Below are 121896 nucleotides of genomic sequence, written 5' to 3' on the forward strand. Positions count from 1 at the left end.
AAAATATATATAAATGGATTGGAATCTCAACGGAGAAAGACCAATGAGAAAATGACACAACCTCGGCAGCAAAGTTGAAACACACAACCCTACCCTTCATAAATAGCATAGGAAATAGTTCTGAATATTTTCTAATTTAGCTTTCCTCCTTCCTTTTCTCTATTCGCTGATATTACAGTGCAGATTAAATTAGTGGGATGGGGAAAATTTCCCCGTGGCAGCAGTAGCAATTAGCAAACAGGCAGACTCCTTCTTGTGCTGGGGGGTGGGGGGGAGAGGAAGAGAGAAGGCTTTCAGTGCACTCTCATTCATTGCCATGCCCTTGTCTACAAGCCCCTTATCCAACCCCAGGGTGTTCCTGACCCCTGACCCCACCCCCACCCCCACCCAGAAAGGGAGTTTTATGGTACTTTTTATAGCACCCTGCTATAGAAGGGCTCTGGGCTGCTCTCAAGTCCAATAAAAGGATGGCTTGCTGGAAAGGTCTATAGCAATGATGGCGAACTTATGACGCGGGTTCCACAGGTGGCACGCGGAGTCATATCTGCTGACATGTGAGCCGTTGCCCTAACTCAGCTCCAACATGCATGTGTGTCCCGGCCAGCTGATTTTTGGTTTGCACAGAGGCTCTGTGAGGACGTTTTTGGCTTCCAGAGATCCTCTGGGGGGATGGGAGAGGGCGTTTTTACCCTCCCCCTGCTCCAGGGAAGCCTTCGGAGCCTGGGAAGGATGAAACACAAGCCTTTTGGGTCCACCAGATGTTGGGAAACAGTCCATTTCCAGTCTGCAGAGGTCCTTCAGGGGGTGGGGAAAGCTGTTTTTGCCCGCTCCAGGCATTGAATTATGGGTGTGGGCACTCACACTTGTGCAATAGCACTCATGCACATTCTTTCAGCACCTAAGGAAAAAAAAGGTTTGCCATCACTGATCTATAGTCAAAATGTTGAGCATTTATGATGACCCTGGAGTCTTCAGCAAGACCGTCAGGGCTAAAACTAGTTTATAAAGTACGAAAGTGCCATTTGAGAGCAGGGGGTTTATTTTAGAAAGAGTGACTGATGACCGATCATCGATCAGTGCAGGGCTGATGCCCTATTGACGGTGTCTTCTGTCTTCCTTGCAGGATTGCACATCACTCAAGAACGTCGTGCTCAGCCTGGGTGCTAAAATGGGCTTCGACCCAACTGAGGCTCTACCACTCTCTGGGTCACCAAATCTTCTTGCTGCTGCTGCTCCTCTTCCCAGATGGGCCGGCTGCCCTTCCTCTTCCTCCTCTTCCTCCTCCCAGCTTGAAACCAGCCCTGCCTCCGATCGTAAAAAACAAACCTTTCCTAGTTTTTTGGAACGCCCCAACCGCTCGCTGTGCGTCTGCCTATAATGTCTCCCTCCATTTGGACTCCTACGGCATCCTGGTGAACTCCCAGGAAGCCTTTGTGGGTGGGAACATTACCATCTTCTACTATGACCAGCTGGGCTTATATCCGTATTATATGAACACGACAGGGCCGCACACTGCGGTCCACGGGGGCTGCCCTCAGAATGTCAGCTTGAAAGACCACCTGGAGAAGATGAAAAAGGACATCGCCGCGACCATGCCCTCGCGCTCTTTTGCAGGCCTCGCCGTGATCGACTGGGAGAACTGGAGGCCTCAGTGGATCCGGAACTGGGACAAAAAAAACATCTACCGGGAAATGTCCCTCCTCTTGGTCAAGCAAAGGAACCCCCATTTCTCTGATAGCGAAGCTGAGCTGGAGGCTAAATGGGAGTTTGAAACGGCTGCCCAGAAATTTATGACAGACACTCTCCGCTTAGCCCAATCTCTGCGCCCCGATGGCTGGTGGGGCTACTACCTCTTTCCTGACTGTTATAACTATGATTACTTGGATGACTTCGAGGGCTTCACCGGGCACTGCCCCCCGGTGGAAGTGCAACGCAATAATGACCTCTCTTGGCTTTGGGAGCACAGCAGGGCCCTCTACCCGTCCATCTACCTAGAAGAGATCCTGAGAACTTCCGCTCAAGGGAAGAAGTTTGTGAGGGCCAAAGTGGACGAGGCCTTGAGGGTGGCCGAGCTGCCCTCTGTCCAACACTCCCTCCCTGTTTTTGTGTATGCCAGGCCATTCTACACCTACACCCTGAAGGAACTGAGCCAGGTGAGATTCTTTCACTCTTTTTTACCTTTGCTTCCCAAGTTCTGATCCCAGAAGTGTTCTTGGGCGACAAGAAACCTGTGCCTGTTTTTGGGGAACTGTGTGATAATTAAACCTGACGTGTAGATGGCATCTTTTTTTTTCTTTTTTTGCATTTTTTTTATTTTTCTCCACAATTCCATTTATATATCATACACACATACCTTAAAATATATCAATTACACACATATATACTGCTCAAAAAAATAAAGGGAACACTCAAATAACGCATCCTAGATCTGAATGAATGAAATATTCTCATTGAATACTTTGTTCTGTACAAACTTGAATGTGCTGGCAACAAATGAAATTGATTGTCAATCAGTGTTGCTTCCTAAGTGGACGGTTTGATTTCACAGAAGTTTGATTTACTTGGAGTTTTATTGTGTTGTTCAAGTGCTCCCTTTATCTTTTTGAGCAGTGTACATATACATACATTTTGATTCAGTCAATCATAACGCAATATCTTTTCAACTCCTATTCATCAGTCTGTCTCTTGTGCTCTCCACCCTCTACTTTTACCTTCATCTCCTCTTCCTACTTTCTTACTCCTTCTCTCCTCTTCCTACTTCCCTCCACTCATTCCTCTCTCTACTACCTGTCTTCCTTCACATGCCCTCTATTTCCATCTAGAAACATAGAAACATAGAAGATTGATGGCAGAAAAATACCTCATGGTCCATCTAGTCTGCCCTTATACGATTTCCTGTATTTTTATCTTAGGATGGATATATGTTTATCCCAGGCATGTTTAAATTCAGTTACTGTGGATTTACCAACCACGTCTGCTGGAAGTTTGTTCCAAGGATCTACTACTCTTTCAGTAAAATAATATTTTCTCACGTTGCTTCTTATCTTTCCCCCAAATAACTTCAGATTGTGTCCCCTTGTTCTTGTGCTCACTTTCCTATTAAAAACACTTCCCTCCTGGACCTTATTTAACCCTTTGACATATTTAAATGTTTCGATCATGTCCCCCCTTTTCCTTCTGTCCTCCAGACTATACAGATTGAGTTCATTAAGTCTTTATGCTTAAGACCTTCCACCATTCTTGTAGCCGTCTTTGGACCCGTTCAATTTTGTCAATATCTTTTTGTGGGTGAGGTCTCCAGAACTGAACACAGTATTCCAAATGTGAGGAAGATCTATCGCTCTCCTTCTCTCCCCCTTCTTCTTCTTCCTTCCACTCCTTCTCCTCTCCCGTCACTTTCTACTTCCTATTCCTCCTTCTTTTCCCTGAGCGCTTCTCATCCTCACCCACCTCATATTGACAGACTGATGTTATATTCCAATGGTGTCACTCCTAAAAGTATTGTTTTATATCATTTCTATCTTAAAAATTCTATAGTCTAAGTACACATGCCACACCAATCTAATGCTACCTTTGGATGGATTTATATCATTTCTATCTTTAAAATTCTATAGTCTAAATACATGTTACACCAATCTAATGCTACCTTTGGATGGCATCTTGTAGGGCAAAAAGAAACGAATTTGATTACAAAAAGATATTGACAAAATTGAACGGGTCCAAAGACGGGCTACAAGAATGGTGGAAGGTCTTAAGCATAAAACGTATCAGGAAAGACTTAATGAACTCAATCTGTATAGTCTGGAGGACAGAAGGAAAAGGGGGGACATGATCAAAACATTTAAATATATCAAAGGGTTAAATAAGGTCCAGGAGGGAAGTGTTTTTAATAGGAATGTGGACACAAGAACAAGGGGACACAATGTGAAGTTAGTTGGGGGAAAGATCAGAAGCAACGTGAGAAAATATCATTTTACTGAAAGAGTAGTAGATCCTTGGAACAAACTTCCATGGTTTGTAAATCCACAGTAACTGAATTTAAACATGCCTGGGATAAACATATATACATCCTAAGATAAAATACAGGAAATAGTATGAGGGCAGACTAGATGGACCATGAGGTCTTTTTCTGCTGTCAATCTTCTATGTTTCTATGATTCCCAAGTTTCAGACTTCATTTGGGAATGGGAGATGCCAAACATGCATTCAAATAAGAATCACTGAGAGATGATAAGGGGGGATGTGAGTGAGCCATTCCACTTGGATTAAAACATACTCTGTATAACTGAAAAATGAATGTATTTTAAAAATGGGCAGGATGCACATAATTGCTTCCAGCCCTCCTTTAGCACAACCCCCCCCCTGTCCCCGTATAGTTGTAAGATCACTACTTAACCTAGGTTGTAAAACTAGAGCAACCCGGGGCTAATGCAGAGCCTGCACTCAACATTTTACTTCATGGTGTATCGCCCATGCTCACCATCTTAAAAAACTTCCTCCTGCTGATACAGAAAAATTCCAGTTATCTCAGGAAGGGTTCTGTATTTGTTGATTGTGCAGCATTATTACCCTGTTTCCCCGAAAATAAATCACCCCCGAAAGTAAGACATAGGATAGGTTTCATAGAATTGCCTAATATAAGGCATCCCCCGAAAGTAAGACATAGGAGACCTTTTGTTTCGCAACATTCCTGAACAGAACATATATAACACTGCTGTCCATAAATTGCATCCCCAAACGCTGCATCAATTAGTTTTAAAACACATCCAATACGCATCCATCACGCGGCTGTGTGTTTGGATGCATTTTTGCTGCAGCAGGATACAGGATACAATTAATTGGGGAAAAAAATAAGACACCTCCTGAAAGTAAGACGTAGCACATCTTTGGGAGCAAAAATTAATATAAGACACTGTCTTATTTTCGGTGAAACACGGTATGTATCACATTACCTTTCATAGCAGCGTGCAGTTCATTCAGCCTTTGAAAGAGGGTTGCATTTGTGCAGGGCTGAAGGACGACTGTTGGTGGCGCTGGTAAACGAGGCCTTTACTCCCAGGTGGTGGCGTAGCGGTGCCCTTCCCAAAGAGCAGCGACACCCCTTCCTGGCTGCCGGAGCTTTTTCATCCCTTCGAGCTGAACTGGGGCAAGGTGCTATTTCTAAGTGAAAGCAGCTTTGCTCTTCTCGTCTGGCTTCTTTGATGCCTCTCCGTCTCTTGGGTAGTTTTTGAATCAAGGCACCGCATTGTATCAAATTGCTCCTTTGATCTAACTTAAGGGAGCTCTGCGAAGCCAAGAAGGGCTTTGTTGCCTGGCTCTACTTTTAAAAAAAAAAAATGAACAGAAGAGGAACATTTAAAAGTAGTGGATGTATGTTTTACCTCAAGAGGGATAGCAGTCCGATTGTGGAGGCTGTAACGCAGATGATAAGTAGATAGATAGAGAGGAGGAGTCCCATGTGTGCCCAGGATGGGAGCAAGAAACTTGTGTAAACAGGGGGATCAGCACGCTGGAAATGATCCACAGGGGGCCCTCTTGTTGAAAGTAGACCAGGAAGAGCGGGCAGAGAAGGTGAACCTTCAGTCATTGGGGAGCAAAAGAAAGGGATCTTTGTGGTCCACCCCACAGCCCCACCGAGATGGATTGACAGAAGAGGAAATACCTTGCTTAGGATTATTATCATAGATTCATGGTGGGGGGGGGGAGGAAATGGGAGGAGGAGGATCTCACTGTGCTAGTAATAACCCTTCTTCCCAACCCTTGTTTCAACATGGCAAACCCCACACGAGCTTTGCTGGCTGAGGGATTCTGGGAGTTGAAGTCCACAAGTCTTAACGATGCCGAGGTTGGGGTATTAAATTTGCATCATCACAATGGTGTCATGTGACATATTGTAACTCCCTCTTGGCTAAACCAAGCGTGGGTGTGGCCAGCGCAGACGCATCCAGCCCGTGGGCAGCAGTACCTGGACAGGGGGGAACGCAGTGGGGTAGCAAAAATGGAGCTCCACCCCAGAGCACCCGATTTATTATTATTATTATTATTATTATTATTATTATTATTATTAATTAGATTTGTATGCTGCCCCTCTCCGTAGACTCGGGGCGGCTCACAACAATAACAAGAACAATGTAAAAAACAAATCTAATAATTTAAAAAACACTAAAAAACCCATTATTAAAAGCAAACACACACACAAACATTCCATGTATAAACTGTATAGGCCCGGGGGAGATGTGTCAGTTCCCCCATGCCTGACGGCAGAGATGGGTCTTAAGAACTTTACGAAAGGCAAGGAGGGTGGGGGCAGTTCCAATCTCCGGGGGGAGCTGGTTCCAGAGGGTCGGGGCCGCCACAGAGAAGGCTCTTCTCCTGGGTCCCGCCAAACGACATTGTTTAGATTTGCACTGAAAGATGTTGAAAGAAAATGCAGGGTGTCTTGCATAAGCCACGCCCACAGTGTGGTAGTAAAAAGTTTGGTAGCTCTTCACTGCCCGCGGGCCACAAGTTTGATAGCCCTGGTAAAAAGAATTGTGCAATTCAGAGGGGATATTTAGACCACGTTCAGTGCAGGAGTCAAAATTAAAGCATCTTTGGCAGATAAGTGCCCAGTCTCTGAATGAATATATCCCATGAAGTGATAATTGACTTCATTGCTAGTAGCGCTAGGAAATACCCAACCCCTCAAGCATCTATTAAAGCAGTACATGCTTTCTGACAACTTGCATCCATTTTTGTTGTTGTTGTTTCTTGTATGCTGGAACAAGAATTTTAAATTTAAGAATGTTATTCCTCATGGAAGAGCTTGCTGTAAGTGTCTACTAGGATCAAAGGGATACTAAAATGTCTAGATTCTAAGAATCTGAAATGGTTCTTGGATGCTTTAAAAAAATTATTATTATATTGATGGTCTTTGACTGTAATAAAGGTCTATTTATTTATTATTTAAGAATTCAGACATAAGATCAGTTTAAAAAAAACAGTCAGAAAAAATAGGAGTTTTAAAAACCTCTAGTATCGTGGAGTGACCAGCATCAAATATCGTGATTTGTAAATAGTTACATGGAGGGGAAGGGGGTCTGGTCACATGACTAGGGAACAAATCTAGAAGCAGATTTTTACAATGTGAATGGCAGGAGATTGTAAGAAACCCTCCCCCCCCAAAGAATGAAATATTTTGGGAAATATTAGAAAGGCAGGATAAAATATTTCCCCTATAGGAGACATGAAAGAAAGTCTCAAGGGAGTTGGAAACCAGCCACAGTTTCCCTGCCCCAAGCCAGCCTTTAGAAATGCAGATTTAGTAATAATAATAATAATTTATTAGATTTGTATGCCGCCCCTCTCCGAAGACTCGGGGCGGCTCACAACAATAATAAAGACAATACATTTGTCTTTGTACAATGAATTCAGAAAGACTGGGTCCAGACAGAAACTCAGGTGTGCAGCAAACAAAAGGTTGACAAAATTACCTCAGACAAAACACCTAGGATTTGCATTTTCTCTTTGGCCTATAGAGCCAGCTATGACCCCTACATAACCCCTACATGACCCGAATAGCCATACAGAAGGTATAAAAACTCATGCACTTTAAACTTTGTTTTGTCAGCTGTCCTTGAATCATACATGGTTGGTGGTTCTGCTTCATCAATAAAGAGAACCTTTCCTTCCAATCAGCCTCCAGCCTCCATTTTATTCCCAGTGCCTTGGAAAAGGACCTGGATATTTCTTCCAACAAGCTTCACCAGAAATGTCTTGACCTCTTCCTTGCTTATTTTTTATTTTGTTTTCACATTTTTGCCCCGTTCTTTCTTCCTCAGAGAGGGACTCTGGACCAGAAGTCTCCAACCTTGGCAACTTTAAGACTTGTGGACTTCAACTCCCAGAATTCCTCAGCCAGCTTGGCTTGGAAGAGGAATTCTAGGAGTTGAAGTCCACAAGTCTTAACAATGCTAAGCCCTGCTCTGTACAGTAGACAATGAAATGTTAAAAAATGGAAACAGCATATAAAAAAATGAAAATTTAGAAGGGGGTAAGGAGGATTAAATCCTGTTGCTTACTAATTTCTTTATGATGGTTTTTCTTGTTGTTCTAGACAGACCTGGTGTACACCATTGGGCAGGCTGCAGCTATGGGTGCTCATGGCATTGTGCTTTGGGGAGACTCGGAATTTTCTCGGAACCGGGTAATGTAGTTCCATAACACCTTTTCCTCTTTTCTTATTCTTTCTCTTTCAATTCATTTTTTGCTCGTTACTTGCCGCAGAGTTGAGGATAAACCTGAGGATGTCTGTATCTCCTATTAGTTTTTAGAACAACATGCATACAATGCAATTTGTTGTGAGCCGCTCCGAGGCATCGGAGAGGGGTGGCATACAAATCTAATAATAATAATAATTATTATTAATAATAATAATAATAATAAATAATTATATATATATATCTAATATATATATATATATATATATATATTATATATTATATATATATATAATAAATAATTATATATATATTATTTATTTATAATAAATAATGTAATTATATATAATTAAAAGTAATAATAATAATAATAATTATTATTATTATTACTTTTAATTATATATAATTACATTATTTATTATAAATAAATAATATATATATAATTATTTATTATATATATATATATTATATAATATATATATATATTAGATATATATATAATTATTTATTATTATTAATAATAATAATTATTATTATTACTATTATTAGATTTGTATGCCACCCCTCTCCAAGGCCTCGTAGCGGCTCACAACAAATTGCATTGTATGCATGTTGTTCTAAAAACTAATAATAATAATAATAATAATAATAATAATAATAATAATAATTATTATTATTATTATTATTATTATTATTATTATAATATTTTTTTCTGCAATAAATAAAGGGGTCACCTGAGATTTAAAATCCAATATTAATGAGAAACTGAAAAAATAAATAACAATATTTTGACCTGGTCCAGTGATAGGCAAGGTATCAAATTTCAGATGTGGCTGAATTACATCTTCTAGCAGCCCCTATCAGGCTGGGTAATGGTGAAGGAATCTGGTAATTGTAGTTCAGCCACATTTGGTTGTGCACCTTTGGACTTATCCTTTGCTTTGAATTGACAACTTGCATCTGGGTTATACCATTTCAGGCGTTTGTGGCAAGTCTTGCATCATTGGTAGCTATTCTGTAACAAATTAAACATCCATCATAGATCGTAAGATACTGCGAGGAATAATTATGGTCTGTTCTTCAGTTTCTTGACAAAGAAATATGAAAGATTTATTTAGAGAGGTATTCCATTATATGAGTTCTGCCAAGTGTTTCAAATGGTACAGCCAAAAGCCATTGTTCCCCTTGGTGGGAATGCTACATGGGGCAGGCTTGCCTTGAGTTTGGCCTTTAAAGGAAGATTGAAGTAATAGACCTGTGATGGCGAACTTATGGCAGACGCGCCACAAGTAGCACATGGAGCAATATCGGTGGACATGCAAGCTAAGGTCCATTTGGGCCTTCTGAGCCCACTGAGAGTCGGGAAACAGGCTGTTTCCAGCCTGTAGAGGGGGGTAGGGGAGGCCCTTTTTTTGCTCTCCTCGGAGCCTGGGGAGGGCAAAAATGGCCTTCCTCACCCTCTTGAGGTCTTCCGGGGCTGGAAACGTTCCATTTGTCGACTTCCAGTTAGAAAGGAAGGCCAAGGGTTTTTTGCTCTCCCCAGGCTTCAAAGCCTTTCTAGGAGCCTGAGGAGGGCAAAAATGGCCTTTCCCACCCGCCATACCCCAGAGGCTCTCCAGAGGCCAGAAATGGCCTGTTTCCCGACTTGAAACAGAAACCTCTAGAGGACTTCCGGGGGGCTGGGGAAGGCTGTTTTTGCCCTCCCCAGGCTCTTAGAAAGGCTCTGAACCCTGGGGAGAGCAAAAAACGGGCATGCCATCACGTGCTGGAACATGGTATGTGTGTATGTGTCACATGTGCATGAAAAAGTTTCTGCGCATGGGAAGACGGAAAAAACAAGATGGCAGCACTTATGGCGCAGCCAAGAGAATTGAACCGGTCCGAAGAACCTACCTCTGGATTAAAGAACTAGCCCTACTTTATTTATTGATTGATTGATTTTGTCCAATGCACAATGAGGGTTTTAGTGGGTATACCCTTAGTAAAATACATGATGAAGGTTATAGAGGATATACTCATAGTAAAATATATCTAAGAAAGAATAGAAAAGAAGGTATAGGAATAGAACATATCAATGAAACAATAGAAGAAGAGATATAGGAATAGAAGAAAGGTATAGGAGATATAGAAGAGCAATAGAAAGAAGAAAATCAGAAAGAAGAAAATCAGATACTGAGAACACTTTCTCCTTAGGCCCTTAGTAAAATTGATTGATTGATTGATTGGATTGGATTTATATGCCATCCCTCTCCAAGGACTCCAGGCAGCTTACAACATGTAAGTCTAAAATGGATTCAGCCTCAGGCAGGCAGATTTCTCTCCTGATTTACATCAATTACGGTTATTGCTATGTTTCTTAATTTTACATGTTCCCCTCTCTTACAGAGCAATTGCTTAAAGGTCCACAAGTATCTGAAAAACACTTTAGGCCCCTATATTGTCAACGTGACCAGGGCAGCTGAGCTCTGCAGCCGGCACATCTGCAATAACCATGGCCGCTGCGTTCGCCGGAGAATGGACTCTGACACTTATTTACACCTTGGCCCTAAACCGAAGGAAGGCATCTCCATCCTGGAGTTGGCAAACAGGACTTTAAGCCAACAGCAGAAGGTCAAGATGGAAAAGGAGTTTGCCTGCCATTGCTACAAGGGATGGGATGGCAAAAGGTGCATTTTCAAGGGGCACAGCGTGAGATTGTGGGCAGACAGTTGGTGCATTTACAGCACTGTTTTGTCTTTACTTTGGATAAGGTATTTATGAGCCACTTGGACTGGTTGCTATAAATATGAATATTGTGAAGCCAATGCTGTGTCTTTTCGTGTGACAGAGAAGAAAAGTGCAGGCATGGTGGAGGCATTGTTGAGTTGCTGTAACTCTCCCTGACTTCCCAGGATGTCCTTCTGTTGTGGTTTTTCACTGGGAAAGTTGGCACGTTTGAATTAGTCCCGGTACCGTTCGCTATCTATGCAGGACTTCCCATACACCAGGGATGGGCTGCTTGGGCTCTCCAGTGTATATCTCTCATCCACCGATGAAGGATGGTTGGAGCTGAAGCTTAGCCCTTGGGGAAATAACACAGATTTTCCACCCAGAGTTTTTTGGGGGGGGGATTTAAAAAAAAAAAAGCCAAGAAGGTGGTTGCATGATCCCATGGATTTGTTTTTGTTTACTTCTCCAGCAGAACTTCATTCCTGTCCCAGCAATACACGATCAATAACTTTCTTTTTAGTCTCTGACCTTCTCACCAGCATACAAGCATCCTTAATATTTGAGGTGCACGTTTTCCTAAACTGTGACAAAGACCGTTATTTCCTATGTTGTTGAATCAAAACTGATCTTATGCACATTATTTATATACGGAACAAACCTTTCCTACTTGAACCAACTAGGTGTCCTCCAAAATGTGATTGGTGCTGTTTTATTTTGAAATATGTATGTAGGTAAATATGTGTACTTGTCAGGCTACCTCTCTTGTCAAGGAATGGGGGAGAGAAAAGTTAATTTTTTAAAATTAAATATTTTTCATGTGACCCTCTGTGCCTTGGTGCTTCATTCTTTTATAATGCTATGTGCTGGAAGCCAGAAATATTTTTCATCTTGATCAGTCATGAACGTTTTTTTATTTATATGAGTTGAAGCTCATGGCTATTTGAACTGTCATGAAGCTCATGAACTGTCAAATTTATAATGTCTTCCTTCTCTCTTTGTACTGTATACTGATTCTGTTGCTATATCCCCATTACACTAAAAGCATTGGAATGCAGTGGTACCTCTACTTACAAACTTAATTCGTCCTGTGACCAGATTGTTAAGTAGAAAAGTTTGTAAGAAGAAGCAATTTTTCCCATAGGAATCAATGTAAACGCAAATAATGAATGCAATTGGGGAAACCACAGGGAGGATGGAGGCCCTGTTTCCTCCCAGGAGATTCCTAGAGAGTCCCCAGGGAGGCTTCTCCCCGCCTTTTCCGGCCCTGTTTCCTCCCAGGAGATTCCTAGAGAGTCCCCAGGGAGGCTTCTCTCCGCCTTTTTGGGCCTGTTTTCTCCCAGGAGATTCCTAGAGAGGCCCCACGGAGGCTCCTCCCTGTGTTTTCTGGTTACAGTTTCAGAGGCTCAGGTTCGTAAGTAGAAAATGGTTCTTGAGAAGAGGCAAAAAAATCTTGAACATCCAGTTCTTATCTAGAAAAGTTCGTAAGTAGAGGCGTTCTTAGGTAGAGATACCACTGTACTTTAGACCGGGGCTGTTAAACTCGTGGCCTGCGGGCTCAATGTGTCATGTACCGGCCACAGCCACACCGGGTTTAGTGAAGGGGGAAAAGTCGCGATATGTCACGGGACGCTGCTGCGATGATGCGAGTTTGACACCCCTGCTTTAGACTCTCATTCAGCAAAACCTACATCACAGGGTAGTTTGAAATTTGGAATTGGAGGGAGTGGGTTGACATACTACATCTAGAGGAAAAGTCGGAAGACTCTAGATTGACAAGCAGAAGCTCAACAAGTGCACCTTTAACAGCATCCCTGCCTTAGGAAAAACTGGCCTTGTTTCCAATCAGCTTGACGCATGTTCCCAATCAGGTCCTCAAGGAAAAGGTTGCGGCTTTCAAACCAACCCAATGTTGCTCCAAGGGGCCACATTCAGGCAATACAGACATGTGCAGATAGAGTGGCTTTGCAGGATGATGAGAAATTCGATGCACGTTTGGACTGCAGAGTTTTGGATCGTGCCAGAGCCCTGCAATGTGCAATGCATTAGGCAATTACCCTGTACCAATGGATGAGTCATAGAATGACTTCACCAACGTCCTAGCACAACTTAACAGAGGGGAGGGCTGCTCGGTCTCCGCTGCCGCTCCATATGATCAGGGCAGTATTTGCTGGCAAGGCCCTTATGCAAAAGAGATGTTTGCAGGTAGGAAAGGCCCTCTGCTGCATGCCAGCCAATTCCTGCAACCTGGTAGAGCTCAATTGCACCTCCCTTCAGCTCCTGCAAAGGTGATGTGATTAATGTTTACACGTCCCTGCTAAGATGGGAATCTCTAAGGCAGCATTTAACTCTGGTTGCCAAACATTTTCTTTTTTGTGGGATTTATCCATCCATCCATCCATCTATCCATCTATTTGTCTGTCTGTCTGTCTGTCTGTCTGTCTGTCTGTCTGTCTGTCTGTCTGTCTGTCTGTCTGTCTGTCTGTCTGTCTGTCTGTCTGTCTGTCTGTCTATCTATCTATCTATCTATCTATCTATCTATCTATCTATCTATCTATCTATCTATCTATCTATCTATCTATTTATTGGATTTGTATGCTGCCCCTCTCCATAGACTCAGGGTGGCTAACAACAATGATAAAAAACAACATGTAACAATCCAATTAATAAAACATCTAAAAACCCTTATTATATACATTGTTTAGTCGACAGGACCCGGAGACCTGGGGTTTGCTTGCTCCGACTTCCTTCTCACACATTCCTGATGGAAAAAGTTGTATTTGTGTTAGCAAGCTGGTTATGTATGTCAACACAATGACCTTTACCCAGATTGGCATTGATTCATATTTCATATTTCCTATATCGAGTGGCTTACAATCTTTTGGGCACTAGGGTTCGGTTCCTTGGAAAAAAGTTTTTCCGCAGACCAGAGGAGGCATGATTTCATGTGCTGCCTTTATCCATGTATGGGGCTTCACTTGTTTGTGTGGCCCTATTTCTGGCATGCCAGGCACCAGTGCTGGTCCATGGGCTGGGAGTTGGGCACCCCTGTCCTATATAACTATTGTCCTACATACCAGCATTTGCGATCTAAAAATAATAAAGTATACTGGTAGTGGTTTGTTCTCCGAGTTTGCTCTTGGGCTTCCAAACGTTTCATCACCAGGCTTGGTAACATCAGCAGAACTTCGGTTGAAGCTTCTAGATTCAATAGCAAGCTTGAAGAACAAATCACCAACATCATCTGCCAGCTGAGCTACAAATATTTTCCATCATCGCTAAAGTGTATTGGATTTCTAACCCATGTACCTATGGATTGGAGCAATTGTAACCCTCCTACTATACGACTCAGGCGTCCATTGAAGAAGCTTTCTGTGTAGCAGCCTGTTCCTCTCTGCTCCTATTTGTTTATCACTACAAGATGGACCTCTTCGCCTTGGTGGAGGTGGCTTTTGATTGGATTGGATTGGATTTGTATGCCGCCCCTCTCCGTAGACTTGGGGCGGCTAACAACAGTAGTAAACAGCATATGACAATCCAATATTAAAACAGTTAAAAACCCTTATTGTAAAACCAAACATACATACAGACATACCATGCATAAAATTGTAAAGGCCTAGGGGGAAAGAGTATCTCAATTCCCCCATGCCTGTCAGCAGAGGTGGGTTTTAAGAAGCTTACGAAAGGGAAGGATGGTGGGAGCAATTCTAATCTCTGGGGGGAGTTGGTTCCAGAGGGTCGGGGCCGCCACAGAGAAGGCTCTTCCCCTGGGTCCCGCCAAGCGACATTGTTTAGTTGACGGGACCCGGAGAAGACCCACTCTTCCCTGAGATAGTCTGGTCCGGTGCCATGAAGGGCTTTATAGATCACCAGCCAGACTTAGCACTCCCGACAGACAGTAGGCTTTGCAATGTCCCATCCTTGGAGATTAGCTCCACCCAATGTGGAGAATGAGCGTTGGTTTTACTTGATACACCCCTTCTTGTACGGTGGAGCTAATTTCCAATCCCACCCAAAGTTAGTCTGCCCTGGTGTTCGGGACATTTCTTTCATTGTGTTGTGACTTGTGGGAATTATTTCTGTCTACATGCAGAATCTGACCATCGTCGTTCTCCAAAAGAGGGGGACTGGAGGATGAAGGACAAACATATAAAAGTCAAACTCAGTCCTTATTGGCTGAAGGGACGGTGTCTTCCCATTCTTGAAGGTTAGCTCCACCCTACGAGAAGAGGCGTATCAGGTTAGACCAGGAGTAAGCAAAGTTGGCTCTTCTATGACATGTGGACTTCAACTCCCAGAATTCCAGAGCTAGCATGATTGGCTCAGGAATTCTGGGAGTTGAAGTCCACAAGTCATAGGAGAGCCAACTTTGCCTACTCCTGAGTTAGACCAACGCCCATTCTGTGCTTTAAGACAGTGTTTCCCAACCTTTTTTGAGCCGCGGCACATTATTCACATTTACAAAATCCTGGGGAACATTGAGCGGTGGGGGGGGGGGCAAAAAAAAGTTTGGACAAAAAAATATCTCTCTTCCTCCCTTTCCCTCTATTTCTCTCTCTCCCTCTTTCTCTCTCTCCCTCTTTCTCTCTCTCCCTTCCTTCCTCTTTCTTTCCTCCTCTCTCTCCATCTCTCTTTGTTTCTCCCTTCCTTCCTCTCTTTTTTGCCCTCCTTCTCTCTCCCTCCTTCCCTCCCTCAATGTCTTTCCCTCACCCTCCTTCCCCCCTCCTTCTCTCTCTCTCTTGCTTTCTCTCTCTCTTGCTGTCTTTCTCTTTCTCTCTCCCCCCTCTCTCTCCCTCTCTCTTTCTCTCTCTTGCTATCTCTCTTTCTCTCTTTTTTTTGCTTTCTCTCTTTCTCTCCCCCCTCTCCCTCTCTTTCTCTCTCTCCCTCTCTTGCTATCTCTTTCTCTCTTTCTCTCCCCCCCTCTCTCCCTCTCTCTTTCTCCCTCCCTCTGTTGCTATCCCCCCTCTCCCCCCCTCTCTCTCCCTCTCTTGCTATCTCTTTCTCTCCCCCCTCTCTCCCTCTCTTTTTCTCTCAGCAGCGGCAGCAGGGTGATCAGCTGTGAGGCGGAGCTCCAGAACCAAGGTACCGACGGCGGCAGCTAGACATGTTTCTAGATGCCGTACATGCTGGCGTTGTGCTGGGCATGGACGTGGGGCTGGAGCCTCCATCCCAGCCCAGCCAGCAGGCAAGTGCCAGCCACGCAATTCCAGCATGTCCAGCCACCACCGTCGGTGCCTCTGTTCCGGAGCTCCGCCTCACAGCTGACCACCCTGGTGCCACCACACGGCTACTGCCCGCTGCTGCTGCCGCCGCATGGCTACAGCAACATATCCAGCCACCGCCGGTCGGAGCCTCCGTTCCGGAGCTCCGCCTCACAGCTGACCACCCTGGTGCCACCACACGGCTACTGCCCGCTGCCGCTGCCGCTGCCATCAATCTCCCACTGCGCGCCGCCATCCCACTGCCGCTGCCCTCCCACCAGGCCCCAAAGCTCACCTGCTGCCGTCGCCAGGAAAGCTCCAGCCGGGCGGGGCGCTGCAGCTGCCGGAAAGCTTGGAAGGCACAAATAATGAAGCTCAGGTTCCGGTCTCACAACTTTTTGATCTTCGCAAAAAGTTGCCAGACCAGAAGCTGAGCTTTTTTCTTCACGGCACACCTGACCGTGTCTCGAGGCACACCAGTGTGCCGCGGCACACCGGTTGGGAAACACTGCTTTAAGAGACCTGGAAGCAACTGTCGCGACAACGTTTAACTAAAGTATAAAATGCAAGTTGAAATAACAAGGAAATGAAAAAGTGTGCAGAAAAGCATACATTTGTTCATATAGGATAGAGAATGCTGTTTTATCAGAGAGGCAGATGGGGTGGGGTGGGGGATTCATTGCTATGTATCCATTGAAGAAAACAAGCCACTGGTTGCAAATTCTTGTTTATCAGATGCACACGTGCCGATGATAACTATAACAGCCTGAAGTGAGCCTTTGCGTGCATTGCTTCAGAAATGGAAAGTAGCTTAATGCTAATCTGGCATCCCCAGAATATGAACTAAACTGCAGTATTAGCAAAGAAGTAGAGTTGCAGTTGATTCACAGGAGCACAATGCTACTTATTGCACACTCCCCAGCAGCATTGGGCTGCAGCCAATACAGTCAGATGCGCAGTCCCAGTTGGAAAAATGGAGCTGTGCGCGCAGCTCAAGCGGACTGGCGGGTGGCCATGCGCGTCGGTATGAAATTATGCTTCTGTGCATGCGCAGGAAGCCAAATTTGATGCACGGATGCTTGTGTGTGAGAGATTTCACCGATTTTGGGGGGGGGGTTTGCTCCCGTGCATGCGCGGAAGGAAAGAAATCACTCCAAATGGCAAAATCTCATGCGGGCGAGCATCCTCATGTGGGATTCAGTTTCTGCACACGCCCAGGAAGCCAAATCTTATGTTGATGTGCCCACCTGCGCACACCGCTAGGAACGCACCGGTAGCGCATCCCTTCCCTGTTCCCCAGGCTGTAAATTTAATCCAGGTCCAGGTTCATTTAGTGACCGATCAGAGTTACGTCACTGGAAAAAAAGTGATATAGGACCATTTTTCAGTTACCACCTTTGTAGCATCCCCATGATCATGTGATCAAAATTCAGATGCTGGACCACTGCTCTGTCACAGGGTCACAGGATCCCCTTTTGCAACCATCTGACAAAGTCAATGGGGAAGCCAGATTCATTTAACAACCATGTTGCTGACTTAACAACTGGAGTGATTCACTTAACAACTGTGGCAAGAAAGATTGTAAAACGGGGGCAACACTCACGGAACAGAAATTTTGAGCTCAATTGTGGTCAACAAGGACTACCCGTACCACCTTTTCCTCTTGGATCTTTGATGAAGGTAGATGTGGTCCAGCTAGATTTGTGTCTGAAATAAGAGAGCCCTACCTACTTAATTGGCTGTTTTTGTTCAAAGCAGGAATTCTGAAATGAACAGCTTGTGCACGAATTAGAGTTCATTCCAGCCTCTTCTTCTCTTGGAGAATGACAGCTCTTGGCTTACTATTAAACCTGGATGTTAAATAAAGATGGATTGTTTATAGCAGATCACGTTTAGGCTCATCATCTGATGGCAGAGATGCCTACTGAGTAATCTGCTTACTTGCACCTCTTTGTGTGAGGATCTACCCAATGTATTAAGTACTTAACTTCAATCCTGGGCAAGGGAATTATGCCACGTGGCCTACTAATTTGGAGGCATAATACTCAATTTTAGCTATGGCACAATAACATTCCTTTGCTTTTAAATTACAAATTGGCCAGCTTATTAGGAAATGCATGATGCCTAACCACCACACATAAGTTCCAGCTTTAATATATCCCAGACAGAAAACTCAGGCTATGTCCACCAAATACATCCTCTAGTCTAGAATATTCTTCCTGTCCATTACTAAATATGTAAATCAAATCTAATTCTTCTCTCTCAAATGTCTCTCACCTAATAATGTCCCCAAATGCATTGAGCATCTGTGCCAAAAATCAATTCATGAATACAATTCTTACAGGGATACTTTTGTGATTCTTTTGGAGCATTATAGCTTAAGGTTCTTGTTTATCTTCATGCACCAAAATGTGTGAGAATCTGCTGTGAACACTGATTTGAATCCATAATTGAGTTGTGATGACATTTGATATACAGAAAGAAGAAACGGATGGAACAAAATGTTTCTTTAGTATTTAGGACAAGTGACATACTTATTATTATTATTATTATTATTATTATTATTATTATTATTATTTATTAGATTTGTATGTAGCCCCTCTCCGAAGACTTGGAGCAACTTTAAAAGGGCACCCTACAAAGCTTTGGAATTCAGCATAAATATACCATTGAGCACTACATGTTGGGTATGGTTGGTTAGCCAGTTTTGAATCCAACTAGTGGTGCTGCTGTCCAGCCCACATTTTTCTATTTTATTTAGTAGTAGGTTAAGTAGACCATAACCTACTACTAGATAAAGTAGAAAAATGTGGGATGGACAGCAACACCACCAGATGGATTGAAAACTGGCTAACCAACCACACTCATCATGGAGTGCTCAAAGATGATTAGGGGAGTGGAGGCTAAAACATATGAAGAATGGTTGCAGGAACTGGGTATGCCTAGGATTAGGGGAGACAAGACAGCAGTGTTCCAATATCTCAGGGGTTGCCACAAAGAAGAGGGAGTCAAGCTATTCTCTGAAACACCTGAGGGTAGAAGAAGCAATGGGTGAAAACTAAACAAGGAGAGAAGTAACTTAGAACTAAGGAGAAATTTCCTGACAGAATAATTAATATGTGGCACAGCTTGCCTCCAGACATTGTGAATGTTCCAACACTGGAAGTTTTTAAGATGTTGGATAACCATTTGACTGAAGTGGTGTAGGGTTCAACTAGAAAACCCCCAACTTCCCTTCCAACTCTGTTATTATTATACCATGTTGCCTTCACGTTTCAGCTGTATATTAGACATCTTTTTTGGCATAGACATTTTAAACCTGCACTTAAATGTATTTGTCGGTAAGCCATAATCAAATGAAATTAACTGAACATGTTATTAACACCTCAAAGGGATAAAATCAAGATCATTACTATCACTTTGTACTGCTTTGGTAAGACCACATTTGGAATATTGTGTCCATCTTTTGTCATGACACACAAAAAATATTTGCGATCTAGAAAGAGTGTGGAGAAGAACAACAGTGACGATAGTTAGAGGAGTGGAGGCTAAAATATGATGAACGATTTCAGGAACAAGACATATCTGGAAGGACTAGGGGTGTCATGAAAGCAGTCCTCCAATATTTGAGGGGCTATCGAAGAGAATTCGGCATCAATCTATTCTCCAATAGGCAAAGTACAGTATCAAAGACAGATCCAACAAAGAACTAAGAACATTCCTGATTATGAGAACTAAGTTAGTGAAATGGTTTGCCTCCAGAAGTTGTGGGTGCTCATTCATTGGAGGTTTTTAAGAAGAGAGCCATTTATCCAGAATTGTATAGGGCAGTGATGGCAAACTTTTTTCCGCTTGGGTACCAAAAGGGTGCACTTGCACGATAGTGCGCACACATGTGTCCATAATACAATGTACATTGGGCCTGTTTTTCACCTTCCCCAGATTTCAAGAGGCTTTCCTGAAGTCTGGGGAGGGCAAAAACGCCCCCCCCCCAACTCTCCCGCTCCTCTGGAATGCCAAAAATTAGCTGTCCAGCAGACACATCCACCTAGGACAATGCCTTACATGCCCTCAGATATGGCTTCACATGCTACCTGTGGCATATGTGCCATAGGTTCGCCATCACAGGGATAGGGGCTCCTGCTTGAGGTCCCTTCAGCAAACCTTCAAGGTCCCTTCCAAGTCTGTTATTCTGTATAAATTTTTCCTTTAAACTGTATACGCTAAGCATGCCAGCAATAAAGCTCTCCCTGGTGCAGTGAAGAGCTGCAATTTTTTTTACCACACTGTGGGCATGGCTTATTTTGTGGGCGTGGCTTGCTGGCCATGTGACCAGGTGGGAGTGGCTTGGTGATCATGTGACCAGGGGGAGTGGCTTAAATGTCATGTGACAGGCTTAAAGGTGGCCGACTTGACGTCACTCAAGTCAAGGGTTTGGGTTAGAGTTCCTGGCCTCTCCTCGCCTCAAAGAGATACAATTTCCCTATCTATTTACTATTACTGAACATCCAAAATATACTATTTAATTCTATGTACACATGCCATATGCGTACAAACATATTACACACAGGCACCCAAAATATACATTATCTACTATATAAACTGTATGTACAGTATATGTACACATACGCCTGCACACACAGCTCTTCTAAACTTATACACATTCAACCTCATTTAGTGTGATAGGAAAAACATACTCAGAGCCCAGAAGGGAAAAAAAAGGGGGGGGGGGGATTTCTACTGGTTCTGTGTACTTGACCATACCTGTAGGAGCCCATCATTGCCTTAGTAGATATTCAAGAATCAACATTATGTTTACAGATTTGATTTCAGTACTTTGGCAAAAACAAAGCAACAATATTGGAGAGGCTCCCTTATCATCACCTGGAGCAGGGGTCTCCAAACTTTTTACACAGGGGGCCAGTTCACTGTCCCTCAGACTGTTGGAGGGCCGGACTATAAAAAAAACCTATGCACACAGCACATACCTTACTTAAAGTAAAAAACAAAATGGGAACAAATACAATATTTAAAATAAAGAATAAGTAATTACGTAATTAATAATTAAGTAATAAAGTAATTTATACTTCTTTATTAACAAGTAAATTTAAACTTAAATCAACAAACTCCATTTCTCCTTCCTTCCTTCCTCTCCACTTCTCTCTTCCCTCTTCCTTTTCTCTCATTTGTTTCATTTTCCTCTCCCTCGTTCTTTCCCTCCATCATTTTCTCATTTTTCTTTTTTTCTCTTTCCATCTCTCCCTCTTCCTTTCTCTCTCCCTCTCTCCCTCTTTCTCTCTTCTCTCTTTCTCTCACTCACTTTCTAACTCTCCCTCTTTGTATCTCTCACACTTTCTCTCTCTCCCCCTCTCTCTGTTTCTCCCTTTCTATCTCTCCTCTTCATTTCTCTCTCCCTCTCTATTTCTCCCTCTTATTATATCGATCGGTAAAATCTCGTGTGCTGCTGCGGGCCGGTTATAAGACCTCAGCGGGCCGCATCCGGCCCATGGGCCGTAGTTTGGGGACCGCTGACCTGGAGAGTAAAACTGATCGTGGTATCCTTGATAACCAAACCAAGATAGGGTCTTGAATAGATGTGAACACACCAATGCAAGCTATATATATGTAGTGTACAAAACAGGGGAGGGGGGAGAGACAGATTCCATTGTGTATTGCAGACCTGCAAATATGATCTCTTTTGCAATTACATGAACACCAAATCATCTGGCCTCACAAGGTAAATTCAACCGCTTTGTAGAAATAGTTTCCATTAATTCCTGAGACATAAAATTTACCATAGCTGTTTATTAAGGAAATGGTCAATTGTATCAACATATAGTATATCTCAGTCTATTAAATCAGGGGTCTCCAACCGCCGGTCCGCGGACCGGGACCGGGCCGTTGGGGGTTTTCAGCCGGTCCGCGGCGCCAGGGCCCCCTCGGCCTTTCCGCGCTGCCCACCGCCCGCCCGATTTGCCCCCTCTGCTCCTCTGCCACCTCCTGCCTTTCACCGCAGCTCCTCCCGCACCCGGAACGCACGCCCTGCCCGCCTCACATTTGCCGAGAGGACTTTCGCCCCGGGCTCTCAGCAAGGGGGCTGCATGAGAGGCGGGGCCGGCGGAAGGTGATATTCAATGTCGGGGGCGCACGGGCGGTTTTGCGCGCGCTCCCTATCTCCCTACTAGCCCACTCGGAATACTGTATTCAAAATAAGAAAAGCCTTCGCCGGCAAAGGCTTTTCTTATTTTGAATACGTATTCCGAGTGGGCTAGCAGGGAGATAGGGAGCGCGCGCAAAACCGCCCGTGCGCCCCCGACATTGAATATCACCTTCCGCCGGCCCCGCCTCTCATGCAAACCCCCTTGCTGAGAGCCCGGGGCGAAAGTCCTCTCGGCAAATGTGAGGCGGGCAGGGCGTGCGCGCGTCACCGCTGAGAAGAACGGAGAGAGAATGAGAGTGAGTGAAAGCAACAGACAGCAAGATAGAGAGAAAGTGAGAAAGAGATAGTGAGAGAAAGGGGGGGGAGAGAAAGAGATAGCAAGAGAGAGAGAACAAGAGAGAGAAAGAGCGTGAGAAACAAAACAAGAGAGAAAGGAGTGAGAGAGAGAGAAAGCAAAAGAGACAGAAAGAAAACAAGAGAGAGAAAGTGAGAAGAAGAGAGAGAAAGAGGGGGAGAGAGAGAGAAAGAGAGAGGGGGGAGAGAGAGAAAGAGAGGGAGAAAGAGAGGGAAAGGGGGGAGAGATAGCAAGAGAGGGAGAGAGAAAGAGAGAGGGAAAGGGGGAGAGAGGGGGGAGAGAAAGAGGAGATAAAGGAAGAGGAGAGAGAGAAAGGAAGAGAAAGAAAGAAAGAGGGATAGAAAGAGAGAGAGAGTGAGAGATGCTCAGTGAGCCTTTCTTTGAAGTTGCCTTTCTTTCTTTCTTTCTTTCTTTTTCTTTCTTGCTCTTTTTCTTTCTCTCTTTTACCTTTCCTTCCTCTATTTCTTTTCTTTCTCCTTCCTACCTTCTTCCCTCCCTCCCTCCAGTCCTTCCTCTCTTACTCTCCCCTTTCATAAGTTTCCTTGCTTCCTTCCTCTGTTCCTGTACCTTCCCTCTTTCCTTCTTCCTTCCTTCCTTCCTTCCTTCCTTTCCTCCCTTCCTTTCCTCCCTCCATTTCTTGCTTTCCTTTTCCTTCCTCCCTTCTTTCCTCCCTCATTCCCTTCTTTCACTCCTTCCTCTCTTACTCTCCCCTTTCACACCTTTCTTTGCTTCTTTGCACCCTTCTTCTGTTCCTGTCCCTTCCCTCTTTCCTTCCTTCCTTCCCACCCTCCGTCCATTCATTCACCCATTCCTCTCTTGATCGCCCCTTTTACGGCGCCGCTGACAGCTAGCTCCCCCCCCCCACCGGGCCATGGAAAACTGGTCTAGCTGAAAGCCGGTCCCTGGTGCAAAAAAGGTTGGGGACCTCTGTATTAAATAAATACTCAAAACAGGTTGCTTTAAAAATACTTTAATTTTTAGAAAATACAGCATTCAAAACAGTATGCCCTGCCTCCCCCATAATTTCCAAATTTACATCATCGTATAGCCCAGTCAGGAATGTGCATCTCCCAAACTCCAAACCTTGATTCTTACGGAAGCTTTGATAAGTTACTAGCATGGATAAAGAAACAATCACTCCTAGCTTGCTTTTCATCTGCAGCGAGTTATACACAATGGCCAATGAAAACTACTTACACTGTCAACCATGTAGTCAATAAGACGTTCTTTTAGTGTGCTAGAGATGTCACAGACAGGAAGGAATAGAGTATTAGCGTGGTCTTACATACAATTCTTGAAAAATTATTTTGGGATTCCTATAAAATTTTATTTCTATGAGAAGTATGTTCTTGCATTCACTCAATATTTTGCAGTATTAGTCAGATCTAATACATGTTTTGATTAAGCGTTCATCCTGGATATAAATAGCAAGATACATTCTGATCCAAGCTAACTGGTTCCAGACGCTATTCCAGGATGGGGAGTCGTTTCTACATTTTTGTGGAGCTTTTTTTGCTACTTGGCAAGCATGTTGATGGTAAGTTTGTAAGATCACATAACTGCAAAGAAAACTAAGTTCTGGAGTCTATCTGAGTATTAAGCCTCCCTATCCTGGAATAGTCTCTATTTAATAGTCTTAATAATAGTCTTAATAATAATCTCTATAGTCTCTAGCTTAGATCGGAAAATAGGGTGAGGGAGGGGCAGGGAGAATTGATTTTGATAGAATAGACAGATCACTATGATTCGCACACTGCATAACTGATTTTATTGGTCTTCTAACCAACAAATAAGAAAAGGGATTCACCAGCCACGAACACAATATGAGTATGCATAATGTGGCAGCAGATACTAAGATCAGATAAACAGCTGAGAAGCAGCTCTTTTCAAGGCTGAGGGACTTCATTGAGAAGGGGAAAGGGTGGGTTGTAGAGGGTCAGCTCGAGACGCAGGCTGTTTGCCTTCTTCACGGATGTTCTGATCAGTCCTCATTTATAACTGTCATGTACTTGAGCAAGGGGTCCCCAAACCTGGCAACTTTAAGACTCCTGGACTTCAACTCCCAGAATTCTCCAGCTGGAAAATTCTGGGAGTTGAAGTCTACAAGTCTCAAAGTTGCCAAGTTTGAAGACTTCTGCATTTGAGACTACTTGACTAATCCACCATCATTGCTATTTGATATTTGGCAATAATACCACAAAGGAATAGCTTCATAATAATTTGACGGAGTAAAAGATGTAAAACAAAGGCAGTGCTTGCTTCCTTTTCTGCCCCATTTGTTGGAATCATGTGGATTGGTTAATTAATACAAAGTGAAAATGCCAACCGTAGTCATCCAAATATGCTTTATATCTCACCACGAACCCAAAGAAATGTGTGTTCAGGATCAGAGTAATAGCTGTTATCAGTTTTGGAATGGCAAATATTTGCTCTTCTACATCAAAATAGAATAGTATTCTGCATAAAAAAGTATTCTGCCTCTTATTGGTGGGGAGAATGCAATACATAGAAGAAAAAAATACAGGAAAACTTAATATAGAATATAAAATTTGCCTTGGGGGAAAAGGGTAAAATGATAAATCATATTATTACAAGAGTGTAGCACTCTCAGCAAACACTTAAAATGAAAGTAGCAAAGCTACCTCTGCATATATGATGCAGAAACTGCAGAGGTCCAAGTCCAAGTATTATAGAAAGCTATCACAATCTCTAGATTTAGGTGAACTGATTGAGATTTGGTCACAGTAAAAATAAAATATTTAAAGAAATCATTGTGCCAAAGATCAACAATATAGTTAGATCCTTCAAAATATCCAAAGAACCACCAATTCTTAAAAAAAAATATATATCAAAATGTTGGTGTGCTATGTCGAAATTTTGTATTTTAGTTGCTGATCCCTGCATATGCCTATTTAAAGCAGAACCTTGCTGTTTGAACATGTTTTAGGACAAACCTTAAATTTAATTATTATCTTAGAATTATATACTGGATGCAAGATCTGTTTATTTCTGAACACTACAGAGACCTCAATTATAAAGACATCTGTTCCAAGAACTTCCAAAAAACCTAAGATGCAAAAGATGAAGTATTAAAAAAATTCAGGAAAAATTAACATTTAGACTTATCTATCAAATGATGATGCGTACCATCACAGACATTTTCATTTGGATTCCTGCAATGAGTAGGGGATTGGAACTGAATGTTTAAATTTTGCCCTATTTTGAGAATCTATGATTTATTTTTATTTTTTTTAAAGAATCTGTGATTCAATTTTTTTTCCCATACAGAACACTTGGGACTTTGGCAAAGCCTACTCTTTCTTTCTTAAATTGCAGGTCAGTCCCATCAGGGAAAAGAGCGACTTAGAGCATATTCAGGCTTGCTCTTCCACAAATTCTACTTCACTCAAGGCTACCATACCAATACCATACGATTGACTATGTAAATACAAAAAAAAAGGCTTGTAATTTCAGAGGGAGTTGTTTGCTTGCATGAGATATAAAATTACTCTTTGGGGGTCAGACATAGGAACTTTCATTAGGGATATAAAATTCATCTGCTCTAATGAGTTTTCAGAAGCTCCCAATCCCAAGGTCACAATTGTGACTTGAACTTTTTGTCAGTAGATCACAGTCTGCTTCTCCTTTATACTTTCAAAGCTGATCAAGACTCTTCCCAGACTCCTTGGCAGTTAAAATGCCCATCTATCATCATGTATATGGGTAACAATTGCATGCCATGGGCTATCCTTTCCTTCCACCTGGTTTTCATGGATCTAAAACAATTAAGTCTTGGTAGAAAGTCTCTAACACATGGAGTGAACAGTCCTCTGGGCAAAGTACATTCTGTGAAAAACAGAGCCCATCAGCATTCAGTGGCCAATGAAAGTGCTAATGTCCCTTTGGCCTGGCAAAGCTCTATCACATAATTAAAGATCTATGACAAGGGGATGCATTGGTTGGGTGTCATGATCTAGGATTAGGACAAACAACTAAGTAAATGTGAGAAGGTCAAGGACCAAGGGACATTTACTTTAGATGCCCAGCGTGGATGGGCAAAAAACTCAAAAGCAACACAAAAAACAGATCAGGAAAGAATTTGCTTTCCCAGTTAAGTCAGAGGACGATCTCAGTTAAATCAATGCTGTACTAGGCTGTCAACTAGCACATGTGGAAAGCGTGACCTGGGAAAGCGTATGAGAGCTACCCGTGAGGCTATTCTTGCCATCTTGATGTAGTTAAGTGGAAATGATGCTGATAAGGGCAGGGTAACAATTATGCTCCCAGTTCCTAACTGTCCATGTGTCTATCCTAGGCTGTAACATCACACAACGAGCCATCAAGACATAAGGCAGGGAAGAAAGAAAGGCAGTGTAATTAGCTTTCTGCAAATCAGAAAAGAAGCAGAGCATCTTTTTAAGAGAAATCCAACCCATCACTGGATTTGTGATGGATATTTACCCCCACAAACAGTAAGGCCTAGAATGGGATTATCAGGACTCTTGAACAAAATGAGTTTTACTTCTACAGTAGCTTGGGAAACGAAAGAGTTTCTTAAAACCCGAACAACACTCTACTTTGGAGGAAATCTATTTTTTTAGCACTATCCCCATCCCCTCAAATCCACTCTACCTCAAAAACAACCCATGGAACATACTGCTCTTTGCCTTAACCAATAGGCTACTGACCACCACATCAAATACTAGGGAAACAGACTCCCTTGCTAAGGGCAAAATGGCTTTGACAGGAGGGATTGCCACTAAGTTATTGTTATCATACAAACCGGGCACCTCTCTTTGATGGGGGTCACAGCACCCAAGATAGAAGTCTATAACTCTCTCAGATGAGAGGCAAACAGAATTCTTTGAGTGGTGCAGATTCCAAGTAAAACAGGCCACAAGATGAAGCAATAACAGGAGCATCTATTGTAAGAAATATTTAAAAAAACAAAGAACAAAAAGCTCTAGGGCACCCCTTCCCCCTAGATTTATATCACCATAGAGCAAAAGGAAAGGAAAAAAATTAGAGCATGCCTTCTTCTTCTTCCTCTTCCTCTCTGTCCCCCGATTCCAACCCTCCCACCCTGTTAATGAAACCGATGGACATGACTTTGAGAAAAGAAGTAGGGAAAGGCTCTGGAGTTCAGTGGACAGGCTCAAATGCAGAGAAGTGGATTTCCTTGGAGCTGCAATGCTAGAGGCTGACCCATCCTCTGGGTTTAACTGTCTTCTCCGTTCTCGCCTGGTCCTTTGATAAGTCGCTTCTGTCCCCTTTTGCCCACCGGACCTTTTGGCTTGGCAAAAGCCTGCTTGAAGGCATGCTGCTTGGGATGGACCTCATCATACAGGAACTCAGCGGTCAGCTCAGCTCCATCATCAATTTCAATCTGATACAAAAGAGAAAGGAAAAGGCTTAGATCTGGCTACCGAGAACGTGAAACCAACTGAGATTGGGACTTTCTTCTCAGTAATGGTATTCTGTAGTATTAGTATTAGTATTAGTAGTAGTAGTAATAATAATAATAATAATAATAATAATAATAATAAACAAAACAACAACAGTAATAATAATGATAATGATAATAATAATAATAACAACAACAACAACAACAACAAATGCTGTAATAAGAACAAATGCTGTCAAAGCCAGAATTGAAAAATCAACAGACTCTGTAAAGAAACAGATGAAACAATCGATCACATACTCAGCTGCTGCAAAAAGATCGCACAGACTGACTACAAGCATAGACATGATGCTGTGGCACAGATGATCCACTGGAACTTGTGCCGGAATTACCATTTACCAGTGGCAAAGAACTGGTGGGATCATAAGCCCGAAAAAGTGGTCGAAAATGAGCAAGCAAAACTACTGTGGGACTTCCGACTTCAGACTGACCGAATTCTGAAGCATAACACACCAGACATTGTGATCGTGGAGAAAAAGAAAGTATGGATCATCAACATTGCAATCCCAGGGGACAGCAGAATTGAGGAGAAGCAGCTAGAGAAATTAGTGAAATACGAAGATCTAAAAATCGAGCTGCAATGACTCTGACATAAGCCAGTGAAAGTGGTCCCAGTCGTACTTGGCACACTGGGCGCAGTACCAAAGGATCTCAGCGGACATTTGAAAACCATCGGAATTGACAAAATCTCCATCTGTCAATTGCAAAAGGCCGCTTTACTGGGATCTGCAAACATAATTCGCCGCTTCATCAGCAGTCCTAGGTGCTTGGGAAGTGCCCGACTGGTGATGAAATATGAAATCCAGCATAGTGATCTCGTTTGTTGTGTTGTATTGACATAATAATAATAAATAATTTATTAGATTTGTATGCCGCCCCTCTCTGAAGCTTTCCAGCTTTCACTCTGATCTGCTCTACTCCTACTTCACTGGCCCATTTCTAAACTTGTTTTGGTTTTATTTTAAGGATTTGCACATTTCTTCTTCTCTTTAGAGTTGTGTTCACTAAAGCCTAATTGTAATTTTCATATTGTCCATGCTATTAGGACACCTCTTTCTAGCATGTCCTTCCAACAACCCATGTGGTGGCTTCAATCTTCATCACCCTCTTTCATACTGGTTGAAACTCTAACAATCTAGTTACAATGGAAGAGGATTTGTTTTTCTTCCAGATGCTTATGAATCCAGAGGACAAAGACTTACCTTCTTTGCAATTTCTAGGCAGAAATCTTGCTCTATGGAGTCGAGCAATCGGCTCTTGCAGCTAGAATACAGCATACGCTCTTTGATGCTACATTTGTAACCAGGCATGGAGTAGATAAACACTAGGAGAAAGAAAAAGGCAGATTGGGCATTCTTAGATCCCTGTAAAATTAATTCCACTAATCTAGAAATAATTGCCATTGCATGCCATAATAGCATGTGACAAAACAAATAAAGTTGTATTTGTACACTGTTTATATATTGCACAGATGAAACGATACCAATTTTTATTATACCTAAAATCCATTGCACATGAATTGGGCATTGATTTTAGAAACAAATTTCTCATTAAAACTTTCCCCATGTTGGCTGTGAATTCAAATCTGTCTTTTGTTTTAGGGCTGGCATGAAGTTGTTTAAATGTCTATGGAGATTTTCAGTCATTCCAGGTCATGGTTGCTCTTTTCAAAAGTCCAGTTGGACCATGTGTTTTCCCGCTGAGTAAGAAGAATTTTTAAAATCTCTTCTTCCTCAAGGAAAAAACCCCACATAGCCCAGTTGCCTTTTGAAAAGAGCACCTTTGAGATGAAGTTGTTGAGTTTTACTCTGCATTTCTAGGCTGTGTGTAGGAATATTTTTACTCCTTCTATTGAGGGTTTTCTAGAGCTGATCAGAAGAGATTGATCTTAGGTAGAGAGGTGGAAGAATTTCCCAGCCTGGGGATGCCAGGAGATTTATCCATTGTAATTATTGAGGATGCTTGGATAAGGAATCCACCAGAGAGGTTGTGAAACTCAGATGGCAGCATCATTCTAAGGCAGGGGTCTCCAATTTTGGCAATTTTAAGACTTGTGAACTTCAACTCCCAGAATTCCTCAGCCAAGCAAAGCTGGATGAGGAATTCTGGGAGTTGAAGTCCACAAGTCTTAAAATTGCCAAGGTTGGAGACCCCTGTTCTAGAGGGTAATGAAAATACCCACTCTATGTCAAAATCAGGGATGAAATGTTACTGGTTCAGGCGTACTGGTAGTGGCAGCTGCCAATGGTTCAGAGAACTGGTAGCGGCAGCAGTGTGAGGCTCCGCCCACCCACCGCCATTTCCATTTTTTAACCATCTGCACATGCGCAAAGCCTTCGGTACAAACGCAGATGGTGAAAAAGTGTATGTGATGGCGGTGCCAATAGGGAAGGAAAGTGGATTTGACCACTGGTCCAAAGAGAGGAGTGAAACCTTTCCTCATATGTAGCTTACCTACTGACTCCAAATAATCTCCCTCATGGGAGTGTTTATAGAGAAAGAAGTGGTAGCGAGCAGAATCCTGAGGAATTCTTCTAGGCAGATCAGCGATTTCCGTAGCCTTTGTGTGGACCAGTTCTATGGTCTCCTCCTCCAGGTTCAGCTTCTGTTGAAACAAAGGCAAGAGGAAACTAGAATAACAATGAGGTGGAAACTCCAACAGGGCAACTTGCGCAAGCCGATCGGGCACAGAAAGGAGCAAAACCTGGGACAATTAAACTGAAAGCTCCCCCCCCCCCCCCCTTCCAGCCCTGCCCAAGAATCCCTTACCAGCTGGATGTAATTGATTTTGTTCTGCTTTAGTTGCTGAATGGCTTGCTGTGCATCTGGTTGCAAAGGGAAAGCCAGGCCTTGGAGGGTCTGGTGTTTGCTTTCTACGCTGATTTCAGTTTTGACCTGGCAACAGGGGCACAAAAAGAAAAAAAAGACTGAAGTGAAACCCTGCATGCATTTCCTTTTATATCCTTGCATTTATTTTGCACTTTTGTTCATTGAAGGAAGTTAACCCCCTCTAAAATGAAAGAGATACAAGAAAGAGGGAGATGTAGTAGACAAAACCATGCGAGTAGCATCCAGAAGTGTAGGGATCCTTTAGGGAAAGAGCCATTGTAATAATGCTCTTCCTTTCCTTCTCCTTCCCTTTAGGACTAGAGAGTTTAAAGAATCTCTCTCTCTCTCTCTCTTTTATTATTTATTTTATTAATCAGATTTGTATGCCGCCCCTCTCCGCAGACTCGGGGCGGCTCACAGCAATGTAAACAATACAATAGCAATGTACAGCAATACAATGTAAACAAATCTAATATTTAAGTTAATTTAAAACCCCAATTTAAAAACCAAACATACATACTAGCATATGGGCCTATAAGCCTAGGGGGAAAGAAAGTATCAATTCCCCCATGCCTGATGACAGAGGTGGGTTTTAAGGAGCTTGCAAAAGGCTAGGAGGGTGGGGGCAACTCTGATATCCGGGGAGAGTTGGTTCCAAAGGGTCAGGGCCGCCACAGAGAAGGCTCTTCCCCTGGGTCCCGCCAAACGTGTGTTTGTGAGCAGATTACAAAATTCTGTGAAAGAGAGAGGTGGGATGGACTGAGATGAATATTGAGACCTCTCCTCTCAAGTCCAAACAGAACTAAGTCCATTGGGTTGAATGGGGCTGTTTACCAGATAAGTGTGTTTATGGTTCCAGCCTTAGGAAGGAGGGAGAATATACGAAGGCTGGGAAATGGCCAGAACAAATGAGGCTTGTGGATGGATCGCAAAGAGAGAGGTCCCTTGTGCTTTATTAGTTGTGAAGAAAAAAGAAATCCATCAAGTGTAGTTTGCATGGCCTGCTGAAATTCCATTCTCTACTCAACTGTTGAAGCTACCCTGCCCTCTTTTGTCTTTGCCCAAGCAAGAATGAACAGAAAAGCAGGAGGTACAATACACACTGGTTGGCATTTACACAGATGTAAATCCCAGAATTAAATGGGGTTACACCCACATTTTACATGCCTTTGATTGTATTGTGTGCAGAATTTGTTGGGCAAGGGACTTATCTTTTGACCGCCCACATCCTTCATGGAGGTTTCTCAGATTTCTAAAGAGGCAGCCTTTTTTTCGAAAGACAGCCCTTGTTAGACAGCTCTTTCTAGGGCAATGCAATGTGATGCCTAATATAGAAGAAGAAGGCTTCATGTTTTGGAAGTGAGCAGAAAAGGAAATCTCAGATATGACTGGCTTTATAACCATTCCGGACAAAAACTAGGTCTGGTGGGCATGACAAAGGGAAAAAAAATATTTTCCCTTTGAATGGCAGCTTGTAAGGAAAATAGGGAATGGATTTTCCCCCATCAGCTACAGCAACGATTAACCAATTTTGTAAAGCTAAAGAGGTTAACACTGAGTAAGACACATACTTTTTTAAAGCTACCTCTTTGGATCACTTCTGGCAAGAATCAATTCATTAGGTGAGACAGAGTGACATTGGAAAAGCAACATCAGCATCCTTTTTCCCCCCTTAAAATAATTAACAGTACAAAAGCAGCTTTATAGGCTCCACACAGAATCAACCGAGGGAAAATCATTAGATTTTAGTTTCATGCTTCATAGAGGACAAAAACTAGGTCGCATGCTTCAATGAGTAACAAACAAAATATCACTTGTAAAATAGAATTGCTAGGTCTACTTTTCATTAAGGATTGGAAGTGACATTTGCAGATATATGAAACATTCAAATTTTTTTATTTCTAGTCTCTAGAATAGTCTAATCCAGTGTTGGCAAACCTTTTCGACACTGAGTGCTGAACTGGGAGCACGCATGGGCGTTTGGGAAAGTGCCAGAAACCGGAAGAGTGCTTTCCCCAGGATGCATACTCGTACCAGGAAGATGCATTTTTGGCATGCTTGTAGGTGCCGGAAACCAGAAGCTCAGCTTCCCAGCATACACATGTGTACCGGGCAGCTGTTCTTCTGGTTTCTGGTGCTCCCGCGCACACGAAGACCAGCTGGTCGGAGCGCCGGAACCTGGAAGAGTAACGGGTGATGGTTGGCATGCCTGGAGAGATGGCTCGGGGTGCCACTCCCAACACTTGTGCCATAGGTTTCACCACCACTGATCTAGTCTCTTACTTCTAATCCGAGTTAACCCACGTAATTTTTATTTTATTTACAGATTTCTACCCTCAAAAGTTCTGAAGCAGTTGAGACTGGGGTTTGTGGGTTTTTTTGCCTCCTTAATAAAATTGTAGACTTCCACCCAGATATAGTCTGGATTAATTTATATGCAAGAACATATGATTGACACAACTATATCAAAATGATATGTGCATTAAATGGTATTATTTATTGTAGATGATGCTAAAAATGTGTAGCTAAATTTGTACCCAATTATAAACTTCTTTATTTTTTTTAAGAATGATGTCATATTCATATGGAGAGCCTTGATGGTGCATTGGTTAGAATGCAGTACTGCAGGCTACTTCAGCTGTCAAGGTTGACTCAGCCTTCCATCTTTCCGAGATGGGTTAATCCCTGGATAGTTCAATGGATTTGCAGCTGGCTGAAGCGTAGACATCACAGAGTTATTGTTAACGGCGAGTATTCTGAGCAGAGTCAGGTTACAAGCGGTGTGCCACAAGGGTCTGTTCTGGGTCCTATTCCTTTTAATATGTTTGTGAGTGACATAGGGGAAGGTTTGGTAGGGAAGGTTTGCCTATTTGCCGATGACTCTAAAGTGTGCAATAGGGTTGATATTCCTGGAGGCGTCTGTAATATGGTAAATGATTTAGCTTTACTAGATAAATGGTCAAAGCAATGGAAACTGCAGTTTAATGTTTCCAAATGTAAAATAATGCACTTGGGGAAAAGGAATCCTCAATCTGAGTATTGTATCCGCAGTTCTGTGTTAGCAAATACTTCAGAAGAAAAGGATTTAGGGGTAGTGATTTCTGACAGTCTCAAAATGGGTGAACAGTGCAGTCAGGCGGTAGGGAAAGCAAGTAGGATGCTTGGCTGCATAGCTAGAGGTATAACAAGCAGGAAGAGGGAGATTATGATCCCGCTATATAGAATGCTGGTGAGACCACATTTGGAATACTGTGTTCAGTTCTGGAGACCTCACCTACAAAAAGATATTGACAAAATTGAACGGGTCCAAAGACGGGCTACAAGAATGGTGGAAGGTCTTAAGCATAAAACGTATCAGGAAAGACTTAATGAACTCAATCTGTATAGTCTGGAGGACAGAAGGAAAAGGCGGGACATGATCGAAACATTTAAATATATTAAAGGGTTAAATAAGGTCCAGGAGGGATGTGTTTTTAATAGGAAAGTGAACACAAGAACAAGGGGACACAATCTGAAGTTAGTTGGGGGAAAGATCAAAAGCAACATGAGAAAATATTATTTTACTGAAAGAATAGTAGATCCTTGGAACAAACTTCCAGCAGACGTGGTAGATAAATCCACAGTAACTGAATTTAAACATGCCTGGGATAAACACATATCCATCCTAAGATAAAATACAGAAAATAGTATAAGGGCAGACTAGATGGACCAGGAGGTCTTTTTCTGCCGTCAGACTTCTATGTTTCTATGTTTCTATGGGTAAAATGAGGACCCAGATTGTTGGGGGCAATATACTGACTCTGTAAACAGCTTAGAGAGGGCTACAAAGCACTGTGAAGCAGTATATAAGTCTATGTGCTATTGCTATCTCTCTATATTATTGAGGAGTCCTTGATGCTCTCTGAACTTGTTTAGTTTTCTTGCAGAGGTTTCATTACCCAAACTCGGTAACATTGAAAGCGCTAGTTAGGGTAATGAAACCTCTGCAAGAAAACAAACAAGCTCATAGAGCACCAAGAATCCCTTATTTCAATCCTAAATTACATACATTCTCCTTTATTGGTATCATTTTTATTTTATTATTTCGATTTCTAGACTGCCTTTCTCCAGAGACTCAGGAAATTATATACTCAATATATAATTTGCACGTCTGTAGAACGGCAAAGTATGGCATAGGTTCTACAAGTGAAAACCCCGGGCGTCAAAGGTTGAAAGTCTGTGCTTTCAACAACCATGATAATGAGGGTGATCTGGTAGACACCAATTTTTCTGAATGAGTTTGTGAATCTTTGAAAACAGCAAGAGAAAAGAAGTGGTAGGCACTCTCATAATGAAAGAAATGAAATTGAAATAACGTATTACCAAAGGTTCTGAATTGATATAATGCTTTTTGACTACTTCAAGCACTATTTATAGCTCTGAAAGAGTGGTAAATGATTAAACTGAATGACGTCACTGAATAACCTCAGTTGCTACCTTTGACCAAAGGACAGGGAAGACTTTTATGGTGAACTGTGAATGATTGTCTCAGGTAGTAACACTCAAATGAGCCACAATAGTTCTAGGATGCTTCTAACCAAGATGACTAACTACCAGGATGGTGAAAATTCATGTAAATGAGTATAAAGATTACAACTCTGACCTTTTCATAGCCAGAACACAGTGCGAGTTGAACTTTATGGAGGCATTATACAGTTTATGTTGAAAGGTCAATGGATTGTTTGCCTTCTTTCCTTCTAAATTAACTGGGCTGAATTCCTGTCCATGCTGAATCTCAAGTAGCCATAATCAGATAGGGCTTGTAATAACTACAAGTGGAAGCTAAAAGAGATGCAAACCCAGGCTCACCTAACTTGAACCAAAATGTAGAGAAATTGAACCCTTCCTAGCATCACAGACAGACATATTTATTACTCGGTGTAATTAACTAGGAGTGCCCAAGAAGCTTACTAAACTTATCAGTGTGAAATAGAAATTCTTTGTTTGAATTTTGACAAATTCACTAAGATTCTTCAATTTTTTAAAAAAAATCGATACATTTTTTTGAAATCAACTGATTTTTAAAAATTCTTGTTAACAATCAGAATTTTTAAAAAAAAATGATAGCAAATTAGTTAGTAATATACGTTTGCCAAATTTAGCAGCCCAATAAGCGCAGTGGAATTGTTTGGAAGAAATTTAAGACAAAAATCTCACTAATAGCACATTGCCAATCTTGTCAGAGTTTAAAAGCTAAACTGGGTCACACAAGAATAAGAGATCACAAAAGGAATTCCAGGTGTGTAGACAACTCCAGGAAGTTAGAAAATATTAAATGAAGGTAAAGGCAAACCTCTTGTACATATTATTGGCAGGGAAAGTTCATGGGTGTATCCATGAACTCATTTGACCACTTAAGACTGAACACAGAGACTCTCAAGGCTTCATTTAGCTTTTACAAAACAAGCTATGAAAATGGGGGGGAGGGGAGGGAGAAAAAAAATCTATCACTGAAGATTTTTAAAAATCAACCTGTATGTGCAGTTTAGTCTAAAAGAAATGCAGGCAATGCAATTTTTCCCCCATTACAAATTCATAATGTCCTTTACATAATTTATCGTTTATACCTTCTCTTAAAGCAGTTTAGAGAAAGAGGGAAAAAAGTTTGCAAACATAAAACCATGGATTAGGTTTAAGAACCCAGCATAGAAGTTAGGCTAGAAACTGAGAGGCACGCAACTTCTAGTCCTTTCTGAGGCACAGAAACAGCTGGGTCACCTTGGGCCAGATACTTTCTCTCAGTCCTAGGGAGGAGGCAATGGCAAAATATTTCTGAAATCTAGCCAAGAAAGCTGAAGGGATTTGTCCATGCAGAAACCAGCAGTCCAGAAGGACACTCAATCTTCATCTTCATCATCATCATGGTGGTGGTAATGGTGATGATGATACATCTTTATACATCATACAGTCCTAGACATTTGGAAAGTGTTCGACTTGTGATATTGTGATACGAAATCCAGCATATAAATCTCATGTATTACTGTTGTGAATAAAATGATGATGATGATGATAGATTAGCCTTATGAGGGCATGAAACCACACCAATTCTTGTAATAGCAGAATACTGAAGAAACAAGTGATGTAAAAGTTCCCCAGTACTTTACGGCTCTTGTATTTTGGTATCTTTTAACCACCTATAGAACCATCTATAGCGGAAATGTCAAATTCGATTTCATTGAGGGCCACAGCATGATTGTGTTTGACCTCGGTGGGGGGTGGACATCTCGATATCACTCATGTTGGGGCACCTATGGCGGCACAAGCTCTCTACCACACATGCCCCCCGTGAGCCCCATTTTTGTCGGCAGAGGCTTGCAGGAAGCTGAAAATGGAGCTTGGGAGGACCACGTGCTGGCAAAGCACTGGGGCCACCAAAGGTGCCCCCGACATGAGTGAGGTCAAGATGGCCACACCCACCCCAGTCCCAGAGGTCAAATACAACTCTCAATTCCGCTTTCATTGGCAGAGGCATCATTGGCCAGTTCTTCGTTGTTTCCAGGTTGGCCCTGCAAGCCAGATCTAAGCACCCTATTGGCTGGATGTGGACTGTAGGTATTGGGTTTGACACTCCTGACTTACAGTAATTTCTTGAGATAACAGATTCAAAACCATTCATAATATTTAGTAGCCATTAGATAGACCATAATAGTTCAACAAATTCCAGACTTAGATTTATATATACAATGGTACCTCTACTTGTGAACTTAATTTGTTCTGTGACCAGGTTCTTAAGTAGAAAAAAATGTAAGAAGCAATTCTTCCATAGGAATCAATTTAAAAACAAATAATGTGTGCGACTGGGGAAACCACAGGGAGGCCCTGTTTCCTCCCAGGAGATTCCTAGAGAGGCCCCATGGAGGCTTCTCCCTGCCTTTTCCTGTTTCCTCCCAGGAGATTCCTAAAGAGGCCCCACGGAGGCTTCTCCCTGCCTTTTCCTGTTTCCTCCCAGGAGATTCCTAGAGAGGCCCCACGGAGGCTTCTCCCTGCCTTTTCCTGTTTCCTCCCAGGAGATTCCTAAAGAGGCCCCACGGAGGCTTCTCACTGCCTTTTCCTGTTTCCTCCCAGGAGATTCCTAAAGAGGCCTCACGGAGGCTTCTCCCTGCCTTTTCCTGTTTCCTCCCAGGAGATTCCTAAAGAGGCCCCACGGAGGCTTCTCCCTGCCTTTTCCTGTTTCCTCCCAGGAGATTCCTAAAGAGGCCCCACGGAGGCTTCTCCCTGCCTTTTCCTGTTTCCTCCCAGGAGATTCCTAGAGAGGCCCCACGGAGGCTTCTCCCTGCCTTTTCCTGTTTCCTCCCAGGAGATTCCTAAAGAGGCCCCACGGAGGCTTCTCCCTGCCTTTTCCTGTTTCCTCCCAGGAGATTCCTAAAGAGGCCCCACGGAGGCTTCTCCCTGCCTTTTCCTGTTTCCTCCCAGGAGATTCCTAAAGAGGCCCCACGGAGGCTTCTCCCTGCCTTTTCCTGTTTCCTCCCAGGAGATTCCTAAAGAGGCCCCACGGAGGCTTCTCCCTGCCTTTTCCTGTTTCCTCCCAGGAGATTCCTAAAGAGGCCCCACGGAGGCTTCTCCCTGCCTTTTCCTGTTTCCTCCCAGGAGATTCCTAGAGAGGCCCCACGGAGGCTTCTCCCTGCCTTTTCCTGTTTCCTCCCAGGAGATTCCTAAAGAGGCCCCACGGAGGCTTCTCCCTGCCTTTTCCGGTTACAGTTTTGGCGGCTAGGGTTTGTAAAAAATGGTTCTTGAGAAGAGGCAAAAAAATCTTGAACACCCGGTTCTTATCTAGAAAAGTTTATAAGTAGAGGCGTTTGTATGTAGAGGTACCACTGTACTTTATTTTGAATCCAGCCATCTAAGAAACATGTCTAAGAAGGCCTCGAATTGTTAGATGCACTGAGTCAGATGATTCTAGGTCTATAGTGGAAAGGTTTGTGAACTTGGTTAACAGAAAGTGAACCTGGAATAACGTGGAGAAAATTATATAAAGGAGAATGTGATGAAAGGAATAAGGGAAGGGAAAGAACTCTGCAAAACGTAACAAAAGACAGAATGCAGGCAACATGGCCTACCTCCTCAGGATGAGGGTATTCTACCACAGTTGGGCAGCAGCAGCAGCCCAAAACCATCTGCCAGGAGGAGGTAAGAAAATGACATCATATTATAACAGAAACAAAAGAAATGCTACCCAACTTCCATCCATGCTGGAACATACTAATACTCAACAACAATCTATGGAGATTCTCAGTCATCCAGGTCATGGTTGTCTCAAAGTACCTTTTTGAGAGCTCCAAGAAGCTTCTTGGATGAGAAGAGAAACATTTTCAAAGAAAAACAAGAAAGTCCAGTTGCCTCTTGAAAAAGCACCTTTGGGACACTCAACAACAATCCTTAATAGAAGACAACTGGTCTGAAACCTTGGTTGTAGGTTATCATTCAATCAAACACACGGCTTGTTTAGCAGGGCTTCCATCTGTCTGTGATGACATCCAAATATGCAGCTTTACCTGGGCTTAAATATGATGTTTTTAAAAAAAACAAAACAAATATTTGTGAAATTTATATACTGCCCAACTCTAATTGGACTCTGGGCGGCTACAGTCTACGCTGCAACATGTATAACTACAGTTGAACCAAGCACATGCAACATGTTTATATCTTGAAGCAGAGTTTTTCTTTATATAGACCAGCCTACGAGCCAAATGCTAGAAAAACAATACCACTAAATACTTTTTATTTGGAAAAGTACCTTGAGACAGTGCTGCATTCCACTTTGATTACTGTATATGACTGTAGTACATAAATCTTATATTTACAGATTCTACAGATGACCACTACTGAAATCTTTCTGCAATCCACCTATGTATTCTTATAGTGTTTCTCTTCAACGGGATGGCAGAAGCAGATACTACAGGACTGATATCTGGCCTGCTGATATTTGTCTAAATCAGCAAAAACACATGATTCCTAATTGTCCAACAATGAGGGTACTGGAAGTTGTTTGTTTTAGTTGCATTCCCCCATCATCACAGGATTCAATACAAATCAAATCAAATCAAATCAAATCAATAAATAAATAATTCATGACCAATAGCTAAAATGCTTTCCTCCTTTAAACAATATTGTTTAAAATGCAAGGAGGAAAACCAATAGCTTTTTACTGATTGACTGAAAACTTTTCTAGGTTTTTTTATGGCCCAAGAGCCACACAAGAAAACTTACTATATTAATGTACCACATGATAAAGTAGAACAATATAAGCACAAAAAAGAGTACACTGTACATTGATATAAGGAATTTCATACCAGCATTTATAACATCCTACATAGTAATCAAACCGGATATAGCTAAATTAATAGCCCACAATTTCAGTAATAATATTGATTCAGGAGATGCATGAAAAATAAATAAATCAGGCTTTAAGAACTTTCATAAATATTAACAGTAATGGAAACTGAAGCAAAAAATTTCTGACGTTAAATGTTGTTCTATTAGTGAGGCAGGTGGCCTCTAAGTTTGATAAACAGATTAACAAACTTAACTGGAACAAATAAAAATGGTCCTTTATACTGTTACATTTTTTTTCTTATATACACTGCTCAAAAAAATAAAGGGAACCCTTAACTCCAAGTAAATCAAACTTCTGTGAAATCAAACTGTCCACTTAGGAAGCAACACTGATTGACAATCAATTTCACATGTTGTTGTGCCCATTCAACTTTGTATAGAACAAAGTATTCAATGAGAATATTTCATTCATTCAGATCAAGGATGTGTTATTTGAGTGTTCCCTTTATTTTTTTGAGCAGCAAATATATATCCCTCTTATCGTTCAAGAGCTCATGGGAACCTCCTTTCATTTTATTCTCATGACAGTAGCCTGTGCAAGATAGGCTGGGCTAAGAGGGAGCGGATGACACAAAGTCTCAGCTTCTAGGGCTAAAGGTAGACTTTGACCAGGATATACCTAGTACAAGACCATTACACCATACTGGTATTAGGAAAGAGACTTGGAAATGAATTGGCAACCAGTATTGCTGTGAAGAACAGATGATTCAGCATAGGTTCTACACACCTAATTATCTATCAATAGAGGTAAATCCTCAACAACTGAGACCAAAAAAATTGCATGACAGTTTTTAAGTGACTGGTGCCCCATCTTACAATTTTTCTTGCCACAGTTAAGTGAATCACTGTCGCTGTTAAGTTAGTAATGCCGTTGTTAAGTCAAAAGACTCTGGCTTCTTCATAGACTTTATTTGTTAGAAGGTCATGAAATGTGATCACCCTGGGACACCATAACCATTTTAAACACATGCCAGCTGTCAAGTACATGTCCAAATGATGTGATCATGGGTTGTTGGGGGGGGGGATTTTGTGCCATTGTAATTTCCAATGATCAGTCAATGAATATTCGGTTGTAAGTTGAGGACTACTTGTGGCGAAATGTCCACTTTCCACACCAGCTGAAGATTTTTTTTTAAGCCAGTTTTATATTATGCCAGTCTAGATGTCTCTAGGGCATGAATAATTAAGAACAAATCTAGCCAATATGGCCAATAGTGATAAAAGCCACTCTTGACCATCATATCACTCCGGGTCCTCGGAGAGGGGCGGCATACAAGTCTAATAAGTAATAATAATAATAGCAATAGCAATAATAATAATAATAATAATAATAATAATAATAATAATAATAGCAATAATAATAATAATAATAGCAATAGCAATAATAATAATAGTAATAATAATAATAATAATAATAATCACTTGAACGAGACAATTAGCCTTGAATCTAGTAGGATTCCCAAAGTATATCTTTAGAATTAAAAAAGAAAAACAACCAGGCACTTACAGTTAAGACCATTTGTAAACTTATATCAAGAATACTTGGTTCCCCTTACATATTCCACCTCAATCTTATTTCACTTATGTCTTAGCTTGGTCAATCTCACATACACCTTCCAAAACGTTTTTCTGGATGAGCATTGTACAAATTGAGGGGTAATTAATAATAATAATAATAATAATAATAATAATAATAATAATAATAATAATAATTATTATTATTATTATTATTATTATTATTATTATTATTATTATTATTATTATTACGGTAATTAGATTTGTATGCCGCCCCTCTCCGAAGACTCCCATTCTTTTAGATAAAAAACTTGTGGTGTGTGTGTGATGTATGTGTAATGAAGGGAGACTAGTATAGATCTACAGTATTGCAAGCTATTTTGCTCTCATCAGCTAGTTATACCCTTACCAGGATTTGAATTTGGGGAGTCTGCCTGTAAGGCAGTAGTTTTAATCTCTAGACCACAGGTTCTCTTCCTCTCAGATTGTATCAGGGATTCAACAGAAAAAAAACAAATATCTCTCTCTCCCCCCCCCTCTCTCTTACAAACTCATCCAATATACATTTTGCAGAGGCATCTATAAATTGTTAGGATTACAGCTTCACTGGTAGAGAAAGGGAGGACCTTTAGGTTGGAAGGAAGAAGGTTTAGGATTAAAACATGCAAGAAAAGAAGCTCCAAGGAAGAGCTGTAACTCTGAGAAGAAATGCGTAACATCAAGCCTACCATCTCGGTGGAGGACGCCTGGGAATCTGAATCCTGAGGGCAGGTGAAGAGAAGACACAAGAATTCAAAACCCACAAAGAGTTATTTAATAAAGCAATTTGTCCTGAATGAAGTGGCAGGCAATAGATCATGCTATGCATGAAAAAGCTGGCCACTGGGAGTTAATACCTACTGTACATTATATATTACCCCACTTATCCCCCCCCCCCCCCCCAAAAAAAATACATCCAAATATCTTTGGAGGAAGTGCTCTTCATCACTGCCAGAGAACTGCGACTGAAACGCCTCGGAACACATGCAAAACAAATATAACCACAGACTTCCTTCAGAAGTATCCACAATACAGACAGCGCCAAAAATCTCTGATATACAAAGGGGAGGGGATGGGGGAATCTGGGTACCATAGTCACATGCACTTCTTGAATTTTGCTTTCGTATTCCCAGAACCCTTCAGTTCTTTTCACTGAAACCAAAGAGCAAAACCGCCAGACGCAGAGGGATAGTTTTCCACTACAGTACTTGTACATTAACAAACAGGTTAAAGACGTTATGTCAAACCTATTATGGGGCTTAGCACATCTATTTCATTAAAAATAACAACCTAATACACAAAACAGTGACAGAATAGAAGCCCCCCACATTATGGAAAGCCTCTCACAATTTTTGACTTCTCAAATAGACAAGCAATGTAATTGAACCATACAAAGGTTAACCAGCCCAGTGATAATAAAGACTTGGGGTTTTGAGCTATCTAAGTGGTTCAGAAAACTGTATTTCTGCCATAATTATAACATAGTTTCTTGCTTTAATTATGGCTTCATAAAAAAGAATTCATTTAATAACCTGAAGATTAGGTGAGATTTGCACAAGTATTCAAGTGATTGCAATACATTTATTTTCCTTTCCAAGACAAGTAGCCAGCGAACAGGATTCAAGATGGGATATTCTAAACTTTGGATTAGCAAACTTCCATAGGAGTAAATTCCTCTTTGTTCCTTCTTTCACATGACTCGGAAAAAAATATGACATCTTCAACTTTCAAATATGGTACAACTCTATATGACATTTGGACGCTGGTTTAAGAGGCTGGCTTTTCCTAGGACAACTATAGTTTCCAGATTGGGCAAAATCAACAACCATAGGTATAAGGCTTCAGTCTGGGATATGGGGCAGATCTGCCATTTCCATGCCTGGAGAAGGAAGGCAGGATCTTCTTACGGTCCTTATATTCCATTAGGAGTGGGTCCAGGGAATCCCTAAAGAATTGTTGGCCCTGAAATGGAGCAGACGCTAAACATCACTTGTGGCTGGTGTCCACCTGCCATTGTCTCAACTATTGCAATAGTTGCCGGAAGCGGCAATAGTCTTGGAGGCAAACTTCGATGCCTGAAGCGTCGCGTGTGCCGAAAACCGGGTAGCAGACTCAGTCCACAAATGATTGGACAAGGTCAATCCATCCTGGATAATAACTCTACCCACTATGGAGAACAGTCATGTTTCCATGTATAACGAAGGACTGACTGCCCACTAGTTACTATAGCTCAGTGTTTCCCAACCTTGGCAACTTGAAGATATTTGGACTTCAACTCCCAGAATTCCCCAGCCAGCATTCGCTGGCTGGGGGATTCTGGGAGTTGAAATCCAAATATCTTCAAGTTGCCAAAGTTGGGAAACACTGCTATAGCTGATTGAAAAGCAAAGATGATATAGGGCCAAAGGTATAAAATATTACTTCTATCAACACTCTACTGCCAAGTTGCTTATAGAAACATAGAAACATAGAAACATAGAAGACTGACGGCAGAAAAAGACCCCATGGTCCATCTAGTCTGCCCTTTTACTATTTCCTGTATTTTATCTTACAATGGATATATGTTTATCCCAGGCATGTTTAAATTCGGTTACTGTGGATTTACCAACCACGTCTGCTGGAAGTTTGTTCCAAGGATCTACTACTCTTTCAGTAAAATAATACTTTCTCATGTTGCCTTTGATCTTTCCCCCAACTAACTTCAGATTGTGTCCCCTTGTTCTTGAGTTCACTTTCCTGTTAAAAACACTTCCCTCCTGAACCCTATTTAACCCTTTAACATATTTAAATGTTTCGATCATGTCCCCCCTTTTCCTTCTGTCTTCCAGACTATACAGATTGAGTTCATTAAGTCTTTCCTGATACGTTTTATACTTAAGACCTTCCACCATTCTTGTAGCCCGTCTTTGGACCCGTTCAATTTTGTCAATATCTTTTTGTAGGTGAGGTCTCCAGAACTGAACACAGTACTCCAAATGTGGTCTCACCAGCGCTCTATATAAGGGGATCACAATCTCCCTCTTCCTGCTTGTTATACCTCTAGCTATGCAGCCAAGCATCCTACTTGCCTTTCCTACCGCCCGACCACACTGCTCACCCATTTTGAGACTGTCAGAAATCACTACCCCTAAATCCTTCTCTTCTGAAGTTTTTGCTAACACAGAACTGCCAATGCAATACTCAGATTTAGGATTCCTTTTCCCCAAGTGCATTATTTTACATTTGGAAACATTAAACTGCAGTTTCCATTGCTTTGACCATTTATCTAGTAACGCTAAATCATTTACCATATTACAGACCCCTCCAGGAATATCAACCCTATTGCACACTTTAGAGTCATCGGCAAATAGGCAAACCTTCCCTACCAAACCTTCCCCTATGTCACTCACAAACATATTAAAAAGAATAGGACCCAGAACAGACCCTTGTGGCACACCGCTTGTAACCTGTCTCTGCTCAGAATACTCGCCATTAACAATAACTCTCTGATGTCTATGCTTCAGCCAGCTTGAAATCCACTGAACTATCCAGGGATTAAGTCCAATCTTCACTAATTTATCTATCAGCTCTTTATGTGGAACCATATCAAAGGCTTTGCTGAAGTTAGTTATAAAACTAACAGCACTTTACCAAGCCACAAATTGAGATAGTAAGAAATGAAGATCTTTAGACATTTATATATCTAGTACGGTAATTCATTTTAATGTAATTCATTTGCATGCTTCTCTCCAGCAACCCTGTCAGAGCAGTTGAAAGAACATGATGAAATGCAACAATCAAGCAAGCAAACATGCATATGTACACACACACACTCACACACAGAAATACACAAATAACACAATTAAAATATCAGATAATCTAAATGGAAAATGCCTCCTGCCTTTTTTGGACTGCCAGATTTTATTTTTTTCTGATATAGCAGTAATTGATAATAAGAATGTATGTTCAAGTTGTTTTCAAAAAGATTGTTATTTGAAAACATCTATTCTGAGATGCATTTCATCAAATGCAAGGTGAAGAGCAGGCCTATTAGAACTTTATCCAGGGGTGAAATGCTCCTGGTTTGCTTGTGCCTGACAGTCATCAGGAGCTGATTGCGATGCATAGAATGCTTTGCGCATGAGCAGAGAGTAAAATAATTCAAATGGGGGTGTCTGGGCAGATAGGCGGAGCCTTGCGCTCCCTTAGTGATTGGCTCTCTGATGACTGACAGCCACGAGCGAACCGGGAGCATTTCACTTTTTTTTTTTTTAGAAAATAATTTTTATTACATATACTGTATACACATTAACACAAATAAAATAAATGGTATAAATCATAAGTTGAAACAATGCCAAATTAACACATACTAACACAGACAGACAAACAAACAAAGAAACAAACAAAAATAATTCTTATAATATAATTACTTATTTAAGTACACTAAACAATTAACATATAGTATAATATATAGTACTTGTACTTAAATTCCCTTGAGGGGGTAAGTTATAAATCATCATATAGTTTTAAATTATCTTCTGGTGAAGTATCTCATAACCACAGTATCTACCATTTTCTCCTTTAGGTTGTCCCTATTCCATTAATCATTTTTTCCCCCTTAACCGCCTTCTTTCATTCATGTTTAATTTATTTAAATTCATACAAATCTTTCCTAAAAAAAAAAAAAATTGTATATAGATCTTATATAGCATTTCACTTTTATCCCTATTTCTGAATGTTAGAAAGATCATTCATTAAAAAGAATGAGCAAGTGACAAAAACTACTGAAGCACAATATGGCCTTCAGGCAGCGGTGGGCTACGAGCCAGAAGGCTAAATTGCGCTCGCCGCCAAGGCTTGTAAGTGCTTGCGGGGACAGCGCGATTTTGTTTCTGCACCTGTAGAGGTAGCAAAATCGTGCATATAGCTGCAGGTGCGCCCGTGTTTTGGCGAGGTTTCTTTTCTTCTGTGCATGCCGAAACATGGGCGCACCTGCGGCTCCGTGCGTGATTTTGCTACCTCCACAGGTGCAGAAGCAAAATCATGCAGCCCCGCAAGCACTTACAAGCGGTGGCGAGCGCAATTTAGCGTTCCAGCTCGTAGCCCACTGCTGGGTTCAGGTATTTCATACAGGCAGCATACAATAACCACGTGCAACTCAATCTTAAAGCAGTTGAGAAGTAATTTTCTACACTGGAGCCAATGGTATTTAGGCAGCAATTCTACACATTTGTATCTGAGAATAAGACCAGGTGCGGTCATTTCTAAACCCACCTATGTGGGGTTGTGACCATCTTATGTACTACTGGTGGTAGTTCCTTTTATGCATTGACCTACGCAACAAACACACCACAAAGTTAAAAAGAACAGAGGTTTAGCAGCTCCACATTCAAAATATTCAATTAAGGGTCCAGGAAATATTGATTTTAAAGGCTACACTGCTTGGAAAGAAAAGTAGCGACTTTCATTCTTTGTCCTAGAAAGTCTGCAAATGTGAACAAACAATATGGAAAAACCAAAACCAAACCAAAAAGCCCAAGCCTCTCAGTTCTCTTTGAACTGAGATATTCTTTATAAAAAGCACACTCAAACAATCCTCCAATGTAATGCAGTTATCCTCAATTCTGACTTCCCATCGACTTGCATGTATTTGAAACAAGCCCTCTTATCTCCTCTAGAAATTCATAGCTTGATAAATGGATTAATCTTGAGATTTTGTCCACAACACCCAATTCTCACCAACAGGTCAGGCTTCCAGGAAAGGTATGGTTCAAGGCTAGGAGATTATCATCTGCATCTGCTAATGTTCCTTGTTTCAATGTAAAAGTCAAGACATTCTACCTAATCAATCCGGCTGGCATTCCTAACATGCCAAGGGAGTGCGCAAAAGGGCCTGAGCGATTTATCTGAAGAACTCTTTAGATCAGCTCCTTGAATTTTTGAGGCAATTGTAAACATTCAATGGCCCAGCAATTCAGCTTCAAGGACTTCCTGAAACCTTCTGGGCATTTATTTGCATACCAGGGGGGAAAAAATCTCAATCAGAGCTTCCAGCAAAGCAAATTCTATTGCCCTAGATGCAATCTACAATTTAAGTAGAAGAAAGGAAGAAGGAAAAGACATTAAAATGTGAAGCGGTGATATCCATTCTCTGGTTACCAATGATATCACATAAAGATATTGCAAGTGATGGGAGGGGAATGGGAAGGAATAATGTAGTTCTAGTTGAATCATTTTTCACATTAGGTAAATTGTCTCTCTTTCCCAGGGGCAACTTACTGCAGATAAATGAACGGTAATGAGTGCAATATGCTTACAGTTGAGAGTAATAAATCACTAGGACTTTATGAGGTTTATTCCCAATTTATGTGATTGTCTTCAAAAAGTTTTTAAGTTGATGGAGTAGATGCTATTAAAAAAAACCCCCAAACCTGCTCTTTACATTGTTCTGTGAAATCAGAAAACCTGGCAAATCTTTTAAAGGCGAGGCTACCATGCCTGGACACAGTCCAGTTCAACTAAACCTGAGTTTAGCATTTGAGGCTATAATAAATATTTGAATAAACGATACCTAGAGTGTCTAGTGTTTGATGTGTAGAAGATAGATGATGGATGAAAGAAAGAAAGGAAGTAAGGAAGGAGGGAGGGAGGGAGGGAGGGAGGGAGGGAGGGAAGGAAGGAAGGAAGGAAGGAAGGAAGGAAGGAAGGAAGGAAGGAAGGAAGGAAGGAAGGAAGGAAGGAAGGAAGGAAACCTCTTAGGTCCTTAGAGAGTTCTGGAAGTCTGATGAAGCTAGCACCCATTAAATCAGTGGGAAAGGTGACACATTATACAAGCATAACATAATTTAATCACTGTACTTCCCTCAAGGAAATATAGAAGAGCAAGAAGTGACAAAGCATACCATAGAAATACTGGTTTTATCCCACAAAGCAGAGGCAGAAAGCCATTTCAATCAAACCAAAATTGAAACAAGTTTCAGATGGTGGGTTTACCATCAGAGTGGTCACAAGTTAGTTTGGAACTTGCCTTTTGTCATACAAAAAGTTTCAAGAGAACCCAATTGAGATGACCCCACCACTTCCTCCTACATATTCATTTTCCAGAAGTGGCAACATTTGCCTCGCCCTTTAGCTGGCTGACCTGCTGCTCTCAAAGCAACAATTCAAGGGGTTCTCAGAGCAAGTGGTTGGGAAAGCAAACAGTGCAGACATCTTAAAGGTTGCCCCTTGAAAAACACATCTAGAGTAACAAGCACAATGTAGCTGAGGCTGTGGGTGTAATCCTAACTGGCCATCTAATCTGGACTGAGTTCAGTGACAAATGGCTGCTTTGACCCGGTTAACAATAGGATTAGTGAAGAAAATGGAATGGAGCAAAGGAAATCTTTCTGCTGCAAACTAGTCTAGAACAAGGCTCTCCAACCTTGGCCAATTTAAGCCTGGAGAACCTCAACTCCCAGAATTCCCCAGCTAGCTGAAGTCCTCCAGGCTTAACTTTGCAACAGAATACCTTATTCCACCAGACTTGAAATTTTGGGCTTAGACAATTTAGAGCTATGTCACCTTTGATCTGATCTAAATGTAGTTCCTAAAATGATCTACCACAATGTCCTACCTGTCAATAAATACTTCAGCTTCAACCACAACAATACATGAGCACACAATAGATTCAAACTTAATGTAAACCACTCCAAACCTGACTGCAGAAAATACGACTTCAGCAACAAAGTGAATCAATGCCTGGAATGCACTACCTTTGGTTTCTTCCCCAAACCCCAAAAACTTTAACCTTAGACTGTCTACCATCCTAAGACCTAACCCCATTCCTAAGAGGTAGAGTGCCCTAACAAGTAGAAACAGAAGTTGCCTGCTCCAATCTGGTCTTAACTATGACCTCTTCACATTCATAAGTATACAACACCACTACACTACAGTCCATGGTTTAGACCAGAGGTCTCAAAACCTGGCCACTTTAAGAGTTGTGGACGGAGAATTCTGGGAGTTCTTAAAGTGTCCAAGTTTGGGGACCCCTGGTTTAGACTCAACCATGCCTGGGTCCACAGGCCCAAATCAGAGAAAGCAGATAACGTGGTGTGTGAATTCATACTGATCTAATTGAGGGAAAATTCCTACACATCAAAAGTGAGGGCGGGATGCAAAAATCTGGGCTGTCTAGTCAGGCTTCGTGCGAGATAATCAATTTTCTGAGCATCCCATCAAATAAAACGGATGTCGCATCTGCCGCCAGTGGCACTCGATCCCAAGCAGGGTGACCCAGAAATGGAGCCATTAAACCGAAAGGGATTCTCTTCCCAACCTGTCACAATCGCTCAGCCATGAAGAAGTGGCGGAGGGAAGCTAAGCTCCAGGCCTGTCATATTTAAAGAAAGCTGCAGAATGGCAGGGAGGGGAGGTAGGGCTACATACTCAGTTGGGGGCCCAAATAGGCTATTTGGCTGCACCTGATTTGTGCAGGTCTGATGGAAGGCTGATCTCTCTATAAAGACGCTTTGTTCTCCCTCGCTAGTAATATTTAGGTTGACAGTTGGTACAGGCTAGTTCAACAGATTCAGATTACGAAAACACGTGAAAGAGATATGCTTTTAGGCTCGGTGCCCAAAAAAGGATTTGCACCCCCCTCCCCAAAGAGAAGCAGGCGCACTGCTCTCTAAGCTAGTATCTTTCTTAGTGAATAACTCTGGCTTTCCACTTGAGCTCCAACGTGAATTCGTGCAAATATTCCATGTTTAGGGTTTGGCAAGCGACCCAGAAGGACGAGGCAGGAGTGAGTTATTTGGAGAATTCAAAAATAATAATGCTCAAATCCACCCCTGGCCTACTCCAGCCCCAATCAAAGTAGCAGAACTTTAAAGTCCTTTTCGGTTTTGTTAAAGGTAGGATAAGGCTATGTTGCTTTCAGTGTTATACAGTAAGACCTCACCTATCGCGGGTGTTACGTTCCAGACCCGGCCGCGATAGGTGAAATCCGCGATGGGGAATTTATCCTCCTTCCCACCAGCTCCGGATGCCTGGAGGCGAGCAACGGCTAACCTTTCCCCCCCACTACTACTTACTCTGCGCCTGAGGAAAAGAGGGGGAGGGGGCAAAAGAATCACGGCCCCCGAGCATTCCCGACCCACTGCTGTTCTTCGCAGCAGTTCGGCCAAACGTTGTCTTTTTTGCCTTGCCCCGGCTGGAAAGTCCCTAGTGAGCTGCCCTGGCTGGTTCTTTTTTTCTCTCTCTCTCTTTTCTTTTTTTTTTCCCCTCCACCCGCCCAGCACTTCCTCTTCCGCCCTCGAGCCCAGTCTGGAAATCCCCACCGCGTCCCGTTCCTTTCTTTGCTCGCGCTCACTCGTTCGCATGCTGCCGGGAGCTCTTTCTACAACCCCAAGTACACCGCCGCCACCGCCAACCACTAAGCACGCCTCCAAAGACTGCCTTCTCGGCACTGGCAAGGCGGGTTGAACGAGGGGACGGGCCTCCGCCAGAGCTCAGTCCCCGTCCTGCTCATCATTCGGGAGTCCCGCTGAAATTATTCTAGCGCTTGTTTGTGTGGTGAAATGATTCAAATGAAGCTTCTCTCTGAGCATGAGCTGAGCGCTTGTCCTGCCCTTCCAAACTTCTAAGCGCCGTATCTGTGCCAACGCTGACTTCAAAACCCACGATGAAGTGAAGCCGCGGTAGGTGAAGCGCGATATAGTGAGGGACTACTGTATCTCAATTTAAGAGATTTTGCTTTGGGTAACTAAGTCAATATGCTGTTCCTTGACTTGAAAGAAGTAATAATATTCCTTGACTAGATTTATATTAATATTGTTTCTTGATTGCTTATTTGTACCCTATGACAATAATTAAGTAATGTACTTAATGGTTCTTGACAAATGTATTTTTTCTTTTATGTCTCTAAGAGCATATACCCCAAGACCAATTCCTTGTGTCCAATCACACTTGGCCAATAAAACTTCTCTTCTCTTCCCTTCTTCCTTTCCCTTCCCCTCTCTTCTCTTCTACTCTACCTTAGTTATTTTCAGTCTCCGTCTTTTGTACGTCAGTCAACAAGCCCTTCTTCTATTTCCACATCCTTCACTTCCTCTCAAAGACAACGTAGCCTTGATGGCTTTAAAATCTTATTCCTATGGTTTACATATGTGGGGACCTGTGTCCCACCTCTATTCATATCCCTCAGTCAAAGTCTTGAGTCTCCTGGTGGCTCACAGGCTCCGCCAATTTTATGTCAATATGGTCAGCATCTCCTGGAAAAGTCTGAGTCGCATATAATGGAGGCAAGAATACGATACCACGACGGTGGGCTATAAAGCTCATACATAACACCAGTCAATTGTTACCAGGGTTATAAATTTACCGCACAAACAATGGAGAGAAATTTCTTCCTGCTTGCTTTCAGGGTTCTTCATCATCCGCTTCAGTAGGAGATGAAAACCTCACAGAGAGCTCGGGCCAATAAATGCAAATGGAAACACACAAGCAGCCATCTCACCCCGGCTGCTAAATCATCTTTTGACTTGATAATCATGTGCTGCAGGGAGATGAAAGTCCCACAGTCAAGACCCGGCAGGTTAAACATTATTCAACTCAGTGTACAAATCGTGTGAAGGAAACAAATAAAACGCAATACGTCAAAAACCAATTCAGGAAATGACAGGAAAGAACACTATATGAGGTCTCTGTTATTGCGCAAGCCTGGAAAAGTGCTATCAGGTGTGCCTCGTATAGACAGAATCTTTCAAATCTGTATGAACGATGGATACGCCTAACAATAATAATTGGACCTGAACTTCCATCACTTAAGTATGTGTCGTAAAGCACATCACGTAACCGCAACACTAAGCATTGGCAATCCTGGCACTTGTGTTTGTTGTCATTAATTCAATTCAATTCAATTTCTTAGATTTGTATGCCGCCCCTCTCCGAAGACTCGGGGCGGCTCACAACAGCAATAAAACAATATTATAGCAAAACAAATCTAATATTAAAAGAAGCATATAAAACCCTATCATATTAAAAAGCAAACAGCACATACATACCAAACATAAATATAAAAAATATTAAAAAGCCTGGGGGAAAAGGTGTCTCAACTCCCCCATTCCTGGCGGTATAGATGGGTCTTGAGCAATTTACGGAAGACAACAACATGTTGGTTGAAATAAGCATCTTACTATATAAACAAACAAGTAACTTTGGGCTCTATTCAGCTACATATTCCTATCAAAAAGCAGGCTAACTAATAGTGTTGGGCGAACCCAACAAAGTTAAGTGAGAATTGCAGGCAGCTTACAAGCAAACTGGCAGGCCAGGCACAGTGTGAGGTGCGATACAAGTGCAGTGGGACTGGAGGCGGCTGCTGCGTGAAACAGCCCATGAGGCATCATCCCACAGTCACAAATGATTCCCATTTGCAACCTTCCCGGCCAGCTTTCCAAAAGCAAAGTCAATGGGAAAGCCAGCAGGAAAGATCGCAAGTTGCTCCAGTAAGTTACTCTCTCCCATGTGCAGCAAATTGTAAAGAGCCGGGGTGGCGCAGCCGATAGAGTGCTGTACTGCAGGCCACTGAAGCTGACTGCAGATTTGTAGGTCAGCGGTTCAAATCTCATCACCGGCTCAAGGTTGACTCAGCCTTCCATCCTTCCGAAATGGGTAAAATGATGACCCGGATTGTGGGGGCAATATGCTGGCTCTGTTAAAAAGGGCTATTGCTAACATGTTGTAAGCCGCCCTGAGTCTAAGGAGAAGGGCGGCATAAAAATTGAATAAATAAATAAATTGAATAAATAAATTGCAATCATGTAACAGCGGAACAACGCCAGAATTGTAAGCGCGAATCAGGTACCCAGATTATGATCATGTTACCATGGGGAGGGTACAATGCCTGGATCCGGGGTGGGTTCTAACTTAGTTCGCTCCCGGTTCGCTTCCACCTGTGCTGCATGGCTATGTGGGTGGAGGCACACATGCACAGTGCCAAAAAAATTAACAAAATTCCCTCCCTCAAAAACCAAGATGATGACACATGCGCAGTGCCGGAAATTTGGATTCCGTGCAAGCTCAGAAGAAGAAAAAAAATGGAAAAAATCCTCCCCCCCTAAAATCCCCCCAAAAGATAGTGGCCTGCAAAGGCCAGCGCAGACTGAACTGGTTCCATGATGTCTTTGTGACATCACCAGCAGGTTGCTACTGGTTCAGGCGAATTGGTCCGAACCATGAGGAACCCACCTCTGGCTGGAACTTTGAAAACTGGTTGTAAGTACCACTCATTTGTTAACTCTAAACAGTCACTGAATGAGTGGTCATTAAATGAGGACTACTTGTAATACTGTGCTATCCTTCTACCATGCATGTTTTGATTTAGATTTCATACAGATGCATTAGTTCAACCCTCTACTCTTAATGTGGGATTACAACCTCTGAACCAATGACGCAGGTTCTTCTGGGTGTTTCTTTACATGGGTAGAATTTGGGTGTTGTTTAACACCTGTCCATCCCATCCATTATTCTCATAGCTATGCATGGTAGGATCAATAGCCCAACATAGAAACATAGAAGATTGACGGCAGAAGAAGACTTCACGGTCCATCTAGTCTGCCCCTATACTATTTCCTGTATTTTATCTTAGGATGGACATATGTTTATCCCAGGCATGTTTAAATTCAGTTACTGTGGATTTACGTCAAATTGGAACAAAAAGATGGGTTTATTGTCCACACCAAATGATGTTTCATCACACTTATGGATTATATCATTATGCACCTTGTGCAATTTGAAAATTGTTTGCGTTCTTTTTCTTTTTCTTTATGGGACAGCTGTCCTATAGGTGAGGAAGAACAATAGTATGTCTATAAGAAAAAGTTATCTATTGATGATCATGGCATAATGGCACAGATATTGGGGTACAGCCAGATTTACGTTCCTCCTTAGCCATAGAATCTTCCTCTCTTAGCACAACTCTGTCTCATTGGGTTAATCTTCTGAGGGATAAAATGAAGACAGACTCCAATAGACGTTAACTTGTGTTTTTGGAAGAAAGAGGGGATGTACATCTAACAAATAAATAACCACATAAACAGCTGAATAGCATGCAACCTATATCACCTGAGTAAACATAGGAAATCACTACCTGCGAATTGCCGTTCCTTCATGATAGCCAGATCAATGTTACTAATTAATGGTAGCCAGACATTATTTCTGGAGCAAACCTGAGTTTCTCCAGGATTCAAGATAGCGGTACCATGGGTGAAATACTCCCGGTTTGCTCGTGCCTGTCAGTCATTGGAGGGATGGTTGCTAAAGGGAGCGTGAGGCTCTGCCCACCTGCCTGGATGCTCCCACTTGGATTATTTTATCCTTTGTGCATGAGCAAAGTGTTTTCTGTGCAAGCACAGAGAGTAAATAACCCAAATGGCGGCATCTGGGTGGGTGGGCGGAGCCTCCTCCTCCTCCCTTCACAACCGGCTCTCTGACAACTTACAGGCACGAGCATTTCATCCCTGAGCGGTACTTTGTAACTAGGAAGACAGGCTTGCTTTACCTACTGCTAACCACCAGTCATTTGAGTTGGGTGATGTACAGTACTTGAAATCACTGAAAACATGATAATTAAGAAAAACATGGCTGCTCAAGTATTGCAGGTCTCCTACAGAAGTGTTTCCCAACCTTGGCAACGTGAAGATATTTGGACTTCAACTCCCAGAATTCCCCAGCCAGCAAATACTGGCTGAGGAATTCTGGGAGTTGAAGTCCAAATATCTTCAAGTTGCCAAGGTTGGGAAACACTGTCATACAGGATAACAACTCTGTTGGGAATGATAACCACAAGCCTTGGCATTTTTCCCATACAGCTATGCTTGAATTGATAAAGTGAACAAACCATCCCTCCCCCCTCCCAAAGAATCAATGAAATACAAAATGAGAAAAGAGACAGGGGGGCATCAACCAGTATAGTCCTCTATTTCACAAGCTTTTCTCTCCCTTTTAAGCACCTTAAACTTCCCGCTTTCCTAGCTGCAGGTCATAGCTCTTCCTTCCCATTGGAAAACGCAGACTATCCAACAGCCTCCAAAAGCAACCTTTTATTCCTAATTGTGCCTGAATAAAATGCATGACTTTTAAATGACGTAGATAGCAGTTTTACACACAAAGCACCAAGGGACAAGTGTAAACATGGGAAAGAAAGAATTATAGCATAATCAAACAGCTCAGTTCACTTTCTTCTTACCTCATTGATGCGAATCTGCTGAAGTTCTTGTTCGGCTGCAGTCAGAGGAGCTGGAGCAGAGGAAGAAGATATATGTTTCTGGTAGCCGTTGAGCGAGATGTCTTCCTGTGGTCCAACAGAAAAGCAAGAAACTGGTTCAAAGTAGAACACAAGGTACATTCATAAAATGGCTGCCTTAATTGGCTGGGTTAGACCCCAAAGTGCCAACTAATCTGAAACTGGCAAAGTTGTTCATCACAACCTCCTCTAGCTTTGCAAAATGTTGTCTATCACAAGGTATCAAACTTGTATCACAGTGGTGAAATCCACATTTATTTACTACCATTTCAGTGGGCATGGCTTGGTGGGCATGGCAGGGGAAGGATACTGCAAAGTCCCCATTCCCTCCCCACTCTGGGGCCAGCCAGAGATGGTATTTGCTGGTTTTCCAAACTACTCAAAATTTCCACTACTGGTTCTCCAGAATCTGTCAGAACCTGTTGGATTTCACCCCTATTGCGTCGTCACAGCATCGTCACGTGACATATCATGACTTTCCCCGCTGTGCTAAACTGGGCATGGGCGTGGCCAGCGTGTGACGCATCCAGTCCACAGGCCGCGAGTTTGACACCCCTGATGTATTAAGACCCACCTCTGTCGTCAGGCATGGGGGAAATTGAAATATTTTCCCCAGGCCTATACTGTTTATGTATGGTATGTTGTGTGAATGTTTTTTAAATTATGGGTTTTTAGCTTTCTAATTATTGAATTTGTATTTCACACTGTTTTTCCGTTGCTGTTGTGAGCCACCCCGAGTCTGCGGAGAGGGGCGGCATACAAATTTAATAATAAATAAATAAATTATCTCAGCTTTTCTTTTTGTTTAAGGGATGCAGGGAAGAGCTCAAAACATTTTTTTTTACTTTATAAGAAGGCATTTGGGAGCTCTATGAGAACCAAGAGGCCTTCTCTGAAGTACAAATTATGCTTGAGGTTGGTGCTCATGAATGGGAAAGCACACTAGTTTTCCCATTCATTTTTAAAAATTAAAATCTCTTTTTTAAAAAAACCAGATGGAAGTAGGGAGGCTGGGGAACACTGAAGGAAAGTCACTGTAAGTCATGGGGACCACTTAAGACTTGCATTATATAACGGTCAATGTGCCATGACACATTTCATTTCTTAAATGAATCTCTACTTGCTGAGGTTATCTGAGGTGATTTGCTTACAGCTGCCTCACGATTGCCTTTATCCACTCGGGGTTGGGCCTTGAAACTGCCCAGACTGGAAGCTTCGGCTAATCCAAAACTAGGAGGCCAAGTTGATTATGAGAAGAACGTGAAGAAATCATATCCCAGTTGTGTTTATTGCACTGCACTAATGTTGACACATTTCTGGGCTAAATACAAATTACTGGTCATTAGTTTACAATTCCCCATGGCCATAGAGATCTGAAAGAGTATCACTTTCAAGCTATTTATTCCTCCATACTTCCTGAGACTACCTGAAGAGGTTTGCCTTCAGCATCCAGGGACTTGACTGATGGTGACCCAAACATTTTAAAGATGAATTTTAAGGCCCTTCTCTATTGCTGTGCTACATTGTTGAAATACATTCCCTTTAGAGTTGAGCACTCCAAGGCATTTGTTAGTTTTTAAAAAAAAAAATCCTCAAAATGCATTTTTATGTCTTTTCACTGTTGATTAAATGTTCGTTTTATTCATTTTACTGGTTTTAGTTCTTTTTGTGCATTTTAATATTTTGATTTTACATTTGTTTTATAGTACTGTAAACCACCAAGAGAGTTCAGTGATCCAGAGGCCTATTAACTTCGGTAAATAAGCAATAACAAAGCAACTCTACTAGATGGTGGATCTTGAGAGTTTCACAAATCATATTGAATGTCAGAGCTCTGCCCAGAGACATCCTGTTCATAGTACAGTGGTACCTTGAGATACGAGTTTAATTCGTTCCGGACCTGGGCTCTTAAGTCGAGCAGCTCTTATCTCGAACGACTTTTCCCCATAGGAATTAATGTAAATAATTTTAATTGGTTCCAGCCCTCAAAAAACTCACAAAGTTAGTCTAAATTATGCAGAAAGACATGTTTTTAATGAAGAAATGTACATGTACATATAAATGAATAATGAAGTTTCTTTCACTTAACTTGTAAACTTTCTTAAACTTTTAAATTTACATATGTTCAACTTCTCTGCCACCCAATCCTGTAGGACAGAGGTCCCCAACCCTTTTTGCACCAGGGACCGGCTTTAAGCGATCAAGAGAGGAATGGGTGAATGAATGGACGGAGGATGGGAAGGAAGGAAGGAAAGAGGGAAGGGACAGGAACAGAGGAAGGAAGCAAGGAAACTTATGAAAGGGGAGAGTAAGAGAGGAATGAGTGAAGGGAGGGAGGGAGGGAAGAAGGTGGGAAGGAGAAAGAAAAGAAGAAATAGAGGAAGGGAAGGTAAAAGAGAGAAAGAAAAAGAGCAAGAAAGAAAGAAAGAAAGAAAGAAAGAAAGAAAGGGGGAAGGGACAGGAACAGAGGAAGGAAGCAAGGAAACTTATGAAAGGGGAGAGTAAGAGAGGAATGAGTGAAGGGAGGGAGGGAGGGAAGAAGGTGGGAAGGAGAAAGAAAAGAAGAAATAGAAGGGAAGGTAAAAGAGAGAAAGAAAAAGAGCAAGAAAGAAAGCTGCAAGCACCCCCCCCGAGCCCCCCAGGCCGGCTGCAACCTTTTAAAACACGCGCGCCGCTTCGCAGCTGTCTCCTGAAGCCGAACGCGGAAGTTAGCGTTTGGCTTCAGGAGACAGCTCCTTGGCGCTTGTATCTCGAATTTGGGCTTGTAAGTAGAACAAAAATATCTCTCCCCTCCCAGCTCTTATCTCGAGTTGCTCTTAAGTAGAGCAGCTCTTATGTCGGGGTTCCACTGTACTGTACAATCTAATGTACTATCATTTGATATGCAACACTGCCCCCTTCTGGCACTTTCAAATACGTTCCAGGTCTATAAGCATTTTTGCTGGGTTTTCTGGACAATATGTAAAATGAGTTTAGCTAGTCAAATTTCATACTGCAAAGCATTTAGATAATCAGTAACTCCGAGTTAACAGCCAGACGTATGACAATCTGCAATATGAAACTCTCCCTTTCTTTTTATCACGTTATGACTATATTTAAATTTGGAGGAAAGAGACTAGGGCAGGAAAGGCCTTAAATGCAATGCATACATTTCAATTTCTACCTTCCAATTCAATGAATTAGTATGGTCACCAAAGCAGTCTAAAGACTTTGGGACCAGGTTTCCTCTGAATGGAATGTTATGAACACACAAAGTAACAGAAAGGACAAAAGAAAAGCAGGCTAGAGACAAGCAATCTTCCACAGCATGTTGTGGTTCACTATTGCAGTTCACTACAGCTCTTATGGCATAAACAGATCACCTTGTGCACATCTTTACCTATCTTATGTCAATATCTCAAGTCGTGTACTCAAGTCCCTGCGCTCATTTTATCAGGGTCAAACGGAACATATGCTGCAAGGGTGAATCTGCCAGAGTATATTCATGAATTGGAATAGGGCTTAGTAACAAGGTCAGCCAATGGAGAGGCATAGCAACAGGTCAGCCAATGGGGACTGTTTGAGTAGCTGAAACATAGTTTTTGTTTGTGTGGGGCCATAAGAGACAGCTTGGGAGTGTGGGTGTGACTTAGACTTGCTGAATTCTTATACAGTGGTACCTCTACCTAAGAACGCCTCTACTTGAGAACTTTTCTAGATAAGAAAGGGGTGTTCAAGATTTTTTCCCCTCTTCTCAAGAACCATTTTCTATTTAAGAACCCGAGCCTGGAAAAATTTCCCAGGTAATTTGAGAGCGGCACAAAGGCCGGGCTGATTTCCTGCCATTCCCCCTTTAATCCTGGCCATCTCGGGCTTTTATGGGCTGCCAGAGGAGCCTTTTGGTGGCGCTTAAGGAGGCTTTGGCAGTCCAGAGCGAACGGAGAATTTTACTTTCTCTGGGCACTTGGAGAGGGAATAAACCACTTTGCTGTGGTGACTCCCTCGTGCTGCCTCCCATACACCCAGCGCGAGGTTGCCTCCTGGAGCGTCTGCGCCTGGAAAGGCAAAAGAGGGTGCTTCGCCCTGTCCGAATCAACTCAGCTTCAGCCAAACTGAGGAGTCACCACAGTGAAGGAAAGGCGTCGGCTACAAAGTGAGCGAGCGAGAGGAGAGGTGAGCCCTTCAGCATGGGAAGGAATAGGCAGCAAGTAGCAGCAGCCGCTGCCTTTCAGTCAAAGGAACAGGAGGTTCCCCCCTCGCCCGCCTGGGTTTCTCTCTCTGGTGCAGTGTATGGGAGGTAGCCTCACGACGGGTGTATGGGAGGCATGTGCTCCTTCTCACCGCCTCAAAGTCCCTCTTTTTTTTTATTTTAAGTTTTGGATTCTTTTGATTCCCCTCACCTCCCCTTCTTCATTCGGCAGCGACTATCCTCTTCCTCTTCTTCATCCTCCTCCAACCCAAATTCTGAACTTTTATTTCTTTCCTAATGGGTTTGCACACATTATTTGCTTTTACATTGATTCCTATAGGAAAAATTGCTTCTACTTATAAACTTTTCTACTTAAGAACCTGGTCACGGAACGAATTAAGTTTTAACGTAGAGGTAATACTGTATAAGAGTTGGTTTGGCTATATATATATTCCTTCAATATACCAGGGTGATCCAACAGAAAAAAACACATAGCCCCTCCCTGGTACAAAGCTGAAAGGATCAGATCTGTTGGCCTAGAGGTTAATTCTCTGGCAGAGACCCCAGGATCAAATCCCAGTAAGGGTATGGCTAGCTGATGAGGCCAGAACAAGGCCGAAATAGTGCTATCCTAGTCTCCCTTAATTTAAAAAAAAAATTCAGCAAAAACATGTGATATATATCTATCACATATTTTATATCATTTTATATTTTTATACTCCCCGATAGTAAGGCAGTGTCTTACTATCTTTTTACCCCCAAAAGCCCCACTGTGTCTTACTTTGGGGGTATGTGTTATATTGTCCCGGGCACCGGGGCCGGCTCGTCTTCGGGCTTCGGCCCGGGCGAGGCCTCTTCTCCTCTGGGCGGGCGGCGTTAGGCAGCATTGCGCGGCAGGCGCGGCTGCCCGTCGGGCCCGGCCTCCATCCCTCCTGCGCCGCGGCGGGGCCGGTCCGCGATGCGCGTCCTGGGGGCGCCCGGCTGGCCGGTTCCGGAGGCTGCGGCTCCTCCCGCTGCTGCCCAACGCCGAGGATGCCCCGCACCCAGCCCGGCTACGGCAGCAGGCAGGCAGGCAGCCCCAGGCGCGGCGGGGAGAGCAAAGGCGGCTTCGGCCCAGGCGAGGCCTCTTCTCCTCCGGGCGGGCGGCGTTAGGCGGCGTTGCGCGGCAGGCGCGGCTGCCCAGAGGAGAAGAGGCCTCGCCCGGGCCGAAGCCGCCTTTGCTGTCCCCGCCGCGCCTGGGGCTGCCTGCTCTCCCCGCCGGGCCGGGCCGAAGCCGCCTTTGGTCTCCCCGCCGCGCCTGGGGCTGCCTGCCTGCCTGCTGCCGTAGCCGGGCTGGGCGCGGGGCATCCAGGGCGTTGGGCAGCAGGCAGGCAGGCAGCCCCAGGCGCGGCGGGGAGACCAAAGACGGCTTCGGCCCAGGCGAGGCCTCTTCTCCTCCGGGCGGGCGGCATTAGGCGGCGTTGCGCGGCAGGCGCGGCTGCCCGTCGGGCCCGGCCTCCATCCCTCCTGCGCCGCGGCGGGGCCGGTCTGCGATGCGCGTCCTGGGGACGCCCGGCTGGCCGGCTCCGGAGGCTGCGGCTCCTCCCGCTGCTGCCCAACACCGAGGATGCCCCGCGCCCAGCCCGGCTACGGCAGCAGGCAGGCAGGCAGCCCCAGGCGCGGCGGGGAGAGCAAAGGCGCCGGCGGGAGTAGCGGACGCCTCCCTCGCTTTTAGTACCGTGTTTCCCCGAAAGTAAGACATATGTCTTACTTTCGGGGTATGGCTTATATTAGCCGACCCCCCTGAAACCCCCCATATGTCTTACTATCGGGGGGGTCTTACTATCGGGGAAACACGGTATATATCACACATACACATACACACACACACACATATATAATATATATCTCGACACTATATCTTATAATATATCTGAATTATTATTTCTTACTTCTGTTAATATCTTACTTCTGTGATCATTGATTCTGTACTTCTGGATTTTGCTGTATGGGATTGTATATATCAATGAATGGTGAACCAAGTGCAAAAAAAGGAGGGAGGGTACGTGTACAATGCATGCACTTGTCGGGACCACAACCAATGCTCCCTCTAATCTGCACAGCCGTGCACGTAATGAGAGAACGCCGTGTGGCAGTTTCTAATTGCCACATGCCGTTTTCTAATATTGGAGGCTGCGCACCTGCGCACATGGCTAGAGCATGGTGCACAGCAGTTTCCAATTACTGTGCACTGTTTCCTAATGTTAAAGGGATCATTGGCCACAGCCCAGGGGTCATACGCACACCAGGAAATGAACTTCTGGTTTCTGGTGAGCACCTGCGCACCTGCCAGCTGGTCTTACAGTTTCTGGCATGAATGCCCACATCATAATCAGATGGCCGGCGCCGGCATGCATGAATACGCCACAAACTGGAATGCCGGCTCTTCTAGTTTTTGGCACTGCCACTCATGTGAAGGCTAGCTCATCATTGCACGCACGTGTGCCAGAAACCCAGAAGAAGGATGGGTGATGCCAGGCAACATGGTTCTGTATGCCACTTCGGGCACATGTGCCATAGGTTTGCCTTTAAACATAGAACCATAGAAGACTGACGGCAGAAAAAGACCTCATGGTCCATCTAGTCTGCCCTTATACTATTTCCTGTATTTTATCTTACAATGGATATATGTTTATCCCAGGCATGTTTAAATTCAGTTACTGTGGATTTACCAACCACGTCTGCTGGAAGTTTGTTCCAAGGATCTACTACTCTTTCAGTAAAATAATATTTTCTTATGTTGCTTTTGATCTTTCCCCCAACTAACTTCAGATTGTGTCTTTACGGGTATATACAATAAAAAAGTTTCTTATATATAATTGAATCCTGCTGAATTTCATTTACTTGTGTGCTGGTCAGATGTGCTGCAAACTCTGACAGAATCAGACAAGACCTTCATATGGCAAAACAGAAGACACAGCTCAAGTTCTTTCTTTCTGTGCAGTCAGAATCCTTGCACTCTTAAAGCAAGCGGTTCAAAATGAGTAGATGATAAATTCTTGTCAAGATTCGAAACCTCAACCGTTATGACTCTGATTGTTCTGACCTCAGCGGATATGACCAACTGCCATACCTTTAATGTCCCAAAGAGTTCATCCTTAATGTGTCCTCCGCCAAACTCTTTCTTTACCGTCGCTCGGGTTGCTGCGTAGAGCATCTTGAGTCTAACCTTGTTGCACAGAGAGAAAGAGAAGAGAACATGAGCTATAGGAAGACATTTATGGCTGCCAGCCATCAGAAGTCCAGTACACAGTGGCTAAAAAAAAATAAAGAGTTGCAGGATTATTTACGGTTCTGAAACCCAATAGAAAGGACCTTTCATGTCCAGAATTACAGAGAGTTTTAAGACCAACATTGATATTAAAATGAATTCGTTAGCTCCATCTTCCCCAGAAGTGACTTCCGAATGCGTTGTGCAACTCCCAGAATTCCCCAAACAGCCAGGCTGAAAATTCTGAGAGCTGAAATTCATAGAACTAGAGGTCTTTTCTCCAAGACTGGCAAAAGCTATGCTAGCTTTTGAATAATCAGAGATTGCTTAACCCAGTGGTTCTCAACTTGTGGGCCGCGACCCCTTTGGGAGGGGTTCAAACGACCCTTTCACAGGGGCTGCCTAAGACCATCGGAAAAAAACATATTTCTGATGGTCTTAGGAACCAAGATAAGGCTCCTCTATCCATCTTCAGGCAGGTCTATCCACATGCAAATAAACTACTCTCCCCCACCCCAAAAAAATCTGTACCATGGGAACTCCTGAGCATGCGCAGAAGCTGAATTTCTGGCACTGAGCATGTGTCACCATCTTATTTTTGGCTTTTCTTTTTTGCCATTTTTTACAAAAATTCAGCACGTATAAAGCCTAGGTGCGCCCATGAGGCGCAGCCACGCAGTGCAGGAGGATACGAACCAGCAGAAAGGTAAGTTAGAACCCACCCCTGAGTTTCCTAATCATTTTATTATTTTATGGTTGGGGGTCACCACAACATGAGGAACTGCATTAAAAGGCTGTGGCATTAGGAAGGTTAATGCATTACAGTGTTCCCTCGATTTTCGCGGGTTCGAACTTCGCGAATAGCCTATACCAGGTTTTTTCAAAAAAAATTAATTAAAAAATACTTTGCGATTTTTTTTTCTATACCACGGTTTTTCCTGCCCGATGACGTCATACGTCATTGCCAAACTAATAATTTTTGCAAATAAAGAACAAAAAAAAATTATTGTTAATAAATAATTATGTTTATAAATACCAGGATCACTAAGTGTCTTATTCAATGGTGAGTACCAGTAATAATGGTGAGTAAATGGTTGTTAGGGGAATGGGAAATGGTAATTTAGGGGCTTAAAGTGTTAAGGGAAGGCTTGTGATATTTTTCATAGCCAAAAATGGTGTATTTACTTCCGCATCTCTACTTCGCGGAAATTCGACTTTCGCAGGCAGTCTCGGAACGCATCCCCCGCGAAAATCAAGGGAACACTGTATCACAAAACTAAACATTACAAACTCCTTGTGACAAGGTTTGCAGTGCTCAATTATATCTTCAAGACTGAAGACTTTTCTTTCATTCTGGACTTCATTAGGTAGGCCTCCAAGTCAGCTCCTGGTGACTTTATGGAAGGTCCTTATAGTTTTCTTGGCAGTTTAACTTGCAACCTTGACATTTCTTGGTGATCTCTCCCCAAGTACTAATGAGGTCTGATCTTCTCTTGATTCAGAGATTAGAGAAACTTGATTACATGCTGCAACCTACCTGGGCAAACTTCATCATTTCTCATAAAAGAAGTACCGGTAATCCAATTTGTTGGACTGATGGCATCATGTTGCAGGCTTGTGAAACACGGTGTTGTATGTGAACACCATTCAGAAGCTATCGCTGTTCCAGAATGTAACATGACAATAATGGGAATACAAGACCCCTGCTATGAAAACTGCACTGGTTACCAGCTGCCTTCAGATGCAATTCAAGCATGAAGCTTAGCTATTTGAGAAATTAACTGTGTCCTGCAAAATCTGCTTTCCTCTGCCCTCCAGTGGACTTGGCTTGCTTCAGGTCCCATCAATGTCCACCTAGTGGGCCTTTTCTGTCACTGCATTTGTCTTTTGGAAAAAATATTATCTCCCAAAGATTTGCATGGCCTCCCCACTTCCTCCTCTTCAACTCTTCTCTAAAAACTGGCTCTTCTCTCAAGCGTTCAGTTAAGATGACTGCAATTGCTCCTTTACTTCAGATCTAGAAGGGTTATTCGAAAAGTTAGTTTTATGGATATTGCTTTTGTGGAGTTCTTTTAATTTTGTGAAGCCACCCAAAGTTATCAGAAATTGGGCGCCCTTGAAATTTAATAAACCAATAATGTAGTCTTTACCAATTTAGTGACTTCTAGGTATGTTGGATTTTAATGTTCATAATCAGCTAGTAAGATTGGGTAAAACAGCTCACATTTTATATGTAAACTGAGAGCATATGCTCCAAAGACAAATTCCTTGTGCATCCAATCACACTTGGCCAATAAAGAATTCTACTCTATTCTATTTGAATTGTTTCAAATTCAGAATGCCCTGTTTCAAAGTGGAAAACAGCTGTGTAACATCAGAGACAATCTCCTTCAATCATCTGGAGAATAGGCGTTGATTGCTTACCTGAACGCCTCTTCTCGTACGGTGAGCGGGTACAGCAGTCACATGGGTTGCTCATGTCCAATCCGGTGGAACTGAGCCTAGTATTAAAAAAGCTTGCCGGATCCGCCCCTTCCCCAGAATTCGCGAATCCATAGACTAGGCTCAGTTGTGAAGCTCTGTAGTGTTCAACTCTCATTGTTAGAGGAAAGAAAGATATAGAAAGGTAAAGAAGACACATACAAGGGCGGGAAGTGACTGCTGTACCCGCTCACCGTACGAGAAGAGGCGTTCAGGTAAGCAATCAACGCCTATTCTCCGTACTGAAGGAGCGGGTCCAGCAGTCACATGGGACATACCCAATAGATGGTCCCTAGGGAGGGATTAGCTTGCTATCGTGTGAGATAACGGATTGGAGTACCCTTCTGCCGAAGGCAGCGTCCGCTGAAGCGTAAGAATCAATTTTGTAGTGCCTGATGAAGGAATTTGGCGAGGCCCAAGTGGCTGCTTTGCAGACCTCCTCCAACGGGGCTTGAGTCGCCCAAGCGGCCGAGGTGGCTGCGCTCCTGGTGGAATGCGCAGTGATGTTCCTTGGAACTGAGAGGGAGGCCGACTCGTAGGCCTTAGATATAGTCCCTCTGATCCAACGGCCTATTACTGATGAAGACACTTTGGCCCCCATGACTCTGGGATGATAGGCTACAAAAAGTGCTTCTGACCTCCGAAAGGGTCCTGTGCGTTGGATATATATTCTCAGCGCTCTGGTGAGATCCAGGGTGTGCCATCTAATTGCCAAGGGATGGTCTCGTTGGAGGCAGAAGGAAGGTAGTACAATATCCTGAGATCTGTGGAACATGGAACTGACCTTGGGTAAGAAGGTGGGGTCCAGTCGCAAGACTACCTTGTCCTGATGGAATTGGCAAAGGTCCTGCCTGATTGAGAGGGCAGCTAGCTCCGAAATGCGTCGGGCAGAGGTAATAGCCACCAAGAAGGCTACCTTAAAGGATAGGTACCTGAGGGACGCCGATTTTAGGGGTTCGTATGGTGCCTGCGTGAGGGAATGTAGAACCCGAGGCAAATCCCAGGATGGATACCTGTGGACCTTGGAAGGTCTGAGGTTGGCTATGCCTTTGAGGAATTCCTGGACTTCAGGGAAGGATCGGAGAGGCTGTCTGCGGGGACCCCCTAGGACAGATGAAATGGCTGCCAGATGACGCCGGAGGGTGCTGGTGGAAAGTCCTTTATGGAAGCCTTGCATAAGGAAGGAAATAATTCTGTGTATGGGGATGCACAGAGGGGAGAAACCTTCCTGTAGGCACCACTGGTGAAACTTGGACCACGTGTGGTCGTAGATTCGATTGGTCGAGCCCCTCCTGGCCTTTAGAATGACCTCCACTGAATCGGAGTCATGACCACGCAGTTCTAAATCTCTCCTGATAACAGCCAGGCGGTGAGGTGGAACCACTCCGGGTCTGGATGGAAAGAGGCCCCCTGCCGCAGCATATCCCCCGAAACGGGGAGTCGCCAAGGGTCCTGGACGGACAGCTGTTGGAGATCTGCGAACCAGGGCCGGCGGGGCCAATGAGGGGCGATCAAGATTACTCGGGCCCTCTCGGTGAGGACCTTGTGAATCACGTCCGGGAGGATTGGAATTGGAGGAAATGCGTAGAGTAGGCCTGGAGGCCATGGACTCCGGAGGGCATTGATTGCTTCCGCTCCCGGGGATGGAAATCTGGAATAGAAGCGAGGGAGCTGGGCGTTCGCATTGGTCGCGAAGAGATCCAGGACTGGTAGGCCGAATCTGAGGGTGATTTGATGGAACAGGTCTTGGTGAAGGTTCCACTCTCCTGGGTCTATCGTTGCTCGGGATAGCCAATCCGCCTGGACGTTGAGACTCCCCGAGATGTGATCGGCTAGGAGCGACAGGAGATGTTTTTCCGCCCAAAGACCCAACTTGAGGGCCTCCCTCATGAGAGCCTTGGATCTCGTGCCCCCCTGTCTGCAGATATGGCTTTTTGTGGCAATGTTGTCGGTGAGAATGAGAACGTGCCGGTTGGGAATGCGAGGAGAGAAATGCTTCAGAGCCAGAGAAACGGCTCTTAACTCTAGCCAATTGATTGGCCTGGAAGCTTCCTCCGGGGACCACGTGCCCTGGGCTATCATCCCCTGGGCGTGGGCGCCCCATCCCGATAGACTGGCATCTGTGGTGATGACAAATTGATCCGGGCACCTGAACGGGGATCCTCTGTCCATGGCTGGAGACTTCCACCACTTGAAGGATCTGCGAACACTCAGTGGGATGACAATGCGTCGATTTGAGTTGCTGTGCCCCGATCTCTGAAAAGGCAATAGTAGCCACTGGAGTTCCCTAGCATGAAGGCGAGCCCAGGGAATGATGCCTATGCATGACACCATCTTCCCCAAAAGGGAAGATAGAGTAACTATGGATACTGAAGGCTTAGATAAAATGTTAGAAATTAACTCCACTATACTGAGTTTTCTCTCAGGAGAGAGAAAAACCTGGGAGGATTTTGAATCAATAATGGATCCCAGGTGAGAAATGGAAGTGGAAGGTTGGAGGTGACTTTTATCAAAGTTGATGGAAAATCCATGGTCCTGGAGGACTGACATGGTGACAGAAAGGTCTGTTTTCACTCTCTCTAGGGAGTTCCCATGAATTAAAATATCATCAAGATAACATAAAATGTGGATGGGAGACGCCCGGATATAGGCCGCCAGGGACCCCAAGAGCTTTGTAAAGACCCGAGGGGCCGAGGAGAGGCCAAATGGCATCGCCCTATATTGGAAATGCCTGCCTTGAAAAGAAAAACGTAAAAATTTTCTGTGGCACTTGGCTATAGGAATGTGAAGGTAAGCCTCAGTGAGGTCTAAGGAGACCATGAAATCTCCCGAGTGAATGGCGGCCAAAATAGAAGACAAGGAGTGCATCTTAAACTTCCTATATTTGATGAATAGGTTTAGTTTCTTTAAATCCAAAATGGCTCTCCAACCTCCGGAGGACTTTGGAACCATAAATAGGATGGAATAAAAACCTAGGCCCCTCTGACCGGAAGGGACCGGTTGAATGGCTCTGATGGACAATAGATGAGAAATGGCCTCCTCCATACGGTTACAATCTGAGGATGACCTGGGAGAAGGGCAGGAAATAAAACGTTTTGGGGGAGGAGAAATAAATTCTAAAAGAAGGCCTGATTGAACAGTGTCAATGACCCAAGGGTCCTTGGAGGTGAGACGCCAATTAGAGGCGAAATGAGCCAGGCGACCCCCTATGGGAATGGAGGTAAGATTACCATCTAGGTTTTTTTGAAGCCCTGTTAGAGGAAGCTCCCCTTTGGAAACGAAACCCTCTACCCCTGGAGTTCCTGCCTTGGGAACGAAAGCGGGGGGAATACTGACCTGGAGATCTCTGATAGGAAGCCGCTTGCTCTTGCTGGCGCCCTGGGCGACGAAAGGACTGCGTTTTGGTAACCTTTTTCGTGGTTGGACCCAAAACCTTCTTCTTGTCCGAGGTCTCCGTGAGGAGTGGATCCAGAAGATCACCGAAGAGAAGGTCGCGCTTTAAGGGGCCCTGGGATAACTGCCACTTTTGGCGAACTCCCGCTTGCCAAGGGCGAATCCATAGGAGTCTTCTTGCCGTTGTAGAAGCTGCAATAGACTTAGCAGAAAATCTAGTAGATTGTAAGGTGGCATCAGCCACGTACTGGGCAGCTGCAAAGACCTTGTTGAAGTCTTGCTGACCTCTCAAGTCATCGGGAGGAATGTGCTGTTGAAGTTGGCGAAGCCACAGCAGCATGGCTCTGGAGAAGAAGGAGGCCGCTGCAGAACTTTTAATAGCCCAGGAATCAGCGGTGAATCCTCTTTTGAGCATTTGCTCGATGCGCTTGTCCTCTGGGCGGAGGACTTCCTCCGCCTCGCCTGGCACAGCCGCTGCCGAGTGAAGAATCTTGACAGGTTCATCTGGTTTGGGAAAGGATAGAAGCTCTTCATAGGAAGAAGAGAGTTTATACAACTTTCTGTCCTTGGTAGAGGGATTAAGGCCAGAGGCTGGAAAATCCCACTGTTTGAGTAAGGCATCTTTAAACAGTTTAGGCATAGGAATTACCTCGTTATCCTCCTGTTCCTCTGTGAAGTAAGGTAGATTCTCCTCCGGGGGATCAGTGGAAGTGGAGGCTTGTTTCTCCTGGGCCGCTAATCCCGTAGAAATTCTAGCTTTGAGGAGGAGAGATTTGAATAGTTGAGAAGGAAAAATAGTAATTGGAGGAGGGACCTTTATTTGGGATTCCTCATCCTCTGATAATCCCTGAAAAGGGTCTTCATCCTCCTCTACATCCTCATATTCATCCTGGGAGGATTCTGAATCATCCTGAATAGGAGCTCTGACCGCTGGGGAAGAACCCAAGGGGCGGGAGGAACGAGAAGGAGGAAGAGGTAAGGGAAGCTCATTGATGGTAGAAAGTTTGGCATCAATGGCTTTGGACAGCACAGCAAATATAGACTGGAACTCAGGAGGTAAACTGGAAATATCAGCAGAAATGGCAGAAGAATTCCTAAAGGCCTGGGAAGATCCTGGCTGGGGGGAATCTTCAATAATATCTGGTTCCTCTGGACCTATGCCCCATAGGTTAGGTTGGGGTCTGTCTAGGTTTGGCTCATCCAGAGATAACACAGGGACCCCAGAGGGAGGCAGACTAGAGGCCTCTGGTGGGTCTTGACTACTGATTACTTGGGCCTGCACTTTCAAACGTTTGGCTGATTTGTCATGAATTTTTTGTAGGGCTAGGTCCCTTCTCTTCTCGGCCCTGGTGACTTTGGTCGAGGGGCGGGCCCCTGGAGAAGAGGAGGAGGAGGCCTGGGGGATACTGGTAATCTCATCGCCTGTAGGCCTGGCCTCTCTGGGACCTTTAGTTGTGCCTCTCTTGGGAAAAGAAGCCATAGTCTGACAATTAACAGAAGACAAGGCTGAGCCAATAATTAAATAATGAGGAGAAGAATTTCAAGGACTTCCCAAGAGGAATGGATCCTGCTTCGAGGCCTCGAAGCTGCTGAAGAGTGAGGACAATCTGGGCAAACCCAGAGTTCGTGCCCCCAAATCCAGCGGGGCCAGCCTCCCTAAACTTTGTAATTAAGTAAAACCAAGGCACTCTGGTTGGAGGCTTAGCCGGTGGAGAATTTAGCCTGGGACCCCCAAGGCCCGCTCCCGGATCCACGCGGTGGACTGAGGCCTACGCGGCTGGCAGAAGGCCAACACGAGAGGCCTAGATTTTTAAAAAAGGGCGCGAAGGCCTTCGCGCCGAAAAAATCGCTTCGTAGAAATTCTTAAGGGGAAAGCGATCGACTAAGTCCAGGAGACTAGAAGGCGTCTCACTCCGCAGGAGGTATTTTATAAGCCCTTAATATTTTTGTATACAATAAATAATCAATAATTCAATGGATAAATACTTGCACCGGGACCTCCAGGCCAAGGGATTGGAAGAATCCACAAGCGGCCGCAGGAATCGTAACCGGCAAAACCGCCGGGGGAAAACGAAACCGCAACTTCTCCCAAGGAAAAAAGCCTAGCCGCTTTTATTCTTTTTTTCTTTTAAACGGCTGGCGCAATTAGTGCAAGTAAATAATAAAAGACAATAAATCTTACTACTTTTTGAAGGAAAAGATCGAAGGGAAGGTGTTAGAATGTTGAACGAGCTATCACATACAACCGCAGGATATGCGAACTGAGCGAATTCTGGGGAAGGGGCGGATCCGGCAAGCTTTTTTAATACTAGGCTCAGTTCCACCGGATTGGACATGAGCAACCCATGTGACTGCTGGACCCGCTCCTTCAGTACGGAGAAGTTTGGAGTTCCCAATGATCTGTTGAGCTCCAAACTCTTCCATCATGATAGAAGGAGCCTTCATTGAATGAGAAATACCAGTTCCACATTTGCAACAACGGCTTATAAACCAAGCAACTTTGTATACATGATTACCATGGTCAAACTCTAGGCTGATTTTGGGAATCATTAACATTGGGAAAGTTCCTGGCTGGCAATGAAGGAACTATAGATTAAATAGATATGAGACACCTGCAAACATCAAACATTGGCAGTTTTGGATTGGAGAAGGGAAGCAGAGCAGCCTCAATGCTTCTGAAGACCACTTTGCATACCGTTTATCCTTCAGCTTACCATCTAAACGAAGGTTCTCCAACCTTGGCAACTTTAAGACTTGTGAACTTCAACTCCCAGAGTTCCTCGAGGAACTCTGGGAGTTGAAGTCCACAAGTCTTAAAGTTGCCAAGTTGGAGAACTCTAATCTAAACTAACTAGCAGGAACTAAATGTTCTTAACCTGTATTCTGTGAACAGGAATAAGTTGAAAGCTTACAGGAGAGTTGTCAGGCGACCAGGAGATGAAAAGCCACTCGTAGCCCTGTGCGTTTTGGGTATCCAGGCGGTAAAGGATGTAGCATGGCTGCAGTTCATCTAGCAGAGGAAGCACAAAGGAGTCGTAGTCCTTATCCCAGCGTCGAGAGAGATCCTTGGAGGCCCCAAGCACTAACTGCTCTGGAAATCAAGAATTAATGAGTAAGCAAAGGAGACATTGCATGGGATACATCACTATGCACCTGATGCTTATTTAGAATTAGGATGGGGAACCTGAAGCCATCCTCCCATCTGTCACAGACAGTTTATTTAGTGGCGAAGGATGATGGGAGTCAACAATATAGGGCAATAGATCTTCTATCTTTATTCTGAGCAAAGGCTGGAGCAATACAGATCCCAATGGGGAATAGTTCTCGTTTCTTGTAAGGACTGTGAAAATTTGGGGTTTCCTTGCTTGTGGTAGACCCCCAAATTTTGGGAGTCCTAAATTTGGGGGTCTAATGTTTCCCATGGCATAGAGAAATGTTAAACTAACTTTTCCTGCATTTCACAAAATAATCAGACTGAGTGTATATCTTGGGTGTGCATGGATCAAAACAATCCATCCAATCTTTATTATGATCGTAGGCAGCACTCTCTCTCTCTTTCTCTGTATATTATTTTTACTGTTCTGATTTAGTTTTGATTCTTGCTTTGATGTTATCACTCAAAGGCTTGACTGGATGGGAACAGAGCAGGGTTTGTTAGTCAAATTTACTGCCAGTTTTCTTGGCATAAAACTTTAATGTGCATGTTAATGAAAAAAGAATGAGGTCGGCCAAGAGTACACCAGTTCAGTGTACTTAACGAGATAGACATTAAGGGAATGAAGATAAAACAATCTGTCACTGCTCTGCCAAACAGCTTTAGCCCCAGAGTTCTGAGACGTCAAGGTTCAGCTTGTGCTCTCATGAAAATATGGACTTCTCCCTACTAAGTCAACATGATGACACCGTGGTTGGCTTTTGTTAGAATATTGATCACTGGGAGAGCTAGTGGTAACAAGATTAGCCAATGATTAGGCACAGCAACTAAGTCAGCTAATGGGAGCTAACCAATTCTGAGTCTGTGCAGAGAATCAAAACTGAAGCTTAAGGCTGGCCATGGCTCCAGGTCCACTCTGCTCTCTAGACTCTCTTGCCCACTCTGTACTCTCTGAACTAGAAGCTGCTTGTGTTTTACTTTTAACTGTTGCTACATTGAAGAACTCTGCTAATGGTATTGTAAATATATACACTGCTCAAAAAAATAAATAAAGGGAACACTCAAAGAACGCATCCTAGATATGAATGAATGAAATATTCTCATTGAATACTTTGTTCTGTACAAAGTTGAATGTGCACAGCAGCATGTGAAATTGATTGTCAATCAATGTTGCTTCCTAAGTGGACAGTTTGATTTCACAGAAGTTTGATTTACTTGGAGTTATGTTGTGTTGTTTAAGTGTTCCCTTTATTTTTTTGAGCAGTGTATATTCTATTACTATGTTTATAAAGAAGTTTATGAATCCAGCTGAACCAGTCATCTGTGTGTGCTTCTGGTTTTGATTTTGCAACAAACCTTAATACCTTTTGCATTAGAATAGATTTTGCTTCTGCTCTTGATAGAACCCAGCGGCTCTCCTCCTTAGTTGGTTCTTATGTGTGTGAAGAACAACAGTCTAAAGGACACGAATGTCTATGGGGATTCTCAGTCATCCTGGTCATGGTTGTCCCAAAGGTGCTTCCCCCCCGACCCTAAGAAGCAACTGAATTTTCTGTTTTTTTCTTTGAAGTCCAAGAAACATCTTCAGCTTAGAACTGAAGAAGTTTCTTGGATGAGAAGCAAAACATATTCAAAGAAAAAACAGAAAGTTCAGTTGTCTCTTGAAAAACAACAACAAGCACCTTAGGATAAAGGACAAGAGCTTATGTCTCCCTCATTCCCCAAATTGTATGACCGGAAGACTGAAGGTTTCAAAATAAAACCAACCCCCATCTCATAATTGCTGTTTATTTAGATGCTTATCAAAATTGTAGTGCTTCAAAATGTACTTTGGACCATTAAAAAAAATAATCCAGCTCTTTTATGAGCAGAACCATTCTTGTTCTGCATGAAAGATCAAAATCACGATAAACTATTTAAGGAAGGAGGGAAAATGTCATAATCTGGTATATGCTGCAAAAATGTTTATCATTTTGGGTCACATTTTAGCATGAGAGCACACACAAAGGGATCACCACCAGAATGAACATTGATTTATTTAATATGGCTACTCATCTCACAAAAGTTACCCTGGGCAGCAGACATGAATTAAACAATAGTTATAAACAATGACTCATGATGCCCAAGATAAAGAGTACATTTCAATCAGAAAAAAACTATATCAACAGCAGAGTTTTCCTAAACTTCTGGCTCAAACATCTACCATTAAAGCACAGAGCAGGAATTTTCTGTGCTGGGACCTTGAAGGATATTCAAGTTTTACCCAATGCAAGGGCTGATTTTGTCCAGCAGAAAAGTAGGTTTAATATTATTTTGGAAGGGAAGGAGGGTATACCTGTTTCTATATTTCTATAGGAAGTATAGATACACCCGGTTTGGGTGTCCCATGTGATTATTCTGAAATAAAAACACTAGCTCTGAGTTTGAATATTTTAGCCCAGCGTTTCCCAACCTTGGCAACTTGAAGACATTTGGACTTCAACTCCCAGAATTCCCCAGCCAGTGAATGCTGGCTGGGGAATTCTGGGAATTGAAGTCCAGATATCTCCAAGTTGCCAAGGTTGGGAAACACTGTTTTAGCCATAACTCTGCCAGGAATCACTTGGCAACCGTGACTGAGCAACATTTGTCTGTTGCATCATCTGTTTACAGTACAGTATTACAGAGTTTTCTCAGGACTGAGACTGCACGCTCAAGACTGAGCAGCATGCTTTAGGAAGACCGGATCTTATGATAACTCTTCTTCCTATTCTGAATATATAGAAAATGAAAATAAAATCCAGAAGGTTAAAGAACTTGGCAGAATAATAACCCCTGTAAGCAGTTTTCTTTTTAACTTGACTCGTGATGTATGGATGATTACTAGTCATTCTCAGGACCTTGGTTCACCTTGTCCATTTGATTCCTTTATTTATAGTAAAACCTCTTGTTCTTTTTCTCAGCATTGTTCTGCCTCCCAGAGTTTCACAAAGTGGGAAAATTGGACATTATTCAGAGAACTGTTTCTCACTTCCATCTAACTGTGGTACCTCCAGGACCTGATAATTTCATTTTCTCCCTTTCTTTGACTTTCCAGCCCATACCTCTTTTAAATCTCCATTTCTCCAGCTTGGCAGCTTTAAGATGTACAGATCATTCATTTTAAAAGTTGCCAAGTTAAAAAATGCATTTAAAGCACCCTCAGCTATATAGAACAGGGGTGTCAAGGCCTGGGGGCTGGATAAGACCCACAGGGTGCTTAGATGTGGCCCATGGGGCTGCTCTGGAAATAGTGAAGGACCAGCTCATGGTACTTCTGCCAGTGAAAATGGGAGCATGGGAGAGCAGGGTACGGCCCTCCTGAGCTCTGTTTTTGCTGGCAAAGCGCTTGAGCCGCCATAGGCGCCCCTTCCAGACGTAAGTGACATCATGCCGGCTCTGCCCACTTTGGCCACATCCACCCCAGTCCCCAAGATCAAACGCAATCCTCATGCGACCCTCAATGAAATCAGGTTTGACACCCCTGATATGGAGCTTTCCCTGCTTATTCCATTCCTCCCTCGTTGACATGCTCTACTGACCATTTTGCTGGGATGCTGACAGGTGAGCCCTGGCAGCGGGATCTTCAGAGGGACTAGTGGGATGCTAGTGAAAGCATGCCCCCCCCCCCCATGTTCCTGGGCACCTTCTTCCAGGACATAGAAACATAGAAGACTGACGGCAGAAAAAGACCTCATGATCCATCTAGTCTGTCCTTATACTATTTCCTGTATTTTTATTTTAGGATGGATCTATGTTTATCCCAGGCATGTTTAAATTCAGTTCCTGTGGATTTACCAACCACGTCTGCTGGAAGTTTTTTCCATGGATCTACTACTTTTTCAGTAAAATAATATTTTCTCATGTTGCTTTTGATCTTTCCTTCAACTAACTTCAGATTGTGTCCCCTTGTTCTTGTGTTCACTTTCCTATTAAAAACACTTCCCTCCTGAACCTAATTTAACCCTTTAACATATTTAAATGTTTCGATCTTGTCCGCCCTTTTCCTTCTGTCCTCCAGACTATACAGATTAAGTTCATTAAGTCTTTCCTGATACGTTTTATGCTTAAGACCTTCTACCATTCTTGTAGCCTGTCTTTGGACCCGTTCAATTTTGTCAATATCTTTTTGTAGGTGAGGTCTCCAGAACCGAACACAGTATTCCAAATGTGGTCTCACCAGCGCTCTATATAGCAGGATCACAATCTCCCTCTTCCTGCTTGTTATACCTCTAGCTATGCAGCCAAGCATCCTACTTGCTTTTCCTACTGCCCGACCACACTGCTCACCCATTTTCAGACTGTCAGAAATCACTACCCCTAAATCCTTCTCTTCTGAAGTTTTTGCTATCACAGAATACAATACTCAGATTGAGGATTCCTTTTCCCCAAGTGCATTATTTTACATTTGGAAACATTAAACTGCAGTTTCCATTGCTTTGACCATTTATCTAGTACAGCTAAATCATTTACCATATTACAGACTCCTCCAGGAATATCAACCCTATTGCACACTTTAGAGTCATCGGCAAATAGGCAAACCTTCCCTACCAAACCTTCCCCTATGCCACTCACAAACATATTAAAAAGAACCATTCTAATTGGGCACTGTGGGGAGATGCATAGCTCAAAAAACAGGCTCGCTCTCTGCACCTGCTAGGTCAGGTTGAACAGTGGCGGCAACAACAACATTGGCTAAACTCCATAAAGCTGTTCATTACATACAGAGCGATCAAACACTTATCCCTGCAGTATGAAAAGGATAAATCCAGGAAAGTTGCACCATATATTCAGAATGGAAAGGCTTGGTTTCAAGTCTCCTCTGACCGTCACGTCAAGAGCAACTTCATTGCACTGTAGTGCAGGAATTCAAAAACAAATACCACCCTTGTAACTAAACAACCCAAAGAACGGAATGATCTGGGACAAACAAAAACAAACCCCAAAGAATTCTATCTGCATACTTCATTCCCAGCTAAGGCTATGAAGAGTTCAACTAGCAGTAATAGGGCTTTAATCAAACTAGGAAAATAAAAACATGTTACACTTAAAATGCTTCTAAAAACTAAATTCAAGGTTTTCTCAAGGTTGTGATAGAGATTCCTTCCTCCCTTTCCCTTTAAACATGTCTGATTGTTGGAGTGTACCTGGACAAATCTCTGCAGTTTTCTTGGCAAGGTTTTTCAGAAGCGGTTTGCTGTTGCTACCTTTCTAGGCTTGAGAGAAAGCGACTAGCCCAAGGCTACCCAGATGATTCTGTGCTTAAAGCAGAACTAGAATTCCCCATCTCCCAGTTTCTAGCCTGATTCTTGATACCACAGAAAGCCTGTTTGACCCCACACATCATAGAACATACAAACGTACTTCTGGTTGGTCAGTTGGGCCCTTTTTTGCCACCCCCAGGCTTCTGGAGGCTTTCCTGAAGCCTGGGGAGAGCGAAAATGGTTGAAAAGGTGGTTGAAAATCATCTGGCCAGCGTGTGCAAGTGTGCTGGAGCTGACGCAGGGCAATGCCAAGCATGCCCTCAGATATGGCTCCACCTGCCACATGTTCGTATATAAGCTTGGAATGGAAACAGCTTTGTTAAAAACTGGGTTTCCTATTAAGTGAACAAGGAAGTGCTTAGTCATTTATTCCCTTTCATTATGGATTATTCTTCCTTCATTATCTGGCTGTAACACTCAATAAACCCTGCTGTAGCCTAACTTTAGTTCACCTCCTTTAGCCTAACAACTTGTTATATTCATTATCTATACTTTTTATCTATAGATATAGATAAAACCATCTCTCTTTCCCTCTACCTGTTTTCTGTTATTTACATCCATCTCCCGAACCAATTCTAACAATCTCTTCTCTTTTTTTCAAAATAAAATATAATCTTTATTGAAAATAAATGGGAGAGGGGATACAGAAAGTAAAAGGACTATGTAAATATTAGTACAAATTTATATGAATTTAGAGTATGCAGTTATAAAATAAAATACACACTTGCATAAAGGAAGAAAATAAAGAGGAAAAGCTAAAGAGAGAAAGAAAAAGAGAGAAAAGGGGAAGAAAGAGAAAAGAAGAAAAAAATGAAAATAAAAAAGAAGAAATAAGAAATAAGTTCATCTATGAGTTTATCAAATGTCGTAAATAGTGTCAACTTATCTGTTGACCTGATTACTCTACAGCTTTTAAGATCTTTACTATCAATATAGATTAGGTTTCTAAACTTGGGTTAAGGTTTGAGTTTTGTGGCTTTGGATTTGTTCATCCTTTTATCAATGATTCATAATATTATTTTATAGGTTTGTGGGATAATTGTTTGGGTGAAGGGTAAAAAGATCATGACAGAATTGTATATTATCTTTTATCCAGCCAGGTGGAATAAATGGTACATCTAACAACCTCTTCTGAAGGGGCTCTTTGCCATCCTATCTTGGTAGTGAACATAACTCTTTCCCTGATCTCTGCTGTTTTGGACACCAAGCTAAAAGCCCAATGGGAAAACTGCTGTTTGATTGCCACCCAAAGATCTTATTTGCTGTTTGTTTCTTCTCTTTTATCCCTTCTCTTCTTTTCCTTTGTTCTCTTTTCTTTCTTTGTTCCCTTTTCTACCCGGCCATCCTTTGAATCTCAAGTGCTGACAAGTTTCTTCTTCAAGGTAGCCTTAGGTGCCTGCTTTGAAAGGTCCGGTCCCTCCTCTTCCCACGCCTATATGCAAATCACGTCAGGTATTTTTTCTGTCTGAGGCCAGCTAGCCTCCCTTCCGGGAGTGGCAAGGAGATAGAAGGAAGGAAGGAATAAATATGGAAAACACTAGGTGTACTGAACCTCCAATGATATGAATATGAAGCAGGTGCCCTGTGAAGAGTCAGACAATAGTCCCCTAGGGGCATCTAGACTGCTTTACAATTGTGACATCTTGCTTTTCTGTTTTGCTGGCACACCTTTAGGACAAATCCATAGCTGTTATTATCCTACCCTTGATGTGCAACTGTTAATTATTAGACCTGAATGAAACTGAATAGTCACAGGAATGTATCTTGGTGAGCTGCATTGGGTAGGTCTGAACCCAGCTAAGTTCTCGGGAAACCAGATTCCCACATTCAGATTATTATTATTATTATTATTATTATTATTATTATTATTATTAATTAGATTTGTATGCCGCCCCTTTCCGTAGACTTTCTTATAATCTCTTCTCCTTCATTTCTTTCCAGCAATAAGTTAGTTACATGGTCACACAACACACAGAAAGAGCACAATATAAGGTGGAATGCATTTCACTAGAGTGCATTATTTACTGCAGATATGTTAGCTGTCACTTATGTCACTTTAGGATTGGAAATCAGCAAGTAGCATGATTTTCCAAACAAATAAAAGAATTACATCATAACACTGACAATGAAGTATGAAGTTTTTATGTAAACTATTATGACTTTTCTCCCCCTAAACAAATGAGTATTAACTTTCTGACCTATTTCCACTAGCATTAAATAAAAATTAATGGTGGAATGAGTCAACAAAAGAAAACTATTTTATTTACCCAATTTCATCACCGCCTATCTTACTAAGTGACTCTGGGCAGTTTACAAATTTGGCAAAATCTCAGAACAATCAGTAAAAAAACCCACTAAAGGTCTGCAAATATAAGATTCGAGCTTCTAAATCCAAATAGTTGTTTGCCAATTCTGCTGCTCAATGCAGCAAATTTTCAGAATGCACGAGCATAGCAAATGTGCAGAGAATAGGCGTTGATTGCTTACCTGAACGCCTCTTCTCGTACGGTGAGCGGGTACAGCAGTCACATGGGTTGCTCATGTCCAATCCGGTGGAACTGAGCCTAGTGTTAAAAAAGCTTGCCGGATCCGCCCCTTCCCCAGAATTCGCGAATCCATAGACTAGGCTCAGCTGTGAAGCTCTATAGTGTTCAACTCTCATAGTTAAAGGAAGAAAAGTTATAGGAAGGTAAAGAAGACACATACAAGGGCGGGAAGTGACTGCTGTACCCGCTCACCGTACGAGAAGAGGCGTTCAGGTAAGCAATCAACGCCTATTCTCCGTACTGAAGGAGCGGGTCCAGCAGTCACATGGGACATACCCAATAGATGGTCCCTAGGGTGGGATTAGATTGCTATCGTGTGAGATAACGGATTGGAGTACCCTTCTGCCGAAGGCAGCGTCCGCTGAAGCGTAAGAATCAATCTTGTAGTGCCTGATGAAGGAGTTTGGCGAGGCCCAAGTGGCTGCTTTGCAGACCTCCTCCAACGGGGCTTGAGTCGCCCAAGCGGCCGAGGTGGCTGCGCTCCTGGTGGAATGCGCTGTGATGTTCCTTGGAACTGAGAGGGAGGCCGACTCATAGGCCTTAGATATAGTCCCTCTGATCCAACGGCCTATTACTGTTGAAGACACTTTGGCACCCATGACTCTGGGGTGATAGGCTATAAAAAGTGCTTCTGACCTCCGAAAAGGTCCTGTGCGTTGGATATAGATTCTCAGCGCTCTAATGAGATCCAGGGTGTGCCATCTAATTGCCAAAGGATGGTCTCGTTGGAGGGAGAAAGAAGGTAGAACAATATCCTGAGTTCTGTGGAACATGGAACTGACCTTGGGTAAGAAGGTGGGGTCCAGTCGCAAGACTACCTTGTCTTGATGGAATTGACAAAGGTCCTGCCTGATTGAGAGGGCAGCCAGCTCCGAAATGCGTCGGGCAGAGGTAATAGCCACCAGGAATGCTACTTTAAAGGATAGGTACCTGAGGGACGCCGATTTTAAGGGTTCGTATGGTGCCTGCGTGAGGGAATGGAGAACCCGTGGCAAATCCCAGGATGGATACCTGTGGACCCTGGAAGGTCTGAGGTTGGCTATGCCCTTGAGGAATTCCTGAACTGCTGGGAAGGATCGGAGAGGCTGTCTGCGGGGGCCCCCTAGGACAGATGAAATGGCTGCCAGATGACGCCGGAGGGTGCTGGTGGAAAGTCCTTTATGGAAACCTTGCATAAGGAAGGAAATGATTCTGTGTATGGGAATGCACAGGGGAGAGAGGCCTTCCTGTAGACACCACTGGTGAAACTTGGACCACGTGTGGTCGTAGATTCGATTGGTCGAGGCCCTCCTGGCCTTCAAAATGACCTCCACTGTATCGGGGTCGTGACCACGCAGTTCTAAGTCTCTCCTGATAACAGCCAGGCGGTGAGGTGGAACCACTCCGGGTCTGGATGGAATGAGGCCCCCTGCCGCAGCATATCCGCCGAAACGGGGAGTCGCCAAGGGTCCTGGATGGACAACTGTTGGAGATCCGCGAACCAGGGCCGGCGGGGCCAATGAGGGGCGATTAAGATTACCCGGGCCCTCTCGGTGAGGACCTTGTGAATCACGTCCGGGAGAATTGGAATTGGAGGGAATGCGTAAAGTAGGCCTGGAGGCCAGGGGCTCCGGAGGGCATTGATTGCTTCCGCTCCCGGGGATGGAAATCTGGAAAAGAAGCGAGGGAGTTGGGCGTTAGCGTTGGTCGCAAAGAGATCCAGGATTGGTAGACCGAACCTGAGGCTGATTTGATGGAACAGGTCTTGATGGAGGTTCCACTCTCCTGGGTCTAACGTTGCTCGAGATAGCCAATCCGCCTGGACGTTGAGGCTCCCCGAGATGTGGTCGGCTAGGAGCGACCGAAGATGTTTTTCCGCCCAAAGGCCTAACTTGAGGGCCTCCCTCATGAGAGCCTTGGATCTCGTGCCCCCCTGTCTGCAGATATGGCTTTTCGTGGCAATGTTGTCGGTGAGAATGAGAACGTGCCGGTTGGGGATGCGAGGAGAGAATTGCTTCAGAGCCAGGGAGACGGCTCTTAACTCTAGCCAATTGATTGGCTTGGAAGCTTCCTCCGGGGACCACGTGCCCTGGGCTATCATCCCCTGGGCGTGGGCTCCCCATCCCGATAGACTGGCATCTGTGGTGATGACAAATTGATCCGGGCACCTGAACGGGGATCCTTTGTCCATGGCCGGAGACTTCCACCACTTGAAGGATCTGCGAACCATTGGTGGGATGACAATGCGACGATTTGAGTTGCTGTGCCCCGATCTCTGAAAGGGTAATAGGAGCCACTGAAGTTCCCTAGCATGAAGGCGAGCCCAGGGAATGATGCCTATGCATGACACCATCTTCCCCAAAAGGGAAGACAAGATTACTATGGATACTGAAGGTTTTGATAAAATGCCAGAAATTAACTCCCCTATACTGAATTTTCTCTCGGGAGAGAGAAACACCTGGGAGGATTCTGAATTAATAATGGATCCCAGGTGTAAGATGGATGTGGAAGGTTGGAGATGACTTTTATCAAAATTGATGGAAAATCCATGGTCCTGAAGGACTGACATGGTGATAGAAAGGTCTGTTTTCACTTTCTCTAGGGAGTTCCCATGAATCAAAATATCATCAAGATAACATAAAATGTGGATGGGAGACGCCCGGATATAGGCCGCCAGGGATCCCAAGAGCTTTGTAAAGACCCGAGGGGCCGAGGAAAGGCCAAATGGCATCGCCCTATACTGGAAATGCCTGCCTTGAAAGGAAAAACGTAAAAATTTTCTGTGGCATTTGGCTATAGGAATGTGAAGGTAGGCCTCAGTAAGGTCTAAAGAGGCCATGAAATCTCCCGTGTGGATGGCGGCCAAAATAGAAGATAAGGAGTGCATCTTAAACTTTCTATATTTGATGAATAGGTTCAGCTTCTTTAAATCCAAAATAGCTCTCCAACCTCCGGAGGACTTTGGAACCATAAATAGAATGGAATAAAAACCTAGGCCCTTCTGACCGGCAGGAACCGGTTGAATGGCTCTGATGGACAATAAGTGAGAAATGGCCTCCTCCATACGGTTACAATCTGAGGAGGACCTGGGAGAAGGGCAAGAAATAAAACGTTTTTGGGGGGGAGAAATAAACTCTAAAAGAAGGCCAGTTTGAACCGTGTCAATGACCCAAGGGTCCTTGGAAGTGAGACGCCAATTAGAGGCGAAATGGGCTAGGCGACCCCCTATGGGAATAGAAGAAAAATTACCATCTAGGTTTCTTTGAAGCCCTGTTAGAGGACGCTCCCCTTTGGAAGCGAAAACCTCTGCCCCTGGGGTTCCTACTTTGGGAACGAAAGCGGGGGGAATACTGACCTGGAGATCTCTGATAGGAAGCCGCTTGGTCTTGCTGGCGCCCTGGGCGACGAAAGGACTGCGTTTTGGTAGCCTTTTTGGTAGTTGGACCCAAAACTTTCTTCTTGTCCGTGGTTTCCGTGAGGAGTGGATCCAGAAGATCACCGAAAAGAAGGTCGCGCTTTAAGGGTCCCTGGGATAACTGCCACTTCTGGCGTACTCCCGCTTGCCAAGGGCGAATCCATAGGAGTCTTCTTGCCGTTGTAGAAGCTGCAATAGACTTAGCAGAAAATCTAGTAGATTGCAAGGTGGCATCGGCCACGTACTGGGCAGCTGCAAAGACCTTGTTGAAGTCTTGTTGACCTCTCAAGTCATCGGGAGGAATATGCTGTTGAAGTTGGCGAAGCCACAGAAGCATGGCTCTGGAGAAAAAAGAAGCCGCTGCAGAACTTTTAATGGCCCAGGAATCTGCGGTGAATCCTCTTTTGAGCATTTGTTCAATCCGCTTGTCCTCTGGGCGAAGGACTTCCTCTGCTTCGCCTGGCACAGCCGCCGCCGAGTGAAGGATCTTGACAGGTTCATCCGGTTTAGGAAAAGATAGGAGCTCCTCATAGGAAGAGGAAAGTTTGTACAATTTTCTATCCTTGGTAGAGGGGTTAAGGCCAGAGGCTGGGAAATCCCACTGTTTAAGTAAAGCATCTTTAAACAATTTAGGCATAGGAATTACCTCATTATCCTCCTGTTCCTCTGTGAAGTAAGGTAAATTTTCCTCCGGGGGATCAGTGGATGTGGAGGCCTGTTTCTCCTGGGCCGCTAATCCCGTAGAAATTCTAGCTTTGAGGAGGAGAGATTTGAACAATTGAGAAGGGAAAATAGTAATTGGAGAAGGAACCTTTATTTGGGATTCCTCATCATCTGAGAGGCCTTGAAAGGGATCCTCATCCTCCTCCATATCCTCATATTCGTCCTGAGAGGAATCTGAATCATCCTGAATAGGAGCTCTAACCGCTGGGGAAGAACCCAAGGGGCGGGAGGGACGAGGAAGAGGAGGAGGTAGGGAAAGCTCATTGATGGTAGAGAGTTTGGCATCAATGGCCTTGGACAACACAGAAAAAATAGATTGGAATTCAGGAGGTAAATTAGAAATATCAGCAGGAATGGCAGAAGAATTCCTGAAGGCCTGGGAGGATCCTGGCTGGGGGGAATCTTCAATAATATCTGGTTCCTCTGGACCTATTCCCCATAGGTTAGGCTGGGGTCTGTCTAGGTTTGGCTCATCCAGAGATAACACAGGGACCCCAGAAGGAGGCAGACTAGAAGCCTCTGGGGGGTCTTGACTAATGAGTACTTGGGCCTGTACTTTCAAACGTTTTGCTGATTTGTCATGGATTCTTTGTAGGGCTAGGTCCCTTCTCTTCTCAGCCCTGGTGACCTTGGTCGAGGGGCGGGCCCCTGGAGAAGAGGAGGAGGAGGCCTGGGGAATACTAGTAATCTCATCGCCTGTAGGCCTGGCCTCTCTGGGACCTTTAGTTGTGCCTCTCTTGGGAAAAGTAGCCATAGTCTGACAATTAACAGAAGACAAGGCTGAGCCAATAACTGAATAATTAGGGAGAAGAATTTCAAGGACTTCCCAAGAGGAATGGATCCTGCTCCGAGGCCTCGGAGCTGCTGAGACTTGAGGTCAATCTGGGCAAACCCAGAGTTCGTGTCCCCAAATCCAGCGGGGCCAGCCTCCCTAAACTTTTAAATTAAAGTAAACCAAGGCACTCTGGTTGGAGGCTTAGCCGGTGGAGAATTAAGCCTGGGCGTCCCAAAGCCCACTCCGGGATCCACGCGGTGGACTGAGGCCTACGTGGCTGGCAGGAGGCCAACACGAGAGGCCTAAATTTTAAAAAGGGCGCGAAGGCCTTCGCGCCGAAAAAAAATCGCTCCGTAATAGAATTCTTAAAGGGGAAGCGATCGACTAAGTCCAGGAGACTAGAAGTGTCTCACTCCGCAGGAGGTATTATTTTAAGCCCTTTAATAGTAATACAATAAGGAATCAATAAATCAATACTTGCACCAAAACCTCCAGGCCAAAGGATTAAAAGAATCCACAAGCGGCAGCAGGAATCGTAACCGGCAAAACCGCCGGGGGAAAACGAAACCGCAACTTCTCCAAGGAAAAAAGCCGAGCCACAAACGGCTGGCGCTATTAGTGCAAGTAAATAATAAAGATAAAACAATTCTTACTACTCTTGAAGGAAAAGATCGAAGGGAAGGTGTTAGAATGTTGAACGAGCTATCACAATACAACCGCAGGATATGCGAACTGAGCGAATTCTGGGGAAGGGGCGGATCCGGCAAGCTTTTTTAACACTAGGCTCAGTTCCACCGGATTGGACATGAGCAACCCATGTGACTGCTGGACCCGCTCCTTCAGTACGGAGAAGATGATGTGTCTAGATCAGTGTTTTTCAACCAGTGTGCCGCGAGACATGGTCAGGTGTGCCGCGAAGCTCAGAGAGAAAGAAAGCAAGAGAGAGAGAAAGCAAGAGAGAGAGAGAAAGAAAGCAAGAGAGAGAAAGAGTGAGAGAGAAAGAGACCAAGAGAGGAAGAGAGAAAGAAAGCAAGAGAGAAAGAGAACAAGAGAAAGAGAGAGAGCAAGAGAGAGAAAGAAAGCAAGAGAGAGAAAGAAAGAGAGGGAGGGAAGGAGAGAGAGAGAAAGACAGAGGGAGGGAGGGAGACAGAAAGAGGGCAAAAAAGAGAGGAAGGAAGAGAAAAAAAGGGATGGAGAGAGAGAAAGAAAGAGGAAGGAAGGGAGAGAAAGAGGGAGGGAGAAAGAAATAGAGCGAAGGGGAGGAAGAGAGAGAATTTTTTTGTCCAAACTTTTTTTAGCCCCCCCCCCCCCCCCCGCACTCCACGTGCCCCAGGGTTTTGTAAATGTAAAAAATGTGCCGCGGCTCAAAAAAGGTTGAAAATCACTGGTCTAGATTAAGGTGGCCAGATGTCCTACTTTTGGAAGGACAGTCCCGCTTTTGAACAATTTGTCCCACGTCCTGTGGCGTTTTTAAAAAGTCCTGATTTTTTTTACAAACGGGATGTCTGGTCACCTTAGTCTAGATGAGACATCATGTGATGTTGGATCCTTTGTGGACTTCATCGCTTTAGAAAAACCTGGTTAAGAAATTGCAAAACTAAGATTTTCTCTTATTTGTACAAGTTTTTCTACTCTACTGGATCAACTCTGTGCCTTTTTATGAGTACTGTACTGCATTTGAACAGAGTTCTAATATATATATGTATGCATATGCATATGTAAATAAGAAAATAAATATAGCTAAGCGGCAAAACCGTAAAACAACAATGCTCAACATGCTGCAACTACCCTATAAAAACTTTAAAGCAGGGGAAATGGCACATTCTTTGATAATCCATTGTCAATGTCAACATATGAAAAGAGTTTCTTGGAGAATTAGCAGTTCAAATTTCTTCTTAGTGAGTCAAGAGTTTGCAAAAAAAAATTGGCAACAATTCAATCAAAAAGTCATTTTGTCTCTATTTAGTGTTCTTTCTTCTGGGATATTATAGCCACAGAAACAAAATAGACACCTAGGTTCCAGCCACTAATACTGTTCCTAATATAAGTTATGATTTATGAATCTCTCTTTATTTGACCACTAATTGCTATTTGGTACCACTGTAAGTGCAATTCGGCCTGACCCCAGCCCTCCTCCTGATTTTACAGAACGGTCCATAAAGTTTCTTTGGCAGCTACATGGAAGTACTTTGCCAGTGCCTTCCTCTTAAAGGTTTTCTTAACATATCCTGTAGGCCTGCAACCCCAAAGAGCTTCCCATCTAATCAGACTCAACCTTGCTTGGCTTTCAATTTCAAAACTCCCAATTGCTCTGATCATTATTATCAGTTGAAAGAGGTGGTTGAGACCTGTGAAAAGTAGAAGCACTATAACTTAACACAGGCTTGTTGCTTAACCTTTTGATTTTAGAGTTATAATATAACAAGGCTGTCAAATTCCTGGGCTGCGAGACAGATGCGTCATGCACTGGCCATACTCACACCTGGTTTAGCTAAGGGGGAAAAAGTCCTGATACATCATGTGACACCAATGTGATGTGAGTTTGACACCCCTGCAATATAGGTTTGTGTGGTGGGGAGGAAGTAGGCTGCATTTATAACTTGTAAATCAGTTCTATATACAAGTGGTCCTTGTTTAGTGACTGCTTTGCTTAGCAACTGTTTGCAGTTAGGAAAGACTGGAAGAAATGATTTTGCAACCAGTCGTCCTCACATTTGTAGTTTCACAGGTTCCTAACCAAAGGAAGCTGAAGTTTCATTTAGTGACTGCTTAACCTAATAACCAAGTTTCCAGTCTGAATTGTGTTTACCAAATGAAGATTACCTATAATTTATTCTTGATTTAGCTCTACAAATGTTACCTTTTGGCATATGAATTAAGTAAACACCACTGAAGAGGCTATTTGCCTGTGTTTAGTTACAGTTCCTCTCCCACTGACAAGGATGCGGTATGTTCAGCCCTCACATCATTATATAAAAATTAAAGAAATGCCCATTCCATCCAGGTAAGTGTGACCCATAAGGGAAGGCCTTAATCAGCAGAATGGTCCTATTTCTTATACGTCAGTGAGAATTCTCAAATCACAGCACAGATAGAGGACAAAATCTTTAGTTTGTACACAGACTGTCCTGGGCTAGTAAAGTTTCTTTGACGCACAATTCAATCACTGATGATGTATATGGCACCTGTTTGTTCTTCCTATTTCTGAGATGCATCTTTGATTTCTTCAACTTGTTTATAGCCCAGCCTTTTCCCATGGGGTGACCATGCTCAGCTTCCTTGTTCCAAGCAAAAGTAATTTATAAAGGCAAGAAAATCCTTCTCCTAAGGAATTTGCAGCATCTCCTTCCTTAACCTCTGGAAGTCCAAGTCTAACTTGGGATTGTTCCAGCTTCATAGTGATCTGCTCAACTAAGGTTTATGTGTTGGTTATGACCTTTAAAGCCCTACATGGCAATGGACCAAAGTACCTCTGGAACCGCCTGCTACTGCACGAATCCCAGCGACTGATAAGGTCCCACAGAGTTGGCCTTCTCCAGGTTCCGTCAACTAAACAATGTCGTTTGGTGGCCCCCAGGGGAAAAGCCTTCTCTGTGGCGGCCCCGGCCCTCTGGAATCAACTCCCCCCGGAGATTAGAACAGCCCCCACCCTCCTTGTCTTTCGCAAATTACTCAAGACCCACCTATATCGCCAGGCATGGGGGAATTGAGACACCTCCCCCAGGCTTTTATATTTTATGTTTGGTATGTATGTGTTGTATGGTTTTAATTGTTGGGGTTTTATATATCTTTTCTTTTAATATTAGATTTGTTTACTGTTATATTGTTTTTATTATTGTTGTGAGCCGCCCCGAGTCTTCGGAGAGGGGCGGCATACAAATCTAATACAAATTGAATTGAATTGAGTTATTGTTAAATGTAAACAGAGAGAGCCTGTAGGGCAGATTTCAGAATTTCAGATTTCAGAATCTCACAGGGCATATACAGAAATGTTCAACCGAATGCATTCCTCTGACATATAACCAAACCAAAGCATTTATTCTCATTCTTAGATTTATCTGACTTCACATTTCTGCTTTGGCCATTCAACACAAGCTGTCACAGGTTCTTTTACATATACCCAGGTTAGTCTGTTTCAAAACCTCACAAAGACAACACAACCCCACCTGGCCTGTAGGCAACCCATCCACAGTATTCAAAGGCTAGTACTCACTGTTTACTATACCACTCTTTCCCAATTCTATTTACAACTCCTGTTTCTCCACTCCTATTCTCTACTGGAGAACAATAATTTTTCTATTTACTTTAGGCTGTTCTAGTTTTCTACACAAACCACTTTCCCACAAACCACACCAACACTCACCTCTCTGCCTCACTTTTACAGCTGTTTGGTTGGCTAGGGAGAAATCTTAAAGCAGAGGTCTTCAAACTTGGCAAATTTAAGACTTGTGGACTTTGAAGTCTACAAGTCTTTAAAAAGTTGCCAAGTTTGAGGACCGCTGTCTTAAAGAGACAGGGAACCCATAGTCCAGATGCTGCTCATTTCCCATGCATCCTGTCCTTTCACAAAAGCCAAGAAATCAGCTGAAGCCATGTGTGCTACTGGTCAAGCCTATGCGTTGGAATGCTTTCTTATGCAAAGATGCTGTTCAGCTGCTGTTTTTCCAAGAGGAAAAATACTTAGCTTTGAATGTAAATGAACTCTTCTTTGCTGCACAGAAGACAGAGAGACAGATTCAAAATGAAAGAAGAGAACTGTGCAGAAAGCCTCATGTGCTCAATTGACAGGCCAGTAAGAGGTTAAATAAATGAAGGCTACATCCAAACTTGCTGGCTTCATCCAAGACCAGATGAACTACAATTGTTGAATGAAAAAGAATTGCCAAATAAGATTGTTCAGCAAGGGATGTTCTTTCCACAGAGTTTGGAGTCTCTCTTTTATTATTTATTTATTTATTGGATTTATATGCCGCCCCTCTCCGAAAACTCGGGGCGGCTAACAGCAATCATAAAACAGTGTACAATAATAATCCAATACTAAAAGCGAATTAAAACCCCCTTAATATAAAAAACCGAACATACATACAAAGATACCATGCATAAAATTGTAAAGGCCTAGGGGGAAAAGGAATCTTAATTCCCCCATACCTGGCGGCAGAGGTGGGTTTTAAGTAGCTTACGAAAGGCAAGGAGGGTGGGGGCAATTCTAATCTCTGGGGGGAGTTGGTTCCAGAGGGCCGGGGCCGCCACAGAGAAGGCTCTTCCCCTGGGTCCCGCCAAGCGGCATTGTTTAGTTGACGGGACCCGGAGAAGACCCACTCTGTGGGACCTAACTGGTTGCTGGGATTCGTGCCGCAGAAGGCGGTCCCTGAGGTAATCTGGTCTGGTACCATGAAGGGCTTTATAGGTCATAACCAACACTTTGAATTGTGACCGGAAACTAATCGGCAACCAATGCAGACCAATTATCACTCTAGGTAACTTCTAGGGTTCTTATCTACAGGGACTATATTTGTTACATGGCCTTATAGCTCCCACCGCAACCATAACAGCTCTCTCCAGACACTGCTGCTGCCCTATAGTCCTATTTATGGCCATTTCCCACTCCTTTCTCCTTTCAACCACCACCACACCCCATTTCTCACCTTTCAAGCATTCGGAGGAATGGAGAGCAGCCAACTCCATCTAAGTCCTGAGCCAAGTCCTTGAAATCAATGACGACTCTAGTGACTCATTTCAGGCTACAGATTAGTGTTACTTCTTGTTTAATTTGGTACAAGTCTTTGCAATCTTTGAGCCACAGATAAGCTTTGTTTCTGTACCCGTAGACAACACCTTAACCTTGAGGCTTAGAGGATTTTTTTTTTCCAAAACAGTGGTGAAATAACTAATATTGTTGAAATCATGGAGGGGAAAAAATAAAATTCAAATGATCCAATGTATGTATGTATGTATGTATGTATGTATGTATGTATGTATGTATGTGAAAAATAAACTCCAATCACTCTTTCAGTAATAACAAATGCAAAGTAGAGCCAAGGAAATATATAAACTAGTAAATATTTGAAACCCCGCAATTGGTGGTGGTGGTGATGGGGTTTTTTTGTCGGTCAGGTGATGGGCACATGCACTGTGCACTGTTTTATGTTTGTTTTATGTAACCATATTTACAAAATCAATAAAAATATATTTTAAAAAAATGTATGTATGTATGTATGTATGTATGTATGTATGTATGTATGCATGTATGTATTTATTTATTTTTATCAATTTATCTATCTATCTATCTATCTATCTATCTATCTATCTATCTATCTATCTATCTATCTATCTATCTATCTATCTATTGGATTTGTATGCCGCCCCTCTCCTAAAAATATCTAAAAACCCCTTATCTATAAAACCAAACATACATACAAACAAGCATACCATGCATAAATTGTAAAGGCTTAGGGGGAAAGAATATCTCAGTTCCCCCATGCCTGATGGCAAAGATGGGTTTTTAGGAGCTTACGAAAGGCAAGGAGGGTGGGGGCAATTCTAATCTCTGGGGGGAGTTGGTTCCAGAGGGCCAGGGCCGCCACAGAGAAGGCTCTTCCCCTGGGCCCCGCCAAGCGGCATTGTTTTGTTGATGGGACCCGGAGAAGGCCCACTCTGTGGCACCTAACCGGTTGCTGGGATTCGTGCGGCAGAAGGAGGTCTCGTAGATATGTATTGCAATGATGAACAGACTCTGATATGAATGCCAGCATCAGATTTTCTAACTACTGTATATCACAGATATTCTATACCGAGATCCAAAACTAAGTCCTATTTTAGTAATGTGGTTCTTCTCCCTTCCAGTCAGCTCCACATACCCTCCACCCTCCTAAAAAAAGTTAATGTTTTTCTAATACTTACTCTACAATACACTGGCTATAAAGTGAACCAACAGAGTGGGATTAATTGTAGAATGAATGTTCAGAGGTCTTAGTTTATTTTACATTTTCTATCTGTGATGATAGTCAAGCATTAAGTAACTACACATGAAATGTCCATATTTAGGCCACTTATGGATTATTCTTAGAGATGTTCCAGGCATTCATTATTTAGCTTCTCTGTAAGAAAAATGGGTTTCTATTAAGAAGTAGCAGACCACCCACCTTCCATATCCATTAAATCTGGGACAACTATTCCTATAAAACGTATTTAGCTTTTGTGACTGGGAAAATGTTAGAGGCCGCGTAAAGCTTTGGAAGAGAGTGCATTGGCCTCAGGATAAACCTATCCTCTCCTTACAGATTCCAGATAATATGTCTTAACATGTAGAGAAAGCTTGTTTTATTGCTTGGCTGACCATAACTGGAAACCCCGAACATTTGCAAGCTCCTCCTTTTTCAGCAAAGGACACCTACAGATGGTGATCATTGCGGACAATATTACTTTAATCCCAATTATTTAGATTCATCTAAAATTCGACCTTTTCCAATTTCTATGTTTTTTAAAAATTCAATTTTACTGAACTTTCTTTTTAAAAATCTGAAAATGTTCTTCAGAAGCAAGTAATTGTTACTTGAATACAAGAATCTCTCTAAAACAAAAGAAAATACTTTGGGATAAGTGACAACTTTAATTAAACTTTTTAAAAAGTATAAAAGGAAACCATTTATGTAACCTAGCTTTGTCTTGCCAATTTTTGCTCTTGTTTAGAAGAGATGCTTCTGAGAGCACGTTTACCCAATTAACAATCTGCTGTCAATGACCATTGAATTTTGGGGAACTTACCTTATGAAACCAGTTATAGCACTGAATCTAAGTTTGTCGGGAATCTTCACCTACTTTGACACTGTAGTCACAGCATAGAAAGATACCATTGTAACTGTTCACTGTACCTTCTGTCACCTGTCTTTCCTTGTCTTGTTTTTGCTAAATAAGTGTAATTTCCTGAATTTCCAGCCAATCTAAGAAGGCTGTGACATACTATATCATCACCTAGTGCAGGGATATCAAACTGGATTTCTTCGAGAGGTGGATCAGAATTGTAGTCCTCTGTGGGCTGGTTGGCTTGGGGAAGGAGGGGAGAGACCGGATGGATGCCTCCTGCAGCACCCTGCTGGCCAAAATGGGTATGTGCGGGATGGGGGGCTTGTGTGGTTTTGGCTGACAGAATACTGCAGGAGACTGTCCGGGTCGAAAACTTGTCTATCGCATCCCATTTAGGTTACGGATGCACCGTGGGTTGATCCCTTGCTTCTTCCAGGCTGGTTCCAGGGGCCAGATTTAAGCACCCCAAGGGTCAGATATGGCCCATGGGCCTTGAATTTGACACTCTTGTTCTAGTGGATGTTGTGGTTAGCTCTGGCCCAGCTCCTGCCCCAAGGACTGTGGATGTGGGGGAGACATCCACATGCTGCAGGCCTGTTTTGCCCCCGGTGGAATCTGCTGATGAAGGCTCCTCTGACCAAGAAGACATGAGTGACAGGGAAGAGGAGAGTGTGGCAGACAGTTCAGAAGGAGATCAATTATCTAGCTCCTCCTTGGATTCAGAACAAGAGTTAATGATACAGCCACGCATGCGGAGAGCGATGCATAGGCAACAACAACTGAGAGATTATTATCAAAGAAAATGAGGCCACCTGTGGTTGGGTGGGGCTGTGGTAATTAGTGAGGCTGCTATAAATAGCAGCCTGTGGGTTTGGCCACTGTGGAGGATTATCTGATCCTTGTGTTTCGTGACTGCTTTACTGACTTTGACTTTTTGTGTGCTGATTTTTCCCCGCTTTGAAACTAAACCAGAGCAAAGTGTGTTTCACTTTGTGAAAGAAAAAGGACTGTGAATTGCCTCACAGCTGCAAGCTAAGTATCACAGAACTGATAAGGGACTTGTACAAATTACCAGTTTGTTTGGAGACAGTGCTCTTTGCTATACCAAAAGAAGGCTTAGTTTAAGTGAATTTTCATTATAAAGAACATTGTGTTGAATTTTCAAACGTGTGTGTGTCTGAAATTTGTACCTGTGAATTTTTGGGAGGAGTCTACCAGAGAGCCCGACAGAACAGGGGAGGAGGGGAGAGACCAGATGGATTCCTCCTGCAGCACCCTGCTGGCCAAAATGGGTATGTGTGGGGTGGGGGGCTCGTGTGGTTTTGGCTGGCAGAATACTGTAGGAGACTGTCCGGGTTGAAAACCTGTTTACCGCATCCCATTTTGGTTACGGATGCACCGTGGATTGATCCCTTGCTACTTCCAGGCTGGTTCCACGGGCCAGGTTTAAGCACCCCATGGGTCAGATACGGCCCACGGGCCTTGAATTTGACACCCTTGTTCTAGTGGATAACCAGTATACAAGTGCTATTAACCAAGGCACTTCAGCTCTTTACTTAGCATTTGATTTGACACTTGGTGCTCACTGTATTTCTGTGGTAAAAGATAGCAATGAACGATAGCTCTACATCTCTGGAGGACTGTCATAAAAAGATACTAACAGGAGAACCATTGCATTCTCACTGAATACAATCTAGCATTCTTGCTGAACTGTGATTGCATTTAACTTTTTTATATCAATTTCCCTTGCTGAAAATATTGTTTTGAAGATTCCTCTCACAATTGGTATTTCCTTAAGGAAATGGTATGTTATACATCAGTGAATGAAAGTGAACAAAGTTATCATATTTTTTTAAAAAAACCAATGGGATGGACAGACTTTGAAAGCGGTACTCAAAGATCTACCTCTATTATCAACACAAGTCATTTAAGGCAAGGGTTCTCTCCCCCCTCTCCCTCTCCCTCCCACAAACATTGTTTTCAAAACTAAATTTAGCCAACTGAAAGCTGGGAAAATATTATAAAAACCCCCCCCCCCCATTTTAATAGCTACTAAAAGTACATTCCACAGAAATAATTTTCCAGGGGCAGCTCTCATTACTGATACAATTGCCAGGAACTGCTAAAATGACTCCGAATTCCTTGAATACTCTCTGTGAGCCAAGGATAGGAAATCACTTTGAATTTGTTGCTGGTCTGTATAGGAGTCAGCTGTCATATTTCTAATGGCCATCAGATAAATTTTTGATGTTTATCAAAGCCAGGAGTTGTTCTTTTCTGTAGAATTCTTTCTATCCAATTAATCAATCAAACAAACAACCAAAGCAGAGACTGAGAAACATTTACTTAATGGTTTGGAAATGGATAGTAAACTGATGATGGCAAAGAGAAAGCTTCTGGTGTAGATATGTCACAGCTTTGATTAAAACAAAGAAAAATTGGAAAAAAAATTCTATCCTTGTAAGTATACTATAAAAACAAATGCCCTTTGGATGGGGTGCAGTTTGCACTAAAAGATGTCAGTTTTCAGTTTTCATCAGCAAAAGGTGAAAGAATGTCTCCCAAACATCAAAATAACACATATGGAATCATAGGCACAAATCGTACTGATACCTAGATAATCACACAATTAACTTGGAACATCCCATAAGCATCTTCATATATTCATTCCACAAGGGAAAGTTGTTTGAAACTCCCCTACTCCTTTGAAAGTTGACATGAGGCAAAAATCAGCCCCAAAGAACTTAATAATTGCTGCATATACTTCTAAGGCAACTAAAAAATTAAGATACATTTCTTCAAATCATGAAAATAATTCATGTTAAAGTAGCATTTGTCTTATAATACCAACAGCAGATTCCTTAAACTATTCCCAGTCTGTTCAATTATAACAACCAGGCAACTTTCTTCAACAACTTTTTTGTTGTTGTTTTGTTCACCTTCCTTCCATGTTGTTAAGAATCTCTAAAACAGAGTTTTGATTTATGTATCCTCCTTAAAAAGGGTAAAGATCCCCCTCAAGTCAAAATTGACTTTTGGTGATGTAGGTTTTCTTGGTATTGCCGTTTGTCACTGCCTTCTGGATTTTTTTCAATATCCTAATCTCACTTAAGGATTTCCAGGCAGTTGCTATACAAGTTCTAACCCAGGTTAACTTCTGAGCTCACCCTAAGTTGGTTATGTCTAGCACTTCCAGAGGCCTGCCCTCTCTTCCATCATCTCAGCATCTGTCCTCTATCTTTGTTGACCTCGTACTATCTTGTTTGCCAAATATAGATATTAGAAAGAGTCATGATTTAAATTCCTCTTACATCACTTACCCCATTAAGTATTCAAGTTTTAGTGCATCACATATGGTAGATATAAATACTTCATCCACTGAAAAGCTTCCTAGGTTGCATTCATAGAATGCATCTACTCATTCTAAATAGCTAACAACCACATCAGCGACATAAAACGGATGTCATGAAAGGGAAGGTCATGTTCCATCTCAGCTTCAGATAAGATCTAAACTTACCAAAGAGTATGCAGCTGAAGCACTGCCTAGATTGTCCCTATTTAGTAGTGGATGAAAGTTCTCCTGTTTGGAAAATCTTGTTCCATGAAGGAATGTGAGACTTTGCCTACTTTTTAGAGGGCTGGGAAGCTAAGTGGAGAAAGATCTAAAACACTTCCTCCTGTTGTATGTGTTTATTTTGTTGTTTTTTGTTCTTATGTCTATTTGTAAAATCTTTGAAAATCCAAAATAAAAAATAAAACACTTCCACTTTGAATAAACTGCCAAATTGCCATCATCATTTCTAAGCCAATGGGGAAACTCCAAGAGGTTTAACAGTTAAGGGTGGAAAAAGAACTGGGGATTGATTTAATCTGTCTTTCTTGAATACATGAGTAAATTGAAATATAATCACCTTTTGATATAATGCCTTAAAATCCATATTAGGGAGAGGTATACAAACACTAAGGGCATTAGTTAAAGTAACACACAAAAAAAGTATTAAAATAACTTGCAAAAGTATATTGCAGTTCTGTAGGTAGAATGGCATACAATAACATGCATATTGGAAAGAACCTAAAAACAAATAAGGATTTGTTTCCCAATAAACTGCCGAATAGTGCGGAAATGTAAAATAATTTAATTTTAATTTAAAAATGGTGGAGGGGAGGACTCCCATGAATCCAATGACCGTGTCTGTGTATATATAGAGACAAAGGATAAATATAGAGTTCAGGTAGTCAAAACATTTGCAACTGTTTCTTCAGCGACCATTCGAAATTACACCAGTACTGGATGAACGAGCTTAACTTAAGTTAGAGATGCTGCACTTCTCCTCTAGTTACATAAATAACATTTGGGTGCTTGATGTGGGACAAGTGAAGCAGGTACCTCAGGGTGTGGAGGAAGCCCTGGGAGACCCAGGCAGGTCATGTATAAGCTAAGGAATTGCTGCAGTAGAGCCTGCATCTGTACCGCCAACCCCAAAGCATCCTGCGGTCCGCTTAATGACTGCAATGGGGAGAGCCGGGATGCTGATCATTAAATGAGGCAATCACCTGGACATCTGACTTAATGATCACTATGACTTACAAACATAACTCTGGGCTTAACTGGTGTCATAAGTCAAGGACTACCTCTAGTGAAATTTACACAGGGATCTAATGAGAGTGACATAAGGTTCAAGCAATTTAGATAGTAAGAGTTGTAACATACACAGATCTAGACTTCTACTTGAAAAATATTAGGGTAGCCTATAGTCATGGATAAATGTTTATCTTCCTGACTCATTATCTATCCACTGCAACAGAATAAACATATCAGGGCAGAATGGAAGGTGAACATTTGAAAGATGATATGGGGATGGCATTCAGTCAGGCTGTAACTGATCTCCAGTAAACAAGAATATAAACAATTTGGAAAAACAAGAGGCTAGTTCTCATGGAGAAAATTTTGTTTGGATTTCTTTAAATTGGGAGGAGCTGTATAACACGAATAGAGGCTCCTTCAGGTACAATGTTTTTGTTAAACATAAACAAGTGTTTTTGCAGCGTTATCAACTTAAGGGTTTGTCTCCCCAGCACGCTAGCTAGGGAAATCTGGGAACTGCAGTCCATCCCCCTTAAAGTTGCCAAGGGTGAGAAACATTGCTCTTATTTTTCTCCCCTACATGGTTATATTTTGGTTTGGTAACCCAATATTAAAGAGCCAACATTCAAAGCATAATACCGTAGCTATTACTGGATAATCATTTTAGACAGATCAGTGGTTTTTCCATATTATACGGCTTCTCTTTGTTCAGTGGGGCCCGGCTCAGATCTTTAAATGGGCCATTTTCTTTCCATTTTAACTTTGAGCCCAAGACAGGAGATACAGGTGACATGACCAGTAACCTCAGAAGATCACTAAAGTAAGCAGGGCCTAGTTCAGGGATTATGAGGAACTGGTGAGTTTTAAGGCGTGAAAGGTGTGTTACCAACTTTGTAGAATTATTATCTCAATTAGGGGAAACCCTAAGGATTCAGAACCTGAAGATCTTTAAAGTGTGATGTGACTGTCTTGGTGCCTACAAGGCCTCACATAGCAATTCTGCCCCTTAAACTGTAGTGCTATTCCACCCCAAACATCAATCCCCCAATGTAGGCTTTGTCCACTCCTCTACTAAAGGGGTATTGAGAGCTGAATGTAATCCACAGGCTTTTGCTGGAAGAAATTAACGGGAAAAAAGCCTAAACAGTTAAAAGCAAACAAAATCATTTCATACGTTTGAACATCCCTATATCTGATACCCTAGTTTAAGTCTAAATGAACTCAACGGGATCCACTCTTGGACAATATTACAACTAAGGCAATGCTGACACACCCGTGCTGGAGTTCTTATTGAACTTTGCACCAAAAGGCACATAGTTTGAAGGTAATTTAAAAACTGACATCTGGGACAGAACTGCTTTATTGAAAAACCATTGCATTAGAAAACAAATCTTCATATCTTGGCCACACAACAATCCCTTTATTCTAGCTACTGACTTTCTGTTTTCCACCCTCTAGGGCAGTGTTTCCCAACCTTGGCAACTTGAAGATATTTGGACTTCAACTCCCAGAATTCCCCAGCCAGCGAATAATGATATATATAATAATAATAAATATATATATAATAATAAACTTCCAGCAGACGTGGTTGGTAAATCCACAGTAACTGAATTTAAACATGCCTGGGATAAACATAGATCCATTGTAAGATAAAATACAGGAAATAGCATAAGGGCAGACTAGATGGACCATGAGGTCTTTTTCTGCCGTCAGTCTTCTATGTTTCTATGTTTCTCAGACTATACAGGTAGCGAATGCTGGCTGGGGAATTCTGAGAGTTGAAGTCCAAATATCTTCAAGTTGCCAAGGTTGGGAAACACTGCTCTAGGGAGCTCATGGGAGTAATTATTGAAAACATGAACACATTATGTACATCAAGGAGAATTGTTGGAAAAGAAGCCAAGGGGAGGAATAACTAATAACATTATCTGCTTTTTAAAATGTACAGCTGTGTTGATTTTACACATGTCACCTGAAGTCACAGTTTTGGTCCTGACTCCTGAGTAATTATGCTACAACAGCTTCCACCAGGATTGCTCACTGATAGGTGGAACGCACAACTCCCACCCACTGTACTCCGTAAAAAAAATGATGCAGAACAGGTTAAACAAATCAGGTTGAAAATGTCAAGGAAATGAAAAACTTACCATCCTTAATTACGATTTTGATGAGACGGACCGAACCATTCCGAGCCTTTGCAAAAAAGTCCTTTAATTCCGTAGTGGCTAAAAGAATCAGAAACATGCTGATCAGAATTTGAATCCCAAAGTTATTCCACTCTCTGGCGCAATAAAGGGAATGGCACCACAAATAAAAAAAAGGGGGGGGGGAATTAGAGAAACTCTGAAAGAAGGTAAAAAAACCTAGTACAATGAAAAACAGGAGCAGATTTCTCTAGCTCTGGTCGAGCCTGTCTGGGGAAGTATGCATTTCACTTTTACAGAGGTTCCAGAGTTAAATACCAGCTGGAAGCACATGTGACCCGGAGAACTTGATACTTGGCTGGGGCAAACATAATATCCCAAATTTAGCAGTCTGTTGGCTTCCAAAAGGAAGGTGGGCTCAAGTTACAACTTATTAAATGTACAGCTTATCCTGCTGTGCAGACCAGGCAGACTTGAGAGGACGGCTGGAAAATGGGGATAAAGATGGGCAGCAAAAACCCTTCTGATTTTATTCCTGTGACAGATATATGTTTTGCTTTTGACATCTCTGCTGCACCCCAGGATGGACAGGTTGCTGACGAAAAAACACCTGCATGGGAATCAGAACTGGAGCTGCTCTGGCATTTTGTCCCCTACCTGTCTGATGTGGATTCTTCAAGGATAGTTTTTGTGACCTTGAAAGTATGGTAAGGTTTCCATTGCTACCAAATTTAAACAACAACAAAAGCATCCATTTCCACAAAGCCAATAACTAGAGGTGCAGTTACTGAAGTCAACAGATAGTATTTACTCTTCATACAAAAAATAAACACGGATTGGACCACTTTTGGTTATGGACGATGTAATTCCCACACAAATGTTCTGAATACCTTTCACCCAAGACTGGCATGTCCAGGTGAGTCAGAACTTGACACGCATTTTATTTATTTATTGGATTTGTATGCCACCCCTCTCCGCAGACTTGGGGCGGCTAACAACAGCAATAAAACAATATATAACAAAATCCAATACTAAAAACAGTTAAAAGCCATTGTTTGGTTGACGGGACCCGGAGAAGACCCACTCTGTGGGACCTGACTGGTCATTGGGATTCGTGCAGCAGAAGCATTAATGTCATTTCATTGAGAATACAAATGCCATAGTAGGAAAAGTACAATGTCACCAATATCATTGGTTTCACTGTGTAATTAAAATAATTATAGTAATAAATACACTGATTTGTGGATCACCTGCCAGAAATTATTTTCACCTGTCCACTACTTTTAGTATAATCCTTCTTCCCAAAATACTGCAACACTACTGTGCAGAAAATCATTATTTAAAACATCTGTTCTATAGATGTTTTACACTGGAATAAGATCTCAGACTATACGGGTAGTCCTCAACTTACAACCACAATTCAGCCCAAAATTAATGTCGCTAAGTGAAACATTCGTTAAGTGAGTTTTGCCCCATTTTATGACTGTTCTTACCAGTTTTAACAACTGTGGTAAGATAAGTCATAAAATGTGAGCCATTTCAGTTAGGTTAGTGATATGGTCGTTAAGGGAACCTGGCTTCTCCATTGAATTTGCTTGTCAGAAGGTCGCAAAAGCAGATCACATGACTCTGGGACACTACAACCTTCATAAATATGAACTGGTTATTTGGATCACATGACCATGGGGATGCTGCAATGGTCATAAGGGTGAAAAACGGTCATAAGTCACTTTTTTCACTGCTGTTGTAACTTTGAATGGTCACTAAATGAACTGTTGTAAGTCAAGGACTAGCCGTATGTCAAGTATTTGCTCTTTGTTTTTTTAATTTTTTTATTAAAAACAAAACAAAACATTAAAAACAGACAAAAACTCACAAACATAAAAAGAGATACACATATCTCAATTTCCACCAGAAGCACATACAGAGTTGTATACGTTTTTACATCCGGAATTAGAACATTTAAGTCTATATTCACTGTCAAAAGTGTACATTTTATAGAATAAAAGGGGAAACTTCAAAGATTTTTTTAAACAGAAAATATTAATTATTGATCCTTTTAAACCTTGCATTCTATTTTATATATTGATCGTTTCTATATTTAAACCAGTTATAACATTTATCCCAAACTCTATAATAATCCATTTCTTCTTTCCCGTCTAATCTGTATTTGGTCTTTGAATGTACCAGTAGCTTTTCAAGTCCCAATCCATCAGTGCTGAGGTATTCTGTTGTAAATCAAAGAATTACCTGTAATTGGAGGGGAATCAAATAATAAACTTCCCATGGATACATTTCAGAAAAGTGTAAAATTGGTGACCGTTTATAAGAAAGTCATGGTTAATGTACCAAATTTAACAATAATTATATGAATGTGTTAAGTTTTCCAAAATGAATCTTGTCAGTACAATCTGGTGTGTATAATCGGTTTTAATAAGAGAGACCACTTGCAGGAAAGACCCAAGGCCCACATTGCCATTTGCAAAATGGAAAATATATGCCCCAGTAAATGCCCAGTTTCTCCACTTTAGAAAAGGAAGCGATTACAGTGCTGCCTGTTAGCGAACAGCTGCTCTGAAGGGTTGCTGGGGCAATCACTAAACGCATCTCAGGATCAATCAACACCAAAGCAGTATCTGTTTCACTGCATTCCCTCCCATTGACATCAAAGGGGGGATCCAATGCATGTGCTACGGCAGCGTAGATGTGCTACGAGGAAAATAATTTCATATCAAGACTCATCTTTATGATGCTTCCATATAACCAGGAAACTGCACACCACAGCTATCCAAAAATGTCATCATGCCTCAGTCTGGCTTTCAGCAGGCACACAAAACACACATTTATATTGGTTTAAACATGAACCACAGAGATCTCAGAACCCTCATGAAGCCTGAAAGTACATCAACGTATGATCACAACCGAGCCCAAAATTTGTGAAATTGAAAAATTTGTTAAGTGAGTTTTGCCCCAATTTTCTTGCTAGAGCTGTTAAGCGAATCACTGAAATTGTTAAATTAGTAACATGATTGTTCAATAACTCTGGCTTCCCCATTGACTTTGCTCATCAGAAGGTTACAAAAGGTGAATGCAAAAGGTTAACTGTACTACTGTGTCTTTGTATATGCTGTGAGCTGCCCCGAGTCCTCGGAGAGGGGAGGCATACAAATCCAAATCCAAATGAATGAATGAATGAATGAATGAATGAATGAATGAATGAATGAGTGACTCTGGGACCCTCCGACTGTCATAAATATGAACCCCTTGCCAAGCATCCAAATGTAAATTATGTGAGCATGGGGATGCCACAATGGTCGTAAGTATGAAAAATGATCCCAAGTCACTTTTTTCAATGACGTTGTAACTTCTAACGGCCACTAAATGAACTGTTGCAAGTCGAGGACTAGCTGTACTTCATGTATTTGCTCTTTGAATGTACCAGTAGCTTTTCAAGTCCCCGATGGCATGCAGAACCATCTCTGAGGGCACGCAAGATGTTGCCAGTGTGCATCTTTGCACTGGCCAGCTGATTTTTGGCCTTCCGGAGGGCAGGGGAAGGTCATTTTCACCCTCCCCAGGCTTCAGGAAAGCCTCTGGAGCTTGTGGATGGTGAAAAACGGGCCAATGGGCCTACCGGAAGTTCGTAACCAAACTTCTGGTAGGTCCATTGGGCAGTTTTTCACCTTCCTCAGGCTTCAATAGGCGTTCCTGAAGCCTGAGGAGGGCAAAAAATGGCCCAGCGGGCCTACCAGAAATCCGGAAGCTTCATTGATATCTATGCGCATGTAAAAGGGGGGCAGCCTGGGAGGAGTTATGCATGCATGCGCAGAGAGAAAGGGCACTGCATCATGGATGTGGGAACACATGCGCCCTTTCGATACCCAAGCAAAAAAAGGTTCGGCATCACTGCAGTAAGATAAAAGCAATCAAGAATACCTTCTCACTGCTTCTAGTTTCAAATGAAAGAAAACACAGACCCAAGACCAGCTGTGCATGATAGGAGACTTTGGGGAAGGTCGAGAATTTAGGACAAGCTCTAAAGCAGTGTTACCCAACCTTGGCATCTTGAAGAGATCTGGACTTCAACTCCCAGAATTCCCCAGCCAGCGAATGCTGGCTGGGGAATTCTGGGAGTTGAAGTCCAGATCTCTTCAAGATGCCAAGGTTGGGAAACACTGCTCTAAAGAAGCAGCTACCTATTGCATTGAAGGTCCTCTCTTAATAGATCCCTGTCAAATAGCAACTACAGAAGTTAAACGGATGGCTTACTCAACCTAGAATCGTTCCAGCAAAACAACCCAAATAAGGAGAGAGAGAGAGAGAGAGAACATATGTATCCCATCCTCTTTCACATCCTGCAATTGCTAGAGCAATCTGTTTTCTTCTTGTTTGAAAATTCGGTATACAAAGACTACGGGTCCTTTTAACATTTTTTGTTGCCAGCAAACAGCAGTGACTAAAACGGAGTGCCTTGGTCCACATTCTTCCAAAATGAGAGAGAAAACCCAGGAGTTGTGCATGGGTGCGGAATGAAGGCTATGAGATTCATTTCATCCTAGTGTTCAAGACAAACTTGTAGCTCAGAAATCTTTCGGCATGACTGAGTGATTGGGTAGAAGGCTAGGCAGCATAATTGTTTGCTTGGTTAAATAAACCACAAATGCTGAGCCCACAAAGTATGCTTTGCTAAAACCAAGCTTCGTATAAAGGCAGGCAGTCTCAGGCACCCCTTTAGTCGTTGCTCTTGGCATGGTGTTAAAATGTTTAAACTATTCTCTACCAGGTTCCCTCACCAAAGACCATGCTTCCTAGGGACGCTGGGATTTATAGCTCAGTAATATTAGGGTTACCACAGATAACCTTTGCTTTTGCACAATAATTATATGAGTCTCCAGTTAGTGGATTCTGGTATTTTAATAAAAAATTTTCCAACCATATTTCTATCAGACATAAGAGTGCTGCATAGAACTAGCAGTTCCTTGCTGATCAGGAAACCAGTTTATCTGCAGAGCTGCAAGCAATGACTTCTTCCTTCCTCTCTAAAAGCAGCAGCAATGTATTACAAGGCTGTTTTCACATATTAATCAAATGAGGCTCCTTAGAAATATTAAAAGGTTTGTTGTTGCTCTATGGCTGCATTGCGTTTTGAAAGAAATTCTGAAGAAATATCTATTTCTATACTACCACTTATACATTGAGAATTCCTGGCACTAATAAATATGAAATCATTATTTTGCAGCATTATGTAAAACACAGCGTCTTCTCTCTGAAATGAGAAGGAGAGAGAAAGGTTCTGAAGTTTTGGCTTTGTTGCCTAGTAAAAATCAAAAGAAATCGGTATTATTTATATAACTTTATAACCACTCTCCACAAAACCCCTGGTGGTTTACAGTTAAAGCAGGTTATCAAAACAATACTGTAACCATAGCAGAATCTCCATATAGGTAACCATTAACCTATAACCACAACTGTAACTAGAACTTCTGTTGTTTAACAAGGTGATTGTAAGAAAGGCATGTCCAATTTTATGACTTTTTTTTCTTCTTTTGGCTGCAGTTGTGTAACAAATCCAGCTTCCTCCTTGAGTTTGTTGGAAGCTTCCTGGGAAGGTCACAAATGATGAACATCTGACCCAGGGACACAGTATCCATCATAAATACATACCAGTTGCCAAATGCCTGAATGACAATCATGTGGAACGATCCATAATTCACGGGGAAGCTGCAATGGCCAATAATTACAAGGAGTGGTTGTTAAGTCACTGTTTTCAGTACTGGTGCAACTTTGAGCAGTTGTAAAATGAATGGCCATAAACTGAAAGGCAACTTGCATATCATAACAAGTGCATTAATGATCATAAAAATCATCAAAAATTAAACTCCTATTCCAAACATCATTATCACTGCCTCCATTATCTGATCTTAACTCCAGAACCGGAACCCGTCTGAACTGCGTCATTCTAACTATCTTTTTAAAAAATCAGGTGTGATTTTTCAAGTTCCCATGGAAGGCTATTCCGAAAGATTGGTGTTACAATGAAAAAAAATCACAGTTTTTTTCACCTCTCCTGAATCTCGCAGGGGAAGGAAAAGGAACCTTCTGCATTCCACCCCAGGACTTACATACAACAATTTTGAAAGGGATAGTCCTAGCATCTGTAAACAGAAGAAAGCTGAAAGCATGAATTGATAAATGGAATGAAAAGTGAATGCGTGAATGGAAAAAGACAAAAAAACAAAACACAAAAAACCCAACATCATTTGTTATTAGTACAAAGTCCCACCCTTTCTTTTTTGTTTATTTAATGACTGGATCTCAGCAATGTGAAAGATAATTATACTTGGTGAACTCTTTAATGGTAGGCAGACTTCAATAATACAGTATATCTAAATGGAGAGGTTGAAAATTTCCTTGCTTATAGAAGAAAAGGAGTAAGTGACAGGCAAATGTTCTCAAATAAATGGCTTTACTTAATATCTTTGCACAAATTCAGATGGTACCAACAAAAATCTCATTTCTAAGGAGATGGGGTAAATGATTTAAGGATTTGGATTAATGCCACTCTTCATATAATAAAGGCTCTATTTAACAGCAAAACATTCGGTCTTCATTGTTAGAACTTTAACTAAAGTAAAGGCCCATAACTTTATCTAAAGCTTATTAGGGAAATTTCCCAACAGAAAAAATGGGAATTTTAAACTGGATTTTAAAATAACTGGATTTTAAATAAGATTTTAAAATAAGTTTTGTCCTCCATCATAAAACCCTCCTCTTTTCACTAAGTGTAATAAGTGCATTTATACAAAAAGCCACTTTGGTGCAGTGTTTAAGGCATCAAGCTAGAAACTAGAGGGAAGTGTTTTTAATAGGAAAGTGAACACAAGAACAAGGGGACACAATCTGAAGTTAGTTGGGGGAAAGATCAAAAGCAACATGAGAAAATATTATTTTATTGAAAGAGTAGTAGATCCTTGGAACAAACTTCCAGCAGACGTGGTTGGTAAATCCACAGTAACTGAATTTAAACATGCCTGGGATAAACATACTGTATATCAATTGTAAGATAAAATACAGGAAATAGTATAAGGGCAGACTAGATGGACCATGAGGTCTTTTTCTGCCGTCAATCTTCTATGTTTCTAACTGGGAGACTGTGAGTTCTACTCCTGCCTTGGGAATGAAGCCAACTGGGTGACCTTGGGCCAGTCACTTTCTCTCAGGTCATGGAAAGAGACAATGGCAAACCACTTCTGAAAAACCTTGCCAAGGAAATGTGGGGACTTATTCAAGCAGTCTGAGAATCTCCCCAAAAAATCTGATATGATAGAACTGACACGCACACAAAATTAACTATAGCGCAGCACTTTGATATAGTATGAACTGAAAATGAAAACATCTCCAGACAGTTTGTTTGTCGTAGCTTCTTTAAATCCTGTGCCAGTGATATTGAGTCATTAAACACAAGTGTAAGCACATACTCTCTTCACAGATATACAGCATCATGCTGGGAGAGAATAGGCCTAGTTTCTCCCTGAGCATCTCTTGTTCTGTCTATCAACGGTAACCAACCACTTCTGACTCAATAATACATGACCTCTGAAATGGATGCCTTCCTGATTCAAATCATTCTGTCCTCCTGATAGGACACCTGAGCCTCTGCCTATCAATCTTTAATCCACTGGATGTGATGACTGTTAAAAAGGCTTCAAATAGCTGTGTTCATTTCCAATTCAGAGTTTGGAAAGTAGGTAGTACATTTCATGCTATCATTCCAAGGTCCTGCTTCTGACGGATTTCCGAAACACTGAATTTCCCTATGATAAGCATTGCTTCATGGATTCCTGCTTTGAACTTACTTCAATTGGCTCTTCTTCTTTCCCAATTTCCTTCAGTTGTCACATCTTATAGATTAGTGTTTTTCAACAAGTGTGCCGTGGCACACTAGTGTGCCGTGAGACATGGTCAGGTATGCCGTGGAGAAATTAAACATGGGTACCCAAACTAAGGCCCGCGGAGGCCATTTATCCGGCCCCTCACTAGCTGCCTCCATCTGAACATAAACATTCCCCTCACAATCCCTCCAGCTATCAGCGACAGGAAGAGTGGAGGCACAGGGAACGCTCACTGACCAATCACCTTTTAGAATTCATCCCGACCACTAGCGATGAACCAATAGCAGGCCGCCTCTCATCCACACCAGGGAAGGTCCCCGCTTGGGCTGCCGCACACTTGTCATTGTGTGGCCGCGGCAAGTAGTTGAAACTGCTACTCCTCCCCATGGTCCTGATTTGGTCAGGACTGGAGGTAAATGTTGCCACCACTAGATGAAGCCTCAGCTGGTTATGTCTATCTTGATGGTGTATATACTGTAAATATTTGACCTTTTTCTTTTTATAAGAAGCCCCCGCAGAGGGTGATATGCAATGCATCACAATAACTATATGTATAATATGTACTGTGTTAGAGTGTCATTTTGTGTCATTTTGGTTGGTGGTGTGCCCCAGGATTTTGTAAATGTAAAAAAATGTGCCACGGCTCAAAAAACGTTGAAAATCACTGTTATAGATTAACAGAGTTGGAAGGGACCTTATTAGGGCATCTAGTTGAACCTTCTCCCCCACCCCAAGCAAGAGATCCTACACCAGTGGTGGCAAACCTTTTTTTCCTCAAAAGAGCGTGGGTGGGTGCTATCACGCACGTGTGAGTGCCCATACTCATATTTCAATGCCTAGGGAGGGCAAAAACAGCTTCCGCCGCCCCATGGAGGCCCCGTGGAAGCTGGAAATAGCCTAATTCCCAACTTCTGGTGTCCCCAGTAGGCTTGTGTTTTGCCCTCTCAAGGCTCCAAAGGCCTCCCTGGAACCGGGGGAAGGTAAAAACGCTCTCCCCCATCCCTCTGGAGGCTCTCTGGAAGCTAAAAATGTCCTCCCAGAACCTCTGTGCGCGCCAAAATTCAGCTGGCTGGCACACACATGCATGTTGCAGCTGAGCTAGGGCAACAGCTTGCGTGCCAGCAGATATGGCTCCGCGTGCCACCTGTGGCATCCGTGCCATAAGTTCGCCATCACTGCCCTACACCACTTCTGACAAATGGCAGTCCAACCTCTTCTTGAAAGTCTCAAGTGATGAAGCTCCCACAACTTCTGAAAGCTAGCTGTTGTATTGGTTGATTGTTCTCACTGTCTTGTTTTACATGCATCTCTGCTGTTAGTAGGACTGTCCAAAAACTACCATGGAAGTCACAGAACATTTGTGCCTTTGCTTTATAATGGAAAATATGACTTTGTCAAATCTTTGGGTTTGTTTTTTCCACACAAGGCATATCTGAAGACTGGACTGCATGTCATGCTCACCACTCTGGAGCTATGGCACCCTAGTCTTGTGGAAGATACTACATGCAGATTTGGAGAGATCTGAATATTTGGACTAGAACAATATTGTGAGAACTTTCACTTGAAGAAGAACTTGCAGAAAAAAAATAGCTAGCAATGGTGTCAATAATTTCCACCTGACAGTTGTCAGGTATCAACTTCCATGTTACAAAAGTTTGATACTGAAAACAATTGTACAAGGCAATATTTGTCTGCTGGTGCCCTGTGATGATTATATCTGAGGGTAAAATTAGTCAGCATCTTTATCGTAATGGTCACAAGAGACAAAATTACTGTCAGTATCTGACTGAGGCAAACAACTGACTTGGATATTTACTTGCTCTTGAATCACTAGTGTTTCTGAACAATTATAAGCCCCAAGTGTAGGCTTATAAGACAATGAAGTTTAGATGCAGTTAAACCCAAAGGAGTAACTGGGGATTTTGAAACATAGTCTTCCAGAATAGCATAGCAATAACATTTAGCCTTATATACCAGTTCAGAGTGCTTTACAACCCTCTCTTAGTGGTTTACAGAGAGTAAGCATATTGCCCCAACAATCTGAGTCCTCATTTTGCCGACTTTGGAAGGATGGAAGGCTGAGTCAACCTTGAGCCTACTGAATCTGCCAAACTGCCGATGATCAGCAGAAGTAGCTTGCATTAGTACACTCCAACTACTGCACCACTGAGGCTCTACATTAGAACACTATGTTCTACTTTCCCTTTGATATACAACTAACTCTAGGATTTATTAATCAAATTTGTATGCCGCCCCTCTCCGCAGACTGGGGGCAGCTAACAACAGTAATAAAACAATATAAACAAAGGAAGGATAGTATCTCAGATCCATCTGATTTGTTTATAATGCTATTTTCAAATAGCTTACATTTCAGTGCCAATGTATCATTGAGAAGGTTAATATTTCAAGGTCAGTTTATCACTCCTAACAGAGAAATCAAGGAAAGGAAGGAAGGGAATTGCCATAAAATAGAGCCCAATCCTGGAAGGTGACCGAGATGGTCAATGGTACTGAAAATTGCTGAAATCAAGCAGCACAAAAATAGATACATCATTCTCCTATCGGTCATCTAAATCCCAGGGACCAGTTAGTGGCCTGTTAGGAACTTGGCCACACAAATGGAGGTGAGCAGGGGTGGGGATGGCAGGCAGGCAGGCAAGCAAGTGAAACTGAAATAATCCCCTGGGATACTAATGTAGTAGTAGAGTGATAGAGCCTCCATGGCACATTGGTTAGAGTGCAGTAGTGCAAGCTACTTTGCTGATCACCGACTGCCAGCAGTTTGGAAGATTGAATCTCAGTAGGTTCAAGGTTGACTCAGCCTTCCATCCTTCTAAGGTCAGTAAAATGAGGACCAAGATTGTTGGGGGCAATATGCTTATTCTCTGTAAACCGCTTAGAGAGGGCTGTAAAGCACTGTGAAGCAAGCATATAAGTCTAAATGCTATAATGCAGTGTTTCCCAACCTTGGGAACTTGAAGATATCTGGACTTCAACTCCCAGAATTCCCCAGCCAGCGAATGCTGGCTGGGGAATTCTGGGAGTTGAAGTCCAAATATCTTCAAGTTCCCAAGGTTGGGAAACACTGCTATAATGCATGTGTGCAGAAATAGTTCATGGCACAGTCTTTGTGGCATATGCATCTTTAAAATGCAGTAAGACATTGCCTGTCTAACAAGGGTTTAATGCACATAGAAAGCTAATAGTGTTAAAGATAACTACAGTGAAGTAACAGTCAACAGTTAATAATGCAAAGGCAGGAACCATGAGAGAAGTCCCGATTCTTTAAAAATGGAAGGCAACAACAACAAAAAGAGGACAATATAAGGACATCTTTTTTATAGTAATTGATGTAATATAATAACTGATGACACAAGCATAAGATTACAAGAACTCAAAGAAGCAATTACTGTCAAGGAAAAAGATTTTAAGTCCAGCTTTCTTTAATAAACAAATCTAATAATAAACAAATCTAGATCGTGCAGAATGCAGCTGCGAGAGCAGTCATGGGCTTACCCAGGTATGCCCATGTTTCACCATCACTCCGCAGCCTGCATTGGCTGCCGATCAGTTTCCGGTCACAATTCAAAGTGTTGGTTATGACCTTTAAAGCCCTTCATGGCACTGGACCAGAATATCTCCGAGACCGCCTTCTGCCGCACGAATCCCAGCGACCGATTAGGTCCCACAGAGTGGGCCTCCTCCGGGTCCCGTCAACTAAACAATGCCGGTTGGCGGGCCCCAGGGGGAGAGCCTTCTCTGTGGCGGCACCGGCTCTCTGGAACCAACTCCCCCCGGAGGTCAGGACTGCCCCTACTCTTCCTGCCTTCCGTAAACTCCTCAAAACCCACCTTTGCCGTCAGGCATGGGGAAACTAAACATCTTCCCCTGGGCTCGTTGAATTTATATATGGTATGCTTGTGTGTGTGTGTATGTTAGTATAGGGGTTTTTCTTAAATTTATAATATTTTAATTAATTGGATTAATGTATTGGATTGTCTTTTCACTTGTTGTGAGCCGCCCCGAGTTTTCGGAGAGGGGCGGCATACAAATCCAAATAATAAAATAAAATAAAAAAAATAATAAATTGAATTAAATTGAATTATTGCCACGATGAAACCAAAACTGTACCTGGAAGAACCATCAAAATGTTAACTCCATCATGCAGAATATATGGCTTGGAGCATTCAGTTGGTTTCCAAATAACATGTAACTCATCACAGCACAATACACCCCTCTGTGCATACTTAAAATGGGTGCCAGGCAGAAGAGATCAAAGTTCTTTTTCTCTTTTTCATGTTAGAATTTTATGAATCTCTTCGTGATGAATTTTCCATCATCACCATGACTTTGCAACTTCAGTCCCAAGTGCTACAGGCTGGACAATCAGCCTAAAGTAAGCCAGTGAAAAGGCAGAGTTACTAAAAGATCTTTTGAAGTATTACTGTGGTGATCATTCAACCTGTTGGATTACTTTAGCTCAATCTGTCCAGTAAACAGCTTTAAAACCAAGTTTCCTTAAAACATCGCGCAGCGCTGTGCTCAGATGATTCACTACTTCGAACATACAAATATACAGATATCCCAGAAAACTAAGCATTTCACAGCTATAGAAAAAGAAGTAAAAAGGGAACAAATCAGTATGCTTCACTTCTGTTTTCCTTCAGACTTGTTTGCATAATAATATTTGAACAGGATTTGGCTTTCATCCAAAAGGCTTTACTAGGGCAATTTGCCAGTACAAGTACAAAACTATCAAAAAGGGTATAAACAGCAGAAACACTTTTGTTTGGGATCAAAACTAATTATTTCCTATGTGAAACAGCAGGATAGGTTAATGTATTTGAATAAGAAACACATTCACACAAATGTTCTGGTTTACCCATTAATTTTGCCCAGATTAGAACTATGTTCACAAGCAGTAACTTGAATTGGGCTAGTATGTTCCCTATGCCTGCCCTCGCAGATTCACTGTGTTTAATTTCATTTTTCACAAACCTGGTTAATGCAAAAAATACCAGGAATCTTGTTCCAACAAATTGATCTGCTTCTAATCAAGTCAACTGCAAATCACAAGTTATGAAATAGGCATGAAATAAATTGTAATTTCTGGTCCATACATAAGAACTAACAAGGATTAATAGAAAGAAAAATCAAATGTTAGCAGCATAATTTTTCTCCTGGCTCTAGAGGAGGAAGAGATAGGAATGAGTTAATTCTTTGGATTAACTCAGATTGGTTCCAGTTTTCACATCACCATCACTCCATTTGCTTCTTGCTGATTTGCCTTCTCTACTTAATCATACAAAAAAGAGGACTATCTATGTATAGTCACAACCTAATCTAATTTCTATTTGTCACACTAATGCAGAGGTCTTCAAACTTGGCAACTTTAAGATGGCTGGAGAATTCTATGAATTGAAGTCCACAAGTCTTAAAGTTGCCAAGTTTGGGGACCTCCGCACTAATATCATTTTAAGGATTAATGCCATGCTAAATTGCAATAATTTTTCTATGATTTACCACATCAGCAAAATAAATGCCAGGTGTAAATTCTGGCTTAAAATTCCTATTAAAATTTATCTACTCATCCACAGTGGAATATAGTTTTTAATATAAGTGGACTACTAATTCATGAGAACAAAGCAATAGATTATAGTAATTACAATTCAGTACAGAAGGCAAAGTTTTGAGAAGATGCCCACAAGCATGTAATAAAAAGTAAAAACAAAAGACTACATGGTGCTCCAATATAATGCCATGATAACCTTGCACATAAATATATATATATATTAAGAATTAAATTCTCTGGGTATACAATAATTATTTTTGGAACTTACCCTACAGCAAAACCAATGCAATTAGTTGAAGAAGCAGAATAAGATAATTATGTTTGATTAATTTAGCTAGAATGAAACTAGCATCGTTCTGTGTATTTCTCTTAAGAGACCCAACAGCCAGGTAGAATAATATGAAAAGTGTATTAAAACAACAAAATATTTTGGAGATGGAACAATCACTGCATCCAGCCTTTGATTTTACATTTATGTGTAGAGTCTTGGGACCACTATTTATTCAACACCATGGTTTTAATGGATTATCATTGCAGGCAATTTTGGGAATTAAAAAGTGGGATAATTGGGAATAGCTGTGTAACTAAGCATAACAAATATACTTTAAATCATGGTTCTCAACATGGGTGGTAAATATCTTCATAGTAACTAGAGGTATGCTGTGGTCACAAAAGTAAATGGGGTTTAAAAGGGGGGCATGAGCAAAAGAAAGTGGACAATTCCTGCTCTCAATGATTGTGCCATAGAACAATTGACTCAGAAACAATCTCCTCTCAGGAGAGAAGAGGCAATGGTCTTATGACTATTATTGAACCCAACATTTCCCTTGCTAATCAAGGCAGTTAAGTGAGTTGTGTTTCATGTAAAATGACCTGTTGCTACTGAAAAGTGACACACTTCAATTGTTAAGCACATCATGCAATCATTAAGCCAATCTGACTTCTCCCATTGATTTTGCTTGTGGAAGCCAGTTGAGAAATGGTGATAATACGTCCCCAGGACAGTGCAACTATTGACAAGTGCCCACATTTTGAGCACACGACCACGAGGATTCTGCAATGATCATAAGTGAAAACTGATCATAAGACACTTTTTTTCCAGGGCCCATATAACTTCAAACGTTACTAAAATAATGGTTGTAAATTGAGCACTATCTGTAACTAGATTGAATCCAAGACAGTGACCATGATGAACTAAAAGCATGATGAACTTTCTATAACTATAGAAATCTATTTCATTTTTTGCATGCATGCAAATGGGACATTCTCACCCAACACTTAATCTTAACAGAGGCACAACTGACCACAGAAAGATTTGTGTAAAAGAGGGTGAAAAAGAGATTCCCTTTTCCCAACGAGAACATAGTATAAACTCTTGACAGACAATACTATAAGAGGATATGTTGTGTGTGCATACTTTCATGGTTGACTTCAGGAGACTGTCTGGGCAAGTCGCTGCAATTTTCTTGGCAAGATTTTGGAAGTGATTGGCTATTGCTCATTCTTAGTACTGAGAGACAGTGACTGGCCTAAACTCAACTAGCTGGCTTTGAGTTTAAGGCAGGACTACAATTCAGTCTCTGGGCTACTAGCCTGGTGCCTACTAGCTTCCCATTACACCAAACTGGCTCTTGAGCAGTGTTTCCCAACCTTGGCAATTTGAAGAGATCTGGACTTCAACTCCCAGAATTCCCCAGCCAGCGCTGGCTGGGGAATTCTGGGAGTTGAAGTCCAGATCTCTTCAAGTTGCCAAGGTTGGGAAACACTGCTCTAGAGATGATAAGGATTTTTTTAAAAAAAAACATGGCAAAGACCTTTAAGAGAAATAGCAAGAACTTATTTAAGTTTTAGAGGAAAATCAAGTCAGAAAAGCAGCCAGCTCTTTTGACTGCTTGATGATATGACATGGTATTAAGTCTTCATGCCTATTATTATAACAGAAGGCTGTTTGAGGCTTGTGGCAAAGGAGAGGACTTGTAATTTAGCTGCTCCCAGGGCTAAAAGGCAATACAAGATGATTAGAAGGACCACAGGTATAATTTGATGTTTTGCTGCTGCTATTATTATTATTATTATTATTATTATTATTATTATTATTATTATTATTATTATTGCTACTGATTACGGTATAGTGCCATTGCTTACCATTTCAGTTTCCATACTAGTTATTAGAACTGAAAACTGAGCTGATTAAAAGACTGAAATGACATAAAAACCGAAGTAAATAATTTATGAATGGCAGATCAGGGATGAGAAAGCCCAGCCCAAGCAACACAGCTGTAACATAGTTTACAGGACAAAAGCCACACACTTACAAGCCATGGTTCTTCCTAACATACATACCATCACATATACTCCCCTTGTGATATTGTGATGAAACCAGTTACATCTCTCCGTGTTTGCCTGCTAGTTTATGAACGGACCTTAAATTGTTATTACACTGTAATCTTGCTAAATCTACCCTAACTAAAAGGAGATTGTTTACAAATTTTATCAAATCCAAGAAGCCTAGAATATTGTAACAAGCATAATTATAGTTAATGAAGCTTAAACTATCAGTATCCATGAGATTGTTCTTTCTTTCGGAGAAAATGCAGATGTGCAATTCACCCAACCATTCAGTCAATCCAGCATGTAACTTAGTTTAAACTAAGTTTAATATTGCTACTTGACAAGTACTACTGCTCACTCACAAGATATTTTTCCTGGCTTCCAAACACAGTTCTTGCAAGTCAGCTTCATCCTGTTACATCAAATTGCACCTTTGCTGCTCTACTATCAGTCTCTCACTCTTTTTTGAGTTCTAGCCATTTATGCAGATTGCACTGTTTGAATGTAATTGCACTTAAAATTAGCAGCATGCAACACTTCCAACTACCGAAAAAGTGATGTCTAAGTCTAGAGACTGAATTATGAACAGCTAGACTAAGCTTCATATGTACTGACATAGCCTGTAAACTGTAAAATTCACAGCAAGTTGATAAAGTAAGATAAAGATTGGGGGGAAGAGGGGCTGGAGAGGCATCCAGGACAGGCCAAGTATAATCATCCTTATTTGATTTGTGCAACCGATACATGTATAATTTACTGTAGTGATACAATCCCATTCTGATAGCTTTCCAAGTCAAATCTTACTTCTTGTAGCACAATAATTCTGTGGTGCATTTCAACAAAATGCAAAAAGACACTGATTAAGGTTTAGCCTCTGGATGCTAAAGATACAAGGAAGCAGAATCTGAAAAACCATAGAGCTGCTTCCATGTGGTGAGGGAAATGGTTCCGGCAATTATGATTCACACTGCAGAGCCAACATGTTTAGGCCATTTATACAGCAGCGACCAGAACAGGCTGCCACATCTCAGATCCACTGCAGAGTAGAGAGATGCCATGAATAATCCACAATATCCCATCAGCAACTGCACCCAAAGACATGAAATAAAAGAAGGAACCTTCTATAAAGATATGAAATGTACACGTAAAAGAGAAAACAAATATGTATGCATGTATGTATTATATATGCATGTATGTAGAATGACAGGCTAGGAAGGATCACTGAACATCCGGCTGAGCAAGGGCTAAGGAGATGATGTATTTAACCTTCAAATAGACAGTGTGTAGACAACCCCTTGAATAGACGGATGCTTGCTGGTGACTATGATGTGAGCAAAAATATGGGGCGCTGTGGGGTATCCTTGGCAATCACGGCCACCCACACAACACCCAGAGAGATTTCGAGGAATTAGTTTCCATTGTAAAGATGCCCCCCCCCTTCAAAATCTCCCATCTCCACCGCACGAGCAGATGTGTCACCCAACACAACCCTAAGCGGGGAAGAAGAGCGAAGGGAATCAGCCCGGAGGAAGAGTCGTTTGAACGATCGAGGCCGAGTTGCGTGTTCACAGAGCCCCCCTTTTCCTTCGAACCCCCACATCGGGAACGGAGAAGCCGAAGAATGGAGGTTTACACGAAAGGACGGAAAAGCCGGGTGGAGGTGGAAGGAGGGAGGGGGAAGAGAACCGGCATGCGGTGGCTTAGGCGGGCCGATTTTGGCGACCAGGCTTCGGAACGCAGGGTACGAAAGGTGGCAGCACCCTCTCCCATGGCTCCCCCGTTTTTCCTACCGTGGATGCCGGTCTGGTGAGTCATGGCTCCTCCGCAGCTGCTCCGCTTGAACCAGATCGCAGCTCAGCCCCGTCGCAGGAAACGGCTTGGTTGCAGCACCGCCTGCTTCCGGGTTCCTGCTGACTGGAGCTGGCGGGGCCGGGCCGAGAAGAGCCGCCCGAGGGAAGGCCGAGCGTTTTAGCCGAGGCGAGCGGCGGCTCCGAGATGAGGGGCGGCGCTGCAACGGGGCCTCCATTCATTGCTGTCGCCTCACACACACACACACACACACACACACACACACACACACACACACACACACACACACACCGGGATATTGGAACGAGAGCTCCGCCGTGTGGGAGATGCGCTTCGGGATTCTTGCCGCCTTCGCAGTCTTCGGAGAGGGGTGGCATACAAATCTAATTTATTATTATTATTATTATTATTATTATTATTATTATTATTATTATTATTATTATTATTATGCCGCCTTGAGTCTACAGAGAGGGGCGGCATACAAATCTAATAAATAATAATAATAACAACAACAACAACTATTATTATTATTATTATTGTTGTTGTTGTGGTTGTTGCTGTTGTTGTTATTATTATATTCTTGGTCCGTAGGAGGAAGAGGAGCATCCGCACAAGAAGTCCCCGTCGCCTGAAAGAATGGGCAGTGGATGGAGTGGCTTGACCCTTCTCAGCTGTTCTGTGAAGGAAGAGTTACCAAGAGAAGAACAGTTTGGAAAAGCCACCCAGGGGAATCCCAGATTGGGGATGGTGGGTTGCTATTAGTGCTGCCTTGTACTGAGAATTTATTTATTTATTATTTATTTATTTTATTTATTTATTTTGTCCAATACACAATAATACACAATGAAGGTTATAGAGCAGTGGTTCTCAACCTGGGGGTCGGGACTCCTTTAGGGGTCGAATGACCATTTCACAGGGGTCGCCTAAGACCACAGGAAAAGACAAATTTCCCATGGTGTTAGAAACTAAAGCTTTTATTCTGACGCCTTGGAAATTTTACAATCCAACCAATCAGGCATTTACAGTGTGGGGGCCCCTCTGACCTTCCTACCAATCAGTTTAAAGCTCTGTTGGGAGAATTGGCGCTAGACTTATGGTTGGGGGTCACCACAACATGAGGAATTGTATTAAGAGGTCGCAGCATTATTAAGGTTGAGAACCACTGTTATAGAGGATATAGGAGAGAAGATATAAGAGATATAGGAGAGATTATAGGACAGGGGAGGGAAGAAACTCTAGTGCGCTTATGCATGTCCCTTACTGACCTCTTAGGAATCTGGAGAGGTCAACCGTGGGTAGTGTAAGGGTAAAATGTTGGGGGTTAGGGGTTGACACTACAGAGTCCGGTAATGAGTTCCATGCTTTGACAACCCAGTTACTAAAGTCGTATTTTTTACAGTCAAGTTTGGAGCAGTTAATATGAATCTGTTGTGTGTTCTTGTGTTGTCGTGGTTGAAGCTGAAGTAGTCTTTGACAGGCAGGACATTGCAGCATATGATCTTGTGGGCAATACTTAGATCATGTTTAAGGCGGCGTAGTTCTAAGCTTTCTAGGCCCAGGATTGTAAGTCTAGTTTTGTAGGATACAGTATTCTGTTTCGGGTAGAGGAGTGGAGGGCTCTTCTGGTGAATTATCTTTGGAAATTTTCGAATTTATTAGATTTGTATGCCACCCCTCTCCGAAGACTCGCAACGTAATTTCATAACGTAAAATAATTTCATAACATAAAAGAATTTTTTAGCGTTTAGACTTATGTACTGCTTCATAGTGCTTTTACAGCCCTCTCTAAGTGGTTTTACAGAATCAGTATATTGCCCCCCAAAATCTGGATCCTCATTTTACCCACCTGGGAAGGATGGAATGCTTGAGAGTCAACCTTGAGCCGGTGGTGAGATTTGAACTGCTAAACAACAGCTAGCAGTTAGCTGAAGTAGCCTGCAGTATTGCTACTGTAACCACTGCACCACCCCGGCTCTTTTTAATATACACTGCTCAAAAAAATAAAGGGAACACTCAAAGAACACATCCTAGATCTGAATGAATAAAATATTCCCATTGAATACTTTGTTCTGTACAGAGTTGAATTTGCTGACAACAAAATGAAATTGATTGTCAATCAGTGTTGCTTTCTAAATGGACGTTTGATTTCACAGAATTTTGATTTACTTGGAGTTATATTGTGTTGTTTAAGGGTTCCCTTTATTTTTTTGAGCAGTACAGTATATGTTATTAATATATGTTAAGGTATGTTAAGGTATATTTTAATATATGCTTCTATTTTGCTTGACGAAGAGAGTCAGTTTAGTGTAATAAGATAGTTAGAAACTGCAAGACCCTGAATCTTTAATTAAATAAATAAATATAATTAAATAAATTAAATATTAAATAAATTAAATTAAATTAATAATAAAGAAATAAAATAAATCAGCCAATCAACAAACAAACAAACAAATAAATAAATAAAATAAATTTTATGCACAAAGCCATCTGGGTAACCTTAGGCTTACTCTACAGTAATTCTACGATGAAATCCACAGTAACTGAATTTAAACATGCCTGGGATAAACATATATCCATCCTAAGATAAAATACAGGAAATAGTATTAGGGCAGACTGGACCATAAGGTCTTTTTCTGCCGTCAATCTTCTATGTTTCTAAGCCCTAGCCCTAGGAAGGAGGAAATAGCAAAATCTGTCCAAGAAAGCTGCAGGGACTTGTCCAGGTAGTCACCAGGAACCAGAATTGAAGTTGTATATACCCACACACGCAACCTGCCTGTCTTTCAAAAGAATCACACATTTCATTGAATTTCTCATGTATGACTGTGGAGTTGCAGACTTACTTGGAACTGAAGGAGAGATCATACAGTGTGTAACTACGTAATTAATCAATCACATCTTAATGTACCGTAGTTGGTTGTGGGAATCAAAGTCTGTTTAAGGCATTCGCTGGCTGGGGAATTCTGGGAGTTGAAGTCCAAATATCTTCAAGTTGCCAAGGTTGGGAAACACTAGTTTAAGGTATACTGTTTTATTTGAACTTAGGCATGGAATTGAAAAAGTGGTGGTTAAATTAACAGTGGCCTGTTGTGCAAACACAGCCTGTATGTGAGGTTGCAGAATGTAACAGCCCAAGGCATTCAGAAATAATATCCAGAGCCAGTTAGTAGGTCTAATGATTAAGGCACCTTACTAAAAACTGGGAGAGCATTAGTTCTAGTTCTACCTTAGCTGTGAAAGCCAGCTGAGTGACTTTAAATCAGTTTTCCTCTCTTAGCCTAACCCATTTCACAGGGTGGTGGTTGGGAAAATAGGAGCTATGTTTGCTGTATTGATTTGTAAAAATAAGAAAGGTAGGATGAAGAAGCTTCTTCAGTTCTGACTGAATGGTGGAGGATATCCTCCACCGTTCAGTCAGAACTGAAGAAGCTTCTTAGATAGGAAGCAAAACATCTTTAAGGAAAAAGAAAAGCCCAGTTGCCTTTTGCAAAAGCAGACAATAAAAGGTGGGATGTAACACATAACATTAAATAATTTTTAAAAATATGTAGGAAAAACAAGCCTCTTTTTTCAGATTTAATGGTTTTAAATCTTTTTTCAGATTTAATGAAATTGAAAGATCAGTTGGAATATGCTCTTCCATTAAAAGTTTAGTAGATCACATGTTTGAAAAACAGCTGCTTTCATAACTTCCTCTTCTCTGGGGATATTTTCCCCTTTCCAATTTTGTGCTGAAATGGATATGATGACAAGACGGTTAAAAGACCAAGAAGAAACAGAATATTATGAGATATGGAACAAAGTGTATATATAGATAAACAAGAAGAAATATTAAAATAATGAATAAATAAATAAATAAGAGAATTATATTAGCAGTGATATGATTAAATATTCACATTAGAATTAGCATTGATATGATTTAAGAGTTATGTTAGAATTAGTTTATGTATGAAAATTTATTATATAAGGTAAAACAAATCTCTTCTTTTCATTTAAAGTAATAAGTTTGAATTTAAGTATTTTTCAAATGTATTCTTTTTCTTTATTGAAATTTTACTTCAAAATAAGCGGGGAAGATACAACCCCACTTTTATGTTAAATGTATGTGTGTCAGTTTTGTCCATTTTATGAAAATCAATAAAAATATATTTTTTTAAAAAGAAAGAAAAACAGCTGCTTTGGTTATAGTTCTACGATACTAGGGCCATACCATAGAACTATGCATACATGTAGACTGTGGGATATAAAACATAGTTTAAGATGTCTAATTTAGAAAATAAGATAATAAGGCACCTATCATAGCAATATGTGCTGGCAAAGAGTTTTCTATGGTCTCTTTATTTCCCCCACCCATCTACCCACCCCCACTGTTCCCCATCTTTCAGACTCTCAATATCTGCTTCTCACACTGGTTTTGCTGTTTTCCTCCTGATTACGGTACTTTCTTCCAAAGCATCACAGTGACAACTAGCAAGTCCACATTACCTTC

The 121896-nt window shown here is 42.3% G+C and overlaps 2 protein-coding genes across 3 annotated transcripts in view; one reads left to right on the forward strand and one right to left on the reverse strand.

The window, feature by feature from the left end:
* Positions 1-11728, forward strand: part of LOC139160599 (hyaluronidase-1-like) — a 25986-nt gene extending 14258 nt beyond the window's left edge. For both annotated transcript variants that reach the window (XM_070738674.1, XM_070738673.1), the window contains exons 2-4: positions 1124-2153; positions 8096-8185; positions 10584-11728. In XM_070738674.1, coding sequence (XP_070594775.1) covers positions 1124-2153; positions 8096-8185; positions 10584-10958 — 1495 coding nt within the window. In that variant the 3' untranslated portion in view covers positions 10959-11728. The remainder of the gene's footprint in view (positions 1-1123; positions 2154-8095; positions 8186-10583) is intronic.
* An 11846-nt stretch (positions 11729-23574) lies between these two features.
* Positions 23575-117635, reverse strand: TWF2 (twinfilin actin binding protein 2). Its single transcript, XM_070738675.1, has 9 exons — positions 117389-117635; positions 99807-99884; positions 72310-72488; positions 63386-63481; positions 56049-56153; positions 30854-30979; positions 30539-30689; positions 29287-29408; positions 23575-28006 (listed from the first exon to the last, which is right to left on the reverse strand). The coding sequence occupies exons 1-9, from the start codon at positions 117411-117413 to the stop codon at positions 27839-27841; spliced, it is 1050 nt and encodes a 349-aa protein (XP_070594776.1). The 5' UTR covers positions 117414-117635; the 3' UTR covers positions 23575-27838.
* Positions 117636-121896: the final 4261 nt, after the last annotated feature.

Source organism: Erythrolamprus reginae, chromosome 2 (genome assembly GCF_031021105.1).
Source record: "Erythrolamprus reginae isolate rEryReg1 chromosome 2, rEryReg1.hap1, whole genome shotgun sequence".
Lineage (NCBI taxonomy): Eukaryota > Metazoa > Chordata > Lepidosauria > Squamata > Dipsadidae > Erythrolamprus > Erythrolamprus reginae.

Excerpts from the sequence above, each read along its gene's own strand:
- TWF2 (XM_070738675.1), bottom strand. The coding sequence starts at position 117,413 with ATGACTCACCAGACCGGCATCCACG. Across the intron at positions 63,482-72,309 it reads GGTCGCCTGACAACTCTCCT|GTTAGACTCAAGATGCTCTA; the intron begins GTAAGCTTTCAA and ends CTGTGCAACAAG. Across the intron at positions 28,007-29,286 it reads GCCTAGAAATTGCAAAGAAG|ATTGAAATTGATGATGGAGC; the intron begins GTAAGTCTTTGT and ends CTTTTGTATCAG.